The sequence below is a fragment of the Mytilus edulis genome, chromosome 11 (genome assembly GCF_963676685.1).
Source record: "Mytilus edulis chromosome 11, xbMytEdul2.2, whole genome shotgun sequence".
In the NCBI taxonomy this organism is placed as follows: Eukaryota; Metazoa; Mollusca; class Bivalvia; order Mytilida; family Mytilidae; genus Mytilus; species Mytilus edulis.
This window is the reverse complement of record NC_092354.1, coordinates 38,486,185-38,630,363: the sequence shown is the minus strand read 5'-3', so window position 1 is coordinate 38,630,363 and position 144,179 is coordinate 38,486,185. Positions and strand designations below refer to the sequence as shown.

General features: G+C 31.2%; 3 protein-coding genes across 15 annotated transcripts; all 3 read right to left on the bottom strand.

Moving 5' to 3' along the window:
• Nucleotides 1–28,261: 28,261 nt before the first annotated feature.
• Nucleotides 28,262–30,468, bottom strand: LOC139494832 (uncharacterized). Its single transcript, XM_071283000.1, has 3 exons — nt 30,061–30,468; nt 29,458–29,599; nt 28,262–29,143 (listed from the first exon to the last, which is right to left on the bottom strand). Exons 2-3 carry the CDS (start codon nt 29,542–29,544, stop codon nt 28,412–28,414), a joined length of 819 nt encoding a protein of 272 aa, XP_071139101.1. The 5' UTR covers nt 29,545–29,599; nt 30,061–30,468; the 3' UTR covers nt 28,262–28,411.
• A 135-nt stretch (nt 30,469–30,603) lies between these two features.
• LOC139494239 (bacterial dynamin-like protein) lies at nt 30,604–37,617 on the bottom strand. The gene is made up of 7 exons (XM_071282409.1): nt 37,601–37,617; nt 35,559–35,614; nt 34,555–34,603; nt 34,050–34,252; nt 32,833–33,119; nt 31,795–31,935; nt 30,604–30,924 (listed from the first exon to the last, which is right to left on the bottom strand). The coding sequence occupies exons 1-7, from the start codon at nt 37,615–37,617 to the stop codon at nt 30,604–30,606; spliced, it is 1,074 nt and encodes a 357-aa protein (XP_071138510.1).
• Nucleotides 37,618–46,476: 8,859 nt separating this feature from the next.
• Nucleotides 46,477–139,138, bottom strand: LOC139495540 (unconventional myosin-Va-like). 13 transcript variants are annotated; one of them, XM_071283795.1, is made up of 46 exons: nt 138,916–139,138; nt 136,291–136,398; nt 127,388–127,499; nt 126,094–126,150; nt 125,403–125,547; nt 124,569–124,725; nt 124,026–124,156; nt 123,453–123,547; nt 122,791–122,898; nt 122,152–122,258; nt 120,154–120,285; nt 119,623–119,756; nt 118,890–118,971; nt 118,201–118,341; nt 117,262–117,471; nt 116,642–116,779; nt 115,817–115,846; nt 113,296–113,393; nt 111,842–111,928; nt 109,231–109,342; nt 106,776–106,820; nt 104,495–104,706; nt 103,293–103,407; nt 102,233–102,424; nt 101,219–101,308; nt 100,518–100,742; nt 99,348–99,441; nt 98,103–98,365; nt 96,203–96,283; nt 95,470–95,631; nt 94,631–94,807; nt 90,044–90,167; nt 88,996–89,037; nt 87,437–87,626; nt 64,545–64,665; nt 63,908–63,925; nt 60,782–60,859; nt 59,739–59,832; nt 59,080–59,229; nt 58,381–58,532; nt 56,733–56,822; nt 55,422–55,572; nt 53,934–54,067; nt 53,185–53,342; nt 52,327–52,498; nt 46,477–51,858 (listed from the first exon to the last, which is right to left on the bottom strand). In XM_071283795.1, exons 1-46 carry the CDS (start codon nt 138,940–138,942, stop codon nt 51,622–51,624), a joined length of 5,778 nt encoding a protein of 1,925 aa, XP_071139896.1. In that variant the 5' UTR covers nt 138,943–139,138; the 3' UTR covers nt 46,477–51,621. The 13 variants fall into 13 exon arrangements, with proteins under 13 accessions (XP_071139896.1, XP_071139898.1, XP_071139899.1 ...); XM_071283797.1 differs by lacking the exon at nt 88,996–89,037; XM_071283798.1 differs by lacking the exons at nt 63,908–63,925; nt 88,996–89,037.
• Nucleotides 139,139–144,179: the final 5,041 nt, after the last annotated feature.

Below are 144,179 nucleotides of genomic sequence, written 5' to 3'. Positions count from 1 at the left end.
AAGTTCAAAACACACTGTCTTCAACACGCAGCATTGGCTCACATCGAACAGCAAGCTATAAAGGGTAACAAAATCAGCCCGATCAATTTAAAACATATAAACCAGTTAACCCACCGCACTTATCAGATAAAACCAAGAAACAAGAAACACTTATGATCCACATCAACAAACGACAACCACTGAACAAAAAAATTCTGAACTTGGATATATGTAAACGTTTTGCCAACCTTCACCATACTCTGAGACAGAAGTGTTACATTACAACATAGACACTATCATTGTAAATGGCTAAATGACAAAATGGTGGAAAGTAAAATAACGTGCACAGGTAAATTTGTAAATAACTATTATTTGAATGTTAGAAGTACGGAAATACTTTATGCAAAAAAGATGAATTTGTTGATCATAGTTAGAGAACAGAAGTATAACTTTAATATCATAGTGAACACCTGTCAGGGGTGGTATATATTACAAATTGTAAGGACGAATTATAACGCAAACACAAGTTAACGTTAAATAACAAAAAGGCATAAAAATATGTCAACAGAACAAATTAACACGAAAGTACGATTTGAAGGCGCAGTTGCTGAAAACAAGTGTAAAGCCAAGAACGATTAAAGAATAAAAAAAAGCATACATTACTGACTAAACCAATTAAAACACAGCACAGGGATTTGACGTTTTAACGCTATGGGCAGTAACAGAAGACTTCACTTGTGCAACGCCAAAATAAAAGCATCGAATGGCAGTAGGATAGTTAAGAATTAGCCTCTTACTAAATATGTATAATGTTGTATAAAGATAAAGCAATATGTTTATAGCAAATGAACGTGGATGTGTATTTATGCATCCAAAGAAACCTAAATACATGTTATTTCAAATAGCTTAACAAACGATTCAAAAGTGTCTTTCTAATTTTTCAGTGGTTATCTGAATAATCCGGACTTTTTCCTCCAATCGCCTATATGATTCTTTTTTAAACTTAATAGTCTTTTGATTTTCAAAAAGGATTTTGTTAGTTCTGAGCATACTTTCTATTACATTAGGCGAAGATCCTTTGAAAATACGATCGATCTCCTTATCGTATTCTACACCAAATGATGTCTCAAAACTGTTCTCTAATACAGTCATTAATATACTTTGAAGACACACATCATATATATGATTTGCCACTATGCCACGAAAAACTGAGGCAATAAAATCGGACATAAGTGCCAAAATAGGTCCTATTATCATTGCTAAAGGAAACAGGGCAATTCCGAAAACGAAAGCAATTTGGGTATCATCAAAATCGACTCTTGTAACAACAATTTCTGTCATATCAATTTCAATTTTCTGCAACTGGGACTCAATATCTCTGACAACTGATCTAAATTTTCCTTTTGCTTCTTCAATGATCAATTTCACTTCCTGTCCATTTAACCATCGCTTTATTCCATACTTAACTCGAAATGTCACTTCTGTCCTAAGTAATTTGTTTTTTATTTTATTTATTTTTGTTGTATTAGGAGGATTTAAAATTTCCTCCCGTCCATCACTCGAATGAAGGTAGGCATGCAGCTTCTGTGTCAGCTGGAAAATCATTACAGTTCTGTAACTTTGCAATTCTTCCCTCTTCTACAAACGTAAAGAAATACATATATTACCAGAATGTGGATGCTAAATTGATTTTAGTAGGCTGTGTATCATTTTGTAAATCACAATTTTTATTTTAGAACCGACTAACGACTGATCAACACTACAAACATAATTCTCGGAACTAAACAAGTATTCTATGAATAATATGAATTTGGCTTGCGGTTTTCGTGCTTGCTGTTTCACATAATTCAAATGTAACTATTTGTGTTCTTATTCGAAGATGTGTCATACGCTGAGTAGCATTCTTCGTACTACATCCTTGCAAGCAACCCCCTCCAAACTCTATAAACAATCTTCATTATATTGTTTTATTTTTGGAAAGTAATGATTTTTTATAAACTTATACTTCTTATTTTGTAGATGTATACTTGAAATGTTTTAAATGGAAGTATGTGATCTACACGATAGAGAATGGAAAGAAGTGTGCATGAAAAGAAGAATGAACTTTTTAGAGTCACTAGTATACTATACATTGGATATTAGAAAAAGTATGCTGCTCTTACATGGAGAGCTCATTTATAAGATATTTGTGTAGTTTTATTGTTAACAATAATTAATGTTAGTTTAAGTCTGGCAAACTAGAATGTAAATGAAAATTTAGTTAAGCAGTTCATACATGATATAATTATGAATTCATGTATCTGACAGGATATACAATATGACCATCCAGACTAAGGGTTTGTATAACCTTCGATTACTTCTTAGGGGGTCATAAACCCTAGCCGGAAATGTTATATTACATACTCTGTAGGCACTTTAATAAAATAAACTATAAGGGAAGAACGTATTTCGATAAATATGTTGAAAGGCGTACGGTTGATAATAATTATTTTCATCAAATTGATTTTGAATTTGTCTCATTAGCAATCAAACCACTTTGCCTAATTTTCATACTGCAAACTATAATATATTTTGCGAGAACAAGTTTCTCATATGACACAGGAAAATGAAATCAAAAAAAGAAACTTAAAATTTGTTATTCACGTACGTTCTGGCAATCGAATTTGAAATCTTGAATCTGTCTTTTGTTCCTACGAAGGATTTGAAGTTGTTCTTCTTCTGTCTTATCCAACAATTTTAAACGTGTGAACGTTCCTCTATATGCATTTCGTATGAAATCCCTCAAAAACCTATAAAAAGCATAGAATGTTTACATCACCGTCATCTTAGTCTGGTATGTTGAATATATTCCACAAAACATGTTTCGTCTTTGTGAATAGCATTTATAATATGCAATCATTCTTTTATAGATGGATTCATTTGCTTCCATATCTATCTATCTATATTTGGTAAAAAAAAAATTGACAACCAAGTTGCAAAGAAATTTACTTTTAGCATAATGCAAGACCTATTAGTGGTCATTAACCATTAAGCGATATTTTTGTTGTAAACGAGTTGCATTGTTGGAAAATAGCAAAGAATATCCCATTTGTACGAGAAAAAATTGTTCAGGATTGAGTCCAAGTTTTGTTCAATTTGGCCTAATAGTGAATTAAAAGCTTGTCATCTCATTCCAATAACTTCAAAAGGAGTCGATTTCTTTCATGTTGACTTCTTTGTAGATCTTAATTTGCTGAACATTTTATCTCTATATATAATTATATTCAAGATAATAACCAAAAACTGCAATATATCCATAAATTTACCAATTTAAGGGAAACAACCCAACAACGCACTGTTTAATTCGATAGATATTAACTTGATAAACATTTTAACAACATACTTGTTTAAGCGATATTAACCCAAAACTGCATTTTACCCATATATTCTTTTTAATGCCATGTCGGCCATCTCCGTGTTAAGGAGATATGTCTTCCTCCATCTTGGATTGTAAAAAACAGAGAATCAAAGGTCATTATTACTATCAAGCTAGCAAAGTTTGATACAGGAATATAGATATTAAATGTAAATTCTAATTTAAAATAAAAATTATAAGATTATAACTTATAAATATTAACATTTTTGCGACTGTTTATTATTTTTGAAAATAAGATTAAATTGACATGTAAAAACAGTACATTTTCTGAAGGATTCTACATGAGATTTTCCTATTTTGCATTTTTGCCGGAAAAAACGTACGGTGACCCAATCTTTTCTTTTGATCTCAAAACATTGGCTAAAAGCTTTTTTTCCTTATGTATTTAACCATTCTATCATTTTGTTTAGTTTCTCATCACAAAAAGGTGTTTTTTCCTGGATAATTCATACAAAATGTGTCATTTTAGCACGTCCGGTAGCTTGTGAAAATGCGCGGTGACCTATAATTTTTATTATATTTGTGAACATTTATCAATAGATACTACGTTTTGGCAAAGTATGAACAAAATCTATCATTTTTATTTTAGACTCCCATACCACCTTACTCGACATGAATAACCTTTCATTTTGTGTTATCAAAAAAGAAAAATAATAAAATTGAGAACGGGAATAGGGAATGAGTCAAAGAGACAACGACCCGCAGAAGGTCAATTATAGGTCTACAATGCTGCGAGAACTTCCCGCACTCGGAGGCGTTCTTCAGCTGGTTCCTAAATAAATATATATATACTTGTTCAGTGATAATAGACGTCATACTAAACCCCAAATTTTACACAAGAAACTAAATTTAAAAATAATACAAGACTAACAAAGGCTAGGGGCTACTGTATTGGGACAGGCTCAAAAATACGGAGGGGTTAAACATGTTTATGATATATCAACCCTCTCCCTATACCTCTAGCCAATGTAGAAAAGTAAACGCATAACAACACGCATATAAGCATGTATCGATTTTGCAACTTCTATATTATTGATGAAATATAAAATATTTGATAATCCTCAGTAAAAACCATAAAAGATTCAATTGCTAAAAAGGTAGCTTGCATTTAAATTGTGCATTAAAACATACCGATGCGAATAAATTTACATATTGTACAAAAAAGAAACTGTGAAAACATTACAAATGAAATTGTATAATTACTAACCTGTAATAGTATTCCACTCTCTTATTTTTATTTTTATCTATCATTTTATTTAACACGGTTTCAAATCGGTTGTATTCATCAACCAAAAAATCTTGTTGATTTGTGACCGCTGTATTTTGTTCTTCTACCTGTAACAGTAAATTAAAGAAATATCTTCATAGGTGACAATGACATCAATGTGTGTTCTCCCACTCGTTATTAGCTTTATTACATGCGACATAAATAAGATAAATGATTTTTTAAAGTGTTAATTTTGATCGTTTTTCATTTTATATCTTTCTTTTCAAGACGTCTTTAGAGATTATATAACACTGACGTCGTAAAATGGTTTAGAGGGAAATGGATCAAACCTCAGTAAATAGTAAAAAATACTCACAGGTTGCAAGCTTACACGAAATACATTTGTTACATCAAAACAAAACCAGCTTTCTTCAATTTTGTTTTTGATTGTGTTCCATGTCTCTGCTTTTTCCTCTTCGCTTTTGCAATCGCCATCATCCGATGAAGAACTATCAGTGCCGATAATATCTCATTGATTCGTTAAAAACAAAACATCTCTTGGATCAAAACAAGGCATTTTATACCGATTGTCCTTTATTGTTTTCATAATCTTTGAGAGCTGTAAGCAAACAGAAAATTCTTGGATTAGTATAAACAATCGTATTTATAATTTTGTGAATAAAAAAAAGTTCACTATAGTTTGTTTTACAATTGAAATCGATCAACAGAACACATATCATGACGGAAACGAAAGCAAACAAACAAACAAAAGAAAAGATAATGCGTATATGATAGGAATGAATAAGTAATTTTGAGCTATAGTGTCTAGTACAAAGGCTTTATATCTAAATAAATATATAAATAAACTCTCAGAGATACCAGAATTGCAATTTCGTATTTGCGCTAGGCGCGCATTTTGTCTACAAAAAACTTATCCGTGACGCTCGAATCAAAAACGTTTAAAAGGACAATGAAAGTACGAAATAGAAAAGCAATGAAGACCAACCATTTCTTTAAGTTTTACTAAATACAGCTGAGGTAAGTTAAGTATTCCTGAGGTAGACTCAGTTTTTCAAAAAATCAAAGTTTTGTAAACTTTAATTTATAATCATGACCAGATCAATGATAAATCATGTCAACACAGAGGTGTGACAACTGAGAAATGTGTGTGGGGAGAACACAGTGAAGTTTGCCCAAAGTCAAAAGTATCAGGAAAAGTCCAGATGTGTTTAATTTACCATACCTATGTCATTTTGTAGTTATTTGTGTGATATGGACAAGACTATGGAAGTATCGTGCTAACATCGTCATGTCATTAAAAATGTTTCAGTATACACATCGGACTTTTGGACCTTTCCACAAGTATAACATTGATGATATGTATATAATGAAATAAAACACCTAGCTGTTCTGAACTGTTAAAAACTGTGAGCAATAATATATGTAAATCGAAACCGAACTACTGTAAAGTTGTTTGCGGGCAAGGAACAAATTATATAAGATAAATTTGAATGAATTGATGATATTTATCATTCAAACAGTCTTTGAGGCATAATACATTAATAAAAAATGCTTACCCTGTCATCATGTACTCCGCCAGCATTTCTCGCATTTACGACAAACACAAAGGAGACTGCATGCGGCAGAAAATCCAGTAAAATCTCGTCAAGCCTTGTGTCTTCTCCTATTCCAGGTGTGTCTACAATTATGACGTTTCCCTAGAAAATAAATTTTCAAAAACATTGTAAGACAAAACTTCCAAAACCACTTCAATCAAAGCAAAATATTTCCGTCCCATTTTGGATTTTTGTAAATGGGTCTTTCTAGTAGTATATTTCTACTACTGTAACATGGGGAAAATACTTCAATCACTCGATCAACTACTATTAAATATATTTCATTTACAACTTAGAAGAACGTTGGTCAAACAGTTGTCAAATATTTCAAGAGATGCTGCAAGTGTTTCTTTATTTTGTATAAAAACTTACTTAAAAATTTGAATGTAATCATGTTTAATTTTAACAAAAAGTATTCAAAATTATATGACCATAATAGAAAACAAATTTATCCACTTTAACTAACTAAAGAAAACATTTTGTATGAAAAGATAAATTCAATAGTTTTACTTTATTAGCGGAAAGTTTGTAACTACGATACCTCTCGTAGATTTCGAAACATTTTGCTGTAATACTTTACCTTTAAAAAAGGTACTGGTAGGTAAACATCAACATAATATATGTCTTTTAATTCATCTGGAAGATTATTGATATCTGTATATTTTTCAATAACAGATTTCAGTTTCTTTAAATCTTGTACTTTCTCTTCTTTCTTTGGTGTTTCGTCTTTTAAGTAACATTTAAATTGTAGCTTGTTTGAATGACGAATCCTAGTTATTGTACCAGTTGTTGCTACATTTCCTGTTACAAAAAGTTCGTTGCCAACAAGTTGGTTTATCAGAGTTGTTTTCCCAGCACTTGTTTCTCCTAAAAGCAGATAACAACAACACGCATACATGTGTTAGTATAATATTTAACAGGTATATACATGCAACTTTTAGTTCTACATGTATACATTCTTTGCTAAACACATGCATCTTTCAGCACTACACGTTGTTTCTAATTGGACACACATGGTTCGGCTTATACTTACAAACATACATGTGTTTACGCTTACATAAAATCTGTGTATCACTATGAATAAACATGCTTTACGCTACATACATATATGTTTTGCGCTAAATAGATGTATGCTTTACGATACACACATTCGAATGTTAATGCTTAACACACACATTAATAACGCAACACTCATATAAAGATAAGAAGATATTGATTGCTAACGAGACATCTCTCATCAAGAAGCCAAATGATATAGAATTTAAATACAGGTCCCTGTACGGTAATCGACAATGAGCAAAGCATGAACGTAACGATGAAAATGAAAATGAAAATGCAAGATAATTCAAGCGAGATAAATAACGACATGATATAAACGCAAATTAATAAACAGAAGCAAAAAATATTACACGCATAATTTGGCAAAATGTTGTTTGTTGCTGTGTTAAAGACAGGGATCTCCATGGCCTGTTTAACGATGGAGCCCCGCCATCGTTCAAATGTCTTGCGCCATCGTCAAATGACTCGCGCCATCGTTAAATTGTCTTGCGCCATCGTTAAATTGTCTTCCGCCATCGTTCAAAACTTCATCGTTTTTTGTAGCCCGACGCCATTTTTTTTATCAATTATAATCAAATGCATGTAATTGCATAACCCTTAGGCTTTTTATGTTATAATCCAATACAGTTCTAACGCCTGAGGTATACCGGATTAAGATCGCTAATTACTTGTACCTGAGCTTGTACAGGTAGATCAACAAACCAGACAGGAGAATACTATCTGAGGATAGACGATCCATTTGTCGAAGTAATCAACTAAGTTTCAGCAAATGATTATGATCATTTAGATTAAATAAATTAATCCAGTTACAAAGAAAACAGTTTAACAAGTCGAACACGTGCTTTATTTTGACTTACGCAATCAGCATCCCCCTTTTTTAAGAAGTACAAAATAAGACGCAAAACAGTAAATATTATTTCATCGCAAATAACTCGAGTACTGCTGTAACGATAATTTAGAATTACTTTAAAAGTTTAAAAGTAAAAGCTTAAATATTTCCTGTAAAGAAATATCGTATCTAAATTCCGAATTCATTTCGTATATTACAATCAAATTGATACATCCGCGTTTCCGGTTTCTATTCAGACTCGAAAGATGCATGTTGCACAGCATCAATTTTTCCAGATAAAGTCATTAAAAACCTTTTCATTGTCAACGTTTGCTTTACAAATCTCTTTAACCTTTTACATAACCCGTACGAATTGTTTTGTTGTTGCTGCAAATCAGCCATACCGGTAATGGGCTCTGAATTTGACAGTGTCCACTAAAAATAAGCTCCACATCAGATGATTTTTAACCCCCATAACAATTACCAAAAATAAAAGAAATCTGCATGGGGACCTTCATGACAGCTTTTTGTCATTCTCGACTAAGGGGGGACCATGAAGACTTGGCATTTGAATGGTTAAAAACAGCAATAAATGAAAATATTGATACTTCTAATTCTATAATGAAAATTCAAATAAATATAATTTAAATAAGCAATGAATTAGCATGTTCACCATTCCTTGTATGGAGGGATAAAATACTTCCGATCGCGCTACACTGTACAGCGTAGACAAGGTTTGTAATGGTGAAAGTTCCTCCATGGTTCAATTTTCATCCATGGAGATCCCTGAAAGATATGTCATTTTGATGTTTTTGTATATAAATTAGACCTTTAGTTTTCTTGTTTGAATTGTATGACCATGTGAAACTTTTTTGAGCGTACCATTCATAAATGAGGGACATTCAAACTCGTAAATCGAAAATAAGCTAACAAAACAATTGCTAAAAATGAAAAAGACGAACAAACAAACCAAAGTACACATGACAAAACATAGGAGATTGAGTGCTGATTGTTTTATAAATTTCTAACTACTTAGAGGATTTTGATTCGAAAATAGCTGCAATAAATGTGAGTAATTCATTTAGTCAAAGCAAAAATAATGTACACAATGAATTGAAGGGAAAAGACAATAATAGTTGTGTGTATAGTAAGGCCAGCTTAAACTATGTGGAATCGATCGACAATTTTGATTAATAAAAATCAAATGTTTCCTATTTTTCCTATTTTGATTTACCCTTTTACTGCTTGTGATTTATATCAAAATGAATTTAAAAAATACAGGTGATCTTGACGTATCAAATTATAATGCTTGTATTTTATGGATGATTTTCTTTATTAGACATAATTTTTTACCGATGATTTTTTTCCTTGAGTTCAACATGTTTACAGTTTCTCTCAAATCGTTTCCATACTGGTCAGTTTATGATTCCTCGATGTTCTTTCCTTATTGTCATCTGATTTGTAATTTAACCAAATGTGCCTTTTTAAAAGAGAGCGACTGGTTTGCTGATTGTGAATTTGTGGATCATGAACCCATAATAGCAGAAACTTTTTACGTCGTATCACTTGGTATCGGTCTTTTGAAAATCATGTTATTGCTTTATTTTATTTACGTAATCGAGTGACGAAATTTAAATTCGTTAAACTGTCATTTCCTTTGTGTAAAGCAATAACAGCCATTTCGATAGTGCGAAACATAACTTTCAGACAAGATTAAGAACACACACATTTTTTGTCAAAGTCAAGTCAAAACTTAAAATTGAGAATGGAAATGGGGAATGTGTCAAAAGGACAACAACCCGACCATAGAAAAGACGTAATCAGGAGGTCACCAAAAGGTCTTCAATGTATCGAAAAACTCCCGCACCCGGAGGCGTCCTTCAGCTGACCCCTAAACAAATATATACTAGTTCAGTGATAATGAACGCCATACTAAACTCAAAATAGTACACAGTGCATGGCCATACACTGTGGTTTACGAATACAGTTCAATAAAAAGATTACGACGACGTACGCATAATATGGCAATTGTCCAAATGCCTATGTTTAAGGTTATGATAAACACAATTCCTGTGCATATGTATAGGTTGTCCGTTTTTCTACACATTGATATCGTTAAACATCAGCCGCGAACCACAATGTGAACCGTTTTGTCGAGCGGCTGATATTTTACGATATCTATACGAAGAAAACCCGATAATCTTTTTATCGTTCAATTATTGGTCGTTTCTTTCTCCCTAAGACAGTTTTACGCTTGACAAAAGCAAGCTTGATTACGTCTCCTCTCGCATTGTGACGTCGCTGATAACTTCTCCTCTCACATTGTGACGTTGCTGATAATGCATGGTCTCGTTTTGAAATCTTGATACGAGAATTACGGAGCAACATAGCAGGGTGATATAGGCAGAGGGAAGGACGATAAAATAATATATGGTTTCTATCCAACCTGCTACCACGATTCCACAGTCGTTTCTGAGTAAATCTCGTTTAGCTGTTTGAAAAACCGTCATGTAATTCGGACAGGCTACAGATAATTCATCTTGTAAGTCTTCATCATAATCAAGAGATGTCATCATATCCTCCACTGATTCAAATATTTTTCTCAAAGTTACAATTTGCTCATCTGGAGATATCTTCGTTGTGGAAAGCCTACAATGTGATACTCTTTTGACACTTTTTGCGTTATTTGTTTTAGAAAAAGAGGATTTAACTAATCACAATACTATTTATGATTTTTTTTTAATGTGTAATACTAAAAGATACATTACACCTACGTGAGTTAAGTCAACTGAGCGTTTTAATTGTATGCTTAGTTTGAAGAAACACCAAAGCCCATTTACCAATCTCCTGAACAGCAAAAACGGTAATCGTCAGCATCATATTGGACAAATGAATAATTTGTCATAAGTAACTACATGGATAGATAAGATAAGATTTATTCTATTAAAGTGTCACCATCCATTACAATATCAATATTTATATATAGACATATATCATAAGAACCTTACATTTAAGTAAAAGGGTGCCAGCCAAAAACGAGACACTATCATTAAAACAAACAACTATTAGAAAAGCCTTTATTTTTCAAAAATTCAAAATTTAGTTAATAGTTTAATAAAGTTAACAAAACATATTTTGTTTATTAACAACTAAGAAAAATTTGTATATAGCCGATAACTGATTTTTTTTACCTTGGTAGAAGCCACACATCTGTACTGTTTTCCTTCAAATCTGTTTTACCTAAATCTAAATATCAAAACTTTCAATTGGCTGATTAGCAAAAGTTAAAACACAAACAATACTCTTTGTCTTACAATAATCTTATTTTATCTTTTGACATAGTTTATATTTTCGTCGCTTATTTAAACAAGAAATGAGCTGTCAAATTGACAACTTAGTGTGTTTTCTTCATAATGAAACAAAGAGAGGCAAAATATATAAAAGGTTCTTTTTCCCAAAATGCCAAAGACCATAACTCCTGAACACTAATTACGTAAATCATAAACATCCAACTTGACCTTCATTTCGTTTTACGTATCAAAAATGTGTTTTCGGGCGGAGCTTAAGTTTCAATTTGAATAAGGACAGTCTATCGAAGATGTGTGTGATAAGGATGATTGCCGTTATGAATATAACTGATGTCTTGATCACCTATCTGTGTCACCAAAAACATTATAAAATAACGACAAATGAATAATTTGCAACTGCTTTCGTTACAGATTTACTCACACATCCACATTTCAAAATGTGACAAATTATATATTCTATTTTAAAAGAAAACAAAGGGTTGTGTCTCAATATTTTTTTTCCGAAAATACATATACTGTTTACATAGTTAAACCGGATGACCATTATTGAGCACTTCATTGATGAGATTATCCGAAAACACTTTTCTATAGATGGACTTGTCTATAATGCGCTAACGGGTTTAACTCCGCCCAGTCAAGTGAAATAAATCATATTATATCAACATATTAAAATTAAAAAAAGTATTGGTTGAATGGTTAATTAGGTAATGTAAGGTAACACTTACCATCCACCCGCTGTACGCCTCCAAATTAATAATTTCGGAAATTCCAATTATTTTAGTAAACGTTTTCTCTCTTTAGAAAATAGTATAACTATTTTAATGTTATACACTCAAACATATATTTGTTTATAAGTCGCACATGGTGATTCTATTATTTAATGTATTAGATAGTGTATATACTCGCTTTCTAATATTGGCAAAGAAAAATAAAATGGTTAAAACAAATAAGCCATCAATATAGGTGTTGAAAGTAAATTACATACTATATTTTTTTTTCTTACCGAAATCCCTTTGCTTGGATGCAGACATATTGGTTAATTCTACAATTTCAGACGATACACTTGAAATAGATCTGTAATAAAGCAGCTTGATTTCATTGTAAAACTCGTTAAGCAAGTAAACTTTATTTAATATAAATTAAAAGTGTTTAATTGACTCACTATAACTCTGATATGAATATTCTTTCAATATAACCACATGCTTTTGATTATACTATAACGAATGAGCAATACACTAAAACCTTTAAAAGAAATCATAAAAATCATAGTCATTGTTTTAAACTATGATCTCATTTCAGATGAAAAAATAGATTTTTAGCTTTGAAGCTTAAATCTAAGGATATTCAATTATTGTTCAAGTTACAATTCGTTCTGAAAAACTTCAAAAAAAACCATTTAATTTTTTTTTAACATAACCCTATTACCAATGTTATTTCAACTGATCGGGCGGAGCTATGTTTTCATTTGCATAAGGACAGTCTATTTGAATATGTGTGTGATAAGGATGATTGCCGTTATAATCATTACTGATTTCTAATCACCTATCAGTGTCATCAAAGGAATTTACAAAAGAATTACTGGACACTTCCTTGATGAGTTTATCCTAATACACCTATCTATAGATGGACTGGTTTATTATGAGCGAACCGGTTAAACTCCGCCCAGTCAAGTGAAATAAATTGAGTAATACGCGTACATTGAGAGATGTGTATTGTGTGTATCGATATGAAAAAAGCGGAAATGTCAAAATGTCAAATTCAGAATGGTTAAAGAAACAAAGATGTTTGGCATGTTTGCAAAGGAGACCATTATATCAGGAACCAAAACAAAGTTATGCAAGTAAAGAGATATATACTCATTTCTCTCTCTCTCTCTTTCTCGAGGTCAATATTATATAGAAACGCATTTAAAATTGTGATCGACCTTTTTCTTTAAATTTATTATTTAAATACATTCTCAAGATAGATATACAATGATTAAAATGTTATAAGCCCAACACTCAAATACAAAGTAAACTGTTATCACGGAGATATGTTTCGCCTTTTTGTAATTTTGATTATGCAAATGTTGAAATCTAAATAGCTATACTTTAACATCTTACACAAGTAATGCAAGTATTCAACGTCAATGAACCATGACTGAGTTACATGGCTAAACAACCTCCATTTCAATGAGATGTGCCACTCCTGATTCAACTGCATACCAAATAGCATTGACTTATTATAAGTCGATCCCAAACCTTAACTCACACATTAACTTGTTAACTATGTAAAACTTTCAAAGTCAAAGTGGGGGGTTGGCCTATATAATCTCCATGGAAATAATACTTGCAAATACCAATAAATTTGCATACCACATATCATAGACTTAACATAAGCAGTTCATCTTATACTGATCTAATGACAAACTAATGCATGTAAACTAAGATAAGTTTCAAAGTCATTAGACTGTGAACGAGGGGCAAGGCCAAACATTCTCCATGGAATGAGATGTGCAAATGCTGATACAACTGAATACCAATTAACATTGGTCAACCACTAATTGTTCCCCTTAAACTCACTTAATCACAAACTTATACATGATAACTTAGAAAAATGTCAAGTCAATAGAGCATGACTGAGGGGGCAGGGCCAAATTATCTCCATCGAAATGAGATGTGCCAATGCTTATACAACTGCATACCAAATATGATAGTCCTACCACTTGTGGTAATCTTGACCTAATCACAAACTTATACATTGCTAACGCCGTCGCCAACGCCGGAAACAGCATACCTATATCTCGCTTTTTGACGCCGTCAAGGCGATACAATAATTCCAAAATTGAAGAGCATGAAAAGTCCATAAAAAGTTTCTCAAAATAAACCCTAACTAACCTAGGTCCATAGTATTTCGAATTAAATGATTGATATGATTTGTGAACAGAAATAATAATGCACATCAATGTTAATTCATGTCAACGTCAACACTGGAGTGCAAATATATGTATACATTGCAATATATATGATTATATGAAATTAATCTAAAATAGTACATTAACTATTCATGTTCTTACCTGAAAGGCAGCTACATGTAATCATAAGAAAACTGACATCAGATGATTAAAACAAACTTTGATAACTCAACCTGACAAAACAAAATGATAAAGTTTGAATGAAATTAAGGACATTGTCGTCGATGCACTTGACCAAGTTCAATTCTTTTATATTCGTGAACGAGAGATAGTGTTGTGTGTAGGATTTTTTTTTTGGAAGGGGAGGGAGGGTTTTGGTCATTTTCAAAAATACCATTTTGGTATATGTCAGAAGCAACATTCTCTTAATGCATTGATTAGTTATCACTATGTACATCCAGACCATAATAGAGTGTTGTGTGTGAGCCAACTTGAAGTTACGTGTGGACAAGGATAAAACGCAATTTATCCTCCGCTTTGCGATTGCATACAAATAATTATGTTTAATAAATTCCAGAATAACCCGGAACCACCACATGCATTAAATAGCATGTATCCGTCTTTTTTTCTTCTCTTGAATGATATTGTAGATTTTCAGTTCCAATGATGATCAAGTGTTTATCAAAAAGAGTAAACATAAGTAATTTAGAAATACATTTAGGCCACACCAATTTGATTCCTTGTTCGACGGAACCGCCTGCACCTATTTTTTAATTTTTTTTTATATATTTCTTCTTCCCGCATCCGGAAATGTAATCATGTCCATTTCCCGCACCGGTTTTTTTTTATTTTATACAAAGATAATTTGGTTTTTGAAATCACAGTGTAAGCTGTATATAACGATTGCAAACATAAAAACACCGCACCACACTGTGTTAATACCTGAGAATATTTGTTTCAGCATGAAACCTATTTATCCAAAGTGGGAGTGCTCCGATATAAAGTAATAACAGCGGAAATACCTGTAAAGAACAAAAATTTGGTTTATTTCCCCATTACTTATATTCCCTATCAAAATATGTTCGTTGTTAGAGGATAAAGTACAAAGAACTTTTGAGGAGTTTGCCTTCAACTGCAATTATAGTGTATGCTCGCGAAACGAAACTATCCGTAGCCGCTGTACGTTTATGCACCTGTCCTGATTGATTCAGTGGCCTGTCATTCAGCAGTTATCGTTTGTTGATGTTGGTCATTGGTATTTTCCCGTTTGCCTTTGGATATATGAATTAGATCGTTGGTTTTCCTGTTCGAATTGTGTACGCTAATAATTTTGGGGTCCTTTGTAGCTTGCTGTTGGTCTGTATCAAAGAGCTGTGTAAAAGGCCGTACTTTGACCTGTGTTTGTTATTAGGTAGAAAACAACTCTCCCTCAGACGAGGGGTCATTTTACTGATGTAGAAAAGAAAATAGAAACACCAAGGATTTTTATAGTTCTTCTTTACAAACCTTTGAAAACGTAGAATTTTGTACTCAAAAAGAGGAGGGCTTTTTTCTAAAAGAGGGGTCCACCTATTGAAAAAAAAATAAACTGATGAAGTAAATGTGTTAATTTAACATGGCTAAAGACCATGTTTATTACAAAATTCTTGGACATGTTTTGACCATTTAATACCAGATAGATATATAGTTCTTTGAGAAAATATGAGCCCTTTTTTACAAACACATATGTTATAACTTATATTGATCCCTCATAAAACATGTAAAAGGGATATTAATAACATTAAAGGGTTGCCCCAAACTGATTATGACTTGGATGTAGAATTGTCTTATTGTCAGTCACACATACATAGACCAGATCTAATTATTTCTTGGTGAACAGAGAAAAAATACTTCAGAAATTAAAGAAATCTCAAAGTATAAGTGATAAATCAAGTTTTAATATTGTCAAAACCTACTGTTTTATGTTTACAAAAACAAAAATTATAATCGCTCGCATTTACTTTTCAAGCTTTGCCTAAAAAATTTGCAAACTAAATATCTTTTTATTAAAATTTTCAAATCGCTCGCTCGCTCTAAACTTTGGATTCCAAAAATCCGTAGAACAAGAAATTAAATGAGGGTGGCCTTACGAATTTCTGTTCATATCTGTAAGACAGTTTATCGTACAAATTCCGACATCATATGACTAAAAGCAAACATTGACATATACAACAGATTAAGTATAGATAACTTCAAGGACTTTGTCAATGCACTTTGGATAATGGTCATGACTGTATATTTTGTACTTGTTGAGAGCGATCGTTTGTCTTTTGTTCGTTTTTAAACACCTTGGGAGATGTAAGTTTTGTATACATAAGGGGTAGAGCATCAATCTTTGAATGCAGTGATCTGTTTTAATATTTTTACGTTGTAGATCAAGACCAAAAGGAAGATTTAATTGTTACTAAAATTGAAATACAATAAAATAAGAATGAAATTAGTACCGAAATCTAGGTTACCTGCTTGAAATTAAGAATAATTCATTTAGTCCTGGTATCTATGATGAGTTTATTTAGTAAGAAAACTAAAGACCAAAATTTCCTAAAAGTTTTGCTAAATACACCTAGGGTAATCTATTCCTAATGGCATTGAAAGAATTGAAAAAGGAAGGTTTGAGTAATGTAAAAAATGTTCAATCCCCCCATAATGGTGTGCCAGTACTAATTAAGAAAGATGGCTTTTGCTAAGCTTTTAACTCCAATATCAGTGGGGTTTTTTCCTTTTTGAATATTGGTTGTTGACTACACATTCTCAGTAAAATACATGTATACTGTTTTCATTTCATTTCGGAGCCTTTTATAGCTGCCTATGGGATATTTGCCTTGCTTAGTATTGAATGCGGTACTGTTGTACATTTTTCTGTCTATTGGTATATTTTGGTCTATTTTAGAGAGTTGTCTGATTGGCAATCATACCATATCTTGTTTTTATATTATCTTCACGTGTTTGCATTTGAAGAGATTGACATGATTCGACTTAAGCTTGTCTTTTGTGCTTCATGATTTTTTAAAGTGTATAAAGTTCTGGGTTGCTAGCGTTTATTCCTGATAAAAAAATCTGATCCTTAACTTCCTTAAAGATTCCGTTTTCATCTTGGTACATCTCTGTTATTTAGAAATAGCCAAACAATAAATAAAAACAAACAATAAGCCTGGCAATGGTTTTATTATCACAGATTTACCATGGAATGTCATACTAGGTACAAAATATTTATTGACCAATTGTATTGTTAATTGTTCATGTTGAACATAAAGAGATTAATAAATGTAAATGTTTTACTGCAAATATAAATTTCTCATTTGTAGGGTCTCATAAGTCATTAGTATTTATTAATTAGAATATCAAATGGAAGAGCATGTCATCAAGATGACCAAATTTTATCTTATTAACAGTAAATAAAAAGTCTATATCAAGTGTAAACTCATAGAATAAATAACTTAAAACGGTCCACGGCAACATATTGTCAAATATCTAATGAAATTGGATACACTGTACACAGGTTGATTATTTCTTCATTGGAATAACATTTGCAGAGAGTTATTTTATGAGCATAACCATATATATTTAAAGCAAATACATGTGAAAAAAACAAAAATTTGGAAATTTTGTTATTTCAAAATTCGTATTTTCACCCCAAAATTCTAAAATCGAAATTCGAACTGAAAACTTTAAGGTTAAACATTATTTGCTTAACATTTTGAATGCATTCTAAGATATTTCAATATTTAATTATATTCTCCGCATTTTAGTGACGACTTTTATGATTTTCCGAAGATATATTTAACCCCCACTCTTGTGGGTGCACTCAACTCAAGTCTTAATTGACTATTATCGTCAGTTTTCCTATCAAAGGTAGGTGGTTTTCTCTGGGCATTCCTGCTTTCTCTCCCAATAAGAATTAGCCGCCACGAAATAGCCTAAATGCAGTGCTCAAAAGTGGCGTAAAAATACCAAAAATCAAAAGTCAAATATTAACATATGCATTTGCTTTGCAAATGAATGTTTTTCCTTAGATAATTAAACAGTGTTTCCCATTTATTATACTGTATGATAAATTGGACTTCATACTTATGTATTGTTTCTATTGTTTACTAGTATAATTTTTAGAAGCATTTGTTTTTCGTTTTTCTTAATATTTTTATCTTTTTAAGTCAACAATTCGTCTCACATTTGTTCGAAGAAGATAAAAGATATCTGCTTACGAAGATATAGGATCATTGGTCACGCCAATTGCAACACCGTGTGATTAAAACAAACTTGAACCACTCAACCTGCCACAATAAAGCGATAAGGTATGATACGGTTTATTGGTGGGTTCGTGTTGTTCATTCGTTAGTTTTATTTATGCGTTGTCCTACCTTCATGACAAAAATGTTGTTATCCCCGCAAATTAAACCCCAAACAACATCGTTGTTGTAGGTGAATCACATTACATTAACTGCTTGATAAATGAATGAGGTAATGACAATTCACTTACGACAATTACATGACTTACCATAGAGGAAATTCAGGATAATCTTAGATATGTTGTATGTTCCTTCGGAATTTCAACCAAAGATGAAGAACTGGATTTGTCATCACTGTTTTTTTTTTTAATTAACCACAGGTCTTTACAAAAAAACTGGGTCCTCCAAGTGCTCCACAAAACCTCTTTATAAATTATCAACATCAATTTTATCACCAATCAAAGCCGGGCTTCACAGTGTTTGTCAAACTTCCTATTCTAGAGTTTGGCGAGAATCAGATGTTGATACTAAAAACATCTAAAGATCTTTTAGAGTACATACAATCTAAGACTCTTTCATCTTGCAAAAGAATACATTTGACTTTTCTACACTTCACATTATTATGAGGCTGACTTCATGAAGGAAAGATAAGAAGTTAGCAATATCCTTTAACTTTACGTTCCGCTATACAGATGATGATCTCTTACTACATAATACTTAATTATGTGACTATGTTTAACGAATCTATCCATTCGAACAACAGATCAAGGATACTTTAGATACAGTTTATAAATCAGCCTCATATCTTGACCTGAATCTAAAAATTGCTCTGAGGGTTGGTTGAAAACAAAATTTTAAGACAAAAGAGATGATTTCAGCTTCCCAATTGGGAACTTTCAATTTCTATGTTGCAACATTCCAGCCGCGCCTGCAAACGGAGTATATATTCCCAATTGATACGATATTCCGGGGCTTGTACTTCCTTTAATGGTTTCCTTAAAAGAAGATTGCCACTCACAAGGAAGCTACTTAACCAAAAGTACCAAAGGGTGAAGTTGAAATCATTCCTTCTAAAACTCTACGAACGCCATCACGAGTTGCTTGACTGTTCTGAAAAAATCCTACCCCAGATGATATTGGATATCTTCCTTATGTCGTAACTTCTATACCCTTCCATTTTCACCAATGTGACCTACCGAATAAGACTATTAACCGTAATTTTAATAAAATAAACAACACGACGGGTGCCACAGGAGCAGGATTTAATGTTCCTTCCGGAGCACATGAGATCACCCTTGATTGTAGGTGGGTTTTGTGTTGGTTAGTCTTTAGTTTTCTATGTTGAGTCTGTTTGTCAATTTAGTTTTAGCCATGGCGTTATCAACTTATTTTCAATCCATGAGTTTGACTCTCCCTCTGGCATCTTTCTTCTCTCATTTACACAAGTAATTCTCATTCCCCAAAATAATATAAAAAAAATGAAAGAGTTGTTATTGCTTTATTTCATAAAAACAAGTATCTTGACTTAGGGAGGGATACATTCTACTTTGTAAAAAATCATTTTGATTCAAACAAAAAATTCTCTGAAATTAACATTATAAAGATGCTTAATTTCTTGATTGACAACATATTTGATATGTTTGTTTACGTCTGCAAACCATTTGTTTAAGATACTTGGATGGTTCGAAATACAAAGCAATTACTATATGAGACTCTCAAATGTTGTTCTTAAGGAATGTCAAAATGTATGACCTATTCTAAAAGTTATTTAAGGTCAAGAAACAGTAAATTGGCTATGTCGCAGATTTTGCTAAAACTTTGCAAACAGCCTTGGCTCGTTGAACTCAATGAAAATCGAAAGAAATAATACATTTATCTCTTTTATTATCTGAAAAATTGCAGATTGATTTCTTTTAATATGTGTAAACATTTGTATAGAAAAAAATAAAAACGGCGAAAAACCTTAAATTTGTCTTTAAATCGCCAAATCTCTACTTCTAGTCCATAGATTTTTCTTAAAAAGACTATATGTTGTTGATACATAAATTTTCGTTATAATGATGCAAAATAAAGATAGGGTGATGAACTTCGTTTTTACGGTACACATCATTTAAAGTTGCGTTCTTTGTGAAAAAATCCAACAAATGTTCATCCGCTTTGTAGTTTGCTAGTTTTAATTAAGGAACTATACTGCTGGTTATCCTTTTTTGTTTTATGTATTTTGTCTTCTTCTTTAAAACACAGGGTGTTGATTGAAGGTCTTTGGTAGAATATAGATATACCTGTGTTCATTTGTCTGACATTTAAGAGTGCAAAATAGTAAGACTGGTATGTTGCCTTTATGGGTTGTAGAAATACTATCGTGGCATATTTTAGGTAATAAAATATGACCAAAAATAATATCTGTATATATGTTTGCATTTTAAGAGGTTTGCATAGTTTGACTTGTCCATAGGTCTACATGATTTTCCTGTGAATAAAGTTTTTTGTTGCTAGCATTTATTCCTGATGAAAATAAAGGTCCAATTCCTAACTCCGAAATAAGTCCTTTCTCATGTAGGTGCTCCTCTTTTATTTAGTAAAAACCATTGAAGAAATAAAAACAAACAATAAGCCTGGCAATTGTGAACTGTCCATTTCTATGTAGCAACCTTCCATACCAAATGTCCAAACACAGCAGTCCCATCATATCACATGCAACAGTCCACATTAAATCCAGAAACTACACCGTTTGTTCCAACGCACAACATAGGCAACCCACACAACGCACATTCGTTTGAGAACCCGTCCGTACAAGCTAGTCACACGTTCAACACACAGCAAAGTACGTATTGGTCAGCTAGTACACCGCCTACTAAAACTTTCGCCTCCAATAATCTCAGGCAACATCATAGAATGTTAAACTTTCTGGGACTCATATGAATCGGCCGTACACCTTAGCTTGTGACTTACAAATGTACAAAAAATCATTTATCTGAAAGCATAGCTAGAACTTGAAGCATTGTGACCTTTTGCAGGTTTTGCACTAACAAATTTCAACTACGATTACGCTGTATGTTCGGTAAGGGTCATATTTGGTCCAAATTATAAAGTTCAATGCTACAAGATATAAAGTGTTTTAAGTTGACTTAAATGCATGTGAGAAAGTTGTGTAGAACAATTTCTGTCATAGTATTATTCTCAAATGTTTAATTTTAACATCCAAGTTAGGTCAAAATATGAGATTTTGGCGAAATTTGTCAAAATCGACAGGATTTCAGCCACATTTAAAATCAGAAAACATAGAGCGCAGCCGTCGACAACCTGATTTAAATGAGACATGTAAAATGTCATTACACACATTATTGTCAAAGATCTTTTTTGTCGACGAATGCGCTCTATGTTTCCTGTCCAAATATTCAATGGAAATTTACTCATTTTCATTGTTTAACAAATGAAAAACTCATTAGTAAATATAACACTAAAAGAACATTCCGTGACGAAATATATAGCCCGTCAGACCATACAGAATTGGATACATCAGTGATGTTACAGACAAACACTAACAACTACACATTTAGCGCAAGGATGGATTTATTTTTATTTCATGAGTCACTTTAATTAAATTCCAATTTTATATGATTTGCACAGGATTTCAAAGAAAAACAACACATGAGACAATTTCAAAGTGATATAATTATTTATGAATGAACAGTTATTTATGAGTGAAACAAATTATCAGTGGTCAATTGAGATTTTAAGAAAATTGTGATTAATTTTACTTTTTCAAGGCCCCAGTATGTTGAGATTATCATGGGAACATAACGTTCCAACTATTGTGCATGTCTATTGTAGACATCGTACTGTCAGTGACGTCGCATTGGGCGGCAGTACGTAGTATACTTTTATATTAAATGTAATTGCTGAACAGTTGTTGTTATATCGTTGCCTTAAATATCTTCTATAATACTAGTAGTCAATGAATCTCATCTGGTCCAAAATTACATTGCATTCAAACATGTATCATCATAATAAAATTAAAAGAGTTTTAATACATATCTTATCTAGAGAAATATATAATTACAATTGATGAAAAACTTACCATATTGTCTCTTTAAACGCCTTTATATCTTGTGAATTTAATACACTGTTGACTGAATAGTGAATATTTAAACTGTTAAATTTATATCTATGTTTTACACTCTTTGTACGTTTCTGACGAGTTCAATGAATGATATATTTTTCAAACATGATATTACAAATGCTTTGAAAATAGAAAAGAATATACCAATAACAGAATAGGTGCATGTATTACCGTTATTGGGTACAATCATATGGTAAACTCAATGATTTATATTCAGATGTTTAAATCAAAATAAGCGTTTGTATTCCGTGTATATTAGATTTCGTGCCAATGACGTATACGTAACTTTTTTTTATAACTTTTCCCTATTTCAGAATATTTTGTTTTTATAATAATTAGGTGAATTAAAAAAAAACTTATGGATAATGCAAATACATCAATGAAATATGAACGAAAACCATGTGTATATAAAAGTACTTGATAAATTTTGTTTAATAATTGGTTTTTTTTCTTCATTTTTCCTTTTGCCGATCCTACTATGTAGTTCTTTTTAATATATTTGACCTGATTAGACGGTTGTCTTAGGGAGGAATAAATCCTACTTCGTAAAGAATCTCTCTGATTCAAACAAAAAATCTTTGAAACTGATATTATCAAGATGCTCGATTTCTTGATTGACAACATATTTGTTACGTTCGGAGGACGTGTTTTTTCAACAGACTGTCGGCATTCCAATGGTAACAAACTGTGCCTCTCTGCTCACTTGGTTTTTTTTTTATTAAAATGAGGCTGACTTCATGCAGAAACTTCTTAGGAAGAGAGATAAGAAGTTAATAATATCTTTTAACTCTACTTTCCGCTATATAGATGATGTTCTTTCACTAAACAATTCAAAATTTGGTGACTATGTGGAGTGCATCTATCCCATCGTCCTAGAGATAAAGGATACTACAGATACAGTTTAGTCGGCTTCATATCTTGACTTAAATCTATAAATTGACAATGAGGGTCGGTTAAAAACAAAACTTTACGAGATGGTTTCAGCTTTCGAACTGTGAACTTTCCATTTCTAAGTAGCAACATTCAAGCAGCACCTGTATATGGGGTATATATCTCCCGATTGATACGATATTCCCGTGCTTGCATTTCCTATCATGATTTTCTTGATGATTTTCTAATTTGGTAGGTCACAATCATGAAAGGGAAGGGATTGTTGTTACGACGTAAGGAACATATCCGATATCATTCGTGAAACGGTTTTCCATAACGGTCAACCAACTCGTGATGGCGTCCGTAAAATTTACGAAAGGATGATTTTAACTTCACCATTTGGAACTCTTTGTTTAATAGCTTCCTTGTGAGCAGTAACCCTCTATCAAGAAAATCATGATAGGAAATGCAATAACGGGAATATCGTATCAATTGGGAGATATATATATCCCGTATGCAGGTGCTGCAGGAATGTTGCTAGTTAGAAATGGAAAGTTCACAATTGGAAAGCTGAAATCATCTCTTTTGTCGTAAAGTTTTGTCTTCAACCGACCCTAATTGTCAATTTATAGATGTATATCAAGATATGAAGCCGACTTAACTGTATCTATAGTATCCTTTATCTCCAATTCGATGAGATAGACGCGATCCACTCAAGTTATATGCTCTTCTGATTGGCAGATAATGTTTATAATAAATATTTTTTTGGTAGATGGATCAAAACTAGAGTTGAAAAAGAATAAAAAATAATTGTTGAATGTACTAAGTTTGTCCTTTCAGGGTTGAAAAGTAATGGGGGTCAGTATAGTAATTCAGTGCGAATCTACATTGTTTGTAAACAAGACCATGTGAATGCCAAAAAAATGCCGCATGACCCTATGTTTTCATTTTTGCAAAAGATAGGGCTACATTTGTACTTTCATGAATGATATATGAAAGATTTTAATTTCTAAAGGTAAATCAAGTATTAATTTATTTCCACACATAGATTAGTATTAAAGTCAATGGGAGATTTTTTACTGTTTAACCCCTATAGTATGCGTAAAAGGCATGTTTTGATATGAACGTATGGCCCGTTTAGCAACAAGCATTCGAAATATCACATCCGTTTATAAAACACAATCTGTTAATTAACAGATAATAGGACAATTCTGATAGCTTTAGATATAAGACTTCTAACACAATTCGCAAGTGAATTTAGTCAAATACGTATTATATCGGTAAACCAATTCATGATGGTCACCGTTTTACAAATTTTATGACGATGATTAATTCCCAAGCTAATGGACTTCGTACAGTGTGAACTATCGCAACATTATCTGAAAACAGTTGTCAACGCCACAAGATTGCTAATAATGCAAACAAGATATTTTTTAATTTAATTAAACTTCAGTTTTATACTAGGCAAAATCATTGATATTGTTATGTATCTCTCTAAAATCGCACTGATTTCAATGTATTTACCGTCTTTATCATGTTTATCATTAAATAGTAAAATCAAAACCGTATGCAAAAAATACAGCTTTAGTCAACATTAACGGTTCAAGCAGAAACTGTGTTCTGAAACGCTTGTGTTACTGAATAATTAAAACTAAAGTACTGTTATGATTGCTATATAGTTTTACACTCACCTAACTACTTAACAAACGTCGATGAACGATATATGAACATTTCAAAAATTATATTTCAATGTTTTAAAAATTGATAAAAGAAAGACGTATCACGAACAAAATGCTACATGTATCGTTTTTATTGCGTGCAAAAAAAATAGTCCAATTATCTAATCACGACTTACAATTCTATGTACAAATTTCAAATTACATATTAATAAGATTTTGTTTAACAATCAGTTTTATCTTTAAATCAGTAAACTGTATATTTTGTCAAACTGCCATTCTGAATACTCTAAAAAACAAAACTTTACGACAAAAGAGAGGATTTCAGTTTTCCAATTGTGAACTTTCCATTTCTAAGTAGCAACATTCCAGCAGCACCTGCATACGACATATATATCTCCCAATTGATACGATATTCCCGTGCTTGCATTTCCTATCATGACTTTCTTGATAGAGGGTTGCTACTCACAAGGAAGCTATTAAACCAAGAGTTTAAAGAATTGAAATCACCCTTTCTTAAATTTTACAGACGCCATCACGAGTTGGTTGACCGTTATGGAATAACCGTTTCACAAATGATATCGGATATGTTCCTTACGTCGTAACTACAATCCCCTTCCCTTTCATGATTGTGACCTACCGAATTAGACTATTTACCGGATGTGTTATTACATAAGAAACACGACGGGTGCCAAATCTATAATCAAGCTAATGGACTTCGTACAGTGTGAATTGCCGTAACATGATCTGTAAATAGTTGTTAGCGCCACAAGATTGCTAATATATTTAAAATAATTGTTTGCTTTAATTAAACTCCAGTTTTTAAGTTAGACAAAATCATTAATATTGCAACACGACGGGTGTCACATGTGGAGCAGGATCTGCCTACCCTACCGGAGCACCTGAGATCGCCCTAGGTTTTTGGTGGGGTTCGTGTTGTTTATTATTTAGTTTTCTATGTTGTGTCATGTGTACTATTGTTTGTCTGTTTATCTTTTTTTCATTTTTAGCCATGGCGTTGTCAGTTTGTTTTAGAATTATGATTTTGACTGTCCCTTTGGTATCTTCAGTCCCTCTTCTATAATTAACACTAAATTATATAGTAAGCCATGACATTCCAATGTTAAGAAAACCTGTGACCTCTTGTCAATGTCAGCAAAATTACAGCGTAGGACCTCACTAGGGACATTAGAAAATTTATTAATCTATTAAAATTAAAAATCTGGAAATCTTTGTTCCACAAACATCCCTAAAGTTACGCTGAAATTAGACACAGTAAGGCGTATATTATACATACGCATTAATACAATCCTGTTATACTTAACTGCTTGTGGTGTTTCTTTCCACTACACAGGCAAATTTTGATCACGTACATATCACGTGAGATTCACCTCAAACGAGGTTATACGTAAAACTGACGTGAAATTTTTCACATGAACTTCGCGTGAATCTGATGTGAAATTCACGTGAAATTTTACATGTGACATATATGTGAATTGAGCCTTCACGTGAAACTCTTGTGAAATGAGATTCACGTGAAATTCACGTGAGCAAAATTTGCCAGTGTAATTAAAAACAAACTAAAAACTTCTGTTTGTTAACAAGATCGAGTACTGCAAAGAACAATAAAGATGGAGCAAACCTAGATAAAAATAATCGGCTGACCTTCTGTATGCAGATTAGACTATATATTCATCCATGGTTGAATCAGTGATCCATCTGCTACGGCGCTTCCTGTACCTTTGACACAATAATTTGCCGTTGCGATACTATCTAAGAATGCAACACTAGAATCCATTTCGTTGAAATATAATTCTGTTTTGCTTATGCAGAACATATCAAAGAAGCATAAAATCAGGACAATAGTTCCTATGGTTACTAGAATTATAATTTAGTACGCCAGACGCGCGTTTCGTCTACATAAGACTCATCAGACAAGCCAAAGTAATCCTTACATATTCAAATTTTACTTTTTCTATGCACTGATCAGTGTTACACTTCCTAATCTTAATAAACAAGACCCTTTTATGGCCTTCGACTGTTATCTACTGTTTGGCCAGGTTGGTGTCTCCTTAACATATTTCCCATTTCCATTCTCAAATTTAAATTCTCTACTGTTACATCGTTACATATTAGTTGACGTAACTCATTAAAACACAAAACAGAACTACTGAAACAAAGCAAAGTTTCGAATTGTGCTTGTGAGTTCTGACTTGCTCCCAGAAAACGAAAATTATCTAATTTGTCTAGTTCTAAGTCTACAAACATTTTCTATGACTCATCAGTAATATCATTATTCCAACAATACTAGCCAATAATATAGCAGTGAACAAACCTGTATACCTACCTTGATTTTTATTGTCTCATCGGTAACAAAAAAAAATATCTCTCCTTGGTTGTACACAATATTCTAAATTAAATTGCATTTCTAAAACTAACTTTATCTACGAGATACCATAAACCATATATATGTCCCTTCTGCTATCAAAAACAAACACTGTCAATAGTTATCAAAGGTACCAGGATTATAATTTAATACTTTAAAAACTCTTTCTTATAAACGTACTCATACGGTATGCACAATCAAAATAACTTATGATTTGGATAAGTTTTTATCGGTGAAATGAATCATTTAGCACTCATTATTTTTATGTTAATTTAGTCTTGAGATCTGCAATTTATATTCTTCTCTGATATTTTGTATATTTTTAACTATTTATCTTATTTTATTTAAGTAAAGTAAATTCCTCTTACTTAATAGCCTCCTTATTTCTGTTTTGTGTTTATGAACTCATATTTTAATAATTTTTTGACAAAAAATGTGAATAGCGAAATTTCTTTTGATGTTTTTTTTTAAGCTTGTAGTACTTACAAAAACACGAGGATATTTTTTTGTGTTTTTTTTTCATTATTTGTTTGTTGTTGCGGATTTAATATCTGTATTATTTTTCAGGCAGTTTTGGATTGAAAGCCGATTAAATTGTGTTGCTTCACAATATAAATGTTCAACTCTTGCCTATGAAATTTTATAGTCGTTTCAATAACATCAAAATGTGAAATATTATTGTAAACTAGAGAAAAAAAATATTTGTTTTGTGGGATAAGCAAAGTTTGAAAGAAAAAAAGGTATTCAAAATCCATGTATGTTGTCAATATCAATGACCAGGAAACTCAATAGTTTCTTTCAAACTGTTCAGTTGCTGTTCGGATTTTCAGGATGTTCTCCTTCAATCGCATTAATGATTCCTCTTTTTGCTTGATATCATTGTTTCTGACGAGAAGCCTTTTGTTCAAAGTGAGAAGACTGTTTATGTCATTTGGCAAAGATTCATCAAAAACACGGACAATTGCCTTACTGTATTCCACACCAAAGGAATTTTCGAAAAATTTCTTCAGTCCAGACAAGGATATCTGTTTGAGACACTCATCGTATAATGTATCTGCAAGCATCCTTGAACGAACAACAACACTCCCAGCCCAAATAATAGGTAAAAATACCACAACAGTTAAAATTGATGTTACTATTTTCCAAGGTAAAAGAATAATCTCAAGCACAATCATAGCAACATCAGGATGGTTGGAATCACTTGCATATGCCTCTGTCATATCACTTTCAATTTCACGCACCTCTAACTCTAAAGCCTCGGAATATGATCGGAGTTTTGCGTCTGCATCTTCAATAATTGTTTTCACTTCTTGTCCCATGCACCATCGCTTTATTCCATTCTCAAATCGTGATGGGACTTCATCTATCAGTAAAAGGTACGATACAACACCTATCTTTTTTGTATTTTGCGGATTTAGAATTTCTTCTCGTCCATTAATTGAGTGGAGGTAATAATACAGCTTCTCTGCTAGCATTGAAACGATATGTGTTTTGTACTTTTCCAATTCGCTGCTTTTCTGTAAATTAGCGATATACATGATAAACAAATTCCGTATGTCAAATTTTTAACTTTGGTTATGTGAGTTTGAGTTAAAAGATAAGATTCAAAAAAATGTTATACAAAGGCACAAATAAACAGAAACACCGTCTTATCCAAAACCGAAGAATATTGATATTTGATCAAATTGCAATCAACCATTTACACTGGATAATCTCTATAACTTATGATATTCATAGTACAGATATAGATTATATATATTAAATGCCTGTTATTGTAACAGTGTGCACACTTATATAGAATTACAGAGTTTTGGACTTGAATAATATGTACCTGCTTGCATTGGGATAGGAAATCATGAATTTTATCATTATTTTCATTGATGATTTGTTGCTGTTCTTCTTCTGACTTTTTCAACATATTCAGTCTTGTGAGTGCACCTCTCTCTGCATTTCGTATGAAATTTTTCAAAAATCTATGAAAGGAAGTAATTGAAGAGTGATTTTGTCCATTTTTTCTCGTTTGAAATATAAAAATGCATTGAACAAAGCATTTATCCTATTAAAGTTTTCATAATGCAAAAAATGTATTTATTAACGTGAAATGAAACGGTCAATTGCGTCTTAAAACTTTGACAAAGATTGCTTGCATACATACCCGTTTTTGATTGAATCATTGTTTTGAAAATCAAAAATATAAAACCATTATTTTTAGACATTTCTTTTAGTTGTCTGTTATTAGCAAATTATTATTTCAATATCCAACTTATGTAAATGACTAAATAAAAACTTAAATTGTACTTGAATTGTCTTAATCGTAGCTATTAGCAATTTAGTTATCATTGAATATAATTTTTAAGGAATAATACATTAGAAAATGAGATATATGACATGCATTTTGTCATGTTTACTATAAGAATAAGCAATTGCATCTAACCTGTAATAGTATTCAACTCTTTTATTTTTGTTTATATCTATATTTGCCTTCAACACGGTTTCGAATCTGTTGTATTCATCGGTGAAACTGGTCTTAAGTTTTTTTTTAACCTAAAAGAGTAGATTCAACTAAAATTTACATAAAGAATTTTTTTCCACTAGATTATTCAAACATGTAATGTTTGCCATTTTATTCTTTGTGAAGAGATAAAATTTCCTGATTGTTTTTTGTTTTGTCAGTATTGTTGTCAACTTTCTGAATTCTAGTATGTGATGGCATACAATACCTCCATATATTTTAAAAAGAATGATAAAAGCTGATTATGTTTGAGGCGACTGTCAAGAATAACGTAAATCTTTATCAGTGTTGTCTTTAGACAAAATGTTTCGTTCAATAACTTACCGTATGAAGAGGTTTTCTTCGAAAGATAAAATTTATTTCGTTTAATTATTTGTACGCAGTCGTCAGTTCTAATGTAGTTCAACAGTCTTTCATATAATGCCACAGAGGTCTTAGATGGAGCAGGTTTGTTAAACAGGATCATTAAATATTCACCTGTTTGAGGCTAACACGAAATACGTTCTCAACATCAAACCAACCCCAGCTACTTTCCAAATTTTCTATAATCTTGTTCCATGTCTTTGTATGTTGATTTTCTTTTTCGCTTTTTCCCATGTCGTCTTTGTCTGATGAGATCTCGTTTTCATCTGATGATATATCGTCTGACGAATTGTCGTCTTCGTCTGATGAGGAGTCGTTATTGTCGACAATATCCCACTGACTAGTTAGAATCAGAACTTGTCTCGGATCAAAACAAGGCATTTTCTCTCTATTGTCAATAATTGATTTCAAAATCTTTGAAAACTGAACGGTAAAAGAACATGATAAAGAAATGTCAGCAATTTGGAAAATAATTGTATGTATTTTTTGTCATCGTAAATCTGTATTTGCCGTTGGACGTTAGGCAATCAACAATCAATCAATCAATCATCGTAAACCGGAATTTTTCAAATATGTCTTATGATTTTATGAGGGTTTGCAATCATCAACATTAAATGTGAGTGCAACACTCTGTATATTCAAGTTCAAACCAGGAGCATGTTGTTCAATGAAGATAGTTCGCTGCTTAATATCATAATTGTGTTGTAAAGCGTTGAAAAAAGGTTCCTACCCCCCTGGAGTCTGGATGAAACCTGTCTAGATGTACGGGATTTGTTTGCTCTTTTGAAGACCCATTTATGGCTTCAGGCTGTTTTAGCTCTTTAGTCGGATTATTGAAATTTTGACACATTCCCCGTTTTCATTCTCAATTTTAATTATCTTAATATATTATAATATAAACTTTGCACCTGTCCTAAGTCAGGAATCTGATGTACAGTAGTTGTCGTTTGTTTATGCAATATATACGTGTTTCTCGTTTCTCGTTTTGTTTATATAGATTAGATCGATGGTTTTACACTAGTAATGTTGGGGCCCTTTATAGCTTGTTGTTCGGTGTGAGCCAAGGCTCCTTGTTGAAGGCCGTACTTTAACCTATAATGGTTTACTTTTTATATTGTTATTTGGAAGGAGAGTTGTCTCATTGGCACTCACACCACATCTTCCTATATCTATTTGAGTGTTAGGATTTGAGATATTTTAACAAAGATCATGTAGTCTCAGTTAAGAGCTTCCAATGCAAGAAATGTTTAGTACTCTTTTCATTTTATAAATGATACATATGAAATGTGTTACCCTATTTTCGTGGATACCACCTGCATTTCTAGCATTGACTACAAACACAAATGAGACTGCATGCGGCAGAAAATCTAGTAATATTTTGTCCAGCCTTTCGTTCTCTCCTATTCCAGGTGTGTCCACAATGATAACGTTTCCCTAAAAAATGAACATACATTAATGTAAATACAACCCTGAAATAATTTTAAAATGTATATAGTTCAAACCATAGAAATGACGAAATTGATATAATTTGCCTGACCAAACTGAATAAATGAAATAAATTGGATTATAAATATACGTTCGATTCTTCAATTGAGTCGATTGAACCTGACATTTTCAAACTGGAAAAAAACAATAGCATATATTCATTATTTCAAAATAGGCAAAATACAAAAAAAGAAACCATAATGCATTGTGAACAAGAAGGTGGAAAATGATTTACAGATATACATGTGAATTTTATGTTTCGCAACGAATAACTTAACATTTCGTCTGACAGTAAACGGTTGTTTCTGATGCAATGAACATGTTAGTTTTTCATGATTTAATTCTCGAGACATACTCTTGAAAGCTCCGATCAGTCACAATATTTTTCAAAACTTGCAGTACAAAAATGAGAAAACTCATACCGTTTTGGCGGCTATAAAAGACATGAATAAAACATGAAACAATTCATCAGAAGGGCGATTTCTATCCTCCATCCTTAACAACAACAACAAAAAAACAAAGAGACCTGAGCAGTAACTGTCATCAGTTCAAGGCTGCGTCGGATAGAAATCGACCTTATCCAAGTACACGTATACATGTATATTTACAATATGTTTGAATGATAAGGGAATATTCAAATACGGAAAAGGATGAATTTTTGTCTGCTTTGTAAGGTTCTAATACCAATTTAATTTTCAAATAGTTACAGACTTTGCATAGATATTTTTAACCCAAAATAAGTTAACAGATGTTGTGTTATTTGTATGAGATCGATTCCGATCCGATGCAGCTCATAAATGAGTTACATCCAGTGGATTTTTGAATAGTATACGTGGTATATCTTACCTTCAAAATAGGCACTGGTAAGTTAACATCAACATAGTATATGTCCTGTTTATCGTTTGGGTTTTTGTTGATATCAGTTAGTTTTCTGATGATTGATTTGATTTTGTTAACATCTTTTACTTCTTCCTGTTTCTTCAGAATATCATCTTTTGTATAACATTTTATTTCCATCTTTTCCGAATTTCGAATTCTGGTGATTTTACCAGTTGTAGCACAATTACCTGTTGTACAAACTTTATTTCCAACAAGTTGATTTATAAGAGTTGATTTTCCAGCACTTGTTTCTCCTTAAAAAGAAACTGTTTATAAAACATCGACACAAATATTTTATTTAATGGCGGTAGAAACAAGTATTCAGATTGAAATGATGTTACATGTTTTATTTCAGTAATGTACAGGGTTTGCTTGTAATAAAGTTTGCAAGAGTTAAAATAAGTTGCATGCGCACATCTACGGGCGAACTCTCATTTTGACGTCGGTTTTAAACAAATGACGCATTTATTTTTTTTAAGTTACTTTAGATTCTAAACGCATGATATTTTTTTATATGATACAAAATTTAACTCAGATTGTCTTTTAAATTTATGTGTATGCTACTTTTGGTTTTAGTGCCCAGCGGATAAAAGCCAAAACACAAAAGATATATAAAATAAAAACATTGCATTTAGAATTTCTGACGTATAGCTTTATTAGAGGCACTGAATTAAAGTGCTCAAACGGATTTTTTCTTTCAGAAATGAATAACACTGTACATTGATGGCATTCGGATATTTTTTACTCTTTGGTCGGGTTGTTATCTCTTTTACATATTCCCATTTTAATTCTCAATTTTACAGATTTTTTCGGAAATGAATACGAGTGCAAACGAATTTTTTGACAAATCATAACTAATGTCTTCGATATTGGTCAATATCCCTAATGTACTTAAAACTAAAGTACTTCGAAATAGAATTATAACACTTGCCGGACATTATGTTATCTTTAGTAATGAACTGAACGTAACCATTTATCTTTATTTCATTTTGAAAATTAAAATGCTGTTTCATAAAGATATAAATATGTCAATTTTTTTAAAAGCATAAGTTTCCATATAATTTGACTGTTTGAAAGTATGATGAAATGACGACAACGGATGTTTTTGTCGTTGCTAACATAGCCCTTCGCTTTAAGCTAATTACAAAATGTGTTAGAAGATCTCAAAAGTTTTGCTGACAAACCTGTCACGACTATCCCACAATCATTTCTCAGTAAATCACGTTTCGATGTTAAGAATACATCCATGTATTTTGGACAAGTTTCAGATAATTCATCTTTTAATTCATCATCATAATCTGGAGAATTCAACATATCTTCCACTGACTCAAACATTATTCGCAGATGCTCAATTTGCTCATCAGGAGAAGCTTTCTCTGTTGAATGCCTAAAATAGTATGTTAATGTGACACTTCATTTTGTCAGTGATTGTCTCATAGAGAAGATATCTTTAGCACATTAAATATTACATTATATAATTACTTGTTTTAATTATTTAACCAGATTTAAACAAACAATAAACACTATGAAGTTTTAGTGTGTACTTAAGCTTCAAACAAAAAACAAAATACAATTAAAAAGTTACGTGTCATGATCAAAAGAATAATTAAAAGGTTCTGCATATAACGAGTATCTAGATAGAGATTTAGTATTTGTATTTAATGTTAATGTTTTATATAAATCATTTACTTTGGTGGAAGCCATACATCTGTAGAATCGTCTTTCAATTTTTTTGAATCTACAAAGGAACAGAAACATCACAACTTCTACATCTATGAAAAATGCGCCATTCTAAATTTAGATGTAAACAAATGATAAAATGTATTCCATATAATTTGTAATTGTAGACACAAGATGTAACAGTTTCCTAATGCTGAAAGTTAGCTGTGGACAAATTATGAATCTCATACACTATTGTGCATGTACTTATCTATATTTTCGTTTTGACATCAGTTCCTTAAATTTCCGATAAAGATATCTATTGATAGCTTCCCAATTTTGAACTTGTCATTTTTATGTCACAATATTCAAGCAGATCCTGCATATGAAGTATATGTATAGCTGCCATCTGGAATTATAGTCTAGAGCATGCGTTTATTAACACGATTTTCTTGATAGAGTTTGCATCTTGTAGGGGAGCTATTATATTAGGGATTCCAAGTGCTGAATATTAGGTCATCCCTTTACAATTTCCGCTATCACGAGTCTGTTGACTATTAAAGAATATAGGTTAAACCTGAGATCACCCCTAGTTTTTCGTGTGGTTCGTGTTGCTTATTCTTAAGTGTTCTATGTTGTGTCATGTGTACTATTGTCTGTCTGTTTGTCTTTTTCATTTGTAACCATTGTATTGTCAGTTTATTTTCGATTTATGAGTTTGACTGTCCCTCTGGTATCTTTCGTCCCTCTTTTTAAACAAAATAAAAAATGAAAAATAATGTGTTCCAAATGTTACCGCAATTAAATGCTTTTTTCCAGGTATTTGATGTCATTGAATTATATTTATAACCGTGGTAACCGCATTTTTGTAACATGAGTAACATTTTTGTAATATTAAATCTCCAAGCTTCAAGACTACCATTTAAAAGGCATAAACATGATTACACACTATGTGTTAATAGTTTGTACATTGTTTTCTTTATTGAATAACTTAGTTGCATTCCGAATGGATTTCAAATCAACAGTTATCTTACCTGATCCCCATTGCTTCGATGCAGACATTTTGATGTTAGTATCATCAAGGTCAGTGCTACAATGTAATCCATAAATATAAGGAATTCATGAAGCACCAATGCATTTTATATAAGGCAAAATGACAGCTTCCTATATCTCTAAGTCATATGAGGTTTTACTTAATTGTATTTAGTTGGTGCCGGTTAAATATGTTTCCATTTGACTGTTGAAATGTTCTTCTTGAAATGTTGTCTCTTGAAGTAAGTTAACTATTACCATGAATACTTTTATAAATAGAAATAAACCATAATGTTTAGATATAGTAAGATATACTTAAAAAAATATATTCGTATGATCAAGTGGCATGTTGATAATGATATTCGTCGTAATTTGTTTTTAAGTTCCCATATCATTACAACTAAGGTAGTATTTTTTCGAAATATTAGAAAAAAGTCAAACTTTAGGAAATATATTCATTTTGTTAAAAAAAAAAGCAGTGATGTGTCAGGTTAGTTGTGTCACTGAATATTGGCTTGGAAATCGAAATACCGTAGAGATTGTCATTTTTGCGAGGTATAAATTTTCGCGGATAGAACAAAATCGCCAAAATATATTTAAAAAGTGCATATGCGAAGGTATAATAAAGTTTTAAATCCGCAAAATATTCTTCAGCAGTTCTACAGTGTATCCCATATTTAACATATTTCACAATGTTGATATAAGTTTCAAATGAAAACACTCTATTATTTGACGTGAAACTGTACTTATATATGTATCCCGTCATACTCTGAACCACACCATAATTTTATTCATTATTATTACGTTTACAGTTAATTCTGTTTTTTGTTATATCTACTTTACGTGACTTTGCATTTATGTATGCCGTCATACGACAAAATTATTTTTATGTCTACCTGTGCGAATTTCAAACGCACAATTTTACAACAGTAATGAAAACCTTCTATCCTTTACGGGTAGTCTTTATATAGATAAATTAAGTCGTATAAGAAAGGCAAAATGAGAATGTAAAATTTGATGTATGCCTTTTTGTGCTTCTTTCTTTTTTATTTTTTTTTGTTTTTATAGTGATATTAAGATGATAACACAATATTGACTGTTGTACCCCTATTTTTGACATTTTTACTCTTTGAGTATGTTTGTTTTGTTCGTGCATCGTTGACAATGTAATTCAGCATTTTCTACATTAGCAAATGCCTGTACCAAGTTTGGACGTTTGTTTTTTCCATTTGATTTTTGATTTTCCTTTTGAATTTTCCTCGGAGTTCAGTATTTTTGTGTTTTCACTTTTTAGAATAAATATTTTTTTGTATGCATATACACCATTGTTCAACAATTTTTAAAAATGATAACCTTCTTAACTGAAAACAAAAAATAATTAGATATTGCGTTTAACAATATCCCGAAGTATATTGTTTTGTAAAATGAAAATGAAGCACATTCGTGTGTGGAGGATAAAGATAATTTATGTCATAAAGATTGAGACATCTTATGATTAAAATAAACTATTCCCTGGCACAATAGATGACAATCTACGACATGAACAAAGACAGTCGAGTAATTGTTGAGTATATGTTTTCTCACAAGGACAATCATTTATGGTATGTTTTTAAAAAACTGTTTAACAGATGACAATATACATACATTTGACTTGAAATAAATAATCCGCTATATATATATATAATAAAAAAAAAACACAAAACTACACTTTTTTCTATTACGATATTGCTAGGTGCATATCGTAAGATCGCGTCTTTTTGCACTATATGTGATGTTGCTCTATAAAATCTACTCCGAGGTACAATAAAATCTATGTAAAAGGTGTGCACCTGCTTTTTACATATGCAGCCTTATGAGAGTAGTTACAATTTCGCGCTTTAATGTTTTATACATAAACTGGATGGAGAGTTGTCTCGTTGGCACTCATACCTAATCTTCCTTTATCTAATAAATGAAACGTTGTGACGGTTCTTTATAATATACCCTCCTTTAATCATGAATATTGGCAGACTAAATGTTCCTGTCTTCACACGGGTCGACTCACATCACAGAACCTCCCATTTTTAAATTGATTACGACTCTTCGTATTGAATTTACGTTAAAAGTTTTGCAGTAATAAATGATCAGTTAAGGCTATTCAACAATCTTATATACTTACAGAAATGGAATGCAAATTAACGCTTAAAAGTTCTAAAGTGGCCAAATTTGAAAATCCGTTAAAGATTAAAATTTCGTAATACATTTAAAATAAAATGTCTTCTCATTCTGAATATTCTAAAATGAACTGTAATGCAAAATGTAAAAGCTACTCAACAAAAATATGTATCAGTTACAAAGCTATCAAACATATTTGAATTGAAATAAAGAGCAGATAAAAATTAAGACAGACCTTAATGTTTCAGGAAACACACAATTATGAAGCTAATCACAATCAATACATACATTGCAGTGATTATCCTAAATATAAGCTAACATTAATATTGTCCGAATTTCATAAGTTGTATATTAAAGTCCAGTTTACAATAGATAATTTGAAGATTAGATGAACAAAAATATAAACACAGTCATACTGGAACATATGTCATTATCAGTGGGATATAATGTACAAATATGAAAATAGATATTTTTAAAGTGTCTATTTTTAAAGAAAACAAACCTGCATTCAAAACATATTTCGCCTTTTTTCACCACCTTTCATCAGTTCAGCTGTTTGGGCATTAACATATTGCCATTCCATTTCACTGTATTGTACATACAATTTTTCTTTGCATAGTAAAAACGTTAGATCATAAAAAAACTGTTAATAAATCTTGTTTAATCCATGAGCAAATAATATAATTTAATTCATTTAAACTAAAATATAAAACTGTATTTTTATACAAAATTAAACATGCGAAGGGGGAGATCTCAAGCACTGTAGTCCCAATGGATTTGGAGTTATGCTATGTATAGCTATAATGAATATGCGGTCCAATGGTTCACATCACGCAAACTTTGCTTTTACAATTTTACATGTAAAATGTGGTAATGAAAGATGTCAGAATAAGGGTCGTCTATATTGGTACAGATTTGAGCCTTATATAATACTGGGGAAATAACGGAAATTACTATATATGGATTGATGCCAGAAATAAATACTAGTATAAATTGTTCTATTTTATCGGAATAATAATGCTTCAGGGCAAACATGTCGACCTAAATTCTACGGTTTGAATCTCATGCTTTGGTGCCGCAGACATATCGAACTACCGCAAAAGTAGCTCCTACAATTTATAGAAAGAACAGTTCAAAATCTATTCGCATAAAGAAAATAAAAGTTTTGTGTCTTGTTATCTTCGTAAGATTTTCCCCCTAGAAATGTTCAATTAGCTAACTGGCTTTTAAAGATTCAACCAATCAACTTCTTGTTGCATGAGTCTAAGCATATACCCACGTTGAGTCTAAAATTAAAGCATATGTTAGTAAAAAACAAATCATAGGAATTATTTGTTCTTAAGAAATTCAAACAGCATGTTAACATATTTTGGACAAATTTTGATAACTTCTTTTTAATGGCAAACGATACAGTTACAAAGGAGGTAATGACGTTGCTAACGTAAAATGTTATTTTTTGCGACGTCAAACATATCGGGAACAGATGCATTTTTCGACTGATTTTTATTATTCAAACCGATTTAATTTAAAAACGAGTGCATGGACCCATATCTTTTAAAACGGCAATTTGTTTCATTTTGCTAGGGGATTATGTGACCCAAATTTTATAAAACTGTAATAGCGCAATTTTCTTCAATTTGGATAAACATGCAGCAAAAAATGACATTTTTCCTCTATTCATGAACATTTGATAAATATGAGTTCCTTCTGAATAAAAATTGCATAATTTTTAATGATACTTATAAAATACAGAAATTACCGATTATTTAACCAAAAAAAACAATTTGTGTTAATTTTTTAAAACAAAAAAGTTTTGTCTTCCTTTCAAAAAAGAAAATACGGCCACAAATTTGAATTTTGAGCAAACATGCAAAATTTCGACCTCATTTTACTCATAAAGTAGCACATGACGGTATATTTTTTATTACATATTTGTTCTAAAGAGGCACTAGCTGTCAAATTCATGGTTATCGATTTGACTAAAATTCTCATATTTGATTTATAACAATGTAAAACATTTATCCACACTATCAAAAGTCTAAAATAAAAAGTTTACAGAGCATTGGGTAGATGAAATATAGGTTCGTTACGTGTGTATTTTAGTCATGACGCCATCTAATTAACTATCGATTTGACCTCAGATGACCATATAAGCGATGTAAACATAAATAAAGATATGAATAGATTAAACCAACACGTGCAATTGGAATATTTTATATATTAAGAATAGATGTTTCTAATTGCTTTTAACCGTATAAGAATGATTGTATGTGCATCGAATTAGTAATCAAATTAATTACCGTAGTTTCACTTTCACTGTTGACATTCTTTTTCTTTAAATAACCAGTACACGTACAATGCATGCGTTTTCAATCTCCAGCTACAATGTAGGGGTTAAATTGAGTTCACATGAAGACGGATTTAAAGAGTTCGACTCATTCACTTGCGAGTGAAAACCTAATTATCAATGTTTCTTAGCGTAATTTGACAAAAATGAACCTTTTTGGCTGCAGAAAGTAAAATCACAAAAATACTGAACTCAGAGGAAAATCAATCGGAAAGTCAATAATCACATGGCCAAATCAAATAACAAAACGCATCAAAAACGAACGGACAAGAACTGTCATATTCCTGACTTGGTACAGGCTTTTTCAAATGTAGAAAATGGTGGATTAAACCTGGTTCTATAGCGCTAACCCTCTCACTTAAATAACATGGCCAAATCAAATAACAAAACGCATCAAAAACGAACGGACAAGAACTGTCATATTCCTGACTTGGTACAGGCTTTTTCAAATGTAGAAAATGGTGGATTAAACCTGGTTCTATAGCGCTAACCCTCTCACTTAAATAACAGTTCCATCAAATTCCGTTATATTTACATGATGCGTTAAATAAATAGTCACAATTAATAAAATAGTAAAAATATGGGTACATCAGTCATCATCGTATAACAATTTTAAAAGGAACAATTTAACAGAACACAAAAAACATCTACTATCTACGAACACATAGATTGATTTGAGTGTCTGACGTCCGAAACTTTTATACGTCACATAAATTTGTAGTTCAATGTGCATACAAACAATTTTAAAATTTACATAGACAATGTAAGCATACAGGGTTTAAAAATCAAAAGTATGTAAGAATAAATTACAGAAATAGACCGAGATTTAAATTAGTCCAAAAGTTATAGATAGAAATTATCAGAATCCAAAATTGTAATTTCCCTATTTCCCTTTCATTATTGATTGAACAAAAAAAATAAACTTTAGATTTTTAATATATCTCGTAGCAAGTGTACCTTTAATCAAGTAAAAAATAGCCTGTATGCAAATTTTCATCAACTTGTAAATACAGATTCAAAACTGTATCGTATGCCTTTAAGTGTAAAAATACAAAATATATCATATTGAGATGGTATATAAAAGTAGGCAATATGGTATAATAGTCAATGAGAAAACTATTCATCAGAGACCAAAGGACGATGATGCTTACAAAGAAGTTTGTACTCAATGCCCCTTTTGTTTTGGTATACTGTAAATACGTAGTTCTAATGATGATCGAGATTTTACAGAAGGGCCAGTATAAATGACATTGATATTTTATAAATATAACTTACCAAATGCATTTGTTATTTTCTGTTCTAACCTCGATTTAGGTTCATTCGTATCGGTCAAACTTCGACATAACATGATTTAAAACAAACTTTATCGTTCAACCAGATATGATAAACTGATAAAGTAAAACTGACATTAAGGACATTGTCAGTGCACGTTGTATATTTTGTTCTTGTTAGATCACTTGTTTGTCTCCGTTTGTTTTTATACACCTTGTGGGATTCCAGTTTCGTATATTTACGGAGAGAGCATCAATCTTTGAATTTACTGATTTGTATATCCGTGCCTTAGAAAAAAATTGTGTGTAATTTAAATTGGAGTACCATCAAGGCAGAGGAATAAAATTTACAGATATATATTTTACATGCTTTAAATTAAGAGTTTATGAATTGACATGTTATCATTGGCAGGTCCCGAACCAATTTAAATTGAGTTGTTTTCGTAGTTTTGTGAATTTTAACTGCCCCCTTACCAAATAGTAAAAATTTGTTTCAGTAATCAGCCGTACCGACCTCCAAGAATCACCATATGCTGTCTGCAAACAATGACCCTGCTTAGTACTTCTAAAACTTTCCGATTAGAAACCACAACTGCCTATTTGCAAAGTGAAATAATCCATATCGTGGAACATAAAAACAGTTTCCAAGTGAATAAGACCGTAAACCAAGGGAAAACTACCTTAAGCCAAAAGTATAATCTAATAATGTATAGATTTACACCTACACATTTCCATGTTCAGAGAACTTTAATTAAATGATGATCAAACCAGTAATTTGGCATACAATTTAAAAGTGCTGATCATAGTCAATCAGTGTACTTAGAGTCTTATTAGTGTGATCTACAAAACACTTCAACCTTATATTGGACGAACGTAAGACTAGAAAACATAATGCACTACTAACATCGTTGGCAGGGCATTACTATCAGAAATCAACCTCATCATAGCAATGTATCTATGTCCGTTAGAGAACCGAGCTGCACACTACTTTTTTTCAGTTTCTTTTTATACTTTAATTTTGCTCTGCAATACTTTTTTGTGAATAATTGCTACGGTTGGAGACATTTTTCTACTGAGGTTAGGTATAATAGGGTGCTAACCGTATTCCAGAAAATATTAAGTATTCTTTTTTCATATCTCCAAAAAGTTCGAGAGTCCCAGCAATTGTATATTCAGAATTCCCATTAAAATTGAGACCAAGTCTCTTCATCCGGAAAAGATATCACTTCCCTCTATTCCTGGTTTATTCATATATTCATACATTCAATATTAATCAAAGAATAAATGTAAACAAAAAACCAGCATGGAAATGGTTTTATGATCACAGATTTATCATGGAATGTCGTAATAGTAAAAAATATTTATCAGTTGTAGACAATCGTTATTCGGAATAATAAATTAACAAGTATAAAAAAGTATCCGCAGACTACTGAAAATTAGTTTGTTTTCATTGATTGATTTTAAATAGTAAATAAATATTATTAGCAGCCTGTGACTCATTTCCCATTAAAAAAAAATTCTTGTTAGTAATGAACATTTCAGAATATAATAAACAAGTATTCAACTCGCAATTTCATTCCTATTTTAAAACTTATTTAACCCCAACTTATTAATGTGCCTGTTTAAATTAAGGAACTATGCTGCTGGTTGTCATTTTTTACTTTTTGAAAAAAACAGGGTGTCGATTGAAGTTCTTTGGTAGAAAATATAGATTATCAGTGTTCATATTGGGGCATTTTAGACATGGTTAGTTTGCCTGGTGTTCTGATTCACACGTTGTTGCTTTATACCGATGTTTTATTTGAGTCATTCAACAAAGACATAAAATAAATAAAAACAAACAATAAGCCTGGCAATGGTTTTATTATCACAGATTTACTATGGAATGTCATACTAGGTACAAAATATTTATTGCCCAATTGGTTTGTTATGTGTTCATGCTGAACATAGAGAGATTTATTAATCATATTTCTTTTACTGCAAATATACTAGTCAACAAAAGAAACGATACACGACTTTGAAATAAATTTATCAAAAAGTATTAAATATCAAATAAAATGAAATACACTTTTTTAAAAAGCTTTCATTTGCAATAAAATTGAGAAAGGAATGGTGAATATGTCAAAGCGACAACCACCTGACAATAGAGCAAACAACAGCCGAAGGCAACCAATGGGTCTTCAATGTAGCGAGAATTCCCGCACCCGTAGGTGTCCTTCAGCTGGCCCCTAAAATATGCATAATAGTACAGTGATAATGGACGTCATACTAAACTCCGAATTTTACACAAGAAACTAAAATTTTAAATCATACAAGACTAACAAAGGCCAGAGGTAATGTATACATTTTAACGAATTCTCGTGGGGTCGAACTTTGCTTCACAAATAAACGAAAAAACTGTATGATTTTTAAAAATAAATTGATGGCAAACACTGTCTTTACCTTTACATGAGGGGTTGGCATCATTAGTTGGAACTTCTGTTTTTAAAATTGTCGTTTTATGTAAATTTTATAAAAAAAAAAAAATTCGCGAAAAAACGTCACAAAAGCAAAAAAAAAAACGGATTTACATTTCCATAACGATTAAGTATAACTTCCTTCAATATTGGTCCAATAAACGGAAAACTTTATCTTTAATTTGAAAAAAAGTCTTGTATCGTTTCTTTTGTTGATTAGTATATACATTCTCATTTGTAAAATTATAAAAACAAAACTTGGGCAAATTAATTATTATCATCTATAAAAAAAAATAGTTGATATCAAGCAATATATATTAAAAAATCTTAAAGAAAAACATAATATCTCATTTCGCGAAAAACTCCATTTCATCTATGTCATTTAAAAGCAATTTTAAATAAATTTCTCTAAACACAAAAAAGGTATAATAAGATATAGATTTTTTTATACGTATACCTTGCATATCTTATGTATCTTAATTGCAAATATTATTCGCTTTAATCATTCTTACCGTTTATACAACGCTTTGGTTCACATTTGCTGGTAGAAGAAAAAGCACATCTGTTAGGAAGATAAACATAAATGCTTGCGACATCATGTGACTAACAACCTGACACAATTAAATGATAAGGTATAGGTGAATGCAATAAAATGGATAATGCAAGTTAATTGAAGATCGAGTATTTTTTATAAGAGCCATAATTTTTTTGCAATTTTATAACTTGAACGTTCTGGAAAGTTGCAATATCGACTATTAAAAGACGAGGTCAATCCGCTTTATTCTAATATTTTATGGTCTATGCATAGTTAAATACCACGTCGAAATTAGATTGTTTCATAGTTTTCGTGTCGCTTATTTCCTATTTGATATCATACAATGACGTTACTTCAAGGATACACAGGCGTTTACGAAACACTGTCCCATTCTCTGCGCATCATAGACCCTTGCGACAACGATTTGACTAGTATTGATAGTATACTCTCCATTTTTATTGGTTTTTACAAGTTTTCTAGTCTTCATCCACATCGACATCGTACCCTTCAAATTGCAAAGTATCTTTCCTCGTCCTGAATTCACATTTGGTAATGACACTGGATTCAATCTAAAACACTAGTTTTGATATATCTATTACAGATTTCGGAGAGAGAAAACACACAAGCGTTTGTAAAGAAATCTTGTGTGCAGGGAATTCCCTCTTATTTTGCGTCTTCTGGTGTTTTTTTCGTATTGACATTTATGAAGATCTCGTTTTGATGATTAATTGTCTAAAAATAGAGTCTAATTTATAACAGTAACATTCCGACGAAGTAAGTATGAATCAAATTTGGTCCTTTTTTCATAGAAAACTTTTGAAAAAGTATAGTTTTACTACATTTCTATGTGCCTCTCCTTTGGTATGTTTATAGTTTCATGTTTTTGAAAACATTTCACTCGGTGCAATTCAAACCTCGACGTATTGTTCTAAGGTTGAAACCAATAATATCTTTCAATCATAATTGTAGTATGTTAAGTCCAACAATCAAACAATCCTTGCACTTATTTAGTACAAAGTTTGAGTCCAAGGTTATTTACGGGTATTGTGAAAATTAATTTATCTTAACATTTTAATCTTTGCCCACTCATCATAGCTCTGTGGTTGTCTGATAAAAAATAATCTATAAACACAGTACTGTGATCGATAAACAATCAAGTGTATTTTATTGTACTAACTTAATACTACAATCTTCTTTGTGTAATTTCGAAGAGTAAGAAACGATTTGACATAGAGATGAATTCGTCTTTCTTCAATTTACATTGTGAAATGTATATTGTTTCATGGCGTTACACTTGTCTTTATCAAATGTTAGTAGTTAGTATAATTGACTTGCTTTGCTATATCTGTTGATCATGATAGTTTTTACTTTATTACTTGGAATAGTTGATAATTGTTTACATTTTTGGCACAATTTAGAACGCAGAACAGTTTGTATATCACTGTATGCACGAAAATAGCTGTTTTATTTTTTCAGTATGTCCATGCCATAATCAAATATTTTGTGTGTCCCTAATAGAAGTACGATGATGGGAAAGACTGAAATTAACATCGACAGGTTTGATGTCGCCACTGTCCCAAATTAGGGGGAGCGCTAAGACCCCACTAACATATTTTTAACCCTGCCACTCTTTATGTATGTGGCTGTCCCAAGTCAGAAGCCTGTTGTCGGTTGTTGTCCTACATTATTTATTTTTCATTATTTTTTTATACATTAATTATGCCGTTAGTTTTTTCGTTTGAATTATTTTACATTTAGTGATTTAGGGGTCTTTTATATCGGACTGTATGGTGACCTTTAGTTGTTGATTTCTGTCATAAAGTCTCTTGTAAAGAGTTGGCTCATAGGCTATCATACAACATATTCTTTATTATGTTACTGCGCTTGTTTCAACTTAGGAATTGTGCTACTTGTTGTCTTTGTCTACTTCAGAGCTTTTTTTCCTTTAATGTATTTGGTCTTGGATGAAATTTTTGGTAAATCTCAGATATAACATGTGTACAGGTTGTCATTCAAGAGCTCGATATGTTAACTGTTTGAACTCCACATGACTTTTCTTGTATACTGTTTTTAGAGGGGGTAGTTGTCAAATATATATACTCTTCTCCAGTTTATCTTAATTATTCTGTGAGGTCACAAAAGGAATAAAACAAACAATAAGCCTGGCAATGGTTTTATTATCACAGATTTACCATGGAATGTCATACTAGTACAAAATATTTATTGCCCAATTGGTTTGTTATTTGTTCCATAAGAAACATAAATAATCAAAATTAGTTTACTGCAAATATAAAATTTTCATTTGTAGAACCTCACATGTAATATGTGACATTTTTAAACTCATTGATATTTAAAAGTAGAATATCAGATAGAAGAGCATGTTATCCAGTACACCTCAGACGACCAAATTTTTCTTATCAAAATTTAAAAAAAAACCCAACTATATCATGTTCAAGTTCATACAATTAAATTCTTGAGTTTATTTTTGTTGACTATCTTCAAATTTATTATGATGAACAAAATTTTAAATTCTGTAAAACAAATAGAAAACATTTATTCTTACATGATATTTGATTATCCACATATTGATTTATTAACATTTCTATTTTTCAGAAAACTATAATTTGATGCTGCCATTATAAAATTGATTGTTTGTTTGTTTGTTTGTTTGTTGTATTAAAATTAAAAAAAATCCTCATAACACCACTTAACTCTTTTGGCTTAATCATTCAGTTAACAGAAACAATCTATGGTTTTGACAAATTGATTTCAAAGGTGACAAGATCTTCTGTTTTGGTTGTTCTGAGTCTTTTCTGGATAACATGTTATAAATTTTATCTAGTCAGCATCCTACATTCAAGTTATATTGCAACATCTACAGTGAGTTGTTAGTACATCTAACATCAGTATCTTTACCCCTAATACTGACAAATCATTTATATACAAGTTTAGGCTATTCCATTTAATGTGGAAGGGTAGGAAGGGATTTACTGAAAGTTAGAATATTGATTAAAAAGGTTTCAGAAAATCCCTTCCTAACCCCAATCTACTGAAAGTAAGAATATTGATTTAAGAGTTTCTGAAAATCCCTTCCTTTATACCCCAATTAAAATGGAATAGCCCTTACATACTATCATAAATTACGCCAATATACAGCATTACAGTGACCTACTATTAAAATATTACAAATTATGTGACCTACTTTAATCTATTATTTATACATTATAAAAACTGTTGTGATTTAATATATAATATACTACTGTTAGAAATAAAACCAGCAATTCTAATTTAATTTAATCAAATACAGTCTTTAAAACATTTTAGGTGCTAAATCTAAATTGGCAAGGTGGAACTACGGTAAATCTAACTGAGAGCATTGGAATAATAGATTCTTAATAGTTTCTAAATTAAGAAAGGGAGAACTCATTTTTTTGTCACTGAATTTATGTAACACATTAAACCCAAATCCTTGATTTAATGTAAAGTCATTGAATTTAATTTCATGTCAGAGAAAAGCAGGAGCATTTATGCTGAACCAAGATAATGGACTCTACTGTATACTGTATATGTTTACAATATATACTTGTATAAATGCAATACACAGGATTAGTAAACAGACTAGACTTTACAGTATTTTATACTGATTTCATTAGACTAGACAACATTTAGTCATCTTGTATATAGTGATGAAATATTAGTTACAGTTATTTCACAAAATCTTGTATATAGTTATTAATTTGTTATTTTAGCTTATAAACTATTCCACAAAATACAGTGTATAGTACGAATTATAAGTTACAGATATTCCACAAAAGCTTGTTTTTAGCAATAAGATATTACTTATAGCCTTTGAACAAAATTTGGATATAGTTATGAATATTGACAAATCTTAATATTTATGGAGGCACCACATCACAAAATTTTGAGGTTAAGCGCAATCTGGTTACACCAATAGTAACATTTTTCCTTTAAATATAGGCCAAAACTGTTTCTGGTTAAATGTTATAGATGAAAACTATATCAAAGTTGCAAAGTGGAACAAATATGAAAGTTCAAAGTCCAGTATAAAACTGATTTAGAAGATTTGATGACATATAAGAGTCAATTATTATCGGTGGGGTGTAATGTACAAAAGTATAAAAAAGCATCTATAAAGGTGTCTAGTTTAATAAGATATTGACAAGTAATCAGATATGTTTATGTAGATAAAGTTAGGGTTTCAACTAAGATAGTTTGATTCAACAAACATGGCATTGTGAAAATACACAAAAGACGTATCCATTGAAATATTCTTTTGGCAATTTTAATCCATTTCCTTTTATAAAAGTGGGTGAGATGTTGTCTGAATACCATATTTGATCATTGAATGGTTAAAAATTCTGTACTATAGTCAAGTTAGTAAACCTGTATCAAGTTTATTTTTCTAAAAGAGGAAAAAACAGTCATCTCATCATTTGCAACATCGAGTTAAACAGTGAACTAAATTTGCCTTTTCAGAATCTAAAGGACTATGGGTTATCTCATTGTTGGTACACCAAATTAAAATGAAAATGATGTTAGTTCATTGGTTGAACTTCTATTGTTTATCATGTTTTTAACCAATCACAATGTTATGGTGTACACCTATGGAAATATTACCCAGAATGCATTAGATTTTGAAAAGGTGAATAATAACCATCTAAAGTGGTTACCATCACAGTGCCTCAAGTAAACTATTCCATCAAATTCAAAAACGTTTCGTATAAAAAGTAACAAGGTAAAAAACTTGTATCTAAGAGGTACAAAAACTGCTCACAACCAAGAATTCGGATCACATTTGGCAGTTTATCGTTGGTTTTAAACATGTGTATGAAATACTCTTAATTAGTCCTTTTTTAATATAAACAGTTGCTGCAAATTCAAAAATTAATAAAATGTGTAAATGAAATATGCCACTTGGTTCATTTCCGTTAAAACATCCAACCATATTATGACAATTTGATTGATTGTTGGTTGCTTAACGTCCAGTGGCAAATATGATGATAATTTGAAACAAAATTTTTGTCAAGTTTCACCTTTAAAATAGCAGTTGCCATTTCAGTCATCTTTTGAAATTTGCATACACATGTAACAATAGTAAGACAATGTCATAACGTAAACTTTCAACTTTGAACTTTTAGTCAGGAATGGATAAATTATTGTCAACAGAAAAAATATACTGGAAAAACAGATAACAAATCTGGCAACAATGGAAGTTAGGTATCTTAAAATGTCTCGAACATGGAATAATTTGTCCTAATAGAACCATAAGTAGCTTGACCAAATTATTATACTACATTTTTTAAACAGCACTAATTTCAACTTTAAAAATCATTATCAACAGAGCAGCTTCCCTTTCATAGAGTTATTTCCCTTTTCAATGTAATACAATAAAACTGAAGGTATTCAGAACCTCACAAAATGCAAGTCCTGAATATTTGCGCATAATGAAGTATCATAAACAATACTGATTTAATGCATTATAGCATACATTATTAACCCTCACCAGACAGGAGACAAAATCTTTAAAAAAGGGAGATAACAAATATATATGTTTTGAAATTAAGGGAATGGAATTCAATAAAGTAATAAAGTTTGAGACAGAAATAGCGAGACATACCTTTCATGAAAAAATCCCTTCATTTTGACTTCTTAGTACAAATAAACTTGGTATAAAACAGTAAAAATATATATAATAAATCTGTATTACTTTTTATGATGGTAAAAAGATTTAATTCTATAGAAAAATGAAAATATTTCGGAGACTTTAAATGAAAGAACTAGCTAAATACTACTCTAACTTTCATCCATTTTGATTTGTACTATTGGCCTTTAACCGTCAGTTTCATTTAATTTGTTTTCAATATTAGGAAAAATGTTGAATAATTCAATGAGACAAAAAGCACTCTGTATATAAATCAAAAGACATATAAAGTCAAACATATAGTCTTAAACAATACACAAGCATCTTCAGAATATTATAATCTTAAAACAGATAGTTTGTCAATCTTAATTGGTGATTTGAGTTTTTTTACAGACAATTTGTAGAAGAGACCTATTTAGCATCTTTCTAAAAGTATTTTTGGTAATACAATTTACTACCAACATTTATTGTCTTTTAACTTCCTAGAAGATGGGGCAATTTAAAGCTTAATGAATATTGTATGGACATTTAAAATTTTGAAATTTGATGTTGAACTCTATATGTCTTGATTTTCAAGTGTTGTTTTTTAAGTTTCTGTTCAATTTTACTTATATGAATTGAATTTATAATTTAAAACAAAGTAATGGTTAATATTTTCAAAGAATACTATTCAACTTCACACTAATCTTTATACGACATATCACATTTTTACAAATTAAAAGAAACTCATAGTTTCAAGGGCCATATATAAATACACATATACCATATATGTACATCATGCCAAAAGATAAAAATAACGCTAATAAACTATCATATACTATACATAATAAATATATAAAACATATCATCCCTAAAAATTAACAAATAATTTACATTAACAAAAACATTAAAATATGATATGTAAAAACTGTCTGACAAACTCAATGAAAGAATGAAAAAATATGCAATTCCCAGCTAATTTACAGGCAAAATATAAATATGTAGTTGTGTAGAGGATGTCACCTTTAAAAAATATATTTTGTCCCTTAGGTCAATGAAATTAAATTCTCCCCATCAGTTTTTTCTTTTCTTTTTAAAATTTGGTTACAAAAACTTTAAATTAAGGCTACCTTTTTAAGAAAAAAATATCTTTTAATTTCTAAATAATATTCTACCTGTTCTTCAAGATTAACATATATTTTTAAGGGGCTAGTAATTCTAAAAACAGAATCAAATGAATAAGCTTCCTTTAGAATAAATAGTTCAAGCAAGAAGAATTAATAATAGATTTTGTAGAAGATGTTGTTAAATAAACTATTATATAAGAAAGACTACACAAATATGTTTCCATTATATTTCTATTAATCTCCAAAAGCAAAAAATACTGTTTGTAAAATTAAAACCAGAATTCAGTGGTATCTTTAGACCTGGTATAAGGGAGTCTCCTTTTAATGTCACCAATGCGTTTGAAATAATCAAGTTTCATCAATGCTTTTTAAGCCCTCACATGAAACAGATGTAAACATTACTTGGAAGCTTACAATATATCTGTGAGAACAGTTGACACAAACGCACAAGTGATTAGTAGAATTATAACCTCAATCTAGGTCTTCCATCTTAAATTAATAAATAAATAAACAAATTTGATTTGTGCTAAGTAGTTAATGTCTATTGAGGAAACCTAGATGTAGCTGTTCCGGAACATCTATCGTTTCCATGGCTATACTTGATGGATTGAACGGGAATGTTACTGGGAAAGTATATTTTGTGTCCATTAATAAAGTGTTGTCGGCTTCCTGCCGTCCTTGTAATTTCTTCTGAATCTTCCTAATGAAACTGACTGGTACCCTCTCTTCAAACTCGTCAACAGGTGTGTACAAATTCAAGATTTTAACAATCTGAAAGAAGAAAACCAGAATAATAGATGAATAATGAAAAAAAACAAGATTTATTTAGTAAAGAATGTTTTAAAAATAAATGGAGATTGCAATTTTCCATAGAACTTTAAATGTGTCCAAGGGGCAGATCTTTTTTTTAAATTATTAATTACTGAATTTCTAACTTGCCCAATACATTGCTGATATAAACTCATACAAAAATCTGGACGAAATGATACATGTGAGAGAGCTAATAAGATTGGACACTCAGACAAACAAACAAATGGACACCAATTACTTCCATGTCCCCCACATCACATTATAAAGGGGCCTAAAAGATTTCTAAAAATGAGAGTAGTGTATTATCTTTGTGTTTTTTTTAAAATACACATTCTTTAATGATTTTCTACACCATAAAGTTTTCCTACACCTACATTTTGTAAACTTCTCCCTTCAGCATGCTTTGCACTTGCACATATTCAAACTTACCTGTGGAGTTGTTAGTTTAGAACACATTTCACATATACTGTCCACATCAGCATCTGTTTTCCTGGCCTGTAATAACTGGGAGGCTTGGGTAATAGGTTCTAATGCTGACAGGGCACCAGATTCCCCTAGTTTGTTGTCACGTAACCACTGTTCTAAATGGCTCAGATTGTATCTGAAATTTTAAGTAAAATAAAGCAAATTGAGCTATGCAACACAAGTCAGAGTTACTATGAATCCCTTATTATTTTTTTAACTTACAAGATTTCACCACTGGTAAATAACTATTGGTTTAATCACTGATTGGGAGATGTCCTTTGTTATTTTGGGCTTTAATATTGTAATGTACTATTATATCATATATCTATGACTGATGTATTTTTCTTTTCTGAGTGTTCTTGCATTTGTTTTTACTGTATTCCAGTCAAGAAGTGTTGTCATTTTAGATGTATCTAAATTAACATTGCCATATAAATGTGAGATTTGACTAGCCATCAATCGGCAATTCTCAGGTGAATCCGCTGCTCTCCAGATAAAGATATGGAATCAGCTGAGTTGTGGCGAATGGGCTAGCCATAAAACCATGTTCAACCCACCAATTTTACTTAAAATGTCCTGTATCAAGTCAGGAATATGGCAGTTGTTACATTCCTATGTATGTTAGCATTTGTTTTAATTGCAGTTCAGTGTTTCTGTTGTTCTGTAGTTTTCCTCTTATAGCTGATGCGTTTTCATCGATTTGAGTTTGTAACCTGCATCTGTTTTCTCTTGATAGATTTGTGACTTTTGAACAGCAGTATACTACTGTTACCTTTATTGGTGAAAATGTTAAAACAATGTTACATATTATAAATACAATACCTTATCTGCATTCCTTTTGACCAATTGCACATATCTTTACGTAGAAGTAGGTTGTTGAGAGCACCAGAGGCAACAAAGTAATATAGCTGCCGGAAGATCTGTTTAACCAGTTCTGGGTCAACGGCATGCTGGGCCAAAATCTGACTGTATTTGTTCATCTTAAAACAGACATAAAAGATGTGATAGAATAACAGTGTTAAAGTTACGTTTCCTGACTCTTTACTCACCCTAAATTTTCATGCACACCCTGGGACATAATTTGGACATTTTATGGACATTTTTAGGTGAAGCACTGTTGACCAATAAATAACATCGCATTTTGACATATTTTCAGCATTTTTTTCTTCTCTTATTTATAAAAGTAGTGTAAATAAATAAATGCCTGCCTAAATCAGTTAGTTTAAAAGTAGATTTTATAGCATAGTTACATGTTGAAAATGTGATGTTTAATACTGTAATTTCAGGACTTTAGCATGCATTTATTAATGCAATTGCTTATAACAATAAATAAACATGTGACATTATTCAATGCTAAAATTTAAAAAGTTTTTATTTTTGCAGAATATGTCCTGTGGCAATTTTTGATGTGAATTAAACAGGATTTTTGTCACTATGGCAAATATTAAAATCACATTTAAGTCTCAAACAACAAAAACGCATTAATAAGTGCACGCAATAATTTCTGAATTCACAGTAAAATATAACAATTGTCAAAATTTCTTCTCAAAGACTTGTCTGATGAAACTTACCACTTTCATAAGAGAATCAAGAGATAGTTCTTTTTCCTCCAGTTCATTGGCATTACTGGAACTTCTTCCTCTCATACCAGAAGGTTTGGAGGCAGTCAGTCCTGCAATGGCTTCATGTTCTAATACTGCTGGGACTGAAATTGTAAAACAAAAAGTTAGAACTAAACAAGAGTACACACTTGCTGTACAAATTGATTTAGTGTTGAAAGTCTTAAAGATCAAGGTTTGTTTTTTGTCCATAGCTTTACCAGTTTTGAACAGCGGTATACTACTGTTGCCTTTATTTACAATGTATCATGTAAACTTAACATTACCAATGATCCATGATTATGAGGTCAAGATCAAATTAAAAGAGAGACATGTACAACTTATAGTTATAGTATATATGTAACAGACTTAACAAGGAGAAAACTTAACGTTGACAATTAAAACATGAAATTGAGGTCAAGGTCAAATGATACACACAAGATAGACATGTCCACCTTACAATTGTTCAGTGCACCAAATATACTCGACCAATTTGCTGAAAGTATTTAAGTAACAGACTTGATCAGAAATTTTTTTTGTAAGGGAACCCAGCGTCTCGCCTACTCTTTCTGTTAATCACAGGCTCAACAAAAATGAGGAAATAAATCAATAAAATATTCCTGTTGATACTATCTTTTGATTGTAAGAAGCTTCTGTCCAAGTTTGGTAAAAATCCAAGATAGTTTATGAATCTAATAAATGTCTAACAACTGCAGACTGAATGTAATGTTAACTGGAAGAAAACAAAATTTCCTTCTAGATACTAGCTTTTGATCATAAACAAGCTTCTGTCCAAGTTTGGTACAAATCCAAAATAGTATAAAAAGTTATTATAATTTAAAAAAGTTTAAACACAGAGTGAATGTGTTGTTTCCTTGCAGAAAATCTAAGTCCATTTGAAAGTAAAATACAAAAAAATATATTTAATTTCTTACAAAATTTCCTTCTAGATACTAGCTTTTGATCATAAACAAGCTTCTGTCCAAGTTTGGTACAAAAAAAGTTTAACCACACAGTGAATGTGTTGTTTCCAGGCAGAAAATCTAAGTCCATTTAAAATTAAAATACAGAAAAATGGATTTATTTTTTTACAAAAGTTACTTCTGAATACTATCTTATGATTATAAACAAGCTTTAGCCCAAGTTTGATACCAACCAAGGATAGTTAGAAAGTTTAAAAAATTTTAGAAACTTTAACCACAGAGTGAATATATGTGGCCGCCGCCGCCGCCGACGGAATGTTGGATGGCGTAGTCTTGCTTTTTCGACTAAAGTCAAAGGCTCAACAAAAAAAACACACATTGATAAACATGACAAATGACCCATGAGTTTTCAGGAGAGGCGCAGCACTCAATCTAGGAACCTATGTGACCTTAAGTGCAGATACAGATGTCAATCTAGAAAAATTGTCCAATCTGAGCTGACTCTAAAGCAGCAAATACCATATGACCTGTAACTTACCAATCATTTGCTGGACTGATTCCTGCATCTGTTTAATCATGGTTTGGTAGATCCACACAGCCAGATCACTAAACACTTGTCTGTACTCTGATAGGTCAAAGTTACGTAGACCATGTTCGTTCTGTCGTGGGGAATTATCTGCTTGGAAAGCCTGCAAATGGAGTGTATCAAATTTAAAATCCTGTGGAATTTTTTTCAGCAATTAAGTTACAAAAATTGAAAGAGCTTCTTAAAACCTGAAAATTAGTTAAAACACATGATGACTATGAATGGTTGTTTATGATATGATTAACATTTGTCTAGATTTAAGAGTTGAAGGTGTTCTTTTCTCAGAAAATTGCAAAAGTAAGAATGTTTATAATAATGTATTCTCCATTTCAACTTTAAGGAATCTAAAGATTTTAACAAATTATTCATAAAAGTTTAACGTATCATTCTCATTGAAAGATCACCCAAGTTTTAGGTAGGGTTTGTGTTCCTCAATTTAAAAAAATCCATGTATTTTTGGGTAGACTGTTCATAATCGTGTTATTTTAGTAGTCTTCCTCTTTTTCTGTTAGTTATGAGAAAAAGAAAAAGTATGAACGGTTAATTCAGTTTTTACAAATTCATAGATAACAAAAGAATTTTTTTTATCAGAATTAGGAAGAGGATAAACGTCATCAGCAAGTAGAAAACAAGTTGAGTAAAACTCATTGATGTTTTATTACACAATATTGAATAATAATAATTTTGACAAAAGAAGATTATTTTTGAAAATAATGGGGAATTAAAAAAAAAAACAAACATAAGAATGAAAAAGTTTATTTCTTAATGTGTTGGTTTGAAAGTATTTGAACACATTGAGGAATGCATTCAAATGGTAGGTACACCATGCACATTCTCAGACAGAAAAAAAAGAAAAAAAATATCTCACCTTTTTAACCTATCTAGTCTGGACAAAGGGAAGTAATTCTACATCAGTGTGAACAGTTATCATTCATTTTCTGTGTGTTTATAATTTATCATTAATATTGGATACAATTTCTGTTGATTTCAAAGGTATGGGGAAACAATGAATTTATAAAATGCTCCATGACATACTATTTCTAAGTAACTTTAATAGGAGCAAATACTAAACTAAGGAATTTAGTAATGGAATTAAGTACCCTAATAGTAGCCATGTTTGTCTCCAAGAATGATATCAGTTCCCTCAAAATAGTAATTTTAAAACTGATATGAAATAATCTGCAGTACACCAAGTCACAGATTCTCCATCAAGGGGAATACATGTAGTAAATTCATACAGTTTTCAATGAACAAGGTACTTACTTTTTCACCACTGTACTGTTTGAGTGTATGCAGCAGACGACACGTGTTGGTCAGCCATAACGTTACTCTCTCAACATCACTGTGATGTTTCTGAAATAATAAATTCAATGAAATTAATGAAACAATCGATTTTTATTGCAAAATTTATGAATCATTTGAAACACAACAGTTTTTAGTTTTTATCTTGCCTCCAAAACAAATCAATATAGATGACAGGCTGATAATTTGTTAAATCAGATGTAAATTTCAATTATACAAAACTCATCACTTGCAGAGTTTAAATTCACGAAACCAAAAAATACAAAGAATGTTCCAATTATGGCCATCTTTGTTGAAGGCCATATGGTGACCTATAGTTGTTAATATCTGTGTCATTTGGTCTTGTGTAGAGAAGTTTCTTATTGGCAATCATACTATATCTTTATTTTTTTTATCTTGTTTAGGCCAATTAAAATTAATTGATAGATTTTCATCCCCGCCCGCCCCTCTGAAATCGTCCCACCCCGATTTTTTTTATTTAGAAAAATTTACGATTTCCGGATTTGTTCATCTCTGTTTCCGGTTACCGTCAAAATTTTGTTTCCTTTCAGACTTCCTGTTTCAATTTTCGGTTTTCGTATTACTTCGAGTAATAAAAAAAATATTCTGCAGCTCTACAATGACAAAATCGTCTACCGAGAATAGAGATTGATTTCAAGAAGGACATGAAATAATCGGGTTACAAGTTATACGCTGTGTCCAAGATGGCAAATCGCGGTGTGACACAAATTTCTGTGATTAAGAAAACCGTGGATTTTTTTATTGATAAAATGACTTTGTGGCAGGAATTGTGGACTATGAATTATACCCAAAGAGCTTGAATCGTGGAACACATTCGTACAAAACCATAACTGTATAATTAAAATGACGCAAGCACGAACTTGTTACATTTATGACAGACAATTGAGTTCAAAAAGTCGGCAAACATACACTTAGATTTACCCATGGCTTTTTTAATGACAAACAGCACAAACACCTTCTGTCCCAATACCCTTAATAGAGCCATTAAACATCTTCTCTTTTTTGGTTAAGTTCATGTTTTACATATTAATCATAAAAGCACCAACCCTTTCGTTTTCAAAACAGTTTAATTTTATTCTGAACTCGTAATTCTTTAGTTCCATATTTGTTTCATTTTATGTAGACAAAAAAATGGTCGCTTAAAAAGACACTAAATTTGGTGAAGATAGTCTAACTGAGGGGAGCATTCTTTTATGTTTTTGCTGTTTAGGCTTCTAAAGCAGCTATTACATGTAGACCAGTGGTGGCCAATTAGAGATTTTTATTCATGTTAAGATTTGAAATATTATGTACTATTCCTTATATGTTTATACATAATATAAACTTATTATTACTCTTGCATATTGGAAGAACACGTCACAAGAGGGTTTCATAAGAAATAAAAATTAAAAAATAAAATCCTCCCACCTGCCCCATTTTTTCAAAAATTTGGATGAAAATCTACTAATTAATTTTAGTTGGCCTTAAATGGAAAAGCTATTGTACATAAATGTCCAATTGTTTTTTTTAACCTTTTCAACAAACTTTTCTCCCGTCTCCTGACATCAGATCAAAACATACCTTGTAAAGGACCTATATATTGACCTACCTTGACACATTTTTTGATTCCATTAATTGTATTTGTCAGCAGACCTCTAACTTTCTCGTCATCATTAACATAATCTGTATGTCTGACACACATAAACAAAACATAGGCTGGTAACCCTGGTAACAAACCAACAGCTACACGAGGTTTTAAATCTGAAATAAAAGTAAGAAACTTAAGTTAACATTTTCACATACTCCAAGAGTACCCAATGATGATTGTGGCCAAGTTTGAAAAAAGTTGGCGCTGTAGTTTCAGGAGAAGGTTTTTGTAAAAGGCAACAGATGACAAGGACAACGGACGCCAAGTGATGAGAAAAGGTCATTGCTTTTTAGGCCAGCTCAGCTAAAAATAAAGAAATACCCTGTACAATTTTCTTCTATGATCGTTTACCATGTTTTCTTAAAAGATTATAAAATTTCTCGCTACATTGAAGACCTGTTGGTGACCCTCTGCTGTTGTTTTTTATTTGGTCGGGTTGTTGTTTCTTTGACACATTTCCCATTTCCATTCTCAATTTTATAAAAGAACATTAACATTAACTATCGATGCTGTAAAAAGCAGAGCAATGAAAATTTTATAATGTGTTTGAATGTCGCAATGGTATCTTTCCACCCTCTTTTTTGAACTACCCCATTTAATGCCTTAACATTGAATAAAACCTTACAACAAAATAACCTTATATACTGTAAATTTACATACCCATGATTAGGTTTTTGATGAGTGCCTGTTCATCCTCCTTACGATACTCTAACATGCCCATGTAGTTCCTCTCCCGATGTTTTACATGGGCAACATTGTCCTCACTAGATTTAGTATCGTCTTTATCCATCTCTGCAGCAATCTCAGCCGCTATAAAAAATCAAAACTTTTGAAAGGGTGGAACAGAGAATCAATTATAAGTGCTGTTCTCACTGTCAAATCTTTGTTCTTCTATTTGAATTTTTAGACTATATTTTGACTTGCGTTTTATGGTGTTATATAAGAAAGATGCTGTATGATTGCCAACGAGACAACTCGGCACAAATCTGGGTATTTTTCTTTTCTCTAATAATTATAAATTTTTATTGTCCTCTAGGTATCTCATCTTTCAACTAATAGAATTTAGGTCTAATTTTCGGATTAATGTATTGATTGCAAAAATTATATGAAAATCTAAGTCTTTAAATAAATATCTACTTTATAAGGTTGATTTTTATTGAAAATATCACTTTAGGTAAGAAATTCCAAGTAAAATTTCAAAATTTCCAGTAATGGGATCTATGTAGACCCTTTACATGTATATAATGTAGAACAGAATTAGTCTTCCAAAATAAAGGATCTTCAAAAATACAACTTAAAAAAATTAAAGCAGTACATACCTTCACCATCTTTGAGACGTTTGGCGTAAGTTTTTAACATTTTCTTCAGTTTGCGTATCTGGTCTTGGTTTTTGTCGTTAGATTCTCGCAGATCCTGCAATGAAAATAAATCATACAGTTTAAAGTTTATACAATGTTTTCACAATTGTATCTAAACTCATATGTATTTTTGTTCATACCATTAACATCAGTTATAGAGTGTGATTCAAAATGCATGATATGGGTGTACATGTCCTTATTTCAAAATTATACTTTAACATATTTCAGGATTGATTACAATTCTTTACGATTTGTTTGCGAAAAATCCATAGAAAAACACTTTTATTGCTGTTCTTCTAAAACTTATTTAAGGCAATATCTTTTATAAAAAAAAATATATACAAAAGTCAACATTTTATAAGATTCAGACTTGAAACTATATATAAACAACATTTTTTATTTATGCAAATTGAATAATGCCTACCAGAATTTCTTACATAAACCTAAAAGGCTGTATAATTGCCTCAGTCACTGAACTATATAAAATCTTTCAACTAGCAGCATAACAAAAATAACTGTGCAAGGACTGTACAGCCAGTCAATGTCTTTAAAAACTTCATCATCAGTTCAAAGATGTTCCCAAATGATCAGAAATACCAACTAACAGGCTATTATTTCTGTACTGAAATGTTCTGTGCTGGGCACAACACTTTCTATTACAAAGAAAATAGTATATTTTCAATAGAATGTACTGTGCCGTGCACAACACTATCTAACCAAAATACATTGTATGGAAAGTGTAATTAACCGCTCAAAAGATTATAATACCAAATAAACATGGAATTTATTAAAAATTTTAAACACAAGAAATTATGCAAATTCCATAATTGAAAATAATTCCAAGTTCAAATAATAGCCTGTTCACTATACATACCTGATTTTCAAATGTAAGCCTTTTGATTTCCTTCTGCATAGCTGATTTACTAAATGTTACAACTGAATTTTCAAATGTACACACTAGAAACTCTAGAAAAGTTTCCCCAAATCTAAATAAATATACGTACCAGATTTTCCGATGTAAGCCTTGTAATTTCATGCTGCATGGTAGCCTCAATCTTAGCCTCCGGACCGAGCTGTAGATTCTGTAAACAAACAGAGATATTTTTATCATTAAATATTTTGTCAACAAACATTTTCCTCATTGTCGAAGCAGATTCTTTAATTATAATTTTAACAGATGAGTTGACACAACTGTTTGGATACACTGTGTTATTGTTTATGTAAAATCTAAATAAGGAAGCAAAGCATATTAACCTTGGGACATTTTGAATTACAAGGGATTCAAAGGACTAGGTCTTCATTTTGTAATCTCTCATTTTTCATTATTTCAAAACGAAATGTGTTGCCCATTATCAAAGTTGAGAAAGAAACTGGGAATGTATCAAAGAAACAAAAAACCTGACCAAAGAGCAAAATACAGCCCAAGGCCATTATTCATTCTTAACATTTAAGGACCATTTCTTCTATATTTTTCTTAGATCTATTTTCCCATCCAAATCCTCATTTATAATGTAATTTATATATGAAGCCTTTGGCTGTTTTCTGCTCTTTGGTCGGGTTGTTGTCTCTTTGACACATTCCCCATTTCCATTCTCAATCTTATTTGAATACTTATGGGTTTAATACTAAATTCTGAACCTGGCTTCTTTTAACAATAAATAAGTTTATCCAATCAATTCATGCCATTTTACTGATAAAATATAGAATTATAGAATTGCAAACTAAATAACAAAAGTTTTATTTTCAACAATATTCAAGTTGTTTCATTTGTCATGTTTGTTAACAATGTAATTTTTTGTCTTAAATTTCTGACTTTTAAATATTCTCTTGTTTTACTGATTGTTTTGGTTGTACAAATGTAAAATATGACTTTATTAAACTTTGTGTCTTTTCTGATGAGCATTTTGAAAAAAAAATATTGTTTATACTTATTTTAAGAAAATGTGATGTATATGGTCTATTCTAAAAAGCAAAGATGTGAAAAAATAAAAATCTATAGAAAATTGTATACATGTATTTATTCCTTTCGATATTTGATTTTTGATCTCTGTGAAGGTGTGTGTGTATGTAAAATTTTAGTTAATATAAGATATATTGTACATTTTAGTAGAAGTTTTGCATTCCATAAACAAATCAAACACAGAAACACTAGCTCTACATCTCAGACTGAATAATAGTATATCAATAATAAAAGAAAAATCAAATCTTCTCTTTTTGTACCAAAATAAATACTTTTGTTGGACGCTAAAATTTCTAAATATTTCCTTTCTAGCTTTCTACTATTCTGTTTTCAAAGATTAAGCATCAATAAATGTTTTTTTTTTTTTTATATATAAAGCAAAGAAAACAACTAGGGAATTTAATTGATAGATTTTTAAACTTGAATTTTTTTTTTAAAGTTTGCTCAAATTTTTCCTTCATTAAACTATCGACGTTTTTAAAATAATTTGAATTTTGACTTAAATTCTTTTAAATGTTAATAAAAAATAATCTAAACATGTTACAGTAAATGAGCTTTTCCCAAAATATTTTTGCAAAAAATTGCAGGAAAATAAAATAGAAAAAAAATTAAAACAATTAACAAATTGGATGTGACAGAAGGTAAACAGAGAAATAATCAGTCTGATGTATATAGCTTACACTAACATATCCCATTCCTCGTGTCATGCTTAACATAGGTGTAAATCCAATCCGTTCCTTAACTTAGGACATGTACAGTTTGTTTATAAATATTTCTACATGTAAGAGAGGTAAAAGACAGAAATAAATACGACAGATCTAAATGGTATATTCTAATGTAATGCATATTTTTGTGCAACAGATAAATGCTTACAATAATTAATCCTGACGTTTATAAAAATGTTACAGAATTTTGACATAAAAGAAAATTTCAATCAAATCAAAATGAAATAAAATAATCATAAAATAAATTAAAAAAATATTTTTTTGTATTTCTACCTTTTTTTTTTGATTTTGCCCAAAACTAAAAAAAAACAATGAAAAACTTGAAGAAAAAAAATTTGACTACCATTCCAATTATAAAAAAAAATGTTCTAGGATTTTTTATTATTCCAAAACTAAATTCAAAGTCTCTCAGAATGCATTTCATTTCAAAGATCTAAGTTGGCTTATATTGAGACAGTGAGATTAAAGGACAGCCCTTTTATACTTCAGAAAACAGACTTTTCCTCATGACAAAATTTACCAAAAATAAAAAGCATCAATCAAAAATAAATCTATTGCATAAAAATGTGATATAACTGCTGAAATTTTGAGTTGGCTGTTCAACATTTTACAGTCACAAATTTCTGATTGTCCAACAAGAAAAATGTGCAAAAATATAAACTCTGCTTCAATATCTGGTTTCTATGACAACACATGAAAATGCATAACTGAAATTTTAGTAGAGTCTTGATTAGTATGAATATAAATGGAGGAATTACTCAAAATATTCTTGATCCCTGTTTCATACTGTGTTTTTATATTTACCGATTCTGGCTAGGATTTCAAATTCAAGTCTTATAGTGCCCTAGTGATGAAGATCTTTCAAATGGTGATAGTGTGTCCAATATTTATCTATATGCAAACTTTTACTATCAGCCCATTCATTTTATAAGGTACCAAGTCTGGTCGATTGAGAAAAATGTGATTTTATAAAATAGGTTATTTCATTTCGTGGTTTAGCAAAAGTATGGATGCCTCTAAGCAAATTGGTATTTAGTTGAAAATCTAAATTTGTGGCTCATGTTTACCAAAAGAATCTATGAAAATTTGTTCCCCAAACATAACAAATTGAAACGATGGAATTTTGTTAGGTGCATCATATATAGATGGTTATCCCAAAATATGTTTTATAAATTTTCAGGACTTTCAAAATGACTTTTGTTGCTTCTCACACTAATATTGTGCATAAAACTACTGGTCTAACTATGCAAAAGAATGCAAATCATGAAATGTGTTGATAAAAAATCAAAGATGGCTGCCATGAAAGAAATGTTCTAAGCAGAAAATAATCTACAAAGACAGAATACTAAAAGAGTTATATCTGGAATTAAGCAGACTCTGAAGAAATAATTATATGTCAACAATCAAGAACATTCTGAATAATTCCTGTAACCATGGTTACCTACACGAGTTATACTGTTATGCTGAAAGAAAGATGGCCACCATGATAACTAATATTTATATATTGAGCCACACAGCATTATGGTTCTACAGCATCTTCAGCCTTTTTCATACATTACACTATTTTATAATATTCTTATATATAGACAACAAAAATCCTAATCTTTTAAAAAAAGTCTGCATATATCTTATATATATCAAGTAAAATATGTCTTAAACATGGCAAAGGAAACCTTTATATTTAAAAAAAAAAACTAAATTAAAAATAAAAACCAAGAAATTCAATATTTAGTTAATTTTTAATCATTGTATAAATCAGATTCAAATAATAATAAAAAAAAAACATTTAGGTTTCTTTTTTTTCTCAAAAATATACATAATTTCTTATTTCATCAGATCTTTTTCGACATTTCAAAAATTTCAATTTTATTGAATTCTATTTTTATAATTGCAAAATTATTTGGTCAAAATTTTCTTATATAGCCTTACAGTTCTTAAACTACCCTTTCTTTTGTTGGTTGGTAAAAAATTTCTAGTTTCTGTCTCCAGATATTAAAGAATTTTAACATTATTGGAAAAAATCAGAGTTATCTCCCATATTTCATAAAATGCCAAAAGGCTTATGTTTTTTGGGTTACAAACCTGTTGAATGATCTTTTGCTGTTTCTCATTTTCTTCCTTTAAATCTTTCACTTGTTTCTTTAATGTTACTTCTTTCTTCTTTGAATCTTTTTCTGTTTTCTGTAACTGGTTTTCTAGTAGTCTGTGAATTATATATCCAAAAGAAGAAGTTAAGACATGTCATTCTATTGTCCTTATCATTACACAATTAGTATTTAGAAAACAGAAGGTGAAGGTTGATATGTATTTAGAAAACAAAAGGTGAAGGTCGTTTGTATTTAGAAAACAAAAGGTAAATGTCAATATGTATTTTGAAAACAAAAGGTGAAGGTCAAATACTTCCTCAAGCCTATTGTGATGGCATTACAATGCCTTCTTTAAGTTATATCTTATTTTCAACACATATATACATGATATATTCATTGGTTAAATAATTTTCCTGTATTTTGTTGGTATTTGTAAACCATAAATTAAGAGTGGAACAAATGAGCAAATTCAATTGAGCTTAATTGCATGATTTTTCAAAACAGAAAAAAAACAACTATTAAACTAGATCCCCCCCCATAAAAACCTGAATCTCAAATAATTTTCAAACTTTCGTCACTTTTGACTTACTCCTCGCAAATCTCACACATTAAAACATATGGAGCTTCATCTGGACACATTGTACTTTTGTTTGCTGTGATAATCCTCTCAATACGTAAACGTCCCAAACAATCAGGACATCCACAAATGGAACCTTCGTCCCAGTCTATAGTGTTGTCATGGTGACAATTTGTATACTGACAATCTTCAAAACTTTCTTCCGGACTTGGAACTTCTATGTTTTCTACTTCCAATAAATCTTCAAACTGAGATTCAAGATGGCCATCATGGCTGAACATTTTATCAGTTAAATTGAAATCTGATGATATAGTTTCTCCAAAACCTGATTCAGGCTGTGAATATCTCATACTTGTACAATGTTCACCATGTTCATTTTCAGAACATGTGCTGTGTACATCTTGTTCATTATCAGAACATGTTAAGTAAGCACCATCCTCAACAGACATGTCGTCTGCTGAGTGATCTAGATCAGGGAAATGTTTTCTGTTATGAAAATCTACATCAGTCAGATGTTTGTCATATAAATCTTCTGCTGAGTGTTTATGAGATTGATTTTTGGATGAAAGTTGTTGATGATGACAATGGCAATTATTTTCATGAACACAATCGGTGTGATCATCATGTGACTTAGTTTGATGAACACATTTATCACATGATTGGTCACATGGTACATTTTGACCGTCTGGCAAGTTACACATATTGCAATTAGAATCACTTAATACTTTAAGATTGTCACATAATTCTGTATGGCATATTTCATCAGAAATATTTTCTTCTTCGAAAACTAGTTCATCTGAATCCACATGTAATTTTGCTAATAGATTTGTAACCGGTTTATCTATCATGTCAGGAGCAATTTCACTATCATGGTTTAAATCGGTTTTATGATTGTTGTCAGACTGATGATCAGGATTACTGTGATTAACTTGGTGCCAATCATGATTAGTTTGTTCATTCTCTACTTTACCATCATTCTCCTTTTCAAATAAAGAATCATGGTTATGAGTTTTATCACAATCAATATGATTGTCATCACATTGTGTATGACGATGATCATGAAAACTATTAAAAGGATTAATACTCTCTTGACATGATTCATTAATTGTCTCAAGTTTGCCTGAATTTGAAGTCTGACTGTCTTTAGCAGATAAATGATTTAAGTAATCACTAATATCATGATTACCATTAGGTGTAAATAAAGCTTGGACAACTTCACAGTTTTTATGGCAGACATGATGTTTATTTGATGTTTTCTGTTCATTCCCACACTGACAAACATCATCAAGTGGTGAACATTCAATTAAAACATGTTCATCCTCCTCATCTTGTTCATTAATCACATGATCATGAGGAGAATTTAAATCAACAGTTTCATGAGAGTCAGGTTCACAAATCTCTGTCATATTTTGTTCAATACTATCCCATAATTTTTGTTCAAATTTATTGTTTGATTTTTCAGCACTATATTCCATTTCATTAACGCCTCCTTGACATAATTCGGAAAACATTTTCTCATTATTGTTTTCCACAACTTCTATCTCATTAATGGTGTACAGATTTTTGTTAAAAACCCGCCCACCAGTAGAAATATTATTTTCCAAGGCTTCTTTTTTGCTTTCATCATTGTTTATAACAACTTGCTCTTTTTCACTATTTTCATCACTTATACAAACTTTTACCTGATCATCAGTATTTTCCTCATCATCAAAACTATTATCAATATCCCAAGTTTCACTATCATCTATACTTTTTACATTTTCCCTTTTTTCAAAAGCTGTTATCTCATTTGTAGAAATATTGCTCCCATTTTCATTATATATTCCTAATAAATTATCCAAAGGCTCCTTGCACGCATTAACTTCATCCCCACTAAGATTTACATCAGACATATAAAGCTCACTTTGCGAGTTTGTATCACAAGTAATTTCAACATCGCCTTTGTTATTCTCATGAGTATCAAAAGATGAACTTTCACTATTTAATATACAATGGTCATTAGTGTGGTCATTTTCCTCATCTTTTAAAGTGTTATTATCTAAACTATGTAATTTAACATTTTCAAACTCCTGACCAATAATTTTCAATTTATCCTGGTTATCAATGTCAGAAGATGTATCACTTCCATCATCCATTACATCAACAGCCAAATTATCAATGCCTTGAAATTGAGGCTCTTTTTCAGCTATCAATGAATCATTTTCACTTGTATCTATATTTTCAGAGAATGTGACATTGCTTATTGCTAAATATCTAGACATCGCATTAGACACATCATACCCTTGACTAAAATCACTGGATATTTTGGCATCCACCTCATGAAAATTACCATGCTCCATTATTTGTAAATTACTATCACTTTTGTCTGTGTTCATAATTCTATCATTTTCATTTTCTACATCAATATCACTTTTTGGTTGTTCAATTTGACCATTACAAACGTCTACAGGTCTAGCAATTTCAGATATATTTACAGCCATGTTATCAACCCCTTTAAGTTCTGATTCTGGTTCTAATTTAGTAGTTATTAATGAATCACTGTCAGCATTGTCAACTGTTTGAGAGAATTCATCACTTCCTGTACTAATACTGCATTTGACATTCTCTTCACTCATAATCTGGTTCTTCCCATCCTCAACAGGATAACAGTCACCCTCAAGACTAACATTACATTTTTCATCCTGGTCCCTTGTAATTTGGTCCTTTTCATGCTCAACAGGATAACAGTCACTCTTAATACTTATATCAAATTTAACACCCTGGTCCCCTGTAATCTGCTCCGTTTTATCCTCATCAGTGCTACTGACACTTTCATCAACACGATTACATTTGACATCCTGGTCACTAAAATTCCCGTTCCCAGGGTTACTAGTTATATCGCTGTACGAACTCTCGAAAGTTTCTGATGTCACATGACTTTCGTTTAAACCTGAATCACAAGATTCTACAAGTGTACTATCATTTAATTCCCCCTTCAACTTTGTTTCATCATGTGACACAATATCTTTCAATTTCAGTACTTTGGCAGTCAGATCATGTGATTCAAACTCCTCCTCCTCATTTTGATCTAAGAGCACATGTGACACCCTTGTTTTTACTGAATCGTCAAATGTCCAATATCCACTTGTTTCATTCATTAAATCTAAATATTGGACAGACACAGCATTTGGATTGTCAATCAAAGATATTGATTTGTTATTGTTCCATAGTGAACTATTTCTTGTGGAATAATTTGAAGTGATTGATTTGTCATCCTCATCATCTGATTGGTTGTCACCAGTTGATGCTGCTGCCCCCATTGTTGAACTTTGACCAGGCTGATCAACCTCTGTTCCACCTATAATTAAAAGAAAAAGTCATTAGATTAGTAATTATTATCAAAACAATTTTCCAAATATTTCAAAAAGCTAAATAGACTATAAAGTTATTGTTGCAATAATATTCTCTACGTATAAACCTTCTACAGCAGGAAGTCCCTCTTGTAATCTTGTTGAACATGCATGTCTGCTTGTAGAACAAGATAATGGTATGCAACTTTCAACAAGATCCCTCTTTTAAATCAAAAATATGAAGCTATAGGGCATATGCCAATGATACAACATCCCAACAACACACAAACTCAACTTATGCTTAACATACTGTCTCTCAACTAACTATTTGAAAATACCATTCACAAATCCAGAGGCAGATTTAGAAGGGGGCCCAGGGGGCCGGGACCCCCCTTATCTTGGAAAAAATTGGTTGATTATATAGGGAATCACTGAAGCATGACCGGAGTGGCCCCCTCTGAGGCAGTCAGTGGGCCCCCACTTATGAAAATGTCTAGATCTGCCACTGAAATCTACAGTTACATTTGAATTTTTGAATTTTAAAATAAAATTTTACATGTCTTACTATAACATTACACCCATTTGTTTTAGGTTTGACAAGGTTTACATTCCATCAAATTGATACATAGTCAAAGATGGAAGCTTTTATTTATAAAATGTTGATAGATGTACGAAAACAACTGTTTGTGACCCAACAAATGCTATGTCTTGTAATTAAAAAGAAGTTATTGTCAAATCAGTCTGTCTCCATTATTCAGAAAAAACTGTGTCAAGGTCACACATTAAAAATTACAAACGACACGATTTTTGTGTTTTATGGCATTATGTTTAAGTTTTGAATGTTATGTTTAAATAGTCAATTACATTATTTTAAAACTTAGCACACAACATTGTGCTAAAAAATATTCAAATTTTTACCCCAAATGAAATCTCAAAATTAAAACACATGTGGCATAGTGTTTTTAAATTTACAAAATAATTTATAACGAATGACCAATTACATTATACCCAATTTTAAATCTAAAATATTTTTTTAAAATTTTTCAAGATATACAGATTTTATTGATGCTGGGTTTTTTTAAAACAAAGAAAAAATAATTACACAAGATACAAAATAAATTACACACCTGCTAGCTTTGTCCTTAAATTACCTAACTTCAAAAAAGTAATATTTAAGTAACAAATAGATACATGTAATAATGTTGACTTTCTGTCACTTATTGACCTTATAATATCCAAGTATCGGCAAACTTATCTAACAATTGACACTTTGGTTTAGAGATTAGCTGACACTTCAAGTTAGAGATTAATTTAATATCAAAATAAAATACCTTTCTCTACAAAAATGTTTGGGTTAGAGATTAAAAAGTGTACAAATCCTCAACTTGATATTTTCTTTCTTTCTTATAAAAACAAACTTTTCCCTTTTGATTTAAAATTTCTGTTAAGCTTGAGTTTAGTTTATGAAACCATTTTTGTGGGTTTAGTTTTGAGAGATTTAGGAAATATGCTCCAATACTTTTGACCCCAGTGCTTTTATTCTTGAAATCTGTGTCCTCAAATTTTTTATCAAATAACTTATTTTTTGTATTCATGTGGAAACAATTATTCTTTTATTTGTAAATGAATGAGTGTTTTAATCATTTTTAATTCATATTTCATAAAGATAAAACAGAGTAAGGTTTAAATGACCAAAATACAAATATCAATCATCAAATGATTATCAAAACTATAAAATATTTAAATTTTCTATATTATATAAGATCATGCAGTTTGAAAAAGTTTTGTAAACTTTTTTAATACAATAAAACAATTAAAAGTTTTAACTTTTTAAATTCAATTAAACAAATTAAAGTTTCATAAACCTTTTTTTTTATGATTATATCAATCATGTCAACGATCATTAATAATTAAAAAAAAATTATAATGAAGTTTGATTCTAACTTCTATTTTGATATATTGTAACTCACAGAACATTAGTCCTTTGGCATAAATTTCCAAAATTAAGTTCTTTAAGAATTTATGAAGTCAAAACCTAACCAGAACTTTCTTCCCATGTTAAACTACAAGTTGTAAAATTATATATTTATTATTGCCTGGGAAAACTTTCCTTGAAATATTTTTTTGACAAATTTTCCTTACTAGAAATAATAAAATATTGTGTAAATGGGGAAAAAGCACTTGTATTACAAGATGACCACCTGGTGTCATTCAGGACAATTGACCAGTCACATAAAAATATTGTTTATACTTTGACACTTTTCGTGTACCCAAAACAAATAAAAGAAAACATATAGTTGCGTAATGTTGTTGTTGGAAAAAGATTTACATATTTGATAACTATATTAAATCACATCAGAGATATAAAACAAGCCATAAATGTCTAAATCACATATTGACCTTGACATAGCAAATACAAATATCAGTCTAAATGTTCTCCCACTAAGCCAAAAATAAAATTCAAAGTTGCTGTACTTACCCACCTCAAAAGCACTGTACCCAAAATATTTGATGACATAATTTATTTCATATTATCTTTTAAAGTTTTTTTCATGCTCTTGATCATAGTTTTCTTGTCTAAAATCTATAACTAATGCTGCTGGCAAAAAACAAATGATATCCCTACCTACATACTACCCTTCAAGGCATGGGAAGGCAACAAAATGGTCAAAAAAATTTACTTTTCATACAAAACTAATATATATACAACAAGAGGCTGTCACAACGACAGCAAACCGGATTTATAAACATTTATTTGTGTCCTGGCAATATCACAAGAACCATAACTGATGAATGCTGAAAGTGAAAATCGTCAATATCAAATTTGACCTCCATTTTGTAGTCAGTATCAACATATTAAAATTTGAAAAACTTAGATTGAATGGTTCATTAGTAAATGCAACAACGTGAATGGAAACGCCATTTTACGATCTTTCAAGAACCATAACTCCTGAACGGTAAAAGTCAAAATCGTCATTATTGAACTTGACCTCTATTTTGTCATCAGTAACAACATATAAAAATGTCAAAAGCTTTAGTTGAATGGTTTATGAGAAAATGCACGGACACGACTGGAAACACCATTTTTCAATCTTTCAAGAACAATTAACTCCTGAACGGTAAAAGTCAAAATCGTCATTATTGAACTTGACCTCCATTTTGTCATCAGTAACAATATATTTAAATTTGGGAAGCTTTGGTAGAACAGTTCATGCGTAAATGCACGGACACGACTGGAAACTCCATTTTTCAATCTTTCAAGAACCATAACTCCTGAACCGTAAAAGTCAAAATCGTCATTATTGAACTTGACCTCCATTTTGTCATCAGTAACAACATATTAAAATTTGGGAAGCTTTGGTAGAACAGTTCATGCGTAAATGCACGGACACGACTGGAAACTCCATTTTTCAATCTTTCAAGAACCATAACTCCTGAACCGTAAAAGCCAAAATCGTCATTATTGAACTTGACCTCCATTTTGTCATCAGTAACAACATATTAAAATTTGGGAAGCTTTGGTAGAACAGTTCATGCGTAAATGCACGGACACGACTGGAAACTCCATTTTTCAATCTTTCAAGAACCATAACTCCTGAACGGTAAAAGTCAAAATCGCCATTATTGAACTTGACCTTCATTTAGTTGTCAGTAACAACATATTAAAATTTTAAAAGCTTTGGTTGAACGGTTCATGAGTTAATGCACGGACAACATTTGATTGCCGCCTGACCACCCGCCCGCCCTGCCGCCCGCCGTACATCCCCAAATCAATAACCGACATTTTTGTCACAAAAATCCGGTTAAAAATAAAGATAGTAAGAAAAAAGACACAACTTACAAGGTTATGCGTTAAAACTATATCTGTATGTTTTTCAACATAAAACTAGTCAAATTAAAATGTAATGGCAATTTTATAGCAATTCTATTTTATATACATGGTGTAGTATCTTATCATTTTGAAATGACATTTCTTCATCTGAATCAAAGTCAAAGGTAACAACTCAAAACATGAAGTAAATCTATTAACTAAGAATTTATATTAGAATCATGACATTTATATGTAAGCCTAGTGAATTAATCAAACAATTCTGACTATTTTATATCCTTGAAAGGACAGTTTATTTATTGACTCAAAATAACTTAATATAAATCTAGTCAGTCCTTTAATTCTAAGTCTATTTACTTTTTTTTTGAAAGTTACTGTTTTGTTTCTTTTTCAAATAATTAGTTACATGAAATATGTTTACACTGTCAAGGAGGAATTTGTTAAATGTTTTGATGGTGGTCTAAAATCTTTTTATCCTTTGTTAATTTTAAAAATTTCAAATAAGCGTCCAGTTATTTCTCAATTTGATTAAATTTGAGAACATTTACAAAAATAACATGGAAATGTGTTATTTAAGCCCTGTGATTGTCATTCCTGTGTAATGTAAAGTTTCATCAACAAATGTTTGTGACAAACTGAAACTTAATTTACTTCCTCAAACCCAACCTGCATTTATCTCATTTCCTAATTCACAAATGTTCAGGCTAAGTCTTAAACATATTTTTGTATGAAGTATACTCACTACACACAAACTCAGAGGTTGTAAGCTGATTAAATCTAAAAATGAAAGTTGCACGAGAGTAAAGGTTTGGCACACCATAAACCTGACTTAACTACACAACTTTCATTTTCAAAGTATCTTTCCAATTAGTCTATATTATGACAGTAATTTAATTATCAATAATTCATCAAATTCATTTGAAAAGATTTAAATTGAAATTAAGCAGATTAAAAATGACAGATCTTTTTAATATATATATCTTTCAGATGTACTTTCAAAACAATTTGAAAATTATTATGTAACATATCTACCCTGTGCCGTCGAATTCATTGTCCCGGTTTAATTATTCCATGTGAAAAATACTCCTATTTCCATTTTCGTTATTTAATACTATAATAGTCGGTAATCGCAATGTGACGCCTTGAAAACATTAACAATGATTTATGACTACTGAATAATTTTATCTCTACTTTTAAAGTCTTTAACATGTTAAATGCACTTTCTATACATCAAGGAAGTCCTTTTATTTCACATATATCTTGTCATGTAGGTGTACAGTCTTAAACTTTGACCGACTTTTTAACTTGCTGTTGTAGAAGAAATTTGTAAATACAACACAACAATGTGTAGGGCGCATTCAGTAGTTTTGTTTTGTAAATAAACTATTAAAGAATAGCGCTTCAGTCTTGTCCTTACAATTTTTCACATAAGGGATGACTGGCAGAAATTCAAAGTTGTCAATGAAAAACAGAGGGAAGAGGTGGAATTTTGCTATGCTACAGGCCTTCTACGGATTGGTTGATTGATTGTTGGTTGCTTAACGTCCAGTGGCAAATATTTCATGCATATTCAGGACGAGAACAAGTTTACAATAAACACAATAGGTAGGTTGATACAAAAGAGGCCATCTGGGATGATGGTCGGGGAAATTTGGACTGCCACTGGAAAATAAGGGTATATTGGATAGGGACAGAAATTTTGCCTTGCAACAGGCCACCTACAGACCCCTCAAAGAGTTGTTGCAAGGGTTCTTAACGTGCAAAGAGCGTGGCACTCTCTTTACACGAGGCATCGGATTAAACGTCCCCCTTCTGACCGGACGTGACTGCGAACTTGATACATCCCGCACAGCCAAACGGACGCCCCACTTCGGCAAGCGTTTTACTGCCGGTCGGGAGAAGACCAAGTGACCATATTTCTATACCCCAGTCACCCTTGGGGTATCTACGGATTGGTCAAAGAGTTGTTGTAAAGAGTCTTTTACATGCAGAGAGTAGCAAAAAGACCATTCACATTTACTGTTACAGAAACATTTATTGTACTAATGTCAAAGATAGTAAAAAGAAAAATGACAGAATTTAGATACCAAAGGGACAACGAAAAACATAACAGTGGTGGGTCCAGAAATATTGATAAGGGGAGCCCACTACCTAAAATGGGGGCAACTCCAGTCATGCTCCAGTGATTCCCTTTATAATCAACAATTTTTTTCCAACACAAAAAGAGGAGGGGAATGGCACTTTGCCTCCCCTTAATACTGCCTCTGCATAAGCGAGACCTCAGGGACCAATATATATGAAATAGTCCCAGGAGAGACCTTAGGGACCAAAATATATGTAATAGTCCCAGGAGAGCCTATAACTTCACCCACAACAAAAAACTTAAATTGAACTATCACCTATGTACTGTATACAAAATTCCTATAGAGACATCAAACTGGTTTTTATATCTGTCAATCTGATCTTATCACCTCTTTCAACCCTAGGATCCTTCTAAGTGACAAAATATCAAATTAACTCTACCTGTGGCCTGAGTTGTAATAATGTCCATTTCACCTTAACATGTACATTTCTATTCAACATCAAATAGTTGTAATTAACACTTATAATTTCTCAGGTGAGAGAAATATCCCCCTCAAGGTAGATTTCAAAATTACTAGGTTAATTATTTGTAACAGTTATGTAAAATCTTTGTTCTTTGTGATAAGTATTTAAATCTTCTTTTCAACAATTTTGTTAAGAAATGATCAACTTTGAGTGTCATTTAGGAAATATTGATTTTAAATAGTTAAATTGATATTTAAAAATGTTGATCTATAAATCCAGGATTTAGTTTTTATTATGCATAATCTCTTTCTAAATCCAAGATGATTTCACATTTTCAAGTATTATGTCAAAATCTTTAGAGAAATTTGATTTTAAATAGTTTGATATTTTAAAACATTGATCTATAAATCCTAAGATAAAGATATATTATAATAATGTATATAAACATTTTCCCAAATACTAAAATAATTTGGTATCCCCAATTAGTCAGACTTAGAATTTGTCTTATTTAAACATATATACACTACAATTTAGCAAAATAAAGAAGATTTAAATATTTTTTCTAATTCCTACTCAAGTTTTAAATTCATCACATGTGTTGACTCAGTGACCTTTGAACTGTTAAACAGATTTTTTGTTAAAAAAAAGAATACTTCATCTAAAAATGTTGGAAATATAAATACCACAACTAAACACATCCACACTTGAAAAAGGGCCCCCACATCACTTCCTTTTGACCCCTCCCCCCCCCCCTTTAACATTTACATGTATGTCTACCTCCATAAGCATATTCTGTAGATTTTACCATCTTCCAATTCACGAAATACACTTAAGACAAATTATCTTCATCCAAGGGACAATAATATTTTAAAACACCTATGATTCTGGGTAGTTCCGTTTTGAAATTTGATTAAAGTATGACTTACCGAAGCAATATAAATAAGTCAAGTTAATTGTAATTATCATAATCAAAATTATTGTGCTCAACTAAGTCTCCTTTCATATACCTCATCAGAATCATCTGAGTTGGCTCTTACTAAAGATTTATCTCCCCTGACTTACCTGGTGGAAAGAGTTTATGAAGAAAACAACAGGTACAGCTGGACATAATTATCTCCCTTAGTTCAGCAGCCTCAAGATTAAATTATGTCCCTTTGTTCAGTAGCATAAAGATGTTAAAGAACCACAACATTCATGAAACCCACTGTGCACATTTATTGTTTTCATTCTAAATCCTCATTTAACAGGTAAATTCCAAAAATTCCAATTAATCAATTCAAATGACATTAATTGTTATGTAAAAATGTAGAATAACATTAAAACATATGTAATATTTCCATAAAATTAATCTATTTACGTAATATAGTTCATTCCGCAGCACACGATAAAAATGTAATATTTTCCGAAACAATTAATCAAGATTTTTTTCAACAACATCTTGTGAAACCAAGTCATTGACTGACTAAAAATTTTAAAGATGACCTTAATCCCGTCAACATATCCATGATAATCTAATATTACGTAGGTTTCTCCACATGTGACCAGTACAATGGTCAGTCAAAAACTGGCCAGAGATGTCCACTGGCCGTGAGCTGAATTAATCTAGTCACAAGTACGTGTCAATTAATATTCATTTTACTGTTTCTCTCTTAATATAAGTTTATACTCCATCAAGTCAATAAATTACGATAACCTATTTCGTAACATTGTTTACATAAAAATACCAATTGAGCCATTCATTTAAAAGATGTTGTCTTTTTAGGCAAACACTAAACTATCCAGTTTTGATACTGTTAAAACAAATAAAGCAAAACAGTGTTCTAACTTGCAAATTTTGTTGTTTTTCCGTCAGAAAAATAGAATTGTTAGTTTCTCATAACTGTTGAAGTGTGATGCACATGGCGGTCAATAAAATATGCCTATACACAAGACACTGTTCTAGTGTGTTTTAACATCTTATGTATAAATAATCCAACATTCTTCCGTTTTGCAATTAAGTTGTTTTCAAACAATAGGTACATATGCACTTCAATCAGTCTTTAATACTACACTTTTATATATTTAACTCAGAAGACAACAAAATATGTGAAATTTTTGTAGAAAGTTTTTAAACAATTCCATTTCTATAGTATCCATTCACATCATCAGTCCTAAAAAAATCCAAACTTCTCAAAATTTAAGAGTTGTTTTTTTAACAATAGGTATGCACTCCATCTATCTTAAGTTGTCAATTTAACCTCTAAGAAATCGGAAGACAACAAAATATGTCAAATTTTTGTGAGAAAACTATTCCATTGTTATCCAGGTTTCACTACTATATCAAATGATAATCCTTTCTGCTTAACCTTCCGAAGTATTTAACATGCAACACAAACAAACACACCCTATCTGGTTTTCAAATATTTGTGATATAAATCGTAAAGCTATATTGTTGCAAAGTCAGTTTTCATAGTAACATTTAAATGTCACCCAAAATAATACACCCGATGTCCCGAATACAGGAAATATGATATTGTTCAAAGATAAGATAACTGATTAAGACTGTCTTCATCTTGTTCAGGTAGTTTTTGATCACGCTGGGTCATTCGTTACAAAGATTTTCACATTTAATACTATGTTCACACACAACATGGGTCATTTGTAACTAAACTTTTCACACTAACTGTGAATAGAGATTGTCTTCCAGCTATGAACCAGAAATTACAACTGCTTCTTTCTTTGTGTGTAACATTCCTTTTTCAACTATTTTTTCCCACGTTTCTTTTTATGTCCATATAAAACAGTACTATCATAATCAAAGTTCAAAATCAATGGTACTACAAAATTGTTTTGTCTTGCAGCTATGAAACAGACATTACAATTGCTGTTTTCTTTATGTGTTTTATTCCATTAATAACCATTTTTTGAAACATTTCTTTGAACATAATGTCCATAAAAATAGGACATAAGAAAAATTCTTGAGGTTGTATAAAAGTCAACATTATTGCAACTTTAAAACAAATGGTTCCCCGAAATGAACAGCTGCATTCATAAAGAGAAGATAACTATGTAATGACCATTTTAGGAACATTAACAATCCAGATACAGTCCAAATCAAATTAACGTTTAATCACATCGCATTCATAAAGAGAAGATAACTATGTAATGACCATTTTAGGAACATTAACAATCTAGATAAAATCCACATCAAATTAACGTTTATTCACATGCATTCATAAACAGATGATAAATATCTTCATTGAGTATATAATGACCAAATAAGGAACATTAACAACGCAGATAAAGTCCACATCAACTGGATGTTTATTCACACTGCATTCATGAACAGAAAATAAATATCCCGATCTACTATCTATATTGGGAGCATAAAAAGCCCTATTTGCAGGTGCAGATACACATGATACAATTGCTTGAATTCCTTAGAACAATGACTGTAAATGCTAAGAACTCATCAATCTATACAGTGCTTATATAGGTTGATATCCAGAAGTAGTAAATATTTTATATTTTAATCATATCCTAGCAGAATATCTTCGGCACTTCATGGTCAAAAAAAACAAAAAATCTATAGAATTGCTAACATCTAGTTTTAGTCACAATGTTCTGGTACCACTCTTGTTTTGTTTATTTACTATTTTTTTCTGTTAAAATACGTCAACCCATGTCACAATAAACTAAAGTTTAGAATTATTGACTTATTTTCAATAACATGATTGTGTTTTCAATCAAAGTTCAAAGTCATCAACTATCTGTCACTGGTTCGACACCCAAATAAATCCTCACAGCCTTGTTTGTATTCAATGTTTAAAAAAATTTAAGCAGTCACAAAAAATAAAATATCAGAGCTGCGTTAACTTTTACATCCTTATCATTACTTCTTGAACAATGTTGAAAACATATGAAAACATTCAAAGCCTTTCCTAAAAAAAGAAACTTCCATATGACTTTGACAAAGTCAGTTTATGCATAAACACCTTAACCTAAATAATACAATACCACCATGGAATGTTTGTTAATCCAATTAATTTGTTAAGGGATTATCTACTATAGCTAATCCTAGGAATAACTAATTTCTATTGTCTGATTCTTTAGAACGTTATATTGGGTGATAATATCACTTAAGTGAAAAAAACATAAAATTGACAGGTGAAAATAGCCTTATTGAGTGGTATTAAATTGTCATTGATGTCTTAAAAACTGACATGCTATTTTGACCTCAATTTAACTTTATAAGTATAACTGGTTTATATGATCATATATTTTTCTTTCCTTTTGATTAAAAAGTTTAAACTATTCTTTGTCTTTAATTTAACTATATAAGTATAAATTGGTTACATGATTCTCGATGATTAAAATGTTTAAATTATTAAATTCTTAATTCTAAATTTTTATTAAGCACATGTTTGCACACAAACTAACAAACATCATGGTTCCGATAAAACTCTAATGTAACAAAATGTTGAAATGGTTCTTGATATAAAAATAAGCAGATGTTGTATGATTACCAATGAGACAGCTTTCTACCAAAGACCAAATGACATTTATTCTTAGTAAACAACTATAGCTAGTTCAATGTACAGCTTTCAACAACGAGCAAAATCGAGACCACATATAAAATTATAAGTATACTGGGAGTGTGGTACTTGCCAACACCGTCATTCTCTTAGATGAATTTCATTGGATTTACTATCACACTGTGCTATTGATATAATATCATTTATGGTGTTTTAATGCCACTTTTAAGCACCGCATTTAGGCTATTTTTGTTGTGGTCAGTTTTTATTGCTGGAGGAAGCCGGAGTGCCCTGAGAAAACCACTGACCTTCAATAGGAAAACTGACACTCCTAGTCAATTAAGATTGGAAATTTGGAATCAAGTGCACCCTTACGAGAGGGGTTCGAACTCACAACCTTAGACCACTCTACCCCTCTATTCATAAAATAATTTCTCTTATGTAAGCTTAAGTATGTAGCAAAATGGTAATTATGTCTTTTATATACCAGAGACTACTTTACAATTTATTACATAATATTTATCTGCGCAATTTGTTTAACTGAATTTATACCTTTATATGTGACATGCCTTAAATTTTGACAATTTAAGCCATAAGATTTAAAGCTCATCTATATTAATAAATCTACATTTTCATTCAAATTTATAATAACATAGTTACCTTGCTCTAGAACTATTTGTTAATTGAATATATTTGTTGTTAAGTTTTAGTTTCAATATCAATTTTTATAAACAAAATATAAGGCCATTAAACAAAATATTTACCATATTTGTTATTTGCCTCCTGAGAGAAAAATTTGTAGAGAGCAGGTCAAACAATTTTTTTTTCTAAATATTTAGACTATGACTTAACTACAATTTTATGAATAAGAAGACTTGGTATGGTTGCCAATGAGATAACTTTCCAGCAGAGACCAAATGATGCAGAAGCTATCAACTTCAGGTCACTGTATGTCTGAAGCAAGAGAGACAGAAAACACACTACATTTTATATTGGCCTAATGCATTTTTAAAGAATCACATGAACGATTTGACAAACTGATAAATCACATGTAAAATTGCAGTCTTGTAATGACATCTATGCATTGTGACAAATATAGGCCAATGTATTTTCTTTCTTGATACAACAAAGACTAATTCACCAGAAACACAGTAAAACATAACTGTATATTTTTGGCCTAATGCATCTTTAAAGAATCACATGAATTGTTCACCCGACTGATAAATCTGCAGTCTGCATTGTGACAAAAAAGGCCAATGTATTTTTCTGTATTGATGCAACAAAGCCCATCTTACAAAGACAACCACATCACACAAGATATATTCTATCAGATAGCCTTATTGACTGAGAGGGTATTAACGGTCTGCATTCAAACCAACAAAGGAATTACCCAGACAACTGAAACTATTTTACCCACCATTTCACCCTGAGAATTTCACAGTTAAATATTGACTTAGAAGTTAGATTAAAAAAAAAGGTTTTGGCTGAACCATTGTTATACCAGAAGTCTTTTTATTAAGTAAACTAGAGGCTCTCAAGAGCCTGTGTCGCTCACCTGTTAATGTGTTTACTGATGTCGGCCATCTTCGTTGGTAGGCGTGGTCATTAGACACTTTTTTTTTTAAAAGATACCCTAGTATTATGATTGTGGCCAAGTTTGGTGAAATTTGGCCAATTTGTTTTAGAAAAGATTTTTATACAAGTTACAAAAATGACGAAAAGTTGTTCAATATTTACTATAAAGGGCAATAACTCCTTAAGGGGTCCTCTTACAATTTTGATCATGCCGACTTATTTGTAGATCTTACTTTGCTGAACATTATTGCTGTTTACAGTTTATCTATATCTATAATAGTATTCAAGATAATAACCAAAAACTGCAAAATTTCCTTAAAATCACCAATTTTAGGACAGCAACACAACAACAGGTTGTCCAATTCAACTGAAAATTTGTGAGGGGATATATCTTATTCTGATGGACATTGAAATCTTGAAAGATTTGCCCTAAATGTCTTAGTTTCAAAGATATAAAGCAAAAACTGCATTTTACCACTATGTTCTAATTTTAGCCATGTCGGCCATTTTGTTTGGTAGGCTGGGTCATCGGACACATTTTTTAAACTATAAACCACAATGATAATTCTGGCCAAGTTTTGTTAAATTTGGCATAGTAGTTTTAGAGAAGAAGATTTTTAGAAAAGTTACAAAAAATGACGAAAAGTTGTTAAAAATTGACTATAAAGGGCAATAACTCCTTAAGGGGTCGACTGACAATTTTGGTCATATTGACTTATTTGTAGGTCTTACTTTGCTGAACATTATTGCTGTTTACAGTTTATCTCTATCTATAATAGTATTCAAGATAATAACCAAAAACTGCAAAATTTCCTTAAAATAACCATTTCACAGGCAGCACCCCAACAACAGGTTGTCCGATTCATCTGAAAATTTCAGGGCAGATAGATCTTGACCTGATTAACAATTTTACCCCTGTCAGATTTGCTCTAAATGCTTTAGTTTTTGAGTTATAAGCCAAAAACTGCATTTTACCCCTATGTTCTATTTTTAGCCATGGCGGCCATCTTGGTTGGTTTGATACCCCAAGGATGATTGTGGCCAAGTTTGGTAGAATTTGGCCCAGTAGTTTCAGTGGAGAAGATTTTTGTAAAAGTTTACAGACGATGGACGACGGACGACGGACGACGGACGCAGGACGACGGACGACGGACGCCAAGTGATGAGAAAAGCTCACTTGACCTTTCAGGTCAGGTGAGCTAAAAATCAGATTTTATTTATAGAGTATTATGAGTGTAAATGTCAGAACTGAACAGAAAAAACAAATCACTTAACATCTTAACATGATCAATTTACATACAAAAATGTAAAAAAAATCATGTAATTAAAAATGTTAACCAAAAATATTTCACAACTACATGTATGTCATGATGATATGCCAAAAAACCAAAAATCCATGTCTTTTATTAGTTATCCAGAAAGAGAGAAAAAAAGGTGACCTAGAAATAACAGTCTTAATTTTAAATCTTTTAAAGAAAACATATGTGACCTTGAAAACAGCCTTACAATTAAATGTGAAATTATACTCAATTATATGATTTCATTTAGAGGAATTTAAATATCTAATAAATTACTATACACTGGTCCAGTGAATTACAGAGTTCATAGTATGACATAGTTTGAGACACGCAATTATCCAATTTAAAACCAATAAAAACATTGGCTTAATATAACTGTTAAGAACATAAAGTGAACATTCCCATGAGTCATTTAAAAATATTAAACACATTCTATAAATTTTCAGAAATTTTATTGTATATGGAAAGACAATGATTGACAAACTGACTTCAACTATTATCTATAGGGAACAATGAGATCTGGGTATATGTTAATCAGACAGCAAGCCAACATCAACATACCCAAAATACACCTTAGTTGGCAACACAGAGTCTTCATTCATAGATTGAGTCTCTAGATATACCACCAACATCAACTGTCAAGTTCTATGTTGTCCAGTGTCCATAAAAGAAACAGAATTATATAAATATCTACCCTCATCATCGAGGGGGGGTAGGAGGGGTCCTGATCCCGAAATCCCTGGCTTAAAAACAGGAAATTCTAAGGTCCCGAATTTAAATAATGTTAAATACCGGATCCCTAAATTTGAAAAAAAGAATTCCAAGATCCCAAAGGGGTAAATCCAGAAATTCCGAGCTTAACAACACCCGATCCCGGAGTCCTGATAAAGGTCCTATCCCCCCTCATCCTCCAACTTCATACAAATAATAAAAAGAATTAAAAAAAATAATACAACCACTAATGAGGTTTCTGATTTTTTATGTATAATTTTTGAGAAATGACTTATCACATAGATTTGTTTGTGAAATGTTTGTCAAGTTTCATCCATTTATTTTTAGCTTCTTCAAATACTGAATCAGAACAATTCTAGTTTTGTAAACAGGTTAACAACCAGTAAGGAAGTTTTTTTTAAAATATGTCTTGTGTATGCCATAAATAATTTCATTTGAACCAAACGTCTAGTTTTGTTCTTTTCATATAAAAAATTAATCAATTATAACCTTCCTTTTTTTTTTAAACCTTCTCTGAAATACATATGCACAGAAATAGACATATATATTCTATAAATAAATGTACACTTACTATGCGGTTACTACAATTCTATCCATGCATGACAATTATCCACAGTGACAACAATGCCCACATATTAATAGAATGCTGTTTTCACGGAAATGTGCAATAAAATTCCAAAATCATCCACGTCAACTAAATAATTAATTCCCTTTAATCATAGCACCATTTAAATCAGTTTTTAAATATTAAAGCTTATTATTTATCCATAAAACTCAACTTGAAAAAAATCACTTTCACATAATCAAACTCCAGGATAAGGCTTAGCCACACCTTCACTTCAAAATGCTTTAAAAATCATGATTTGTTGTGATTATTATCAAAGTTTTCCTCCATTATACAAATGTACCCAAATATACATGTGCTCACATTCCGGGTATTTAATTCTCATATTTTCAATTTAAAGAAGATTGCTCAGGTGTGACAACAAAATAGACTGAGGAGTTAAATGACATGAAATATATCGCCAAACATCCTCCCGAACTAATCTAATTTCACCTGTGTCAAATGTTGTTGTTTAATTTTAATGATTTCAACTTCCCGTCAATTTTGACCATAGTTGTTACATCAAAGATATTACGGCAGATAAGGTCACTGTATACATGATAAACTTCATAAAGTGGCTCAGGTCAATTAATTTTAACAAAATTGATTTGAATTTTATCTCAGTCTTCAAGAATTTGTTCAATTATTAAATATTTTGGGAATTGATATTGGAATTTATTGATACAATTTTAAAATCCATATCTTTACATTCTTCTACAGCAAGTGAAAAAAGTCCTTACTCTTAATAATAACATCTTTACACTACCAAATATGCCTCAAAGGGAAAATAAGGCTGTACAAAAACAAAAATAGGAATGTGTAAGATTTTCTCCTAAAGGAAGATAGGAAAGAATACTTAATTATTTTCCTCAATTATTTTTACCTTTGTTTAATGGAAATCCCGCAATATAGTAAGGATTGAGTCAAAACTAACAATACCAGGTACAAGTATCAACTTTATATACAAAATATGATTGGTAGAAAAGACAAGAGGCTCTCAAGAGCCTGAATCGCTCACCTGGTAAACAATGCCTTCGGCCATGTTTTTTGACGAAATAGAAAATAAAACACAAACTTTATTTTATACACCCTACTGATCATTCAAATGAAGTTTGGTTGAATTTGGTTGAGTAGTTTTAGAGGAGAAGATTTTTTAAAGTTAGCAAATATGATGAACAAATTGTGAAAAATTGTCATTAAAGGACAATAACCCCTTAAGGAGTCAATTGACAATTTTGGTCATATTCACTTATTTGTAGATCTTACTTTGCTGATCATTTTTGCTGTTTACAGTTTATCTTTATCTATAATAATATTCAAGATAATGACCAAAAACTGCAAAATTTCCTTAAAATTACCAATTAAGTGGCAGCAACCCAACAATGGGTTGTTTGATTCATCTGAAAATTTCAGGGCTGATAGATCTTGACCTAATGAACATTTTTACCCCAAGTCAGATTTGCTCTAAATGCTTTCGTTTTTGAGATATAAGCCAAAAACTGCATTTGACCCCTATGTTCTATTTAAAGTAAGGGCGGCCATGTTTTTTGACGGATCAAAAATCGAAGCACACACTTTGTGCAGGATAATCTAAGGAACTATCATGCTAAGTTTCATCCAAATCCATTCAGTAGTTTCAGAGGAGAAGATTTTTTAAAGTTAGCAAATATGATGAACAAATTGTGAAAAATTGTCATTAAAGGACATTTACCCATTAAGGGGTCAATTGACAATTTTGGTCATATTAACCTATTTGTAGATCTTACTTTGCTGATCATTTTTGCTGTTTACAGTTTATCTTCATCTATAATGATATTCAAGATAATGACCAAAAACTGCAAAATTTCCTTAAAACTACCAATTAAGTGGCAGCAACCCAACAATGGTTTGTTTGATTCGTCTGAAAATTTCAGGGCTGATAGATCTTGACCTAATGAACATTTTTACCCATGTCAGATTTGCTCTAAATGCTTCCGTTTTTGAGATATAAGCCAAAAACTGCATTTGACCCCTATGTTCTATTTTAAGTAACGGCGGCCATGTTTTTTTGACGGATCAAAAATCAAAGCACACACTTTGTGCAGGATAATCTAAGGAACAATCATTTTAAGTTTCATTCAAATCCATTCAGTACTTTCAGAGGAGAAGATGTTTGAAAAACTGTTAACGACGACAGACGACGACGACGACGACGACGACGGACGCCAAGTGATGAGAAAAGCTCACATGGCCTTTTAGGCCAGGTGAGCTAAAAAGGAAATGCATGATTAAGTATTCAACAGTTCAAAAATTGACTGTACATGCTGTAGGCCTGCTTGTAAATTTGGCAAAATCAAGAAACCCAGTTTCACTATATAAAACATGCTAAAATACCATTTATCCTAACTCCTCAAAAATATTGTGCTAATGTCAATGAAAGAAACTGCAGTTCTTTTCACAAAAAATATTACATAGGTAAATATGCACATTTTAGAATAACTTTTTACTATCAATTTAAATCATAAGATATTTTGTGAAAAGTGTTGCTGGGCAACACATTCACATTATTGAAACAGTAGGATAACAAGAATGTTTTCATAGTACACAGATGCTCCACTTGCACTATCATTTTCTATGTTTAGTTGACTGTGAATTGGGGTAAAAGCTCTTAATTTGACATTACAATTAGGAAGATCATATCATAGGTAATATGTATACTAAGTTTCAAGTTGATTGGACTTCAACTTCATCAAAAACTTACTTGACCAAAAAACTTTAACCTGAAAGGGGACAGATGGGTGAATGGACGGACGGATGGACGAACAAACTCTTGGACCAGAATACATAATGCTCCTCTACTATCGTAGCTTGGGCATGAAAAGATTAAAATAGAACTGGTATTATGCTTACCTTTTCTTTCATCATCTTGAACAGAGTAATAAGTAGTAGACAACATCTTCCACGTCTCTCTTTTTTTCGTTCAATCCTCTTTGTAAGATATTTCCTTGATGTGACACAACAGGGTAATCCAGAAAATGGTGATGAATTATTGTTGCTGATGGTAACTGCTGGGTGAGACCTTCTTTACAATATGACCCTTAGACTGGTCAATGTAATTGATATCGCAGAACTTGAATTCTAAACATTTCCATTATGCTTCCTGATTGGAACACAGATTTTGATAAAACATTCCTGGTATAAGATTTGTAGAATATTCTTATTGCCATCCTTATCATGTTTGCTTATCAGTATATCTTTAAAACAGTGATTCCATTTTGTGACTTTGATGTTGATGATGTATACACAAGTTCTGCGGTTACACCCATTTCTCACAAATTTTGTTTCCAAATATAAATTTTTCAATTTCCTGAATCACATGATCTATGTCAACACTAAACCGTTGAATCCAATTACATAGATATGTGAAATTTAATTCACATTTTGTTCATTTTATCACCCATGAGCAGGCTAAATATATTGACAAAATGGATTTAATATCAACTTCACTGTCAAGTGAAAAATGATGCAGTTTTTTTTCAATAAAATCCAGGTCATTTTCAAAAACAAATGAATTATATATTCCATTGAGATTTATAATTCAACCTTTACCTTATGTTTGTAATAACTTTAGAATTTGAACTTCACCTTACATTTGTAATTCGTTTAGAATTTGGCCTTCACCTTATGTTTGTAATTATTTAGAGTAATGTAAGTTTCATGGTAAAATGTTATTACTGATCAATGCAATTTCAGGGATTCTTGCTTAGAAATAATCTATCAAAATTTGTAATTTAGAACAAAAGGTTTCGAAAATAAAACCTCTGGAACAGACTTGACTGAAGAAATAGAGAAACACTGCTCTTTATCGTATTTATTAAGTATAGCTTTCTCCTATCCCCATACCTGTTAAGTTCTTTCTGTGTTCTGTAAGCCATAGCCAGTTCATTATCCTCGTTCACAATATTATCATTCCCACCGTAGGACTCCTTAGCTATAGCATGGGTTGTTATACTCTTTTCAGCCATCATGGCTCGGAGCTGAAGACACTCCTCCCGTCGTCTCTCTAACTCATCATTCATAGCCTCAAACTGGTCTGTAATTATTTGGAAATATTATTGGAACAATTATCTTTTTCTAGCAAAATGCAATTACAATTGTTAATTTTTCTTCTTTTTTTTATATATATTTAAGATATAATTATAGTGAAGGAATTAATTTTAACACAAGTCATATACTTTATATTTTCTAAACACTTCTCTGGTAAATCCTTACATTTTTTTTTCTTCAGATTTAAGAAAGCAGAGACATTTCAATTGAGGAAAAACTGGTTTACTATCAATGATCAAGGACTTCTTAGTTTTATAATTGCATTATTTTTTTGTGTTTTTTTTACATCTCAATTTATTTGATTGCAAGTTCAAAAAATTCTATTCAAAACTCAAATTTAGGAATTTGGCATGTTCTGTTATATATCAAGGAACCAGCCTTCATTATCTGCAGTTAGTAAAATACACAGAGCTCTGATTCTTAAGTCAACAAAAGCTTTTTTACATTCAAAGAAACATCAGCCAACACATGCATGTCTCATTTATTGATGCAAAACCCAACCCTGTGACTCATTTCACAAAAATTTCTAAAGAAAAAAGAAAAAAGTTTTTTTGGTCATACCATTTTTTTGTTAAAAAGATTTTAGCTTCAAATGGGGATAGCTGTGGTATTTCCTTTTTCTATTGTTTCAGCCAAGCTGGCTTTTCAAGAAAACTCTAATGTATATATCTGAATCATTATAACTTTATATGTGTAAATGTGCTTTCTTGGTTTATATGTAAAGGTAAATGCTGATATGATGTCTGTGAAATAATTTGTTTTAGGTAAATGCAGGTAAAATGGAAGAATTGGGGAAGGGAGTGCAACATTTCATCAAGAATATTTATTATTCAATAAAACTCTATAGCAAACTCTTCATTTTCAAGATTTAAAAAATCATTCAACAATCTCAACCAAATAAACAGCTGGAAAAACACTCTTTGTATAAAGTCTTTAAAGCTTTTAAATTCATTAAGCAAATCTTATAAATCTATTTTGATTCAAATTGCAAAGGGAAATAACTTATATTTGCAATGCATTGACAGACTGGAGTCTTGTCTTTTCTGTCGCACATTTTAAATTAAGATAAATTATTTTATGTTTCTTCCAACATTAATGTGATACGCTAAAAAAAATGAAATACTAATTTTTTAATTCAGATATTTTTGTATATTTTTTTTTTTACAATTTTGACTTTTTGATAAATTCAAAATCTGAACATCAATAAATATTTAAATATATAAATTATCAAGATTAATACATTTCATTATCATAATTCAATTGAACGATGCAAGAAAGAATCCAGTCTGTGTTAGGTATTTTATCTGGAATAACATTTTGGTCAAAATGCAAAGGGCAGATAACTCTCATCTTACCCAGGAGTATTCGGACTGACCGACTGCTGTCTTTACCAAGGTCTATCCAAGTTAGGGAGAATTAGTTAATTGTTACCATGGTGACCAAACCAGTCAGGGAGAATTAGTTAAATTAACCAATAGATGATGGTAAACAAACCATACAGGAAAACAAAAATAGAAAATTCTGTTTGTCAATAAAATATCTGTTCTCCAAATAAAACATTGGATGTGCAACTTATCTGCCTTCAAACATGTTTAACTCGTCACATTCCTCATGTGCCTGTCCCTAGTCAGGAGACTGTAGTTCAGTGGTTGTCTTTGGTTCATATTTGTTTTTTGTAAATTGTTTTGTTATAAAATAGGCGACTAGTTTTCTCAATTGAAGTTTTTCAAATTTTGTATGTCAGGGCCTTTTGAAGCTGAATATACAGTATGGCTTTATCTCATTGTTGAAGGTTTTTTTCTCAATTAAAGTTTTTCATATTTTGTATGTCAAAGCCTTTTGAACTCGAATATACAGTATGGCTTTATCTCATTGTTGAAGGTTTTTTTCTCAACCAAAGTTTTTCATATTTTGTATGTCAAAGCCTTTTGAACTCGAATATACAGTATGGCTTTTTCTCATTGTTGAAGGTTTTTTACAGTTGCCTGTAATTGCTAAAATCCACTTCTTTGAACTTTTGTGGATATTTGTTTTATTTGCAATCATACAACATCTCTGAATTTTTATAGACACATTTCTCTTTAAATTCATAATTTGACTGTTTGTGTATTATGATAAATCCATGAAGACGTATTAGGCATTACTTCACCTAATACAGATAAGAAAATCATGAACAATAATTTTGTTATACAAGAACTTTGAAGTCTATGGCAATGTCTCTGGATTGAAATTGCACTTCTAATAAAATCTAAAATGAATACCAACATAAAATTTGGTCAACCAAACTTACAGACACCTTCATAAACAATAGCCTAATCAATTATATCGAAGGCTGATAGTTTGCACCAACTTATTAAATTTTGAAAAGAAATATTTCTATGATAGTCTAAGAAAGAAACCTACCCATTAGTTCTTTGCCAGAGGGGGACATTTCTTGTTGGGTAAAATCAGTACTGTCAGTTATAGCCTTCATCAATTTACCAACTTCTCTCTTTAACTTGTCATTCTCATTCTCAAGTTCTTGCATCTGAAAATATATATAAATATCTCTTAGCAATGGTTTCTTCAAAAATGAAAATAGCAAATGTGATGTCTGTCTTACAGGAGGTCCTGAATTATGTATATTTAACAAGAGGTCCTACATTATGAACATCTAACATGGAATCCTTCATATATATGTATGCATATCATAAGTTAGGCTTTTTTAAAAGAAGTCTTATGTAGGACTGATATAAACTTGCTAAAAATTAATTCTGTTTTTTCTGTCTTTTGAATTAATACATCGAAAGTAAAATATTTAAGTCATCAAAAATTATAAATTTAAAACATGGGCAAAGGGAGATAATTCTAACTGAACAGTAGGATCACATGTTTTATCTCTACCTTACAAAAAGGTATTTTCAAGACAACAAATCTAAATTGTTTTCATTTCTAATTGTATGCAATGGTCAAATTATTCAAAATACAACTTGTGTTTATACATGAAAATGTATACTAGATTAAATATTATTTGCATGATTAAAAACAGTAAAACTTACTATACATAAACTTGTTTTCTAAAGTTCAAGGTAGAATTATTATCTATATAAAAAAACTACGACATGAAAATAGATAAAGAGATAAATCCTGTCTCTAATATATACATAATAGTTTATCATCAATCTTAATGACCTTGGATAAATTAACTTTTCCATTAAGATCTTGTTTTTGTTTCAATTCTGATACTGACAGACATTTTATGCATTTGGCCTTAGATATATATAAATGACCTTGGATGTATGACTGATAAAATTATCATCTATATGAAAATAACTAATACATAAAGACATAGAAAACAAGAATGTGTCCATAGTACACAGATGCCCACTCGCACTATCCTTTTCTATGTTCAGTGGACCGTGAAATTGGGGTCAAAACTTTAATTTGGAATTAAAATTAGAAAGATCATATCATAGGGAACATGTGTACTAAGTTTCAAGTTGATGTAACTTTAACTTCATCAATCAAAGAGCTGAATAGCTCTGAGGGGAAAGACGGCCCTTGTTTCTATTTAATTATGTTTTTGGAAAAGGGGGGGGGGGTATCTTTTGATAGTTTTCATATGAAGAATGAAAAAGAGAACAGCTAGAACATGTAGAAAGGTTGACAATATTGAAATCAATTGTTGTTTATGTAATTTCATTTCCTTAGTTTAGGATTCAATTTGGACCAATGAAAGAGATTTGCATCTTCTAAATCTAAACATTTGATTAACGTTGATAGCTAATTATCTAAAACTCAACTGAATTCTGTCATTTCACAACAACTACAATATTTTTTGAAATCTTGATTGTGTATCACTGAACTGCAGGCTAGGGCCATTTTCCATTTTTTGTGACAGTACTCTTGGATCTTTAAGTTTTTTCTTTAGAAAGTGTGGACTGAAAAATCTATTCAGTTTTAAATTTCCATTGTTAAAATTCCGAGTTACAACTCTCATCACAGGGAAACAGGTACTTATAAAAAAAAAAACATTAAGAGTGATGTAAACTGTGTGAAGCTTGTTTCCAAATCTTAATTTTGAAATATTTGTAAATAATAAATATGTTAAAACTACAAAATGCAAATTTTTATTATTTTTTTTTTTTACCATTACAATGATTATGTAGGTACACAAACATTTAGTTTTAATAGAAGACTACTTATCCAATGAAATGTCACATTTGAAGTGTTTAAAAACATTAACTTTTATTTTAGTGGATAACTCATCAATTGAGGTGCTCCTGAATTGGAGGAAGATTCTCAGAATTTTTACAGAAAAAAGTGGTCTCACTAATTAGCGACAAGAAGAATTTTAGCGACAAAAAGCGACAATAAGAATTTTTTTTTCTTGTCGCTAAATAGTCTTTTTGACGCTTCTTGTCGCTTCTTGACGCTTTTTGTCTCTAATTAGTGAGACCCGAAAAAAGTAATAAAATCGTTTCTTTCCCCTGTCTCATGTAACCCCACGATCTTTGTTTATTTAGAAAGTTATTGACCTACAAATTAAAGTATTGCATGTTGATGTTTAAATCATCTACAGTAAACAATATTATGTTTAGATTTAACAAATACCAATTTGTTATTAGTGCACGATCTCTAAGATTGATTTAAATAACCAGTGAACTTGTGAAGGATATCCCTGCTTCTTCCAAGAATGACGTCACTATAAAATACAATGTAGGTTGGATATATTTAGAATATCTCGTCATACTAATTTTTCCGGATTGTAAAATAAACGTAAATAGTGTAAAGGAGAGTTCAAGATACGATAGTTTCGTGAGAAACAGAAGGGAAATGTGTAAAAAAGTGTTTAAAGTCAAACTATTTATTTCTGGGTCTCCTTCTCTTCAATCTAAGTAAGGTTTGTTGGGGGGTTTTCCACATTATAACATGTATAAAAACAAAATGAATGATGTGAGGGAGTGTCACTCTGGTCAACCCCATAGGGGATTGACGGCTTGAAGCCGTCTTCCCCAAAAACTACCTTGACCAAAAACTTTAACCTGAACTTCGCACTATCATTTTCTAGGTTCAGTGGACCACGAAATTGGGGTCAAAACTATAATTCATTTTTTAAAATAAGTTTTGTTTTAATCAATTAACCAAGACAACTAAGGTAAATATATATATATAGAGATCTAAACAAAAATGTAATTAAAAACTGGTCAAGGGGAAGTAATTCACATTGAACTATAATGTGTTGGTCTTTTATAGTAGATAGTTGTCTCATTAACAATCATACCATATCTCCTTTTATACTGCAACGAGTTGTGTTTATTTCCTAAATATAGAAACACAGCTATATTTTGTGAAATGTCAATTTCTTCATGGAACACTTTCTCTACAATAAGGGGTTCATTAAGGGATGAAAATAAGTTTGACATTTGTGTTAAATGGCTGACCCGTGTTAAGAGAGAGCCATATCTCTTGCACATTAAAGACACCCTTGTAGATTTCGAAAAAGAGTAGGCTAATGCCGCTACAAGGCAGCACTCGCACCCGCAAAGTGGAAAGGGATTAATATAAGTTGCAAAACTTGTTTCCCAATCCACTATAAATAAATATGTTTAAACTAATTTGTGTTATGATTTAAAAAGCTATCAATGAATTAACTTAAGTTGCAGTACAAAAACAATATTAGGCAATGTCATAAAAATATAAACTTTTTTTGTATTCATCACATAACCGAGCTCTTCCCAAGTTTCTCAGCCTCATACAAAAAAGTTCATATTTTTATGACATTGACCTAATATTGTATATATATTTATATAATGAAGGTAACTCTAGAAATGTTTTCAATGTGAAAATAAGCATTGTATATTTTAACAATACATGGTGCAAAAGGTGCACTAAAATATGCTTTATAATATAATATAATACTTTGATATATTACAGTATATATCAAAATTAGACTATAAGTAAAAAGATTAAAATATACACAGATCTATTTGGTTAATATCTACATGTATAAAGTCTACAATATTGTGCTCAGTATAAGAAATTGTAAAGTTCCCCTCTAAGTATTCGAAAAATCTACACCTCTTTCCATAATATAAACTACCACCATTTGTTTATCTAGCTAAAAGCAATAGCAAGCAAGTTCCCCATACATTAGTCATTTTTGTTAAAACTAAATGCCACAAGAAAAGCATTTTTAATTTTTATAGAATTATTCCTATAAATGCATTCCCTTTTAGTTGTAAGAATTTTTGAGGAGCCTTATATACATAACTGTAAATATATTAAGAATTCTTGTATTTTTAAATCAGAAATTATCGCTATGTTTTATTATCCCGAAAAATGTAAAAGGGCTACGATCGTCATAATTGAAACTCAAATTTGGAAATTTTTTAAATTAATAAAGCAGGATTTTTCTTAATATAGCCAAATTTACTGGGCTCAATTTTATCAAAAAAACTGTACCACTACAATTTTGTTGTGTGAGGTATACGAAATACCCTTTTCCTGTCTTAAAACTTTTCTTACAATGACAAACAGACTTGAAAGTGAACATATAGAAATTCAAAGAGTAAAAACAATATTTGTATTAGATTAAGATGTATTAGAGACACAAAAAAAGCAACATAAGCTAATCTTTTACTTTTTGTTTCAGTGAGTAAAAAATAAATAGGCAATTAAATATTTACCAATTTTAGTCCAGTTACAATAAATCAAAATACAAATTTGTGATTACTAGATAAGATTTTTTGTGGTGCTATACCTAATTATAAAACTTTACAAGATAACAAGGTTAAAGTATATGATCTTTGGATCTGCCCTATGCAAATATAAAAGAAGGAAAAAATAAAGAGTAGTTCTATATGCATGTGTCACCAATCCTATGGAAAAACACATTGCTTAGTATTAGTTGAAAGGGCTACACACACTATGCTATACTACATCTAGAAAGTTAGAAGAATAAAAGTCCACTATCCACACAGTTATACACACACACCACCCATTGTATACCTTCAGATTATTATAAGCAAATTCCGGTGTTGTTATTTGGAATTTTGTCAGTTCGTCATCATCATCGTCTCGGTCGTCTAACTCGCTCCTCAGACGAGATTTTGTTAACTCTAGATCCTTGACACGTTTTTGAAGTTTAATGACGAGTTGGACATCGTCAGCATTCACCAATTGTTTCTGTTTAAATTTGCATAGTAATATGTTTTAAACAAAATGTTTACTTTCAAATGGGAGAAACTCATTAAATAAAACTTTTCTATTATTTGAGACCCACAATGGCCTTGAAGTAGTAAAAAAAAATACAATTTTTGAAAAAAAATAAAAAGTTCTTGGATTTATTTTAGCCCTTAAAATTAATAGAAATAAAACATGTAAGAAACCGTTACTAAAAGCCAAGAAAAAATATTTCATGAACATTTTGGTCATGTTAAAAGAAAGCCAAAGCATTTCAAAATACATTTTGTGAGCAAATAATCACCAAAAACAATTCTTGACAAAAGCTGTTGATGAGAGGTTTGTGCTGTATATTAGTCTTCAGCATTAAAGAGTGAAAACGTTAAGTTGCATAATTTTGCCATACCAATTTCATATAAATTTCCTTTTGTAGTTTTACATTTATCCGTTTATAAGGGAAAGAAAATTAAAAAAAAATTTACCATTTGAGGGCCATTTTCTACCTTTTCATTTATAAGGGAACAGAAAATAAAAACAAATTTTACCCCCCCCCCCCCCCCCCCCCAAAAAAAAATACCAATTATGACAATCAGTAAAATAACAAGCATGTAAAATCATGCCGATTATCTCCCTTATCTACATCCTGTAAAATATATTTCACTTACTTTGAGTGCATTAAATGCTGAATCAGTGATGACATCACTACTAGAGGTTGGTTTTTGTTCTTGTTCTTCACTTGTATCAATTTCTTTTTGCATTTCAGCCTTTTCTTTTTCTAGATCTTTGACACGGTTTTGTAACTTTAGTAGCAAGCCAACATCAATATCCTGCAAGAAAATCAAAGTTCAGAAAATATGAAAGTTACATGAAGGTTTACGTTTAATCATATTTTTCTGGACAATTTACAGCTGATATATTGTTTAAACACCTGTCCTTTTTTTAAACTGTTTGTTGCCCTCCAGATTTTTTTTTTGTTATTTTTTGTCGGGTTGCAGACTTATTAGAAAACCCTACTATTCCTATGTTCTAGTCCAAACAGATAAGATGCTGAAACATATTAATAGGACTAAAAGCTTGGACTTCTGTATTTTGGAAAATGACTTGTAACAGTTTAAAAAAAGATGACTGGTCAATATTTGACTAATTCAATTAATTGTATCGAATAATTTCATACATTATCTTTATAGAAAATTGATAAAAATAAGCAAATCTTTTACAGTTTCTGTTGTATTTTTAAACAAAACTTGCATGGGTTGAGAGCACTATATGTATAGCCACCTGTGTATTGTTGAAGGTTACTTGTTGCCCATAAGACTTCTTTTTGTTATTTTTGTAGTTGGGTAGCTGTCTATTACAACATTACCCCATGTCTCCCTTTATTCCTACTACATCACCAACCTTAGTTTCTCCATTAACAGGTAGTGGTGGAGCTGGTGCTTTCTTCTTCTTCTTTGACTTCTCTGTGCCATATCCTTGATCCTAAAGATACATGAAAACAATTCCATTTTTATGTTGCATTATGGGAAATTAAATTTAATTTGATGATGTGATTCTTGGCAAGGTTGTGCACAATCATACTTCAATTTTTATTATGAGTTATAAGTTGATGTGGTCTGCTGTATTGTCAAATAATTTAATTTTGAATGTAACACGTCTTCTGATTGGCTGACATTATTTTGTTATCAGCCCATAGACAAAATTTAGTCATGTGACCGTGATGTCATCAACGTTTTTTCATGGTTTAAAATGGTTTAAAATGGAATTAAGCATTAAATTATAAGAAATGACTGTAATATTTTTTCTGTCTATTAGAAATAATATATAAAAATGTGGTGCACACTGTTAAATAACCCACTACGTGCGTTATTCAGTGTGCACCAAATTTTTTATGTTATTTCTTCATAGACAGAAAAAATATTACAGTCATTCCTTAAATATTTGTGGTTTATTGTATGTGTTATTTTGTGTTATGCCTGTTTTTAAAATCTATGAAGGCATGTGCATACCTGTCAACCTGTGACGATGAAAATGCAGGTCATGACCTGCATTGAAGAATCAAATCTCAGGTCATAACGCGTACGAACTTTTTCGAGCTGAATTTCAGTATTTATGGTACATTTTCTCATAATGTATACCAAAACATCAATGCATGTTCACTTTGTTAAGTCATTTTAAATCTTATTAAATATTATTTCATTGCACTTTTAATGATTTTTTTAATTTGTGCAACTCAGTCTTATGTGCTTTACTTTTTGAGAAAAGTACTGCAATCATCAAACACTAGAATTTAATGGATTTCTTAAATGTTTGACACTATTGACTAGGTAGCCTTGAACCAAATTCAAGGAAATTAGACTATGATAAAATATAGTAATACAGTTAAAGGAAGTATAAATGTAAAAAATAATTTTCAACTTTTTTTTAAAAATTGTATAAAGGTATAAAAATAATGAATAGTTATTTTTCAATATGTATTTGAATTTTATATTTTTAAGATTTAATCTTTTCCACCCATAAAACGTAAATATAAGGAATAATTTTGAATGGTGACAAATAAGAGGAAGTAACTCTAGTAAACCAATGGTGCAATTTATTTACGACCTAAAGCTAAGGTAATTGGTGTTAATTTGTGTTTGACACCAAAGCTGTCAAGTGAAGCCATGCAATTAATGGGTCACTTAATTTTACAGTTTACATAGCTAGATGAACTTCCTGTTCATGGAAGAATTACAAATTTGCCTGTATTTCAAAGGAATATTACTTATGAAATCAATCTCTAGGCTAAGAAATGGGTGAAATCGGGTCATTTTCGGAATTCCCGGGTTATTTCAATGACCCGGCAGGTGTTCCAGGTGATCCCTCAGAATTGTGAAAATCTCGGGTCACACCCGCAGAATACGGGTCAGTTGACAGGTATGCATGTGAACTGCTGCATTCTATTAAATGTGAAATGTTGAGTAATAAAATCGTCCTTCAACTTTTGCTTCTCATGTTCTATATAGATATAGGAAGATGTGGTATGAGTGACAATGAGACAACTCTCCATCCAAGTCACAGTTTGTAAAAGTAAACCATTAAAGGTCAAATTACTGTCTTCAACACGGTCTTGTATGTGTACCATAATTACATTTCATTTTGTCTAATTAAATTTTTAAAGAATTAAATTAAGGTGTCAATGAAATATCTACACATAAATCATTCTTTTGCATGAATCCACAGTACAATACTAATGTAAAAATCATCCAGAAATTTATATGACAACATTAACAAATCTAATAAGTTATCTCCCTTGATTTACCTCTTTTTCATTTTCCTCTTCCTCTTTCTTCTCATCAGGAGACACAGAGCTGGTATAAGATTCCAGACTAATGGCACTAATGTCTGACGGTGTACGTTTGTGACCTTGAGGACTTGTGAGGTATTCCATTTCTCCATGGAGGTTCTCTAATCTTTGTTGTAACCGAGCATGTTCCTTCACAAGTTTCTGATGGTGCTCTCTTTCGGAATCCAACTCTGATAGCAACTGTTTCTTAGCAGCTTCAACTTTTGCTTTCACCATATCTATAAATACAAAGTTCCTTCGTGAATTTCATCAAATATATATTTCTTCAAGTGTTAAATCAAGTTTACAACAATCTATTATTTTAAGTTCCTTCATGAACATCCTCAAAAGTTTCATTTAAATTTGAATTACCAATGCATATTATTTTATGGGCTCTATTTTAAACATTATTTTTTAATTTCTTCTTTATCTAGTCTAAAAATAAACTGGAAAAAAATGATAAAATTGTAAAGTTCTTTGATGTACATCCTCACACGATTAATCAAGTATCAATTTTTTTTACAACTGCGTATTATTTATAATGTATTTATTTGTTCAATTTATATTTCATATTTATCTTATCTGAAAATAGATAAACAAAATCTGGTTTTCCCTACATTATATATAACTGAACATCAAATTCAGATAAATCTTATTAAAACATTCATTATACAGTATGTCCTTTTTACATTTACGTAATCAAAAGGAAATTCCAGCATGAGAAAATCAAAATGCGAAAGCTAAAAAATACTTATTTTGGTGGCAACATAGCCAACATAATAAGTATTTCATATTTTTAATTTAAACTTTTTTATGATTTACTTTCACTTCTGGCAAATAGTAATAAGTCTCATTTATTGGATTTTTCTTTCCTGATGGAAATATATAGTGTACCAAAAGATGTAAAGGTTAAGATTGAAAGTCAAGGTACAGTAATTGGGTTATGTCACAGATTTTTATAAAATTTTGCATAAAGTTTTGGTTCATTGAACTATAACCGAAAATCAGAAAAAAATCCCATTATCTGTTTTATTTCTTGAAATATTACTGATTAAATTCTTTCGAAATAGGTGAACATTCATAAAGACTGCACATAACATCGACAAAATATCCATAAATTTCCAATTTTTAAGATAGAGTTTTTTCTGTAGGAAAAATTTTAAGAAAATCTGTGACATAACCTTTTTACTGTAACTTGATCTTAAGTTTAGTATAAATTACCAGCAAGTTCTTTTTCTTGTTCATCCAGCTGAGTTTTTGCCAGTTCTAAATCAGTTGACAGTTTGTTGTTCTCCTCTGTTAATTTGTTTGCAATCTGTGTAAAGAAATAAGAGATAAATTAAAAAAAAAACTCACTTCTCCGTTATCAATGATTGTTTGATAGATTGATTTTGCTTGCTTAATGTCCAGTGGCAATTATTTCGTGCATTTTCAGGCTGGCTGAGAACATGTGTCTACTTTTTGGAAATAAAATCCAGTTCATCATTACATTTACAGGCGCGGATCCAGAGGGGGGGGTTCCGGGGGTTGGAACCCCCCCTTTTTTTTGGACGATCAATGCATTCGAATGGGGACATGTAATTGGAACCCCCCTTTTTTAAAATGGCTGGATCCGCCCCTGCATTTATAACTATCTTTTTTTGAAACAAAGAATGGCATTAACTCTGGAAAAGGTATTCTAACATGTATGAGATAATGTGATAGTTTCAAAAGTTTGTCCTTCAATCATCAGAAATATATTAAAATAATAAAAGCTGTGGTTGAGCTTTTCTTAAGTTATAGCCCAAAACAGCTTGGAGCACCACATTACCACAGATTATTAACCGTATTCTCTACTGAAAAACTCAATCATAACTATAGTAAAACAATACTAATTGTAAAATTGTGCCTGTTGAAAAAAAAAGTTTGCTGCACTATCTAATTCTTCTACAAACTTGGCATGAACAGAGAAGCTGGGTTAATACTCGTAATGCGCCTCAAATTGAGGAACTCTAAAGTTGTGCGTAAACAAATAAATCTATGTGTAGAGATATGTGTTTATATTTTTTAAGAAGTGACTCAGCTTAACCATTTGTTTTAATTTGGAAAGTAGAGGATCATAGAATAAATGTGTAAAAAAAATGGAGTTATTGAATGTATGCAAAGCATCAAATTTTCAAAGTACTTATTGTGTGAAAAAGGGAATTTATACCGTGAGGCACAGCATCACCAAAGGATTTTTGGGGTGTGTCCAATTTACAGAAAAACTGAATCTCACTTCAAACCCTGAAAATATGAACTTAGCTACAAAAGAAAACATTACCAGTACCACCTATGGGAAATCAATTACGGTTCCTGACCCAGCTTTACATTCACAGAATATATTTCATGACCTAAATATTGACCCAGTACCTCCACTTTGTCTTTCCTCATTATTTCCTTCTCAGCTATCAGATCTTGTTTTTCTATTTGTTCTTTCTCTAACTCAATTTTCAAAGCCTTAATCTCAGCCAGCAGTTCTGTAATTTTATTAGATGACTTTTCAACTTGACCTGACGAGCCTCGTAATTTCTCGAGTTCTACTTTCATCTTGTCCATTTCTCCTTCTTGTTGTTTGACAGCATTCATTTCTTGTTTCTAAAAATAAAATATCAACATGATGCATTTTATCTTCAGTATTAAAATTTAACATGTTTAACCAGGCCATATTCTGTGTGTATGTGATTGTCCCAAATCAGGAGCATGCTATTCAGTGGTTGTCGTTTGTTGCTGTGTTACATATTTGTATTTCCTTCATAATTTTGAACATAAATCAGGCTGTTAGTTTTGTCAATTGAATTGTTTTATATTTTTCATGTCAAGATCTTTTATAGCTGACAATACTGTATGTTTTTTTCTGTTTTTCACTGTTTTTCACTTTCATGAGTATGTCTTTTTAAGTTTGCACTGGAGCTGGTCTCATACCTTTAGTCCAGTAAAAATATTTTCGATTTTGAAATTGTTTTTTTTTTTATCTTATTTTCACTTTAGTCTATTAAAAAACCACATATATTTCCGATTTTGAAATTGTTTTTTTATCTTATTTTTCACTATCACCATGATAATGACCTTACCCTGACATCCAGTTGCTGTTGAAGCTGTATAATCTTGTTCTCTAAGCCTTTGTTTACATTCTTGATATGGTCCACTGATTTAGCCTCAATCTGAAATACAACACAGTCACTTCTTATGGTCAAATGCCCACATATAAATGTAAATGAATTATTAATGAAAAACATGTGATATTTTTTAGATAGGCAATATCAATACAATACAGGTGATTTCTGAATAAACAACCACCTACACTTAAGATAACATTGTAATGTGTGATGAAAAGTACATTGTTCTATTTTGGAAATAGACCTGAAATGTACGGTTGCTATCTTATTGGTGTTCATCCAACATCTGTTTTATCTATATATGATTTACTTACAATATAAACTATAAATATAGATAAATGGGGAATGTGTCCAAAGGAAACAGATGATGCCCCTACTTGCATATCATATAAAGTTATAATTTCAGTAGACCTGTTTGGTATGGTAAAAGTGACGATACCCAAATTTGTAATTGATCTGTGTTTTGTGGTAAAAAGCATTGTGTATAAGTTTCGTAGCTTGGTAGCTTGGTAGAGGCAAACTAAAGTAAGAGAACAAGAACGAAAACAAAAAAATTAGCAATTTTTCCATTTGTAAACCGGCATAACTATAGAACTGTTAAATTGACGCCACCAAAATTCAAACTTGATCTGTGTTTTGTGGTAATAAGCATGGTCTAAGAGTTTCATTATATAAGCTTCAGGCAAACTAATGTTAGAGATTCGAAACCAACTTTTAAACGTATGTACAGACGGAAAAGGGTGAAACTTAATGCCTATAAAAATCTTAACAAGTTTTCTACAGAAATACTGTAAATTCAGAAATGTTTGCTGATATTTTTAAGTGACTGTTGTACAATGGAAACATGTGCGAGATTAAAATAATGCAATCAACATCTTAAATTTATTTTTTGTTTGTTTTGGTTTGTTATTTTAGAATCTGTACACTTCATTGCCAAAAACATGGAAACAATATATGATAAAAACAAACCTTTAGTTTTTGAAGCTCCTTCTTGGCCTTTCGTCTTCTATAATGACCTTGTAACTTGATGATACCTCTGATAACACGACGATATCTAACACGTGCCAACCATCCACGGGCATACCTCTGTATAACCACAGCTCTATGAGTATGTAGGGCTTTCTCAAACTCTCTTCTTCCAAAGAAGCCTCGGATACTGGCCTGAAAAATTATTTTTCTTAATTAATTTCAAATTATAATGTTACTTCGTGAATATCTGAAGTTTGACATTTAGTTTGACAAAATGTTTTATTGTTCTAAATCATTTAAAATGGTCCTAAATCAGGAGTCTGTTGTTCAGAGATGGTTGTCCTTTGTTGATGTGGTTCAAAAGTGTTTGTTGTTTTTTATATAGATTAGACCATTGTTTTTCATGTCTGAATACACTTTCTCGCTATTTGGAAATCTGTTCAGCTTGACTATAGAATCAGTCCTGCTTGAACTTTTGACGTCATACTACAATCACTTTTCCATTGTGTTGTCAGACATTTTATATTATGACGTCAAAATTTTACAAGAACTTTTGTGATGTCCAGTAATTGTGTTAAAATAGAGATGAGGTGTATTGTTTTACACTAGTCATTTTGGGTCCTTTGTAGCTTACTGTGCAGTGTGAGCCAAAGCTCAGTGTTGAAGGCCGTACATTGATCTATCACTATTTACTTTTATATTGTGACTTGGATGTAAATAGTTATCAAAGGTACCAGGATTATAATTTAGTACGGCAGACTCGCGTTGCATCTACATAAGACTCATCAGTGACGGTCAGATCAAAATAGTTATAAAGCCAAACAAGTACAAAGTTGAAGAGCATTGAGGACCCAAAATTCCAAAAAGTTGTGCCAAATACAGCTAAGGTAATCTATTCCTGGGATAAGAAAATCCTTAGTTTTTACAAAATATTCAAAGTTTTGTAACAGGAAATTTTTAAACAAATGACCATACAATTGACATTCATGAGATGAAAATTTGTCTCACTGGCACTCGTACCATATCTTCTAATTTTCATATTAAATCCTTCCTTACTAACCTGTAATATAAGTACTGCATTCCTGACATACTCATAGTGACTCCTGGCTTTGTAGCCCTTCCATCTCTTCTGAATTGTCTTTGCAGCCCAGGTCTCCCGCAAATGTCTGGCATATCTGTAGAAAAGATAAAACTTTGGATTAACCATTTTTAAATATCTGCATTTAGGACTTCATAGACATCTATCTCTTTGAAGGTAGAAGTGGATTAGAAAATGGGCTTTTAAATAGGCTTAAAAAAAGAGTATAATTCTATCATGAATTTTTCAAAGTCAGTTGAAAAAGAACTTACTTATAGTCTTATATAGCTTATTTATGTATTACATAGGTGAATTAATGTGAAAGATTCAAGACACATGCACGTGTTGAGGGGGGGTCGGAGGGGTCCTGATCCCGGAATCCTAGGCTGATGAATATGAATTCCAGAGGTCCTAAATTTAAAGAAATTTAAATCCCAACATCCTGAAATTTGAAAAAAGAATTCCCATATCCCGAAAGGATCAATCCTGAAATCCCTAGCTTAAAAACACCCGATCCTGATGTCCTGAAAAAGGTCCGGCACCCACCCCACCCCAACAGTGTTATTAATCGTTATACATTAGTACCAAGTAAGTCACAGATACAGTTCTTGATATTGACCTAATGTGTAAGTAAGTTTCTCATTGAATACCATTCAGAATAAAATTGAAAAGCAATACTGGCTATTTCTTATATGTATTGTGGCTTCTATAGTCATTAGTGTTAAAAATTTACTATTTTACTAAAAATATTACACAAGTCAAATTAACAAAACTGTATTAAATACTTCAATTTTTTGATTTAATAATTCTACACAGAAATGGAAAGTTCACAATAGGAAAGTTTAGGTTTCTTTCAGCCCTCACAATCAAACAACGTTTTGTATGTTTTTTTTCAATTTTAGTTCAACTATTACTGAACTAGTACACATTTTTGTATAGGGGTCAGCTGAAGCATGCCTCCATGTGCTGAACTTTCTTACTGTATTGAAGACCCATTGGTAGCCTTTGGCTGTTATCTGCTCATTGGTTGGGTTATTGTCTCTTTGACATATTCCCTATTTCTGTTCTCAAATTGCACATACCGTCTAGCCAGCAGTCCTTGTCCATACTTGGTGATCTAGTTATTCTACACAGAAATGGAAGGTTTACAATAGGAAAGTTTATGTTTCTATCATATAACATACCGTCTAGCCAGCAGTCCTCGTCCATATTTTTGTAGAAGTGTAATAGACTTTGTGATCTTCCTGTATCGCTTCCTCTCTAACCACCCTTTGACGTGCTTCTGTATCATGATGCCACACGATCGTAACTTGTCTGATCGGAGCTTTTCTAAGTAGGCCACTTGTCCTGCTCGGAAAAATATCTTTGTCTTTCCAAATCTGTATTTGTCTGGATCCTACAACATAAATGTAAATGTAGTAATTATTGTTAAATTTATTTCTGTTCTATTCAGAGATATAAAATTTTACTACTACTATCTATTTCTTTTTTACAACATAAAGCCAGAAGAACTGATAAATGAATACAAAATCAACAAGTATATATGTAAAATGTCGATGGTTTTAAGACTCAATAGTATAAATGGTTTACAGTATAGAGCGAAAATATGGAAAAAGATTTCCTGTAGACAAAAATTAAATAATTGAAAAATAAATTATGTATCTTGCATATTATTATATGAACATAAATATAAACAAACAAAAAGTTCATGCAATAAAATTTGAAGAAAAACATAAATAATTTGTTATGTTCAAGTTTCCATACTTAAAATCTTTATAGACAGTCAACCACATTTTTGAAGAAAGTTATAGTTTATAAACCAAGAAATTGGTAAGAAACTAAGTGAAACTCTCTCAGGCAAAGTTGTCCTTTGGCTTTTAATTTTAGGTCTTTTTAGTCATATAGCTAATCAACGGTTTGAGTTCTTGGGTTCTTAGATATCATTGGCTTTCGATCATTCGGTAATGAGCACTCCTGATAAAAGTTAATGAAGATAAGTGCTTCCAACACATGAAATTTTAGTGCACTTTTCATTTTCATCACAATCACTTAAAGATGTAAACTTAAGTAAAAGGAGAAAACATTTCAATATTCTATATATTTACAAGTAGATATGCAACTGGCTAGTACATACTCTATATATAGACAGATCTAAAAGAGAAACAGCAGGGATATTACATGCTGTATATAAAACAGAGTCATTAATGTGAAATAATAAATACATGCTAAACAAAGTGATAAAATATAATTCAAGAGAAGAAATTGAGAGATATGTATTTGTTCAGGATGTGAACTTCAAAAAGAAAACTATATTTTTTGCAAAAACTGTATTGTAAAAAATGTTTACTGGGATCTTTCATGTGAGCTTAGTTATTATTCGACCTCAATTCGTAATAAACATAAATTCCACAAGTCACTCAAAAGTTGAATTTCATACTTATAAATTTTTTAACAGATACTTTTGGGTGTATAAAAACCAATAGCTAATAGGTTTAAATAAAAAATATTTTTAGTTCTACCCTGTCGTACCATGTTGATTTTTTTAAAGTTTAAAAGATCTAATAAAATAGATAAATAAAATGGCAATTATTTCATATGTATTCAACGAAGACTTTTTAATATATTTCAAATGATAATTTTCTTATATATTTTCGTTTATATTATTATTCTACAATCCAAATTATATAAAAAAAGACAGGTACAATATTTTGTTTCCTTATTACCTAGGTAAGTGAAAAACTTGTTTTGTTCAGATTCTTGCACTTAAACAATGTATTTATTTCTTCTTATTCTAAATTTAACATTTCCAAAATACTCAACCTTAAAACTTTAGTCACTACTTATATTAATGATACAGATAAAAAAAAATAGAAAATTAAAAAAATTTGTTCATGGTCATCATGCATTTCCTTGACATCACAAGGAAAACATTTGTTAGTTTGAAAATAAAATGGAGGAAAATGGTGGATTCTGCAAAATAATAGATGAATCCACCATTTTTCTTTTTTTAACAGAACTAAAAAGTTTAAATACCAGTGGCAGAAGTGAGTAAGGGGACAAATTCCTTTAAAATATTGTCACTTGCTTGTCAGAAATGAAAGGGCTCAAATAATCATTTTTACTTCTGGAGAAAAAAAAATTGAACCCCAAAATACTTTAAATACAACAAAAATGAAAAAAAACTTCTATCAATTATTTCAATTTTCTATCTATAAACCTGATCAAGATGTCCCTTTCCAGACAAGAAATCATGCTAATTTACCCTTCATCTTGAAACAGTGCCCTTTCTTTCCTTTAATCCAAGCAAGAACACTGCTACAATATTGCTTAGATAAATTCTTGATCAAACTTCTGGCAAAAAAGCATCTAATTTTGGTTCTGCCACTGGTTACAAATGCAAATTTTCATTATCATATCATGCCCTTGTCTAATAACATAATGACAATGACATAACCGTCATACTACCTCTATAGGTTGCTTGTTTTTACGATGTTTTGTCGGTGACGATTCCTAGAATATAGCATAGTACTATATATCTCTATACTATAAATATATATTTATCATAATATTTTATAGTTGCTCTCAGTACCTGTTAGTTTGGCTTTTATTTACTGTTTGTTCATTTCTGAGACTAGGAAAGATACTGTAGTTAATTTATCATCATAAATATCATGAGAATTTCTGGTAAATCTTAAATGTTTAAAAAATTGTAATAAAATCAGGACTAAACCTTATTTCTATCAAACACTAAGTTAAACATGAAAATGTTAAATTTTACTTCATGCATTTTTCAATCATTATGCAGGGAAAAACTTTATAATTTTTGCATCGTCTGACTCTGTGTAATTAAATTACAAATTTTAATCATTTGTTGATGCTCTGAAAAACATAAACAACATTAGGTCCGAGAACACAATTATTTCGTAGTGCATTTCTTTTAGAACATAAATGAAAATTAAAAAAATCCCACCTGCGTTTTCTCAAAGAAACTTTTACAGTGTGTTGTACTACTTTTGGGACAAATTATATCAAAATTATAGAAAACTTCATCGACTCTAAATCAAAATCTGGACAATTTTATGTTTAGGGCGTCTTGAAATCTTTTGACAGCTTCCGAAGTGCTAATTTTCAACCTTTTTCAGCTGGACCAAATTATATTAAAATTCTAGAAAACTTCATCGGCTTTAAATCAAAATATGGACAATTTTATGTTTCCTTTAAAATTCTGGACCCAAATTTTTTTACAGTGTAATTTCACCCCCTACTTGCAATTTGAGGCATTAAACATGGAGAAATAAATTTGGAAGGGGTATACAAATTAATGGCAAGTAACCCACTGTCAACACTAGGGACTATATTCGTGAACAACGAAAATCAAGGGACGACAATTGTGGTCTCGGACCATTACGTTGTCTTGCCTATGTCTTGTTTCCTCAATTTCTTGGAAACTACCATTGAGATTATGTAAATAGTTTCTACACAAAAAATACTTTTTTCCAAAAACACCTTTTTATTTGGAATTATAAAAGTGTGCATATAGAAACTAGAGGCTCTAAAGAGCCTGTGTCGCTCACCTTGGTCTATGTGCATATTAAACAAAGGACACAAATGGATTCATGACAAAATTGTATTTTGGTGATGGTGATGTGTTTGAAGTTCTTTCTTTACTGAACGATTTTGCTTCTTACAATTATATCTATAATGAACTTTGCCCATTAGTAACAGAGAACTATATTTGGTAAAAATTTACATAAATTTACCAAATTAATGAAAATTGTTAAAAATTGACTATAAAGGGCAATAACTCCTTAAGGGGTCAACTGACCATTTTGGTCATGTTGACTTATTTGTAGATCTTACTTTGCTGAACATTATTGCTGTTTACAATTTATCTCTATCTATAATAATATTCAAGATAATAACCAAAAACAGCAAAATTTCCTCAAAATTACCAACTCAGGGGCAGCAACCCAACAACCGATTGACCGATTCATCTGAAAATTTCAGGGCAGATAGATCTTGACCTGATAAACATTTTTATTCCATGTCAGATTTCCTCAAAATGCTTTGGTTTTTGAGTTATAAGCCAAAAACTGCATTTTACCCCTATGTTCTATTTTTAGCGGTGGCGGCCATCTTGGTTGGTTGACCGGGTCATGCCACACATTTTTTAAACTAGATACCCCAAAGATGATTGTGGCCAAGTTTGGATTAATTTGGCCCAGTAGTTTCAGAGGAGAAGATTTTTGTAAAAGATTACTTTAATTTACGAAAAATGGTTAAAAATTGACTATAAAGGGCAATAACTCCTAAACGGGTCAACTGACCATTTTGATCATGTTGACTTATTTGTAGATCTTACTTTGCTGAACATTATTGCTGTTTACAGATTATTTCTATCTATAATAATATTCAAGATAATAACCAAAAACAGCAAAATTTCCTCAAAATTACCAATTCAGGGGCAGCAACCCAACAACGGGTTGTCCGATTCATCTGAAAATTGCAGGGCAGATAGATCTTGACCTGATGAACAATTTTACCCCATGTCAGATTTGCTCTAAATGCTTTGGTTTTTGAGTTATAAGCCAAAAACTGCATTTTACCCCTATGTTCTATTTTTAGCCATGGCGGCCATCTTGGTTGGTTGACCGGGTCACCAGACACATTTTTTAAACTAGATACCCCAATGATGATTGTGGCCAAGTTTGGTTAAATTTGGCCCAGTAGTTTCAGAGGAGAAGATTTTTGTAAAAGTTAACGACGCCAGACGACGGACGACGGACGCCGGACGCCAAGTGCTGAGAAAAGCTCACTTGGCCCTTTGGGCCAGGTGAGCTAAAAAATCACTTTAAAATAAAATCTGTGTTAAACTGTCACAGATATTATATTGAATTTTAGTATAAAATTCAGTAGGTACCTGTATAATTGATATCAGGATATTCTGACATGTCTTCCTTGGGTTAGCTCTGTCTATGTCCTTAGATCTGGCTAATACTCTGTATCTCTGGAAAAACTCACTGTACGTCCATCTGTAATGACCAAATCAAATATATATATTTATGTACAACAGGTGTATGAATTTTCTAGTACAAGAAGCAGGCTAACTGTATTTAGAAGTTCCATTAGTATTTAAAGTTGTGTGCGTGCACGAAAAAAGTTATCAACAAGGGTGGAGACCATCTAATGAGTAGTGTGTACGTTTATTTGTATATAGGCAGATTAATCTCCAGTGTAACAGTTTATGCATTACATATGTAGTGTTCATATTTTAACTTGCACTTCTCTTTTGTAGATTGATTGTTAAATGAAAGAACTGATGCCATTTGTGGTGAAATCTGTTGTGGACATTTGTCTTGTGTTTTATGTGTTTAATAAATTTTATGATGGACATCGCACCTGACATTCTCTATAATAGTGTTTGTCTTTATTCATACGGAAATAAATGAATTAATTGAATAGTTGAACAGAGTGAACTTAGAAAATAAGTCAAAATATTTATACATTCAGATCTTCACAAATGAAAGTAAAGAAAAGTGCCTCTGACACACTTAATTTATAAAATGCTATTTCATTTACAGACTGTCAGCTAGATTGTCATGTTAGCCAAAACAAATACTTCATGTTCATCTAGTGAACCTTTGCCCCATTTGCATCAAAATTTCCTCAGTACTTAGGGTACATATTTTTACTTAAGGTGGTACCCAACGCTTCACTAAAATTAATTTGGCTAGTTTAATTTTCTTAAAATTTTGACAAATTATTTACTTTGACCCTTTGACAAAAATATAAAAATTTCCAAAAATTTGAACCAACCGTTTAATCAGAAAAATTACACTGGTTATATAGCAGTTTGACAAACACTTATTTTGATCATTGAGAAGCTTAATATTCCCTCATGAACACAACGTCATTAAAACGTTCTGCTGATTTTACAGAGTTATCTCCCTGTAGTGTTAGGTACCACCTTAAATCACTAAATCCAGTATCTTGACTAGTTGATTTCTTAAACAAGTCATGCATGAAACTTTATGACTGCAAGGCCTGACATATAACACAACTTCTCTCAGAAAAAAAAACAACACATCTGGACTAGACTTTAACAGAGTTCTTTTACATACAAAATGGTAATTTGTGTTTAAATTTTAAAGATTTACCAGTGAGTGAAGAAAAGAAGGGAAAAATTGAGCAAATTAAGAGATAACTGTATTGTATTTGAAGCTTTAACGACGTCCATCGGTAATTTTACTGTCACAAATTTAGTTTACCTGGCGCACGTAGCGGAGACAGGTAAACGGGTATTTGCGACAGTATAACTACCGATGGACGTCAGCAAAGCTTCAAATACAATACAGTTATCTCTATTCTAATGCAAAACAAGTTCGTAATTAATTTCAATCATTATTTCAGTGTAAAATCTTCATTGAAGAAAATTCCGCGAAAAGATGTTATCTTCTTTGGTCCCTACACTAGGTGACCTCATAGTTATGCTTACGGCGTCAAACATAAACACCGGGAAATTTCTGGTTTCTGTGCCGCTTCAGAAAGTAATAAAATTTGATAAAAAGAAGATTTTTAGGTGCAACATGTGAGTTTTTTGGCTTATTATTGTAGAAATTACATGTCAAAACATTCAGCAATTCAAAATGTCAGCTTCCTTAGATACAGACAAGGAGATAGGGAATTTTAGGCAAACTGTCATCCAATCAGAACAATTGATATAAAATAAATGCATTAGAATAGCTCTTCACCGTTGCAAACCTTGGTACAACCTCAATATATTGTATCAAGGTTATTTCCAGTTGGATTCAGTTTTACATTTTGGGAATAATAGATCGTCATACATACTGTGGATACATTATTATTCGTTGGATACCAATTTTCATGTATTTCATGGGTACAGGGCTAGGGGAACCATGAATTCAAATATTCAACGAAATACAAATGTTCTATATGAAAGTATATAGACTTTGCCAAAACCAAGAAATTAAATATCCACAAATATGCAAGTTTTCCTCAATTTATGAAAAATGTGTACCCATGAAAATAAATGAATCCACAATATTTTATTCCACATCTCCTTCAAAATCACTTCTTTTTCAATTTTTACAAAAAATATGAAACCGATGTTAAATTGTACTGAGCACAATCTACATGTGACTTTTACTAAGAGATAATCAAATCTTTTTTCATGATCATTGTTCCCAAATCGCCGTTTCAGAATCTAATGCATTCTGTGTAATATTTTCTAAAAGGGTACACCAAAACGTTGTGATTGGTTTAAAACGTTCTTAAAAATGGAAATTCAATCAATTACATAATGTTGTTATCATTTTGGTGTACGCACAATGAGTTTACCCATAATCCTTTAGATTCTGTAAAGGCGAATTCAATGCCTTATGCATTTTAATAGACAGGAAAATTGTTTATGTACCATAGATTTCACTGTAAAATACGTACCACAAATCAAATCAATATCAGAACATGCAACAATTTCAGTTTACTTTAATAAATAATTTGTTCCTACAAACCTTGATGGATAACCAGCTGCACTGATTCTGATAGTTTCCAGAACACCACAGGCTCGCAACTGTTCTACTCCTCTCTTAGGGTCAAATCTGTAAGAAAAATAAACATGCAGGCATTAAAAACTTTTGGTAGATTTCAGTACATTAAATCAGGCATCAGTAGCAGGGGCAGATCAAGCCATTTTTAAAAGGGAGATTCCCAACCCAGGAAAAAGTTGGGGTGGGTTCCAACTATATGTCCCAATACAAATGCATTGATCGTCAAAAAAAAGGGGGGTTCCAACCCTCGGAACCTTCCCCTTGGATCTGCCACTGAGTAGTATTTTTCACAGTGAATTATTGTACAAAAGCAATTCTTTAAATGAAATTTTTTTTAAAAAATACCGTTTAATATTTGTTTGTATAATTAGTCATATTTTTTATTCTGGATATTTAATGAAGAATTATTTCATTTCGGGGTCTTTTATAGCAGACTATGCAGTTTGGGCTTTGCTCATTGTTGAAAGCCGTATGGTGACCCATAATTGTTAATTTCTGTTTCATTTGGTCTCTTGTGGAGAGTTGTCTCATTGGCAATCATACCATATCTACTTTTTTATATTATCTCTTTAATACAGGTGTTCTGTTTTCCTGTGGAAGAAAGCTTACAATTCTGGAGCACCTCAAATTTTGAATTTTGTGGACTTGTTTGTCTCTTTAATTCTTTTCGTTTTTTACCAAAGTGTTGCCATTTTTTTTGTATTTTTTGTTTGAATGTACCCTTTAACTATTCTGCCTATTTTTACAAATAAATATATTGATAGAGAATCAAAAGAATTTGAGCCATTCTGTTTTAGACCGTGGTCTAATTTTGCCATTTGATTAGACTTTCTATTTTGAATTTTCCTCCGAGTACAGTATTTTTGTGATTTTCGTTTTAGTCAGGGTACAATTAAGACCTTTTTTTATTTTCTCAATTTTCATTTTTTTTTTTATTTCCAACCATTTAAACATATACATGACATACATGTAATATAATACATGTAAGTTATATATTACAATGTCATTATTATAAATACATCATAATTGGAAATATTTGACATTTTTTAAGAAAATTTTTAAAATATTTTACTGTATATTTTACTCTGCCATTCAGGTTTAGTCACAGTTTAGGTAAAATGGATTTTACTGTATTGTGTACACCTCTAACCAGTACTTACTGAAATGCTTCTTTCAAGTCGTTAGGTTTTATACATCTGATATAATGAGGTGTTGTAGCATTCAGGGTGGTCATTATACATGTAAGTTATATATTACAATGTCATTATTATAAATACATCATAATTGGAAATATTTGACATTTTTTAAGAAAATTTTTAAAATATTTTACTGTATATTTTACTCTGCCATTCAGGTTTAGTCACAGTTTAGGTAAAATGGATTTTACTGTATTGTGTACACCTCTAACTAGTGCTTACTGAAATGCTTCTTTCAAGTCGTTAGGTTTTATACATCTGATATAATGAGGTGTTGTAGCATTCAGGGTGGTCATTAACATAAACAAGGAGTCTCGGAACTGTAATGATAAAATATAATAAAATTAGCCAAAAACTAAACGTAAATATAAGAATGTATCAGAGGACACAAATGCCCCCCGCTCATCGTCTTTTTTCAGTTGATAATTGTCTTGTTTTTCGTTCATTTTTTACAGAAATAAGGCCGTTAGTTTTCTCATTTGAATTGTTTTACATTGTCTTATCGGGGCCTATTTTAGCTGACTATGCAGTATGGGCATTGCTCATTGTTGAAGGCCGTATGGTGACCTATAGTTGTTAATGTCTGTGTCATTTTGGTCTTTTGTGGATAGTTGTCTCATTGGCAATCATACCACATCTTCTTTTTTATATCATTAAAGTTCACCTGTCTTTTTTCCTATAGTCGCCGTCAGCTGAAATTCGTAGTGGTTATCGGTAAAAATAATCTAAACTATCAATCGCGTTCACTCCAGATATAGTTTTTCACATTCCATTCATAAATCGCAAAAAGAAAAACCACTACTGACCTACCTTTTAAGTGATCGCACTGTAATAATCCTGACCTTCACTTCTATGAAAAAGTGAAGGTCAGGATTATTACAGTGCGATTACTTAAAAGGTAGGTCAGTAGTGGTTTTTCTTTTAGCGATTTATGAATGGAATGTGAAAAACTATATCTCGAGTGAACGCGATTGATAGTTTAGATTATTTTTACTGATAACCGCTACGAATTTCAGCTGACGGCGACTATAACATAGAAACAAAATGTCATATTTTTAGCTGATATTAGAACATAAAACATAACTCTGGATTAATAATAAAATGTCAGCAAAAAAAAGCAACAATAAATTTTTGTTTTGTGTTGTAGATCATATATCAAATTGTATTATCTTCAAATTACACAAATTGGTTTCAAAAAAGATTTTTTTTTCCTGTAAGTATTAATGCTAGCTCTATTTCTATGTTCTTAGAATACAGTGTTAGTATTATTCAAATCTGGAAATCCTGAAACAACTATCTGGTAGGGCTATCCTAGATATTGCTTTGTGACATTACTGTGAAGATTAAGAATTGAGGTTGGATAATGATTTTATTTTTGTTGTTGCAAAAAGCAACCTCTTATAAATTCAAATGGACAGAAAATCTTTGTCAATCAAACACAGTTTCTAGAATAGCCCTTTATATCTTGCAGAAACTGAAATTTGCAACTGAAAAAGTAATGTTTATAATTCTCTACACACAACCAAACTTAAAAAACAAAGCTATCGAAGTCTTCAAGTCATTTTTTTTTTAAATCTAAAATTTTAATTTATCTAAATTTCTATAAATCTCTCATTCCTTTAAATATTCAAGCAATATTGACCTCAAAAGAATCAGCCTTCATTTACTAATGGGGACCTAGTGTCAGGGTTAAGATTCCATTTAGGATTACAGTTATGACAGAGGTACTAGGCTGGTGTTAGAGTTAGGCATTGGTTAAGGTTAGATTTAGGTTAGGTTAAGAGTTCGGTAAAGGTTAGGTTAGGAGTTAGGGAATTTTAAGTATAATGTTTAACTGGCTAGATCCCCTAAGGTATATAAAGGCCAAAGAGTCTATCATCCATATTGGTGAAACTGGTAAAGAGTAGTCCCAAAAAACTTTGAGGAAGGTTTAGGAACAAAAGATTTGAAGATTGATTTCAGCTTAATTTTTTGGTGATTTTTCATAGCCATTAAGTGTAGTTTCTGGTATTAAAATACAATTTGTTAATAAGTTTGGTTGTATCTTAACATAAAAACAACATAAATTAACAAATTAACATTCATGCAGATATATATTGTTAGATAATATTATAACCACTCCTGTATAAGAAATGTTAGATATTAAAGCTACATGTTTCTCCTGTCAATAGTTCAACTGTTCCAGTACAAGTCAAAAATCTATAGTTGTGACACAAAAACTTTAAAAATCACATATACTCAATAACTCAAAAAATCCAACACATTTTTGTACATTATGTATATTAATTTCATAATTTCTTTTCATTTACAATAAACATTTGTAAAATTTGTGTATTCTTTAGGAATAATCTTAAAATGAATCCAACGGTCAACACAGAAGTTAATGTTTTCATGTTGTTAATCCAAAAACAGTAATTTATAAAATGACAATAAACATGATAAAACTATTACAAATTAAAGCATGCATTCATTATTTCAATTCTTTAACCACTTGCAACAATGTAAATTCAAATTAATGTGATTGCAAAAATTTTAATGATGGAAAATCAGTTCTTAAATTTTGCATTTTTTTTATCAGTAAAAACTTCCCAATAATTTCTGCATTTTGAGTACTAAAAAATGCTGTATAAGTAGAATTTTGTCATTCCAGGAAGTCTGAACCCTGAACTATTGACAGAAGAAACAACTAAAACTTTATTATTAGATTAAGCTAAACCACTCAAAGCTTTGTTATTTTGGTTACCTGATCTCCGACAGTTGCTTTGGTAACTTGCTATAGCAACCAGAAATAATGAAATATTATACTAAATAAACGTAAAAATCAATAAAATTTTTAATTTAAAAAAAAAATGTGTTGTTTCTCAGTCCCATTAGTATTGCCACACTTAAGTATCACAAAATACTTTATATAAGTTATCAATAAATGCCAATTGAGCAATTAACATTTATTTGTTTCTAAATGTATAAGATTTCAAGAAGAAAAAAAATATATGCACATAGGACTGAGAAACACAACTTGTTGACATGTCCTAAAAAATAAATTATAGAAATTGATAAAATACACAATACCCACAAACATGTAAAAATATAATTTGTAAACCCTTTTGTTAGTTTAGCAATACTTTCAATCTATTGTGTTTATAGCTGTGCACAAATTTTCAAAATCAGAATCATAATTTTTAAACACAGCAATACAGGTTACATATTTTTGATACCAATCGTAATGCTTTAGTGTATTCATTTCATATTACCAAGTACACTTCAGTTGTAAAATGTTTAGAAGATCATAGAAGTTCCAAAACAATCACCTTTTTTATTAATAAATTAAAGGAAAAGTTTTCATTCTGAAACTAGTTTCAACATAATGAAAACTAATTACATCAACAACATAGACCATGCAAAATGGCATGCAATATTTATTGACTGAGCCATCTTAAAAATGTTATAAATCCAAAAATGATTAAAATTTGTTACAGAATAGTTAAAAAAAAATATAAAAATCCAACATCTTTTTTTATATAAAATAAAAGTAAAATTTATAAGTCTGCACTATTAATATTCTCCTTACCTGTGAGCCAACTGTTTTCTTGGTACTTTTACTACCTTTAGGGTTGGCTCGTAGGGGCTGAGTAGGATGGGAACCAGCTCTCTGTTTCTTTTCATTGGGATCAGGTTTGTCTTCAAATAATTCTGCCACCAACGCATGCTGGTATAATGAAAATAAAACATAATTTATTTTGTTAAAACACATACCATAAACCCATTTTCCAGCAATATATTGCAACTTTTGAAAGCAGCTTTGCTGCAGAGGAAATCATTTAAATTCAAAGTTAAAGCACTAAAGTACAGATTATAAATTTTAAAATAGTTCTTACTTTATCATAAATCAAAATTAAATGTAGGGTGTTGAAAGGCATTTTTCCCTGTAAACCCACTCTTACAATATTACTTGGAAAATTTATAAGTTATTTTTATTCTTGCGAAAGATGTGACAGGATTTTTAACCCAATAAATTAAACTGGCATTTTATAGATTTTTTCAGTATCGCAAAAATAATAATCACATTTTGGTTAAAAATTACAAAACAACAATAATAAATACATGCAATAATTTCTGAATTTACAATATATCATTGACTCTTTTTCCAGTGTATCTATCACAAAAGGAGCTGAAACCTTCATCACATACCTCACTGGCCCTGAGTATATTGATATGGTCTTCTAGTACTGTATCCCTGTTCTTCTCCAGAAACCCATCGGCCTGGTATGTGACTTTATCAGCAAAGTGGTGTATAATAAATGCCATGTTAGACATTCGTGGTTTGTCGAAGTGTTGAGCTTTGTTATAATGTTTATCATATAACTTCTGGCACCAGTTCTTATCAGAACCTTTTGGCATCTGTAAACATAAATTATTATATGATGATGATGATGATGATGATGATGATGACAGATAGCTATTTAATGTCCAGTGGCAAATTAAATTCATATTCCAGGCGAGAGCATCTTAATGGGATATGGATACAAACCCTGCTTGACACTAGACAGACACTGAGTTGGATTTTTGAAGTGCTACTTTACAAGGTTAAAGTCCACAGGAAAATGGCACCCTTCCTGGAGATAGTACCATAAAGTATAAATAAATTTACATTTAATTATACTAAAATCAAAATGTATTCTGTAAGATTTTAGTACTTGTACAAGTTTAGATTGATACTTTCAATGTCAGTAGCACTGTTATTCTCTTAGCTAACAATTTAAGGTTAAAAGTAACTTTTTATACAATCCTTCATACTCTTCAGCTGTTATTGTCAAAATCAAAATGGTTTGTTTTCTCTTTTGAATTGTTTCACATTTTGTCAGGATTCCTACTTAGTAAACAGAATATTTTGCTAATTTTTAATAGGCTCAACTGTAGTTGTCTACAATCTCTTCCTATATATGGTCTCTGACTGATAATTGTCTTATTTGCGATTATACCCCATTTTCTTATACTTTATTTCTCAAAAATATTGCCCTCTTTCTTTTTTTAAGGAAATATATTATGAATAAAAATGTTCATCTAATTTCAAAGTTAACTGATAAACCATTTTGAGCTGGTATCCAGTCTACTGTTATAATACCATACCCTACATTCTTCATCCAACAAATCCAGTATACCAAGTTTACTTTCAATCAGATCAATACAGGGCTGGTTGTCATAGAAATCTATAAATGACCATTCAATGGCTTCCTTCACATATTCTTCTTGTTCTAACTTAAATACATGCTAAAAAAGACAGAAAATTTTTATTTTTTGATTCACAAATTTTGTGATCTTTGTTTCAGTGTAGAAAACATTATAGGATTAGCATCAATTTAATCCAAGGGCCAAATTTTAAATAACGGAGGCATAGTTTGTAATGTAGCACCTCTTGAAATTCCATTAATATGTTGCTTCTTTTTCTCCCTTGTTGATCAGCAATAACATTTTAAGTGCACATAATAATTAAACTGTATCTAAACTTCATATTTTTCATGTCAGGGCTTTCATATGTCTTTTTCTCATTGTTGAAGATATATTGTTACTTATAGTCAGTTACAACCACTTTATTTGAACTTTGGTGTTTAGTTGTCTCAATGGCAATCACATCACATCTTCTATTTACTATCTTGTAAATAATTTTTTTCTTTCTTTTTTTTTCAACATATAACAGAATATACAGTTAGGCCATTAAAATAAATATTTTTGTTAACCTTTACTGAGTGCATGTTGGTCAGGTGAGCAAATAACCAAAATAAATAAATAAATTCAGGGTTCAGATATATTATACTTACACTATTAAAAATTTGTTGTAGTTTTTCATTTGCATAGTTAATACAGAACTGTTCAAAACTGTTGATTTCAAAGGTTTCAAATCTAAAATAGAAAAATTCACATTCAAATAAATAGTTTTGCAATACAAAATATCCTTTTATTTATGGTTTTATGTTAAGTTTACTTGTTTGTGTTTTGTTTACTTGTTTGTGTTTAGTTTATTGTTTTTTTGTTTTGTTTACTATGGTATGTTTTGTTTATTGTTTAGTTTTTTGTTTACTGGTATGACTTTGTTTATTGTTTTGTTTATTGGTTTGTCTTTTTGTTTATTGATTTGTTAACTGGTTTGTCTTTTGTTTTGTGTTTTGTTTACTTGTTTGTGTTTTGTTCATTGTTTTGTATTTTTGTTTTATACTGGTTTATGTTTTGTTTATTGTTTTGTGGTTTTTTAACTGGTATGTCTTTTGTTTATTGTTTTGTTTATTGGTTTGTCTTTTGTTGTGTGTTTTGTTTACTGGTTTGTGTTTTGTTAATTTTTTGTGTTTTGTTTACTAGATTGTGCTTTGTTTATTGTTTTGTGTTTTGTTTACTGTTTTGTGTTTTGTTTACTGGTTTGTTTTTTTGTTTATTTTTGTTGTTTACTGGTTTGTGATTTATTCATTTTTGTTTTGTTTTTTTGCCACAGCTTTGTAAGATTATGAATAATGAGTTTGATAGATCGTTCTGGTATTTTTTGCCTCTAAATAAACATACCCATAAATATCTAGTACTCCTATAAACCTGTGGTGTTTGGTTGTACTGTGTAAACTGAGATTGACTTTCTCCACGATCCAGTCGAACATCTTAGCATAAATATGTTTAGCCAGAGCATCCTGTGCATTACTAGCCTGAAATATCAATTTTAAATATTTTAGAGATCAGAATTTTTCAATGACTAAATTAAAGGTGATTTAAGCCTCATTTATTCTAAATTAAGCGCTTGAATTAATTCAGTGAAAGTAATATATTTACCAAAATTTTAAATTTACAATATATATTAAATTTTTTCGAAGGAAAAATATTAGAATGATAAGTATCTTCATGCTATTTATAAACATAAGTGGTCCAATTTTAATGTAGTATCAACTTTAATGTGAGAGAATTTCAGGTACCCAACAGGAAAAGAAAGGTTAAAATTCAATATACATATATGTCTTAACAATTGACTATAATTCCAGAGCTGGTTTTGCGCATTTTCTGCCATACTCATATCCAAAGGTTGGATACAATAAATTTATCAAGTACCTGTTCTGCCGTAAGAGGCTTTGTAAGGACTTCGCCAACTGTTGTAAATTTCTTGTTACAGAGCCACATCCTCATCTGTGATTCCTCAATACCTAGTAACTGACACATCAGTTGTAAATGTTTGTCTTTAGCCTGAAATGTAAAATAACATTCAAATAGAATGAAGTCATCTTGCAAATATATCAGTCATAATTTGACATCTGTATCTGTATTTAAAATTCAATATGGGAATCTACAAATATTGTAATGTATATTTTTGCCGAGCATTTTTTTATATGGGAAAATTATAATACAACAACCACTCAAATACAGGTCTTGGATTTGGACAATCACATAGAGAATGTAGTGGGGCTACTGGTAAACATGTTTGTGAGAGCTATTTTCTAAGCTCTGTCCATACAAAAGGTTATTTCACAAAGGTAGCCTAATTAGACATCTAAAACAAGAATGTGTCCCTAGTATACAGATGCCTCACTTGCACATTCATTTTCTATTTTCAGTGGACCGTGAAATTGTGGTCAAAACTCTAATTTGGCATTGAAATAAGACAGATCATATCTCAGGGAATATGTGAACATTTCTGCATTTATATTATGTTGACAATGAAAAAAGCTAAACTCATTAAACTATTTACAGAACAATCATATTTCAATATGATTTATTAAGGAAGCTGGCTTGTCATGTTTTGGATTTTTTGTCAGATTTTCGGAATCCTCTGGTTTTATCCATTTGAATGCCTTGAAAAAATTTGCCCGGTGACCCCCATTTTTCTATTTGTAAATCTTTTACATGTATAATGATAAGCCATCTGTAAAAGTCTTATAAAATTTTAATTACTTTTTAACAGTTTTTTAGAACTTCAACCTGTCAATGATAAAGCTATGAAAAGTCAAGAGAGAATATTTTCCCGCTAAAATTTCAATTGCTTATATCTTGAAAACAAGCACGGTGACCTATATATTTTTTTTGCTCTTTGAATCTCTTTATATTAATTCCCTATCAATATAAACTAATGTTTTGAAAAGTTAATTAATCTGAAACTGATAAGCGAACTCCCTTAACATGAGTGGTACTTGAATCATTCTGTTTCATCATATGACTAATACCGATCAATATTTAAATTGGTATGGAGTACCTCCTACGCCTAATGATGCACCAATTATAAAATGAATGCACAAATGTCAACAGGACTTGCATGTATATCTATGAATCAACAAAACACAGTTATATAATAGGTCATTTAGATAAAAGGAACAGAATATTCAAGTGTGATATTGCATGTTGCAACAGTAATTATACATATATTATATATATATAGACATATATGTGTTTGGGTATCATAAACCACTTCTATGCATGTATGGCTTGAATAAGTACTGATGATTCATTTATGTTCATACACAGGAATTTTCTTGTATTGAGGAAAACATGTAAATTCAAATTCATAGATTTGTCATATATTCTCTCGATGTATAGAAACCAATAGAATATTATCAATTTGTTGAGCATTTAAATTTGTTGTTAAGGTGGTACCTAACACTACAGGGAGATAACTCTGTAAAATCAGCTAAACGTTTTAATTATGTTGTTTTTTTAAGGGAATCTTAAGCTTCTCAATGATCAAAATTAGTGTTTGTCAAACTGCTATATAACCAGTATAATTTTTCTGATCAATTGGTTGGTTCAAATTTCTTGAAATTTTTATATTTTTGTCAACGGGTCAAAGTAAATACTTTGTCAAAAATCTATGAAAATTAAACGAGCCAAAATAATTTTAGTGAAAGTGTTGGGTACCACCTTAAGTCTATACCAAAAATTTCTAGAACATTCATATCCCACAAAAAATGATGAATCCACAGTAAATTCACAGTAATCTCATCTCAATTCATGTCAATTTGTGAAAATATGCATCAATAAATACAAAAATCATTTTCTAAATTAACAGTACTTTGAACTTCTTGAAAATATATCTGTATAATTTTTTCCATCAAAACTTACAGAAATTTCTGATGTTTCCCCTTCAGCCTCTTTTATTCTCACATTTCCAAAATGTAAAATGGCTGCCAAAATCTGGAATATCATCATCTGATCTTTAGCAGATATACCTACAATTGGAAATAAACAAATAAGTTAAATACAATAACATTCTATATAGTAAACCTTATCACTATTTTGGATTGTCCAGAACTTGACATCATATTTGGTTGATAGTTGTCTCATTGGCAATCATACAAGAGGGGGGTTGGAGGGGTCCTGATCCCCAAATCCTGAAACTCGAAAAAGAATTCCCAATTCCCGAAATTCGAAAAAGAGATTTCCCGGCTCCCGAAATCTCAAGCTTAAAAACACCTGATCCTGACGTCCCACATAAGGTGCTAACCCCCCCCCCCCCCTTTTTCATACAATATTTCATAATTTTTGTATACCAGAATTCCATCAAGAAATCAAAATTGTGATGGATTGATTAATAGTCAAATTAAAGGAATAATGATTGAAGTTTTTAACGATCTTGAATGACTATACAGCCCTCACCTGTTTAGTGTGAGGACTGCCAGACATGTGCTTCCCTATTAACTGCCTCTTTCAAGCTGAGGTAACCTATTGCATCTAAAGATTTAGCAAGATCTTAATAATTACCTAAAAGAAGTAAAGCGTCCCTGGTATCACCGAGATCTTCAGCATCATCAACACCATTGATAACTGGATCTCCTCCGTGGGCTGTGTAAAAAAAGTCACCCGCTGCCACTGCAAATAAAAATACAATGATTTGGAGCTCTCTTAAATATTTTTTAGATGTGAACAGGGAATTATAATTGTTTTGGCCTAATTTGTAAAAAAAATGTGTGTAAAAAAAATCAGTAACAACATAAATTAAGCCTTTCTAAAATTAATTAGTGTTAGAAACATAGTTTCTCAAAATTATTGCAATATTTTATAAGTGCATAAAATATGATAAGATTGTGACATAATAACAAAGACTCATTTTTAATAAATATAATGATCTTCAGGAAAACAAGTTTTTATTAGTTTGTGTCCTAAATGTTTTGTTTTAAATGAGACTGTTAGTTTTCTCAATTGAATTATTTCATATTTTGCATGTTAGGACCTTTGGTAGCCTTCTTTACGGTTTGAGTTTTTTCTTATTGATGAAGGCAGTATGGCTGCCTATAATTGCTTACATCAACTTCGTTTGAACTCTGGTTGATAGTTTTCTCATTGGCAATCATACCACATCTCCATATTTTCATATAGAATTCATGTATTATTATCTGTTTTACAAGAATCTTAGAAGAACTTACTTAATTGAAACTTTTTAAATTCTGGAAGATCACTGGATGCACACATCTGATAAAATATATGATAGTTTCTCTCATCTGAGGCCTGGTAGACCACTCTGTAATCAAAAAGAATAAATTAATGCAAATAAATCTACAAATTCAAATCATAAAAGAGTAAATACAAGGCAATTTTAAAGTTTATTTCTTGACCTGTTTTATATTTGTAATTGTGAAATTGGACAATTTTCATACTCAAAACAAATTATATTATGTATTTTTACAGCATTGTTTAGCCCATTGTCATAAAAAACAATTTCTGTCCAATGCAACAGCATTTTTGGTATATACTGTGGATTCTTATGTTATCAGGGATAACAATTTTCATAGATTCAAAGAAATGTTTTGGTTGATATTCATTACTGGATTGTGTGGAATTACACCCAAGTATATCCATGATTAATAATGAATTCCTTGATTTTTCCAATAAGTAAGTTTTCATATGACCAATATCTCTTTCCTTGATTTTCACTATTAGTAAGTTCTCATGTGAGAAGTGACAATCTCCATGGCACGATACTTTGGCCAAATATTTACCTTGATTTTTCCAGTAAGTAAGTTCTCATGTGAGCACCAATGATTTCATTTTTCTTGTTGAATGAGAGTTCTATGTATTTTCCAAATCTACTACTGTTGTCATTTCTGGTTGTCTTGGCATTTCCTATAGCCTATAAATAAACACAAAATAAGTAAGTATAGAATAAGAAGATGAGGTATGATTCCCTCTATATAAACAAAAAGAACCGTATAAAAAATATTTAAAGAAAATGTTTGTATAATTTCCAATAATCTATAAATAAACAAAAATAACTCAATACAAAAATATCTATATAGAATGTAACTTTATAGAAAATATTGTTGTCTATTGTAAGTTATACCTATCGATCTGACTTTTTAACGCAGAAAACTAAACATTGAAAATTGCTAATTAATTCAAAGTCACTGGACTATTTCCTAGGTGGCATGGCCTCAAAATAGTCGACAAGCTGATATGATCCTTATATCTTGCTTTCTATGACTTTTGTTGAAAGCAAGACAAAAAGTACCATCTTATATTTAAGATGCCAGAATAATAACTACCTCCATAATTGGATTGGAAGCCAGTACTCTTTTTTCTACTTGTGTCTCAGCCTGTGATCCTCCCACCATGGCGAAGTATCTCATGGCATACTTAGCCGATACTGTCTTACCAGCACCAGACTCGCCACTCACAATAATACTCTGATTCTGCTCAAATCTGTAATATATATGTAATGAGCATTTTATATTAAAAGAAAATTCTATTTAATTTATGCCTTGATTTAAAACCCAACATTTTTCAGTCATGGATTAGTTGATTGATTACTGGTGTTTAATACCAATTTCTGGATTCTTAGCTATATCAAGTTTGGATGAAAGAAACTTGAGAGAACCACTATGACACCAAGGATTGACAGAAAACTATGTCATTGAAATCAGAGTCAAAGTCAAGTGATCAACATTCAATAAACTACTCAACCCTGAAACATTCTGACTGTATATGCCTGCCCAGAGTCAGGAGCCTGTAATTCAGTGGTTGTCGTTTGTTTATGTGTAACATATTCATTTTCTGTTCATGTTTTTTTTTGTATATTAATAAAACCGTTTGTTTTTTCGTTTGAATTGTTTTACATTGTCATTTCAGGACCTTTTATAGCTGACTATGCAGTATGGGCTTTGCTCATTGTTGAAGGTCGTATGGTGACCTATAGTTGTTAATGCCTGTCATTTTTGGTCTCTGGTGGAGAGTTGTCTCATTGGCAATCATACCACATCTTCTTTTTTATACTTACACCACTTTACTATTGTTATAAGACAAAAAATTTCAACCAAGCATTTTTTCAAAAACAGTAGGTAGAAACCTTCAAGTTCATTCCTTTAAAAAAGGATCATTACCTAGACATTTTTTTGTAAGCTTCTTCAGCCACAGCAAATATATGAGGGTCCATGGCTCCCATATCTTGTCCACTGTAGGCCTGGATGATCTCATTTCCATAGATGGGTAGGTCAGCATATGGATTGATAGCCACAAGTACAATTCCTATAAAATAAAACTATGACAATAATTTCAGTAAAAACTGAGAGAAAATAAATGTGTAGTTTGTTTAATCAAATGTTTTCACTGCTCAAAATCAAATATGACATAAAATATTCTTGCTTTCCCATGATTGCAATCTTTTTGAGATATAAAGAACAATTTGTTTTGCAGATTATTTTAAAAGAGTAATAAAGTTAGGCCTATATATTATATAGTGTCTGAACTTTATTAGTGAATACAATTCTATCACTGCCTCAAGTATGAAACAATACTTCTCTGCTCAAGTTTTCACTTTTAAAAAAAAAAAGAAAAAAAAGAAAAAGAATACTTTATTGCTCATTATTCCTTTTTTTGTATCTAATGCAATGGAAGAATTTACTGGAAAGTTTACTTGCACGTTGTCTACATGAGTAAATATTTTACTGAAACAACATTTGAACCAAAGAGAATTTAAGTATTGATGAGTAATAATGTATTACACATATCCTTATGGTGAAAAGCTGACAAACAAAAAGTATCCTTGGAGGATATTGCAGTTAAAAAACTTACCACAATATGTATATATAATGTTTTGGTCCATGAATCTGACCTGCAGATTGTACAAAACTGAAAAGATAAAGATAAATCTACATTAAAATATAAAAAAAAGAAAACATCAATAACAAGACATGTTGTATCAAAACATCAAAATCAAAATAACTTCTACACCATTTGGTTTCTGAGTTGGAGAGTTGTCACAGTTGCAATCATACCACATCTTCATATTTTTTTATATTGCCAAACAAATTGGGAGTTTTGGGTAGTTGCTGTTTCAATATGAAAGGTTGGAGATTTCATATGATGTGACTTTTGTGTGTAAAATGAAACAAGTTTGGCACTGTTGTGAGTAAAGTGAATGAAAGTATACATTATTCATGTTATTCAAAATCTCTGATTTTCTCAAAGCCAAACTTTTAATTGGAATTTCGATATTTTTTTTATTCTTTTTACCAGGTTTCACCCAAAAAATTGGAAAAAACTAAACAATCAACATGATCAAGTGTGTATTCTCTTCCAAATTTTTCATATAAATATTGATATGAATCTAGGAATATTTTTTGTTCAATCCTAAAACCAAATGTTACAAACATGACAAAAGAACAATAGTCTTAACACCCATTATGGCACTACAGGTGAATTATCACATTGTGATTGGTTTAACGCCGTCACGTGGTGACCCCTATGAGACCGTAGGGGGGTAGTAAATTTCATAGGGGTTCATGACGGATTAATGGTGAAATCCTATTAATGTTGTTGTATTTCATTGTTCACTTTTCAACTAAACGCTGCAAAAAAAGTCATGTGTGCGATAAATTCGTTATATGGTTTAAACTACTGACCCCTTACTGCCATAGAGGGTGAATAAAATCCATAGGGGATTCGGCCTCCATCCTCAACCACTATGGATTTTACTTACCCTCTATGGATCCATAGGGGTCAGTAGCGACCAATATAGCTTATAATATACATGATATATATATCTAAACATATATGCAAATGTTTGCACCTGTCCTAAGTCAGGAATCTGATGTACAGTAGTTGTCGTTTGTTTATGTAATATATACGTGTTTCTCGTTTCTCGTTTTGTTTATATAGATTAGACCGTTGGTTTTCCCGTTTGAATGGTTTTACACTAGTAATTTTGGGGCCCTTTATAGCTTGTTGTTCGGTGTGAGCTAAGGCTCCGTGTTGAAGGCCGTACTTTAACCTATAATGGTTTACTTTTTAAATTGTTATTTGTATGGAGAGTTGTCTCATTGGCACTCACACCACATCTTCCTATATCTATATATGCATATTTTACCTTCTGGTTCATTGAGATAACTTAATGATGTCAAATCATTTTCACCAATCAAAATTTCTGGATTTCTCAAATGTGGTAGGTTGTTTTTATCTTTGATCGCCAGAACTGAATCCTGCAAAAAGTACATGTCAACATATGAAATTAATGTAAAATGTGCCAATGGTACAAAAATCATGTCCCCGCTTACATGACATTATAAAGGACATACTAGAAAACCTACGCCATCCAAATTCAAATTCCATCTGTTTTACATGTATATGGTAAAAACATTTTGTATTAATATAAGATTCGTAACATTTGGTTGAAGCAAGCCAAAGTTAGAGAACAGAAACTAATTCTGAGATAAAATTGAGAATGGAAATGGGGAATGTGCCAAAGAGACAACAACCCGACCATAGAAAAAAAAAACCAACCCAACAGCAGAAGGTCTACAACAGGTCTTCAATGTAGCGAGAAATTCCCGCACCTGGAGACGTCCTTCAGCTGGCCCCTAAACAAATATATACTAGTTCAGTGATAATGAACACTATACTAATTTCCAAATTGATCACAAGAAACTAAAATTAACAAGAATGTGTCCCCAGTACACGGATGCCCCACTCGCACTATCATTTTCTATGTTCAGTGGACCGTGAAATTGGGGTCAGAACTCTAATTTGACATTAAAATTAGAAAGATCATATAATAAGGAACATATATACTAAGTTTCAAGTTGATTGGACTTCAACTTCATCAAAAACTACCTCGACCAAAAACTTTAACCTGAGGCCGGACGAACGAACGGACGGACGAACGAACGAACGAACGAACGAACGAACGGAGCCACAGACCAGAAAACATAATGCCCCTCTACTATCGTAGGTGGGGCATAAAAATAATACAAGACTAACAAAGGCCAGAGGCTCCTAACTTGGGACAGGCGCAAAAATTTAATTTTGTCGGTTTTTATGGATCTATGATTTTTTTTAGTTCAGTACTTCTGTTATATTTTTTTACTCAAAGTTTCGATCTGTCTGTTCTCTGTTTTTCTATACTGCAAAAACTTTCACAGTTTGATTTGTTTTCTCATAGATATATGGGACACACACACAGACTAGAAACATATATACACACTATCTATATATGGGACACACACACAGACTAGAAACATATATACACACTATCTATATATGGGACACACACAGACTAGAAACATATATACACACTATCTATATATGGGACACACACAGACTAGAAACATATATACACACTATCTATATATGGGACACACACAGACTAGAAACATATATACACACTATCTATATATGGGACACACACAGACTAGAAACATATATACACACTATCTATATATGGGACACACACAGACTAGAAACATATATACACACTATCTATATATGGGACACACACAGACTAGAAACATATATACACACTATCTATATATGGGACACACACAGACTAGAAACATATATACACACTATCTATATATGGGACACACACCGACTAGAAACATATATACACACTATCTATATATGGGACACACACACAGACTAGAAACATATATACACACTATCTATATATGGGACACACACAGACTAGAAACATATATACACACTATCTATATATGGGACACACACAGACTAGAAACATATATACACACTATCTATATATGGGACACACACAGACTAGAAACATATATACACACTATCTATATATGGGACACACACAGACTAGAAACATATATACACACTATCTATATATGGGACACACACAGACTAGAAACATATATACACACTATCTATATATGGGACACACACAGACTAGAAACATATATACACACTATCTATATATGGGACACACACCGACTAGAAACATATATACATTTTTGCGCCTGTCCCAAGTCAATAGGGGGAGGGTTGAGATCTCACAAACATGTTTAACCCCGCCGCATTTTTGCGCCTGTCCCAAGTCAGGAGCCTCTGGCCTTTGTTAGTCTTGTATTATTTTAATTTTAGTTTCTTGTGTACAATTTGGAAATTAGTATGGTGTTCATTATCACTGGACTAGTATATATTTGTTTAGGGGCCAGCTGAAGGACGCCTCCGGGTGCGGGTATTTCTCGCTACATTGAAGACCTGTTGGTGACCCTCTGCTGTTGTTTTTTATTTGGGCGGGTTGTTGTCTCTTTGACACATTCCCCATTTCCATTCTCAATTTTACACTATCTATATATGGGACACACACAGACTAGAAACATATATACACACTATCTATATATGGGACACACACCGACTAGAAACATATATACACACTATCTATATATGGGACACACACAGACTAGAAACATATATACACACTATCTATATATGGGACACACACAGACTAGAAACATATATACACACTATCTATATATGGGACACACACACAGACTAGAAACATATATACACACTATCTATATATGGGACACACACAGACTAGAAACATATATACACACTATCTATATATGGGACACACACACAGACTAGAAACATATATATACACACTATCTATATATGGGACACACACAGACTAGAAACATATATACACACTATCTATATATGGGACACACACAGACTAGAAATGGGATACACACAGACTAGAAACATATATACACACTATCTATATATGGGACACACACACAGACTAGAAACATATATACACACTATCTATATATGGGACACACACAGACTAGAAACATATATACACACTATCTATATATGGGACACACACAGACTAGAAACATATATACACACTATCTATATATGGGACACACACAGACTAGAAACATATATACACACTATCTATATATGGGACACACACAGACTAGAAACATATATACACACTATCTATATATGGGACACACACAGACTAGAAACATATATACACACTATCTATATATGGGACACACACAGACTAGAAACATATATACACACTATCTATATATGGGACACACACAGACTAGAAACATATATACACACTATCTATATATGGGACACACACAGACTAGAAACATATATACACACTATCTATATATGGGACACACACACAGACTAGAAACATATATACACACTATCTCATAGATATATGGATCACACACAGACTAGAAACATATATACACACTATCTATTTTTAGCCTAGCAAACCAATATTCTAAGTTTGAGAATAAAACAATTCGGCAAAACAGTGTCACATTTCTGCCATTGCAACAAAAAATTGAAATGTTCATTTCTCATTCGTTTGACACCTGTTTTATACTTTAAATCTTCCCATTATTCACATCTGACATTTAAATCATTTTAATTCAGATTTTAAATTTAAACAATCTTCTTCAAATACCTAGCTACATTAAAAAAAAAAAAAAAGTAAAACAAATTAAAATTTAAACAATCGTCATTTAATACATATAAAACTTTTTCTGTAGTAAAACAAATTAAAATTTAAACATGCAATGTCTCAGTTATTGATATTCACATTATAGGACTATATACAGTATGGATTTAGCTTATCGTTAAGGGCTGTATTGTCCCTTCAAACTCTTAATTTCAAGTTTAAAGGACTCTACCAGCAAACATACCACATATCCTTATTTCATAAATTTTTTTTTTGTTATGTTCAGACTTTATAAACATCTTTTATTTTCCATAGGCTTATCTATCAATGTAATTTTGTATATATGTAATAAAATTTTGTGATAAATTACTGCTGCATGGTTAAATTCCTGTCTCATGTCAAATTAACATGTACATTATTGTACAAGGTCTATAGTTCGCTATAAAATTTTCTTTGTAAAATTTCATAATTTTTTTACCTTAAACATTGTTTGTATTTGCTCAAATTTTACGTTTAATTTCCGTACAATAGTTTATCATGTTTTATATAAAAACTAAAATACTGGTTGAGAAATGAATGAATTTGAACTGAGTTTAAAAATACCATTGAAATTTCCTGATCTGAACATAAATTTGCATGTGACACAGTGTAGTTGTAAAATGTAATAAGATTATTATGACTAAATCTAGTTTCTACATCTTAACTTATTCAAATTCTGTATCCTGACTTTCTGTATTTAATAAAATCTTAATGATTCAGAAATATTCAGCAAAAATTCAGAATTGTCAGCATCAATTCAGAATAGAAATATCAGGATTCAGAAAAATTCAGACATCATTTATCATGTAAGAAAATTTCAGAAATAATTCAGACATTTTCAGACACATTCAGACAATATTCAGATTAGGGCCCCTTTTTCAAGCACAGATCTGCATGTCAAATAATCAAAATTTTACTCCGGGACTTTCAACTTTTCAAAATTATAATGCATAAAATAAAATTTGATGTACTAATTGCCAGGTTGCTGTCTAATTATCATGTATCTACATCTGGTTTTACTCATTATACAATGTCATAGAAAGCTGCATATAGTTTAACCTATAGTTTTTTAACTTCAACATGATTTGGTCTCTTGTCAAGAGTTGTCTCATTGGCAATAATATTATACCATATAAAAATATAATTTGATGTACTGATTACCAGGTTGTTAATTGTCAAATTACATGTATCTATAAATTCACATGTGCATGATGTACTTGTCACTTATTTAAAATATGCACTTTAAAAGAATTGACCCAAGGACTTTTTTTAAAGACTTCATTGTCAATTTTATTTTGATATACATGTATATATAGTGATATAGTGATATAGATCACCATATTTAACTAGACAGCAGCCCAACAACAGTTATTGTAACCTTATCAGCACTTCAAAATATTATGTACATGTATCTACAATTATATAATTGTCACTTATTCAAAATCTGCATTCATAAATTTTGTCTTAAAAATTTGACTCCAGGACATTTTCAAAGATTTTTAACTCCTCATTATCAATTTTATTTTAATATACATGTATATATAGTGATGTAGATCTCCATATTTAATAGACATGTCATTGCCTGCTGGTCATTATATTGATTTATCAAACCAATGACAGGTTTTATTGTTGCTTCAGAGAAACAAATTACATGTTAATTTCTTATGTTGTCAATTACATGGGGTACACTTGTATATTAATAAATGTATATACATATAGGTAAACATGCTATGGCTTTATTATCTACTATGGACATTACTTACAATCCATATTTGTACAAAGGTCCATAAAGTGAAAATTAACTGTTATAAATTGGAAAAGACAGGATATGGGTTTCTACTACAGGGACCCTCACTTAATATAAACTAATAAATATATACAAATTAAAGCAAGGCTATAGGGTGCATGAGTTCTCATCCTGTGTTCAACTAGGACCTTAAATATGAAAAAGAAGATGTGGTATGATTGAAAATGAGACAACTATCCATAAAAGACCAAAATGACACAGACATTAACAACTATAGGTCACCGTACGGCCTTCAACAATGAGCAAAACCCATACCGCATAGTCAGCTATAATAGGCCCTGATAAGACAATGTAAAACAATTCAAACGAGAAAACTAACGGCCTTATTTATGTAAAAAAATGAACGAAAAACAAATATTTAACACATAAACAAATGACAACCACTGAATTACAGGCTCCTGACTTGGGACAGGCACATACATAAATAATGTGGCTGGGTTAAAGCATAGTGGAACCCTGGTGCTATCTTAAATGATTTTATAATAGAATGTATAGGGGTCATGGTTTTTATATTTATTGGAAAACCAGTGCTATGTGGGTTTTTTTTAATGGTGCTATTTGAAAATTCTGAGGAAAACACAGGTGTTTCCACCTACTCTAATTCATTTTGGAGCAAATTAAGAAAGAACAGGAGTATCATTTTGCTACAGTTTTCACAAAACTTGGCAGCAAAATAAAATATTACTGATAAAACATGTTCATTTTACTGTTACATGAAACTGAAGTCAAAACACTAATTTGGCATTAAAATTAGGAAAATCATATCATAGGAACATTTGACGTACATGTACTAAGTTTCAAGTTGATTGGACTTAAACTTCTTCTAAAACTACGTATACATTGACCAAAAAACTTTAACCTGAAATGGGACACATGGACAAACAAATAAAGGAATCACAGATTGAAGAACATAATGCCTTCATGCTACTCTTTATCTTCACAATTATTAGAAAGACTTTAAATTGGTGTTCTATTAAAAAAAAGCATGCTTAAATAATGGGTTTATCTGACCAATTCTGAATAAGGGAGTGAACTCTCAATAATGTATTACACTCTACTCTAAGGAGGAAGATTTCACATGCAGTTAATTTTCCATTTACATGTTCTTTTCTACCTGTTTTATAGACTTTTTTCAACCAGTTTTTCAACCAGTTCACTGATAAATACATATATACAATTTCTAACATCATTAAACAAATACAAATTATAAACAAACGATCCAGTTAAATTAAGTGTCTTGAACTTCTCATTATGTTTCTGGAATGTCAACAATTTTGAATTTCCTAAACATGTTGAATAACCACAAATAAACCTGATAAAAATTATGGCATTTGATTTTAGTGATGTATCAATTTAATGCTAATTATATAAGCATTTAACTCCTTTGGACTATAAAGTATTGATTTTTTACTGTTTAGGGTGTATTCTGTTTTTGATGCTTTTCATTTCAATGATCCAAAAGATGTAATGTTTATGGTTTTTTTCATGAGTTATATTGCATAAAATGTTGTTGTGTTTCTAAAAATTGATAATGTACATGCATGAATTTGATGGTGATAATTTAACTAAAACATGCATTGGCATGTTCAGTATCGACAGTATGAAATACAATTAATCCTGTTGTTGCTTTTCTTTTCCTCTTAATTTTCTTTGTATAAAAAAAAGATTATGAGATAAAACAAATTTTCCAGTTACTACATCTTTGCATTCTTTGTATGGTTTCAGTGACCAAATAATTATACTTTTATTGAATTGTATACTTAAAACAGAAGTTGATTTTAGAGTCTGATAAAGCTTATGCACCTATATGACCATGACTGATAACAATATCATCAAAAAAGGCCATGAGCATTGATACCAAATGATAACCACCAATTGTAATTACATGAATTATACACATAAAAAAAAACGTTTTTTACCACTCACTTTTAAGGATTTGTATAGTGTCACTATACAAATCCTTGCCACTTTTTAGTATATTTACATCAAGATTTCGTTAAATGAAATTGGATACCCTGCATTTATCATGCTTTCAATAGCATATTTTCAAATCCCTCAAAGACCCCCTTTTCAATTGTGGAAAACTACAATTCTGCTTTGACAATACTTTTATGCTGTAAATTAGATACACCCAATAGGGCTGGGCTAACAACTTCATTGGTGTATCTAATAATTATATAGCAGGTTACTTTCCCTGGGTGAAAATTTCGCTTATTTTCGCGGATAGAACAAAATCGCCAAAATAAATACCGTCATATTAAAAGAGTACATGAAAAGGTATTGATGTTTAGAATCCGTCAAAAGAATAACCACCAAAATATTTTGTATGTATATACGTTATTCAAAGAAAATTGCGAAATTTTATACCCACGAAAAAAAACACCGCTATTTGGTACTTATAATATACAAACTTTGTATAATATAAAAGAGAGAAGAAAGATACCTAAAGGATATATGAGGGTTTAGATGGGGTTAAATGATTAAAGAATAATGCCCTTAAAAAATGAAGATTAGAGAATAACAGGCAAAAAAAATGAAGATTAGAGAAAAAAGGGGTAAATTTTTTGAAGATTAGAGAGAAAAAAAAAGGGTGAAAATTAAATGTTTACAGAATAACAGAGTGAAGTCTGAGTCCCCCCCCCCCCCCCCATCCAGACCCTCATATATTCAAACTCATAAGACAAAAACAAGCTAACAACAAGAACAATGTCAAGGAAAAAATGAAAAATAAAAGATAAAAGATTATAGATAATCTAGTATTATTACTTCCTCAACTGATTTATCACACCTTTTATCAAATTTAACGGCCAATCGATAAAACACTGTAGATGATTATTTGATTAAAAAATATTTTTTTGGAAAAAGATGTTTAATTTCTCTGCATCTCCCTGTCCCTTCCCTGCCTATAATATAATAAATAAAAATTCTTTACAAATGATTAGAATTAATAAATAACATCAACAAGATTTCGAAATTTAACTAGGGATTGAACACCCATCAATTCAGAGCATAGCACATGCAATAGTTATCTGAATTTCTAAATTTGTATTTATTCTTTAATTTTTATTTCATTGACCATCAGGACTTTTTAATGTAAATAAAACAGAAAATGCAAGGAACTTTGTATACACATTTTTTTCTACACATTGCTCAATTCATTTTTATGCTAGGTTATGGATATTATTTGACAACTATTGTTAATGACATCAGAGGAGTGAAATAATTGAACATCACATGTAAAATTATATAATTATCACTCTTTAAGGAGATATGAACCTGACGAATTTGAATTTTTTAGCAACTCAAACTGTCAGTAACATACAAAACTCATTATTGTAAACTAACTGGGAATTATCATTATATCATTGCAATCAATGTTATACAAGTACATATTACTTGGGTTGGGTTGGGGGGGGGGGGGGTCCTGATCCCAAAATCCTGTGGTTAAAAACATAAAATATTGAGGTCCCGATTTGAAGAAAGTTAAATTACGACATCTCGAAATTCGAAAAAAGAATTCCTGAATACCAAAATCCAGAGCTTAAAAACACCTGAGCCCGAAGTCTGAAAAAAGGTCCTGTCCCCCTCTTTACTTGTCCAAGATTATGTTTATACTCACGATAACCATGCATGATTGAATAGTAAATTAAATCAAAAACGCCTAACATAACAATATCTAAACTTATCTCACCTCGCCATCTTCATACCGAACTTTAATCTGTCCTGGTCCTTTGTAATCTTCCAATAGTTCAGCTCCTCGCCAAATAGCTTCTGGGTCGGCAATCCATATCCTGGCACCCTGAAAAAAAACAACAAATATAAACATTAAAAGATTTAAATGTTGTTTTTTAATACAATGTATATAACAAAACACACACATGTTTACGTATTCAACAGCAACTATCAACAACTTTTCAATTACAGGCTCCAGACTTAGGACAAGCATATATAGAATGTTGCGGGATTAAACATACCGGTATTAGCTGGTTCCTTACCCTCGCCCTAACCTGGGACAGTGGTGAAAGCATTTATACTATCCGACAGTACATGTACGTTACCATCGAATCCGTTCAATACAGCATCTTGATAAAAGAAAAAAGTTGACAATATAAAGGAAAAAATAAATGATATTTTGTAGAGTTTGTGCCCTCTTTTGTGTCCTTTCCCATGGTGGACAGTTTGATATTAAAAAAATCCACATGAGCTGTTGCCATGGTAGGTAGTAATGCTAATCCACAACTGTCCACAGTATCCTTTTTCAATATATCACTTTCATTAAATATCACAATCAGTTTTAGTGTTAAAAGTAATAATAACAAAAATACTGTACTTCAAAAAAAGGGAAATTCAAAAACAAAATAGTCCATTTTAAAATGCTTAATCAAAATCCCAAACACATCCATGACATCAAATGAATGGAAAACAACTGTTAAATATTCCTCAATAATTCCTGACTTGGTACACGCATTTCCTTGTGAAAAAAAATGGATCAACAGATATTTCAAACTATCCTCTAAAAGATGTAAAATTCTTAATAATATAATCATTCCCTGTGTTCCCAAGTTTGAAAGACAGTAGACCCCAAAGTCCCCAATGTTACAGACCTTTGTAAACAGCTCCTGGACATCAGAATCTTGCAGAAAACTTTGAAAATTAAATCTCCGGTAAATACTGTCACAATTCTTTAGCCGATTCATAGTTAATACACACAACTATATTTAATAATAGCCCAGTATTTAAATAATCGTTAAATAATTATCCAAAATGTCAAATTTGTAATTTTGTTTATTAGTCATGATGTACCAGATACTTCTGTTAACAGCAGCAAATACAAAATTCAGTAGGATTTGTTTATTTATGTGTGATGCACTAGATACTAATGTTAACAGCAGCAGACTCAGGATTCAATAGCTTTTGTTTATTTGTGTAAGTGGAAATCTGCAATAGATTTCTGATTGAGTTTATTTTTGGAACAATTAAATTTTGAAGGGGGTTTAATTAATTGTTCAGATACCTTCATGACCTTATAGCTTCATCTTTCATGGATTTGATTACTACGGGTAATTTTATTTCTGTGTGGGGAAATATTTCTTTCAATCTTTTTAACTATATATATAATAATAAGGCCTATTCCAGAAAAAAATTATGAGAGAATTGGACATGACATGATATTTCTATCTATGGGTAGTATATAGTGGATGCTACAAATTAAAACACTAGTTATGGGTGTTGTGGTAGGCTGTTATCACAGCAATGTTGTCACAACCTTACACGTACATTTTGTAGGTTAATTGTATGCATTAATTAGATGATGAAATTGATTGTTTTTAACACCTTGGCAGCTGCCAAATGGTTTACAATTTTTTTATTTACGCCATATGCGCTTTCATCTACAAAAAACTCATCGATGACTCAATAAGTTTTTTGTAGATGAAAGCGCATATATGGCGTAAATAAAAAATTTAATCCTGATTAAATGATGACTTTATTCAGAAGACAGAAAAAGGTTGGTCTCTGCCCTAGCATCCTAGAGGTTCAAATGTAGGATAATATTACATGTAGTTACATGAGGCCTGTCTATGACCTGACCTCAACTATACACGTAGCTAAGCACAGTAATCTTTGATGTGCAGAAGTCACTCAAAAGCAAGATATATATGACGGTTGTGTTCGGTCAACTTTCATCACGAATAACGCCAAAAAATCTTGCAAAATGATGTTAAAACTTGACAATAAAATATACACATTTTCTTTAAGAATAAAAAAAAAATCGAACAATTTTGATGTCATGAAATTCTTTCCAAAAAAATACTGTTACATATAATTATTTTTAAGACCTCTGATGAATCATTACCAATTTTTACCATTTTTACATTAGGGGGAGTAGGAAAGGGTCAGTCATGATATCTAAAAACACCTGATCTCGGAGTCTCGATAAAGGTCCTATCCCCCATCTTCATTCGTAACAAAAAATTATTGATTCAGGCCTAATGGTAAATAGCATTCATACCCTCATATATTGATAAGGAATATTGTACATGTATCATAGGCTTGTTTGAGTTTTTATGCAAAAATATGACATTCTGATTCAAATTTATTTGTGTTTGTGTATATATACATCCTTACATGTGTTACTGTCAAGCTTCAACAGAATAAACGTTTCTAAGAATTTTTATTATTTATCGAATGGTTTAGTGACCAGATTCTTTAAAATCAAATCCCAAGTAGTTTCAATAATATTTTTGTCCACAATCTGTCAGACGGTTATATATAAACACAACAGTAGTATATATCCTGTTTTAATGGGCGTATTTACCTTCACATAAAGTTCATTTGCCGTCATTTTTCTGACTAGAACTTCTTTTGAGTCAAAAGGTTATTCTTCAGGGGTTTACATATTCCAAGTTATTTGTCTAATCCATTTGTTTTGATGGTGTTATATTGTCTTTTAAAAGATGACCTCCTATTCCACCCACCGAATATTATCAAGATATCTTGATTATGTACAAACTTGTTTTACCTGTGACAATATCTACATTGACCAGGTAACGATCAAACGCTTAGATGATAAAGAAACTCTCGTGTTTCTTCGGGCAATTACGTTGATTAAGTTGTCGTGAATAAACTTGCTAAAAATAGATTTCTCGTTGCTTACTGATATTTCAACTCGATAAGTATTTCGTTTGTTGGTATTTGGGGTTGGGGGTTGGGGGGGGGGGAGGCATATATTAAAGCCAATTCAGTGATACTTAAGGGTGAAAGGGGGAAGGGGGGGGGGGCGTAATATTGAAAAAATATTTAAAAGGAGTTGTATACTCAGTGACGAGAAGGCGGTAAAAACGTCAGTATATAACATGACTATAAACGGCAATACATTTATGATTTATCAAACTGGAATGAAGTCTACAACATGGTCACATCATGTTTACAAACGGCTTGGTCATCATGGAATGTGAACGTGGGGCAGATTAAAAGGGGGACTCTATGGTGTCACTGTATCCCTTTTTTGGGGAAAAATTGTTTGATTAATTAGAGGAGGTGGACAGGGGGATAGGTTTCTCCCTGCTCCCGCCCCTCTTCTCCCTTCTCCAGCCCTCCTTCTCCTTTCTCCCTCCCTCCTTCTCCCGTCTCCCTCCCTTTTCTCTCTCCCTTACTTTTTCCGACATACATTTCATTAATATCCATAAAACATTCAGGAAGAGTTTCGCTCAGAAGATTAGTAATGCCATACTATAAAAGTAACGAGTATCTCCCCTTTAACATTTCCAGAGACATGTATACTAAATTTAATATTTATATGTTTCTGACATTTCGAACTTTCTCATGTAAATATTTCTTCTACATGTTCTATATCCATCTAGTTGTTCAGGAGTAGATGCACTTAAAAGAGTTACATTAATAGACAAACAGGATGCAATATGCCTGCAACGTGATCAGACCCATGCAAATTCCCATCTAGGAGGGACATTCCAATGCAACCTCCCATATTTTCAATATTTGACAAGTTTTAATTGGAAATAGTCCTGTTAAGGACGGCAGTAAAAATCGTGAATGTGTGCCTCCAGCTTAACTCTGATACGCGCCGTTTCCCCGATTAATTTTAAAGTATAAAAATCAGAGGCGACTAGCACTCAAATTAATATTGGTACGACAAGAAATGTTATGGGTCGCGAGGCGACTCATCCTGCCTTAGTGAGGCGTATATTCGGCAGGGGTTGGTGGCCCCTAAAGGGCCAGAGACTGATTTTGGGATAAATGGTGCAAAATCCGGCATTCTGACACTTAAATTTCGCTTATCATTTTTTGAACAACAATTTGAGTTATCTCACTTTTTTGAAAGTCAAATTCAAAATATAGAAAAAGAAAAAAAATGAAACATGAAATGTGTCAAAAAGTCAACAATCCAAATGGATACAGCAAGTGGAATATCTTGGCTTAAATTTATACTTCCAATTTTGTGTTGGATGCCATTCAATGTGTCTTGGCATACAGGGGATTTTTCATGGTGGTACGTATAATAGATTTCGTTGCCGAGCGTAGAGGGGCAATTTTTTTTAGGACCTCTTTTTCCCCTCAAAAACATAAAATCAGTGTAAACTGCACTAATTTAATAGTTCTTGACGTGCGGCTTGTATATAAATAAAGAGTAAGGGTTAAACATTTTTGATGCCGTATTCTACTCCATTAAATTTCTAATTATAAAGTGATTGGATGGATCCAAAGCTAGAATTTCTTATTGACATGTATTGAGAGGTTTCTAGTGATGACTTCTGTACACATCTTTCGTCAAAGACATATGGTCAACAGGGTTTCCGCTGGCGGTCGCCATTTTCGCAATTTGCGAAAAAATAATAATTGTGGCGATAAAAATTCGTCATTCGCGAAAGAATTTGGCGAAAGAAATATATAGAACGATTTATTTTCCTCCATCTTGTTTATTTACTTTTTTCGAGTTTCTCGGACTTTACCCGATCAGACAATACTCGGAATTCACCTTGACCTCATTAAGGTTTGGACAGAAAATCAATAATCAGCTGATTGCATTTTATAGCTATCGACAACAAGGACTATATTAATAAAGGTGTTGATTGAATTGTTTGACAAAATGATATGGTTAAATGGCTTCTGCTAAATGTCACATACAGAATTTATTTACCACTTTGCGACGCACGTGTTTAAAGCAAACTTTTGACGTCTCCTCCGCTTTTAAAGAGAGTTTAGAAAAGAAAGCTGTTGTTGTGACGAAAAATGTCCAAAAGCAAGGAAAATCTCGGATTTAAAACTTTAATTATCCTTTGACTTAAATATCGGTAACTGATAAGGAAGACGTTTTTAAAGTCGTTTGAGTGACACACGTGTTTCAAGCCTAGTTTTACGTCTCAACATTTTTTTATTTACGATGGTCAAGAAAAGAAAACTGTCGTTATGAAGAAATCTATCCAAAAGGTTGGCTCGAATGAGAGTAGCCCTTCAATGTAATGCCTACACATGAAACGAGGGATCAATTTCATGTGATAAAAGCTTTTGTTTTGTTGTAAAAAAACCTTCTTAGTACAAAAGGACACATCAGTATTTTTCTTTTAAAGAAACTTTCCCTTCGAACTATACTGGTATTATATAATCAAAACATGTCCATTCATTTTGTTATATTCCAGGACGTATATCTTCTTTATTATTAAAAGTATAGTGGCCCAATCAATTAGAAAAGTTGTTTAAAATACAATGAATAGTTTTCCCTTTTAAATTAAAAATCATAGACACAATGGGCAAAATCATCTTATTTAAGGGAAAGGGGAGGGGGGGGGGGGTGTAGAAAAAAATGTAAATTTTAAACGAAAAATATAGTTATGTTATTTGGCGAAAAAAATAATAAAGTGGCGAAAAATATTTTGTTTTGGCGAAAGAGGTGGCGAAAAAAATAATTGAGTCAGGGGAAACCCTGATGGTCAATTGTAGAAGTTTATGTTATATATAAGTTATGGCCCTTATGATGAGGTCCTTATGATGATTTTATTAAGGGGACCTCAATATCTCCCAAGAAAAAGAGTAAAACTAAAAGTCATACAAGACTAACAAAGGCCAGAGGCTCCCGACTTGAGACAGGCGCAAAATTGTGGCTAGTTAAACATGTTTTTGAGATCTCAATATCCCCCTATACCTCTAGTCAATGTAGAAAAAACAAACACACAACACTACGCACAGTAAAACTCAGTTGAAGAAAAGTCCGAGTCCGATGTCAGAATAGGTCACAAAGAAACTAAACAAATTGACAATGATACATAAATTAACACAGACTTCTAGCAGTTACGTACTGACATGCGAGCTCGGGACCTGTATTAAACTAATAAAGGATATCGTCTTCATCATATGAATATCAAGCACAATCCCTACCGTTAGGTGTTTAGTAGTATACCATCATAAAATATATGAGAAGAAAGAACCCTGTCCAAGTGAATCAATATTAAAGCCAAAATAAGCAATCTTTAGTGAACTGACAACAGTATCGTAACTAACCCTTCTTAATAAGTAGCTTTTGAGGTGAATACTGACAATGTTTGTGACAAAGTATAAACAAAGGAAAATAGAACATTTTCAGGCGATTCTGACAGGGACATCCCAAATTCACCATCATTTCTAAAATAAATCGTAATTAGTTTTAAAAAAGTTCACATAAAGTTTAGCTACACTAAAATAGCGTAATTGGTAGGCTAAGGTTGCATCATCTAGACATAAAAAATGTATTTACAAAAGATTCGATAATTTATTTTTTTCATTTCGGTGCCCACTTTCTTTTTTAGCTTGATGAATGCCGTACTCAATTTGAATTAAAGTAATTGTTTACTTTTAACACATTATGAAACCTGGATTAAGAGTTCAACTCGTCTCAATAATTGGCTACTAGTCTACCACACTCCTTTATTTCTATTGAACCAGTATTAATAAATGTATATACCGTTTATATTGCCTATGACTTAAGCTTATAAATGGGATTTTCTGTCTTTGTTTTTTCCCGTAAAAACCTTGTTTTCTTTAATCCCGTGAAAAACTTTTTTTTTCTTCAATAAATTATAAAAACTTATAGGTATGGCATGCCGTACCAACAAACATTATTGGTACGGCAGCAGGCTTCTACGCCCCTGGCTGTAAATCCAAACGGTTTACTTTTTAAATTGTTACTTGGATGGAGAGTTGTATCATTGGCACTCACACCACATCTTCCTATATGACTTATCTATATAGAAACGCAGGTTATTTTTAATTTGTGTAAATATGGGAAATTTTTGTGACACTATTTGTGCAATTTCGTAAATTTTGTGTTAAATTGGTTGCCAAAAAAAAAGGGTTCTTGCAAAATAGAAAAAAATAAAATTCTTTTGGAAAATAATACGGGATGTAATTTGTTGAAAATACATAGTACAAGCAGTCTTTGAAAATAAGGCAGAAAATGATTTTTGGAATGGAATTAACAAAGAAGAATAATACAATTGTCCTGGAACTTGGTTATTTTGGCACACAACTTTTCCTATATGTTCCAAGTGTAACCAGCTTTAGAATATAATTGGACTGTACAGAAAATATGGTTCCGGAAGCTTGTAAAAATAGATTGCCGATACTGTAATCTTATAAATACAGTTTACACAGGACAGCAACATCGGAATGAGGAAAAACTAACAAAGGCCTGTCATTTTGGGATGTGAACACTTAATGCGCATCTGTTGGAACAAAATAAAATTGTATCTCTCAGACCCCGTTACATATTTTTTCTTTCAATTCAGTATTTCAAAAATTATTTCTTGAAATTTACAATCACACAATTCATTAAAATAAAACCCAGTGGCCAACAATAAACAAATAATCGTTTAATTAATTATTTTAATTGTTGTCGAAAATAAACCAAATAAAGCGCTCGGAACGCCAAATAAAGATTTATTTGATATATTTCTTCAAATGCAGAAACACACTGAAAACACGTAAACGTTTTTTAAATATCATTTTGGTTTATGTTAATTTACATTTGGGTGTACAGGGATGGGTGTGTTTTGTTGTTGAGTTGGACATGATTTACAAATTGAGATTCCC

Bases quoted from the DNA above. Each gene is read 5' to 3' on its own strand.
- LOC139494832 (XM_071283000.1), bottom strand. From the start codon at position 29,544: ATGTTGAAAAAGTCAGAAGAAGAACAGCAACAAATCATCAATGAAAAT. The intron at 29,144-29,457 runs GTACATATTATT...GCTAATTTACAG, and splicing joins TCCTATCCCAATGCAAGCAG to AAAAGCAGCGAATTGGAAAA.
- LOC139494239 (XM_071282409.1), bottom strand. The intron at 34,604-35,558 runs GTAAGATAACTG...GTTCCTTTGTAG, and splicing joins ATCGAAGCAATGGGGATCAG to ATTCAAAAAAATTGAAAGAC. The intron at 30,925-31,794 runs GTAACACATTTC...TTTACCGTTCAG, and splicing joins GTGGTATCCACGAAAATAGG to TTTTCAAAGATTTTGAAATC.
- LOC139495540 (XM_071283795.1), bottom strand. From the start codon at position 138,942: ATGACGGCAAATGAACTTTATGTGAAG. The intron at 122,259-122,790 runs GTAATTATTAAG...TTCCAATTGTAG, and splicing joins GGACGCTTTACTTCTTTTAG to GTATATCTGCTAAAGATCAG. The intron at 111,929-113,295 runs GTAAGCACTAGT...TTTTTCTTACAG, and splicing joins GACTTGAAAGAAGCATTTCA to ATTTGACCCTAAGAGAGGAG.